This window comes from Coptis chinensis, chromosome 2, assembly GCF_015680905.1.
Source record: "Coptis chinensis isolate HL-2020 chromosome 2, ASM1568090v1, whole genome shotgun sequence".
NCBI classification, from domain to species: Eukaryota; Viridiplantae; Streptophyta; class Magnoliopsida; order Ranunculales; family Ranunculaceae; genus Coptis; species Coptis chinensis.
The window spans coordinates 101,834,205-101,944,530 of NC_141457.1; the positions used below are offsets into that span (position 1 = coordinate 101,834,205).

The following is a 110,326-nucleotide window of genomic DNA, read 5'->3' on the forward strand; positions in this document are numbered from 1 at the left end:
TGCCTTGGGGAAGAGGTTAGGAATGATGTCTGTATAGCAATATGATTATGTCAAAAATATTTTTCAAAGAAACTTATAAATTTTTGGAGTAAATTTATGTGTTCTTTACATACTGTTTTGTTATATATATATATATATATATATATATATATATATATATATATATATATTATATATTATATATATATTTACTTAACTTTTTGTATTTATCCTTTTTCCCTTAACTAATTTTCATCTATAATCTTAAGTGAATAATGTACAATAAAAAAAACAATTATGGTATATTACTATATTTGGTGGTGCTTATTGGAGAAAATTGGCGATAAATCCAACGCCTAAAATATCCATGTTAGAATAGGAAATATCTAATTCAATGAATTATAAAAAGGTCATCCAATTATAATTCTAGATAACTATAACAATCTGAAATTTAATCTCTTTAAATAAGTAATGAAATATTTTCTAATTGAATTAAGTTCATCCCTAATATACTCGGTTAATATTGGAGTATCAATGGATTCAATGGGTTGTATTCTTGATGATTTCTTGCATATATGTGAGTATGATGCATTCCATTTCATAATGCAGTTACAATACGAGAATCATTCCTTTTGACAATTGCTAAGTTTATGGTCGTATCTGGGACCCAGTTTGAAGTCAACGCCCAATGCATGAACACTCATAAGAAGAACGTACTTCCATAGATTCCCCACCCGTTTCACTCTACCTGCGAGTAGCTGGTTACAACATATCAGCTATTATAGTGGAGGACAAGTTAGAGCGACCTACTTCTTTTTGTTATTGGTGTACTTTAATTCTTATATTGATGTAATATCCTATGTAGACTGAGTATGCCATTGTGCCGCATATGCCATTGTAACTCCATTTTGGATGATTGATTAACAAACCAAATGACTCAACTATGGAGGGTATGTCCCATTCTTTCAATTTAATACTTGCGGTTACATATTACCTATTTACCTAAGGTTTGGATACTGATTTCAGTGAATAAAGTTACATAGATGCTTTTGATGCACTAACTTTTTATCTTTGTCATTTGCAACATGCACTTGCTAGAATGAGAAGCTTAAATTACATGTGATTTGGAGCTATACTTAGAAGTTTATTGCTAACGTATGTCTGGAAATCAAATAGGAATGGAGTTCCATTCAATTCAAATTTTAAATGGCTGCCAGTGTGTCTGCTCAGGCAATCTGTCAATTGTAACGTGCATCTTGCTAGTATAGTTAACTGCTGCGCATACATACACTTTGTAGACTTCTGCTGTATTCAGTTGTTTGGTGTCATGTCATCAAATGACATAGGTGACAACATTTTGCTTATCTATATTATTTATTAACCGCCATAACAACCATGAGAATTCCCATGTCATCAAAATCAAATGACATAGGTGACAACACTTTGCTTATCTATATTATTTATTAACCATCATAACAACCATGAGAATTCCCAATTGACATTGGTTTTAGGTCCTATCAAAATGGGAGTTCATTTCTAGCTAAAATCTGAGTCTCAGCAGTTATAAGCATCCAAACATGCACTAGAATTCGAATTCCCATCAAATATAGATGCACTAGAATTTGAATTCCCATCAAATATAGTTAAGGTGGGAATTCTCACGGTTCCCAAAATTGGTAGTGCATAAAAATGGCTCTGTTTCTAATCGTTCAAATTTTGTTCAAATGCAAAAAAAAATCCTTTTAATTTATGAACTCTCAACTGAAACTCCATTTTGCTTAATAATACAAAATTTCCCAAAAAAATTCATTCTTAGCGCTATAGCAATGCATATTTGATGCAATTGAACATCATGGACCCAAATCAGTGTTGGCATAGATGGATACAAGGGGGGGCGGTCGCACTCCTTGAGATTAGAAAAGCTCCACTACCACGTACATAACTAATTGTATAGAAAAATCTTCAAACTATAAGGACTCGCACCCCCAATTATTTTAGCAAACTTCCACTGCCGCACCCCCAAAATTTTCTATAGTGAGTATAGTGAGAATATAATCAACAAAAAAATAGTATGAAAAAAAAAAAAAAAAAAAAAAAATAATAAAAAACATTCCAATAAACCAAAGTTTTTTTTATTCTCTTTTTGCCCTTACAAAATCCAACACCATTAAAGAGGGACAAATGTGTCTTTGAATGTTTGATGGGTTAATGAGACAACCCAAAAAAAAAAAAAAAAAAAACAAATTCATAAAAGACTTGTTATCATTATCAATAAAATTTCTACTTAAAAAAAAACAAAAAAAAAAAACAAACAAACAAACAAACAAAACAAACAAACAAACAAAACAAGGTAATTTTTACTTTCAATGTTAATCTTTTATAGTTTTCTCCATATGATAATATAGTTATATAGACTTATAATATTATAGGAAGTTAACAATTTGTTGAATTGTTGTAGACTTGTGGACTAGGGGTGGGCAAGCCCGGCCCTAAACATTTAAAGCCCTTCAAATATAAAGGTCGGGTCGGCCCGACCCTAAAGTCAGCATAAGGTCGGGTCGGGCCGGGTCATAAGTCTAAATCTCAAGCCCTTACCCTACCCTAAGCCCTCTTTAAAGGCTTTAAGGCCGCACATATATATTTTCTTCTTTTTACTACACCAGTTTAGGCTAGTGCTCATTGTTTTTCATGGTTGCTAGGTTGACAAGTTTTTGTTATATACGACAAGTTATTGGAAGTACCCTTGGGTGTAAGTGATAAATTATAAAGGACAATACTATTTTAATTGAAAATATTTAACAAAGATTTGGACAATTATAGTATGTGTATTTATAGTGAAAGTGTGAAAATATAACTAGCTAGGGCTTGGTTAGGGTCGGGCAAAATGAGGGCTGAATTAGGGTCGGGCCTATATTTCAGAACCTTAGCCCTAGCCCTGCCCTAGAAGGCATTAGGGCCGGGCTGGCCCTACCCTAAACTTTGTGAGGGCTTTATAAGGCTTAGGGTCGGGTCGGTCAGGGCCGGGTTAGGGTCGTTAAGGCCAAATTCCCACCCCTATTGTGGACTAAGCTAGATTATATAGATATATATAGACATAGCAGCGCAGTATCAATTAATGGCTTAAGTGCTTAAGTAGTTAACTTCATTGGTCCATATTAAATTCTTAGTTTTGTGAATTTAAAATTCTTAGTTTTGTGAATTGAAATAAATATATAATTTTGTTGAACTTTATTGTTTAGACCTTCTGACAAAAAAAATAATAAATAAAAAAAATTGCATACTTGTTTTTTTGGGTGGAGTGTGCACATAATATTGCAGCCCCGACTTAGAATCCTGGCTCCGTCCCTAAGTGTTGGTACATGTGGATTTTTTTATTTCAAATATTCAATTTGTTAATTCGATCTGATTAAAGATGAAGAATCTTATTAACTTATTAATGAAAAACAAAAAAGAGACTCACCTACGTGTGTTGTTGTTGCGGGTGTTTCTTTTGCACCTATGAAAAGGCACAACTTCATCTTAGGAATGATCATCCTAAGATAGTAAAGCAACTCACGACTAGAAAGTAGCATAATGAGAGCATCTCTATGACTACTTTCGTAAAAAGAAGTGGCAAGGAAACACATCATGTTTTGAGTTGTACTTTCTTGTAAGTACAATAGTTTGTAGGAATTGGTATTCATGTGTCGTGTTGTACCTCCCTCTAATGAATATACTCTTAGGAAGGAATGTAAGCTTCAAGCTTTGGTTTTAATATACAGGGGTCTGCATAAGTTCAATTTAGGCATGCATAAAGCTCTGCACCTCTGTTAGCTAAACTATTGATTGAAAAACAAGGAATGGGAAAACTTCACTAAATCTAATCGTTGACGTTTATTCTATACTCAATGTTATACATTTTCCCATGATGGGTAACATGGAACACGTAGGCCCTTCTACGCCTATGAATTGAATTCAAAATTGATACCAATGAACAAGATTTTCTTCAACTTTGCATCAAGAAGCCAGTGTTGTGCTTGGGCAACCGTCAGTCGCACAGGCTAAGATGTCCCTGTAATCTCTCGAGATTGAAAAGGAGTCGTAGACCTTTCCATCACTACTCTTCGTTTAGACATGTACGCGGGGAAAGATTACTTAATATTTTTTCGATATAGGCAATATAGGCGCACTGTAATCTAAAAAATTAGGTTGACCGTGTTTTTTTTTGTGTGTACTCAAGGAGGAGACCCTAATTTCTTCATCTAGTTGGGGGAAATCCTAATTGGCTCATCTAGTAGGGGGGTAATACTAGTTAACCCTAAATAGTATATATCATGAGCTATAGATGCTACTCCCCAAGAAAGCATTGTTCCTCTACGCTCCAAAACAACAACAAGGGTTTGACAGTCTGACAATATTGCTATTTTATTGATTTGCAACCACTGTGCTAACTTCAATCCTTCAAAGATAGCTCTGGCTTCAGCCTCTTCTGCGTCTCCAGCTCTAACCATGTCATGTCCTGCACCAATACATACACCAACAGAGTTCCATAAAGTAAAACTAATGCCTGTTTCGGTGTAATTGTCCACCCAAGATGCATCTGTAGATATATAAAACCAATCTGAGCCTACGCTGGGACAATTGGTACTCCTGATAAGTGGTTGGTTGTTTTTGGTGATGTAAGTGTTTGCCCTAAAGAGGATAGCGGGGATCGGAGTTTGTTTGTTATTGAAGGTGAGATCATTCCAATCAATCCATATGGAGTACATGGTTGTAGCTACAGAGCTAAGCATGTCTATGATATCATACTTATTATTGTGTCGATTGATAAAACTACTCAAGACGGAGCTGAGATTATCACTCGGGTTCCAATTTTCAGTTCTTAGGCCAAGACCATAATCATACTAGTAAAACTGTGTTGTGGTTTGAGGCAAGTCTAATGCCTAACCCCCCCTTGTGATTTGGGTTGACAAACTTTGTTCCAACAGATGAAATGAGTTTTGTTTGCATTATTCTTGTTTTGTCCCCAAAAGAAGTTTGCATTCATTGAGTCCATTTTGGAACATGTGGTAGCCGGTACATCAAATATTGACATAAGATAGGATGGTATGGCTGAAGTGACTGATTCGATGAGAGTGACTTTTCCTGCCTGGGAGAAAATCTTAGCTCTCCAGCCTTCCAACCTTTGAAAAATCTCAAGTAATAACCTCATTGAAGTCATGTGTACTTCGTTTGCTTAATACCAAGGGTGCTCCCAGGTACTTGTCCGAAGTAATGCTTTTGCTAATCTTAAGAATCCGTTTCACCAATCTCTAGTGTTTGTGGTGAGTGTTCTTGCTGAAGAAAACGCCATATTTTTAAAAATTTATTTCCTGGCCAGAGACATTCTTTAAAACATCAAGGATATCTCTGAGCTTGTGAGACTCATCAATTTTAGCCCTGCAAAAAATAAAACTGTCACCAGCAAATAGCAAGTGAGATATGGGAGTATTTGATCGGCTAATTTTGATCCCATGGATTTGCTTGTTGATTTCGGCCTTATCAAGAAGTCTAGATATAACTTCCGCGCAAATGATGAAGAGGAAAGGCGAAAGAGGATCTCCTTGCCTAATTCCTAGCTCTGGCTTAAGGAGACCAGTAGGAGAACCATTTAGCTTAAATGAAAGAGAAGTAGTTGAGATGCACTGTTTAATCCAATTCCTCCATTTCTTGCAGAAGCCAAAAGCTTATAACGTTTCTAAAAGAAAGCTCCATTCAACTCTATCGAAAGTTTTGCTCATATCTAGTTTTATGGCCATACAACCAGATGCGCCTTTCTTTCGCCTGAGTGTCCTGATAATCTCATGGGCTAGAACAATATTGTCAAAGATTTGTCTTCCCTTGACAAAAGCACTATGGGATGGAGATATGATCTTCTCAAGTAGTGGTTTGAGGCGGTTTGCAAGAATCTTAGTGATAATTCTAAAATTGACATTGCAAAGGCTGATAGGCCAGAATTGGTTTAGATTTTATGGGCCCTAGACTTTGGGTATAAGAGTGATGTTTGTGTGGTTTAGCTCAGCCAAAAAATGGTCAGAAGTCATAAAACTTTGCACAGTATGCAAGAGATCTAGATGGATGATGTATGTCCCAATATTTTTGGTAGAATAAGGGAGTAAAACAGTCCAGTCCCGGTGCTTTATGAGGGTCCATAGAGAATAGGGCGTCTCGTATCTCACCGATAGTAACAGCCCAAGTGAGATCAAGATTTTCTGCATCAGTGATGGTAGGCTCAATTATGTTCAAGTTAGCAACATGGATGTTAGGGTTTGAAGATGTAAAGAGGTTTTGGAAATGTTAATCTAATCTCTGCCTTCTACCTAGTTTCCAGCAGTGTCTCTGATCTTATTTATTGCTATGCGATTTCTTCTCACCACCGTGGACATGTGGAAAAATTAAGAGTTTGTGCCATCACAATGAAGCATGGTATCTCGTGATTTATCCCTCCAAAGTTTTTCTTCAAGTTTCAGAGCTTGACCCAAGTCTTCTTATAGCTTATTCTCTTCTTCGAGATCATAGTTGGGATTCTGCTGACAGATATTTATATCTTCTCTTAGTTTTCTAATCCGGAAGTGAATGTTGCGGAACATGTTACGATTCCAGACTTTGAGGTCCTTTTTCACCCGTTTAAGCTTTTGAGAAAAACAATAAGCATGTGAACCTTTAAAGCGTGCATTCCAAGATTTATCAATGACAACTTTACACTCGGGAGAAGATGTCCACATAGATTGAAAATGAAACTGCTTCGGGGTAGAAGCCAGAGGTGGCTTTAGGTGGACAACAATGGGTTCATGATCCGATCTAATGATAGGAAGGTTGATAGTGCAAGCATCGGGGAATAAAGTTCTCCAATTATAGTTCATAATAGCTCTATCAAGTCTCTGTTTTGTAAGGGCTTCACCATTATTTTTAAATTTCTTGTTGCTCCATGTGAAAGACACCCTTTCATAGCCCATATCTAAGAAGTTTGCTGAAAACATGAAATCTAAAAAATGGGCATCATGAGCCGGGTCGAAAGGTGGACCTCCAGATTTCTCTTCCTGACAAGTAATCTCAGTGAGGTCCCCGACTATAAGCCAATGAATAGAGTGAGTAGCATCCAAATTAAATCCGTGAAACTCGTCCAGAGTGGGGCCCTCTGAGAATGGTCTGACCGTAAACAAATGTGCAAAGCCAACACTTATGATCTTGGTAGTTTTTCACGAGAGTTGCCACTACACCAAAATGGGAGTTCACATGAATGAATACACACAAAGATGATCATATATAGTTCAACTGCAACCAAAGATGGGTGGACAGATTACTTAGGAGCTAAACATATACGTGGACACAAGTTTCAACACATACAAATTCGCATATAGACACTTTGAGATTTTTTTTTAAAAAAAAGGCTAAAATAATGGACACTAGTCCTGTTTTGGTTATTTCATGTTCCATTTCTTTAATTGATCCTAGATCAGCTCTTTATTATGTCAAACTAAAAGAAACTTAGATTTTCAACCCTAGCCGACATGAAAAGTTTTTTAAAAAAATACTCTTATACACGTAGACAATAGGATTTTAGCAATGAGGCAACACTATTTGGACTATACTACAAAATTAACTTCATTCAATAATCATGATGAACTACCGAATAAATAAATCGAGGCATTACATACTTCCAACTAAATGTTACATACAATGAGATAACCAAACAATGTGATCAGATAACAACCAAGTCTTTTAGACATTACATCAACACTAACATCCATGTCAAAGAACAAAACAAATTTCACCTCCATGAACTAGTCAGACGCAAGTTAAAAGTAAAACAGATGATATATATGTGGTTTAAAAAAGGAAACACATTCAACCATAGTACAACAGTGACATTACATCAAAGCCAGAAGTTGGAGTTCAAAAATCGAGTTTTAGCCTAAATTAAATGGAGAAGAAACCTACATTATGTTATGTAGCTTAACACTCACAAACCTGCTCTCTCTCCCTCAATCAATCCAGCTTCACTCCAAAGAGATTAGATGCACGAGCTAAGTCATCTCCACTGGATTGTGTAACTGCAATAGTGTAGAGAAAGGTCAATCGGGATGACATTAGATAGTGGCCTTCCTAGAATCGGATCCTTAGTCTTCGATCATTTATGAAAAGGAGAACAAGCACCATTTCATGAACCCAATCTATCAATCAACTTGTGGTCATCCACTGAATGCTTACATGTAAATTAAATAGCAACCTACCTCTTGGTCTATAAAACAAACTACATGTGTGTGTTGCCTATTTGTGTTTGATGACGGGAAGTTACAAGAAAAACCAATAGAATAGGATATTTCTTAGATCTTACATACAACAAATATGTGCCTAAATGCAATTATTATAAGCTAATAGTAATGAACAACTATCTCCTTGGATCATCAAATACAATGACATTGAAATATATCACACAACCCATGGTGCCAGGTAAAACATAAAAGCATATATAGAAAAGGATTAAAAAGTAAAACATTCCACATCTATGATTGAATTTCAAAAATTGAATTGAGACTCAAGAAACTACTTACAACATTTGCCACCGGTAACTAGTGAAGACTTCTTAAGAAGGCATCACTGTGTGAAGAAAGACTGTCATGAATCCAATAGTTGATGCTTTGAAATCTTGCACGCATTTCCCAGTGGCTCAAGTTCTCTTCAGAAGTTTATGATGCTTTTCTTTTTCCTAGACTTTTCTTCTTTCCCAAGACCAAACCTGCAACATGGCATCGAAAGGAAAATGCAAAATAGTTGCATCAATGTCGAATTTGAGCCTTACTACATAATCTAAGCAAGTCAATTTTTTCCAATTTTCACGCCCTTTTCGTTGGTGGTGCGAGGCTACTGGTTAAAACTGACGATCCCATAACCCTTGTTATTCGTATACATATAACCCTAACTTTTTCAAAACCTTAATACCGATGAAATTGAAGATACAAACAAAATCGAAGATACAAACTTGTGAAATTGAAGCTTGTTCCGGTCCATGATAACCTTATATCTATTGAAGAAAACAGAAGCATGAAATTGAAGATTGTTTCGGCCATTGATAACCTTACCTCAACGAAGAGAGAGAAAGAGATTATTACAAATGTGAAACCCTAGAACTGATAACAGAGAATTTCTTCAAAGTTTGTTTTTTCTCTCCAAATCTTCAGCGTTCATCTTGTGTTTTGATTAGAGAATAAAATGGGATCAGCGAGAGAATAAAAACCCATCTTTTACAGAGTTTGTATTGGGGGCTGAAAAGAGAGAGAGATAAGGAAAACAGAGATGTGTGCGCCAATTGTGGCTTCCATTTTTTTCCTTTTATCTTTTTTTGGTTGTTTCAATATTGTTTTTAATATTTTTCTTCTGTTTGAAACCTTACTCACAGATAAAAATGTTAGACACTCCGAAAATAACCATGAACAAATAATTAATTTTTAATTCTCAATATTTGCTAACAATTTCTTCCATAAGTAACAGATATATTCGTGACAAAATTAGTAACATATATTTTCGTTACTAACTAAAATTTTGGCCTGTTAGAAGATGACTGTTATATATGGTGTAGTGCGCTATGTAGCGACTAGAGAAAAAAATGATTTCAAGATCAAGAGATAACTTCCATCCTAGCCAAAGACTGCCACTGCGCCCAATAGCAGGGACACAAATAGAATGAGAGAACCCAAAGGGGGAGAATCTCTTCATACTAGTGGACAAATCTGCATTTGTTTCAGAGTGGAAACAAATATCAGGGTTAAGAATTTTAATATGGCTTTGGAGTTCTTTTATTGTAGCAGGTTTTCCACTTCCTCGACAATTCCAAGCAAAAATGTTCATCCCTTCTCAAACAATGATGGTACAGAGAAAACCAAACTAAAGGAAAAAAAAATTAGGCGTATTCAAATACATACAACAAACTACCAAAATATGCTAGTAGTGATGCGTATTCAGATGCATACAATATAGAGATCGCTACCATAACCCCACAAACTTTAACTAAACACAAATCACATACTAGATATATAAGGCATATACCACTATGTTCAATCTTACAGAGATGCAAAAGGAAATTGAAATTCTTAAAATGATGTGTGTCAGTGTGTCAAATAACTAAACACAAAATAAGAAAATTAGCACCAGTGTCTAACATATATAAGCATGCAATGGAAAAAGATATAAAAATAAAAAAAGTGTTCAGGAAATTTATCTGGTTTGCCACGTAGAAGGATATCCCAGATTTAAAAGAGATTATTCGAGGGTTCGAAACGAATATCCCATATTTTAAAGAGAAACTCAGTAGAAGGTATACAACGGCGATGGTCGTTGGTCAACTAATAAGTAGAGCTCCAAAAAGCGATGGTAAGTGCTGCGAATTGTTCACTGTTGTTGGCAAGATAACTGATAGCGGTGCTTTTAAAGGTGGAGTCAAAACTCCAAGGAACAGTGTATTGTGAACTAGTACTTTGTTATACAATGTAAACCTTGGGAATTTAAGCTCACAAGGGAGGGAGCAGGAGAAAATTAATCTCAGATTCAGGAAAATGATTTGCTCAAATACCAAATAACAAACTCCTATCACACCTACTCATGGCAGTATAATGAGGCAAAGGAGTGGTATTCTAGTAAGTTTACCAAAATCAACTATTTTTTATGTGGTAATGTTTGGTGGATGAGGTTTGAAACAAAGATTCCCTTAGAAATGGTGGTGAGAAGAAGCGTTGGTGAGGAGACGAGAATAGATTTTGATTTTTTTTTTATTGGATTTTGGATAAAGATAAAAGAGATTTTGGATAAAATCAGTTGAGGATTGACCTTAAAATGGATTAGCCTTAGGTGGAGATGCTTCTCCTGGTAATTTCCAAGGTGGAATTGACCTCTAACGATGCGGTGGTGGTCAAAACTCAAAGAGTCGTTGAGGTCTCACAGAGAGAGCGAGAGAGAGAGAGAGAAGTAAACGAACTGAGCAGAGTATAGTGAAGCTCGGCTTGATTAACTCGAATTCCACCCCTACCCATATATAATCCCACAATAGTAAAATATTATTATTTTATATAACTTTTCAACTATTTGTTTTGACGCAATTGTCTTTACTCTATTTATTAAACTAGGTATAACCCGTGCCTACGGCACGATTGGTTATGATGTACTTATTATGTTGAATGGAGGATCTTATTATGTTTTAGAGGCATGTAAATATTATGATCCAATGTCCAAAATAAGGTTTTGGAGGTGTAAGTCTCTCAATTTAGAATCATATTCAATCAATTAAGCCTAGGAAATAGTCATAACTTGTACAAAAAAATTAAATTTCATTTAAGTTGTTGTGCCTAGGTAGTCAAGACAGGAATAATAAAGCTCCCCAGAAAATCAGAATAACAGCAAAAGCCTCTTAATAAGGCTCCCTATGGAAAAAATGTAAGTTGCAAATAGAAAGAATGGGGTAGTAGGAATTTATGTAATATTTCTGATGGAGAACATTTACTACTAATGGTTGGTTAAGTTCAAATTAAAAAAATACCCCTTATATATCCCTTACAAATCATAAATTAAAAAGATAAATTTTTTTTTTTTCCATAGTGATTATTTATAACCAATCATAAGATAAATCAAATCATAAAACAAAATGGGATATAAAAGTAAGTTAGATTGTGTGAAGAGATAAAAGCAACTCAAGGACATCCTAATTTTCCCATGGGTTGTATTGGCTATGATATTCATTTATTCACTATCACTTTCAACATTATTTGTCTTCTTAGTTGTAAGATGCTCTTTCATAAGTTTATTTTCTTCAATGAGTTTCTAATAATTTTCCTAAATAACTTAATGTTTTTCAAGTAGTTTATCAAAGACATATTCTATTCTTCAGTAGTGGCGCACACAATATTTTTTCTTGTTCTCGTATGTCCTCGTAGTTGAAGTCGACTATTTCACATCCGTGGTCTTCTTGTTAAAAACTAATTGCTTTCTTTGCAACATCATGTTCCGACTTTTTTTTTGTCTTGCAAACGTTTTTGCAAAAACATTTTATTCTTTTTTATTCTGGAGATATCAAGTTCTACCCATGCCTCATATAGATCGTCAGTTTGGGTGTATCCATACAAATCAGTTCGCATGTTAAAGTGCTTCACCATATTGATGCAATAAGGTTTTGAAAGAAATGGTGTAAACTGACAATGGCGATTCCATGATCTGCAAGACACGTAGATTGTATTAAAAGAGAGAAGAAGAGCTTAGATTTTTTATTGACACGGCATTGGAAAAGCAAGGAAGAACTTTTTCAACCGTTTGCGGACTATCTTCTTGAAACAGATGGTGATAATTACATTATTGTATTCCATCCTTGCAAATCAAATGAAGCAACAATTAAAAGAGATGTTGAAATTAATAGAATGAGTAGGAAAACTATGAACATCCTGCTTTTCACCGAGAGAAATTCCTAACAGTTAGGATGTAAAATTTGAAATTAAGAAGTAAGGTTCAAAAAGTAACTTGTAGTCACTCTTGAAATATGTAGTCAAAAGCAAAGAAGTTCACTTTCAAGAGAGAAATAGAGATTTTGGTGATATAATGTGCATATGTCCACTAATTTATAGGTTAGAGATTAGTAGAGGATACCATAATATGTACTTAATTATAATTAATGTATGTCCGTTACCGGCGGTTGATGGCAGGCCTATTTTGCAGGAGAAGTATTTCACCCGAGATTATGCTGACAACGAAACTGGGTGGATTCCATATCTGACAACATGAATTTAAGTAATTCCAAAATTATAGGAATATAATTACCATATAAATTCCATTCTTTGATGATGGCATTAATTACATATTATAGTAGTTAAAACTTCATCATATGTTCGTTAAATACCATATAACTCCCCTCTTGTGCCAGATTGTTTGATGATTTGCAAACATGCATGTAGTTCAAGTTTTTAGCCTTCTCCTTAAGGGTGGTGTCCAATAGATTGGAATATTGGATGTGCTATGCACTTCCTTTTCTTTAGTTTGGAATAACCATAAAAGAAACTAAAATAGAATGTGAAAATGTATGTACTACCACCAGATTAGTGCTTTCGTGATTTAGATTTAGATTCAGAGTTTGTTTTTGTCGAACTAAATTTCTTGAGTTCATCTGGTAGCAATCCAAATTTATAGTTCAAATAGATTTAGCTATTACTCATTTGAAAAATATGCCCTTCTTGAATTTACAACTTTTCTTTGCATTAACCTGATAATAACATATTTTCAGGGTGGTATTGCATTGGGTCCTTCTGTGTTGGGAAATTTTACATGGTTTAAAACACGTACAGTTGGTTCCCTTTGAAGAGTGTAATGGTGCTCGAGAAAATGGCAAATCTTGGACTACAATACTTTATGTTCTTAGTCGAGGTGGAGCTGGAACTTGCAGTAATCAAGCGCACAGGTAAAAAGGTCGTTGTTATTTCTCATTGTGGTATGCTTGTCCCATTCTTGATAGGAACGGTTGCTGCCTCATTCATGGCGGATGTGCAAAATAAAAACCATACCAGCTACCTTATCATCCCGGTGTTGCGCCTCTGATCACATAACATTCCCAAAGACTTGCTCGAATACTTGCTGAGCTTAAATTACTAAACACAGTACTTGGAAGGGTAGCCATGGCTTCTGCCCTTGTTAATGATATGTGTGCTTGGATAATCCTTTCTATAGCTATTGCTTTAGATGAGAAGGATACACTAACTATGGCTACTTTTGGTGTGCTTGGATTAGGTGTATCTTTTGTTTTACTATGCATATTCGTCATTAGACCTGCAATTAATTGGGTCATTAAAAGGACACCAGAGGGAGAGAATTTCAATGAGGTCTATGTAAGCCTTATACTCACTGGAGTTATGATATGTGGCTTTACTACGGATGTTATTGGCACACATTCTATCTTTGAGGACTTTGTATCTGGATTGCTTCTCCTAGTTTTCTTTGCTATAAGTGGGTTAAGGACAGATATAGGAACGATACATCAGAAAGGTAATCATGCAAGAATAATGGCTTGTGTTGCACAGGTGGGTGTCACTCTACTCGCATTTTACTACCAAATGTCATTTCATGAAGGAATTGCTCTTGGACTCCTCATGAACACTAAAGGTCCGATCGAAATTATTGTTCTTAACGTCGGAAGGGACCAGAAGGTACACTCCTCTCTAAATTTTTTTCACTAACAATATTAATTGGATATGCCAGAGAGGGTTGCTCTCTTATTTTGGACAACACACAGTAGATTGAAATGTAATTAAACTCAGTATCAGCTAAAAACATAGACCCTCACAAACAAACATGAGAACATGTAGGTGGATGTGTGAATATAAATTGCTTTAACAATAGTTATTGTGCGGCTTCTAGAAATAGTGTTTGCAAACCATTATTCAATAATTGTAATGGAATGCACTTCATTATGATACTAATACTAAATAATTTATTGAATGGGAAGAAATCTTATAAATCAGTCTTAGAACTAAAAAGTAGCAAACATCAAAGTACATACACCTCCTTACAAAGCTATGTACATTCTCGGCAGGTAATCTAATTGAATCTCCCGTTTAGCTGGTTGCAGTGCATTGTCAATGGTATGAGGTGCTTATCACATTATGCACATAAGTTTGCAGTCAAGACCCATTCTGGCACATAAGTCAACATCAGGATTCACCTCCTTCCAAATTGATCCCCCGAGATGTGTGTTTGCTTAGTTGATGCTGCTCTTACATTCCAATAAACTCTATTCACAGTGGCAGAATCTGATTGAATCTCGATGTTTTCTCATCCCAACCAAATGGTTTCGGACAATCCTTAGCAATAGATACACATTCTGCAACAAAATTTGTCTCTAACACAAAGCCACTGCTATAAACAACTTCACCAAATGAAAAACATCTCTATTAACCCAAACTTTTCAAGATTAGTATTCAGGTGTTGGATCTAAAAACCATCGCATAATGAAATAAGTCAGACAAAATAACTTGCTTTGCATGGGTCATGCGGATATGGAATGTATAACAAACTGGAAAGATTTAAAACTCGCAGAATCAATACTGCAAAAGTGGAAAACTATGAAAAATAGCAAACTTGCCCAAACTCGATCAATGTAGAAATGGTGCTGAACACTGTCTCCAATCAACAATGTACGATTGTATTTCCTAAAGTTGAAATTACCACATAATAAAATAACAAACTGGAAAGTTATAAAAACTTGATGGTTCAATACAGGAAAACTGTAAAAAAGCGCAAACTTACCCAATCTTGACCGATGTGGAAATGCTTTTGAGCACTGTCTCCAATTAACAATCTACAATTGTTTTTCCCAAACTGAAATTACCTTAGTTGTTTGATAGATATCCATTACCTGGTTTAAAATAAAAATCCTGACCAAAAAGTGACGTAAAAAGAAAAACACAGACAAAAGAAATAATAATATTAACATATGTACTTGGGGCATGGGAAGATAAAGAATGCATTCCCCATGAGAAGTCGTGGGTTGCAAAACTTTTAATCTCATTTCCTCACATTCTCTCAAAAAGCGTCTATATTCTCTCAAAAACTTATATGGCCAATTTATATTGGAGTGGGAAAAGAAGCAACATGTTTTGCAAAAAATGAGGAAAAGAAAAAAGAACCTAAACCTAATGCAGTCACCATTTATCAAATATTTGATACCAATAACACTAACTACGACTGATTGATAGACCAATGCTTCCACTGAATTTGTTGCGAATGAGTTATGAAACTAAAGCATATATAAATGAGAGTGATGAACCAAACCAAAAAATGCATTTAAACCAAGTTCCATGATCAACTGAATAGACACCACGAAAATAAGATGTTTGTAAGGATTTCAAAATTTCAAAATACAGCAAAAGTTAAATTAATTGATCCCAAAAAACATTTGAAATTGCAAACCTCAATTTGATTGCATTTATTTCTTACCTTTAATGTGTTGTTTTTAACAATTGGAAGAGAAACCTTGACACCAGAAATTGGGAGAGCGAACTTTGGGAGTTGGGGTTTTATACAGAGAGTTGAGAGATACGTTACTCAGTTATGCTCTCCTTTAACTCTATTGAGTAATTGCATGTAATGGTAGTTGAGCAACTTAAGGAAACAATCACTGCTGCTCTAATGGCGGTATTAATGGGTGTCTTCAATAATCCAATTCATTAAAGAAAAAGAAAAGTACTTTTGAAGAACATACTGATGGAGAGAAAGAAGTTGTAACGGACATAGCCCATATTAAAACAACTGTTACAATCCGCCCATCATTGATTTGGCCTTCATCAAAGCCCAACTAACGCACACCTGTCCACATGTCTACCACTATTTTGTTTTGGAAACTTTTGGTTAATGGAGTTAATTGGTGAATTAAGTTATAGACTTATAGTTAAAGGAATTAAGTATAGTAAATATATGTTTTAATTAAAATTGGAGTAACGGATGGGAAACCAAATGATGAAAATTAAATGAGGTATTCAAGCCAACATCTAAAATGATCCTAGCCGCACATCTGCCAACATCTAACTCAGATCCCCACGCGATCCCGACCATTGTAGAAGCAAAACACCCAAAAATTCGTCAGTACATTAGGTTCCAAATAAAGCGTTTATCAACATAAGGTATCTTCAGAATTCTTCCAAAACATCACTAAAGCCAAAAAGCAATGGACTGAGGTGACAAATCGCCATAGAGATTCAGACATGGATTTACAATCCAAAGGATCGGACTTCATTGATGTAGCACAACTTTCCTTAATTTTGATTTGATATTTTTTTTTCTCTTTTACACCACTTCAATATTGAATTACCCTTTAGCAAAAGAAAAAATAAACAATAAAAATGCACACAACACAAAACAGATGGACACACTCAATGCAGGATGCCTAGATAGATCAATTATGTGGAATTCGTAAATCATCTAAGCATTCTATTCAAGATTCACGTAACCACCTATTTGGGATTTCACCTAACACCGAAAGGGTTTGACAGAGAGAACGAAGTTGCTATTTAGTCGAAACAACAAAAATTATATGAAGGACCAATCATGGATACGAATTAAAACATAGTGTTCCTAAAATTCATTAGACATGAATTTTTCTTAAAATTTCTAAGTACATACGTAGGTACTGAAACCAAAATTGAAACAAAACCAAAAAGCAATTAAGAGTACGATAAGTACTTATTGGTTAGCAATAGCTTGAACTTGAATTTTCAAGAAGGCATAAATCATCCCCAAGAACTTCGATTCATAATTTCAATAGTCACTTAAAAAGAAACTAATGAAATTTGTGCCACAAAATCAACATGTAAAACGGCTTACGATTTCCCAAGGACCAAGACGAACTCCAGCATGTGCTCAAACAATTATGCATACGGCTACAACCTTTGCCACTTTATTGGTAATTTTAAGAAAATAACAAATTGAAATGGATACACTAAAGCGGTAAAAAAAATCCAAACCAACAAATTAATCAATTAAAAAGATTTTATGGACATCACAACAACACCCTTCTTGATTCACCAATCTAATGTATTCAGAAGTACAAAAGAAACACTCACCCATTATCAGTTTAACACCATTGATAAATACTTCATCGACGTTTATGGAATATTTACGCCATTATCCTTAGCTGAACCCTATCACATATAACCCCAGAGAGAAGTTTATTTTTCTCATGGGATGTGTTTAATATCCCATAAAATTACTAATATGATATTTCATGTCACATGGACATCTACGCTCATGAAAGCACAATCACGCCCAAAGTGCATCACCTAGACTTCAATGATATGTATATTAAAATATCATAGAGATGATTGAATTTCTTTGTAAACAGTGTACCATATCATTGGTTATTGCTAGGTAATCATCAAACTGTCGTAGCTTTGTTTTTAGATTGGCAAGAAGTTTTAGAGAGCAGCAGACAGTTCAAAACCCCTAGATTTTAGTGACAAAAGCGAAGAACAGAGAGAAAAAAAAAATCACTGTTGATGTTGTGAGGTTCATTATGCACGACTAATCTACCCAGATCCTCTCTCTTTCACAAAAACCAATGCACTGATGTTAAGTTGACATCAGGTAAAAACATATTCTAAATCCAATAACTCTCGACATTACATAACAAACATTTCCATATAACATGCTGCTTAAGATAACACATGCAAATTACAATGAATCAAAATACGAATATATATATATATATATATATATATATATATATATATATATATATATATATATATATATATGTATATAATTAGTAAAAACATAAACAAAGGAAAGGAAAAAAAAATGCCAGTCAATGAAAAAAGGAAAAAATGGTTCTCAAAAGCACTTACCCGAATGGAGATGATGAGAGATACCACATGTTGATGGTATTGACTTTATCTTTTTATACAACAATGAAGCAAGTCCAATACATCCTATGGACTATGAAGCCAAATTTATAAAGAAACAATAATAATTACAAAAAAAAAATAAGGAATTGCAAATTGATTTCTACAAACATAAAAAAGATCAATGATTTGCGAACCATGAAGGAAAGAATGAGATATTGCACGTGACAAATAGAAGAAACACAAAACATTAATAGAAATAGAAGGAAACCAAAATTTGGAGAAGAAGAGGATCCACAATTGGTAGCTGATGTTTGATTGAGTTATAGGCGTTTCTGATCTCTAATGGAGGCAAAAATTAATACTTATATATGGAGAGTTATATAAATTTTCAGTCTTAAATGATCTTTCCGGAGTTACAAATATAAAAACTATTTTAATTAAACCAATGGTGTAGAAGATTTATGGGAAAGAAGAAGAAGTTGAAAGGGTTTAGAACGATTGGGGTTTAATAGCATTTATTTCTTTTGGTAAATGTTTTAAATTTAGGTGAGAATACTTGATTTACTCTATTAATAGATGGTTTAATTTCAAATGCTTTCGTTTTAGCCCATTAATTTTTTACTAATTGAAAATTTGATTAGACCAATGCATGCATGCAGCAGATTGAATTTGTATTAAAATCCCTCTCATTAATAAGGGCTACACAAATCTCCAAGCACATCAAACTTAGATCTCAAGAAGATCCTCACTACTCTTTGTCTATCCATTTTGTTTTATTATAATAGATTACAAAAATCCAAATAAAAAAATTCAAGTAAATTTGATTTAATAATAAGGACAAATATAACATACTTTTCCCAAAACACATGGCCCCACTATGTGGCCACATATACTTAATATAACGAGTCTGGCTCCTCTATAACCGGGTATAGGGATGGGTTATCTGTAACTGTTTAAACTTTGCTGCCACATGTCTTATTTTAACAACCCACTAAGACAAAACAAGTCATTTACTTATTCTTCTTTCTTTAAAAAAAATAAAAAAATATTCTTGAATTCTTATCTAATAACATTTCTCTCACCCATAAGCATGATTACAAATCAACAACTAATTATTTTGAATTCTGAAGTGCAAGATTACAAAGAGTGTATTGTTGCTGTTGTTGTTTTTTTTTATGCCCTATTGGAAATACCCCAAATGAATTTGGGAGATATTATTGGATTGAAGCGGTTATTGGGGTATTGCAAAAACTTTAGTTAGTTATGAGGTATGGGAGTGGTTTTATGGGTGTGTCCAAGATCACCCTTTTTTTTAGTTTTTTTTTCACAATCTATTATATCATTTTATTTTTCAAAACTTTAAACTAAAACCAAAGAAAATAAACAAAGATTATTCAACAGTCCACACTCAACATAAAAGCTTCGACCCAAACTTGCTCTTCATCCTTGATAAGCACCCAAAACTGTAATATGAAACCTCACTGAGACATATAAATTTGGTTAATTATGTGTTTAATAATCATGAAATAAATATATTTTCGTACTTTTGCAGGTATTCGCAGTAAACATGAAAATATTGGTTAAACCTGCGTTAAAGCACGGGGAACGACGTATATATGAATTCTTCCAAATCAGCCATGTAAAGCCCAACAAATCCGCACAGAAGTATCAAACTTCCGAAGCTCCTACCTCTTGAACCAGGACTCCGAATGCGACAAGTGAGCTGCTCAGACAATCAGGGCGATGAACTCTACGCATAGGCGGGAAGTTGTAAAAGACCGGACCGCCATTGGACTGCACGTGGACCCACTATGCGGACCTGCAAGATTTGATGAGTCATCAATCATAGAGCATGTCAAGACAAAAATGTCAAATTATTGGTGCAAAGTTGACACCTTGCATGTAATTAATTAGATTAGGTGTTAATAGTGAAAAAAAGGCAAGGTGTCACTTTGTTTTAATGTGGTGGATAAAAATGAAATAAATGTGGTTTGGTGTTTCACGTGGGAGGAAATGAGATTTTTCTCAAATGGAGAAGAAAACAAAATAAAGGGGGACAATCCATTTACTCCTTTGACATCTTTTCTTTTGCCATGTATTCTTTTAGTTCCTTAGCCTTAATTTTTAGTTTTGAAAAAAAAATAGCTTGTAATAGTTTTAATGGAGGAAACCTTGTGTTCCTTTTGAAAAATTCTCACTTCTTCATGCAAGTGAGTTTATAAATAGATAGTTTCTTCTTTTTGCTCTCTCTCTTTTTACATTCCACACTTGTTTTAGTTTTAGCCCAAGGATCATGAGCTAAATATTCCCTTTGTGGGGAGTTAATAATACTCATGTGAGGGAAAATTCTTGTTATTTTGGTTTAGTAAGTTGTTTAGGAAGAACAACTAGACCTACATCCTATCCCAAAATGATAGTTGGTGTAGAGTCTAGTTAGGGATCAAGTGATGAGCTTAGAGATAAGTCATTGTTTTGGTTCCACATGCTAGCATGTATGAGCTTAGAGATGAGTCATATATGTTAGGGATCAAGTTTTCTTTTAGTAGGACTTGTCTATAAGTTCTAGGAAGATAAAAATACACTTACAAAAATCAAATAACAAAAGTTATCTTCACATGAGGAGAATTAACTCTCCACTTTTGTTTTAGTAAAATTTTATTTTGTCTTAGTTGCATGATTACGTAACTTAATGTTTTTTAATTTTTGTGTAGTAAAGAAACCAAGTATGTAGTATTAATACAATCATAGCTAAACTTACTCACTAGTTCCCTAAAAGAGTAAAAACCAAGTTGTAAGTGGTCCTAGAAATTTAGGTTGGTTCAAATCCCTACTCCAATTTTATATGAACACGAAGATCGTGAGTAAGGAAAAATATCTTTGAATTCGCACTTTCGCCAAAAAAGAGATTCAAATTTCTAACATAGCAAAAAGCAAATATCAATCCTCCTCCTCCTAAAGCTTCTCTTCCTGTTAATCAACTCTCTGTACTACAATTGTTCAAAGTTATTCATCTCCCTCCTTTAAATATCTAACCCTTTTTTCCTATAACATGCAAGCCCAATCCATTCCTCTCTTTCTTCAATTCCAAATTCTTTGTTCTTCTTTTCAGAAAACATAGCACAGATTTGAAACAGCTAAAAAATGTGCGCTCAAATATTTGGAACAACTATACTACAATTGCTAGGAGATGGAGAATAAGGGATTTAGAGAGTCAGAGAAGAAAGACAAGTATTTAGAAGAGGAAAATTAAGGTCTGAAGGTCTTTTTTCCCAATAATCAAAGTTTCAACAGTTACAGAGAACCCATCTTTGTACCCGGTTGTAAAGGAGCCGGACTCTAAAATATAAATTTAGATTTTAGCTAAGTAGACTTTCCCTATACTTTTGTTTATTTAAAAATTAGATATGCGAAAAAACATTGGCATCAGTAATTTAATATAATTTAACAGAAAATTGGGTATAGGTACACAGACGCAAATTTTTTAAGTTCAGAGGAAATAGCAAATTTTTTTTTTTTGTTTTTCCTCCATAAAAACTGAAATTTGACATCTGTCTCAAATTTGAGACTGATTTTTACAATTTTGACCTCTTTTATTAGTCCCAACTAAAGAAGTCAACTACCAACAAAAAAAAAACTACGAATTAAATCAGTTACAAAAAGAGTAGTGGGTTAATCAAAATAACTAAAATTCATCCGAAATCTACAAAATTCCAATTAAAAGTGAGATGAATTTATAGAGAGACCAAAACAATGTGGAAAACATCAACTTCAAAAACGGAAAAAATGTATGTTGATTACAACTAATTTCAATACAAAAACAACAATTTAAAATGGATCTCTGATAATTTTGAATAACATGTTTAAGCTTTGTTTGATGTAATTCAAATTGTGAAATTGTGAAAGGACAAATGATTTTTTTTTTATAAGACAATTGTATTATTTGTTTGCAGTACATCTTGGAGCAATACACACGCACCCTTGCCTGATGAGTGGCCTTGATTGACACACACACCTATAGTTTGCGCAAATGAAAAGGTAAAAAAGAGAAATAAGAAGTTTTAAAAACAGTTAATACACTCAAAAAGTGACATGTTGTTAAAATTGGAATAGAATCAAAATATAATATTGGTCTTTCTCTAGATAAAAAGCCCACTAAAGAAAGTGTCTAGAGCCCAATTTTTAGTATAATTTAATTTGGAAAAGTGTGACGGGGACGTAGCAATACTCATTGGATTAGCGGCTATCACAGTAAGTGGGCTAGTTCAAGCAGTTGAACGGTATGCCCCGGCGAAGCCCCACGAGGTTCGATTCCTCGCATCCTCACTTTTGTTTTTTATAATTTTTTCCTCGTGAAAGTCTACTCCAGTACTCCTGTATAAACAAAACATTATCCTGACTCTATCTCTCAATGGAAATCAGTACCTTAACACAAGCAATGCAACTCCATGCCCATATAATCAAAACAGGAAATGAGGATAATCACAATATCCTCTCCCTAAGCAAGCTCTTTAACTTCACTGCTCTCTCCCACTCTGGAAATCTTAGCTATGCTCGTAAAATCTTTGATTCCCTCCCACGTCCCAATTCATATTTCTGGAACACCATCATCAGAGCTTATGCAAAAAGCACAGAACCAGAACAAGCTCTCCACCTATTCCTTTCAATGCAACATAAAGACCATAAACCAGACAAATTTACTTACCCTTTTATTCTTAAATCTTGCGCCTGCTTGCGCAAGGTCGATGAAGGAAAACAATTTCATGCATTGGTGTACAAGACTGGCCTTCAATCTGATAGATATATACAAAACTCTCTCATTCATATGTACTGCTATTGCGGTGAGTCAGATTGTGCGACACGTGTGTTTGAGCAAATGTCGAACAAAGACGTTGTCACCTGGACTTCTATTATTGATGGTTGTGTAGACGACAATCGCTCAACTGAGGCGCTTAAATTGTTTGGAAGAATGCAAGAAGAAGGTATTGAACCTAATGATGCTACGGTTGTTTCTGTACTCAGAGCTTGTGCAGACGTGGGCGCACTGGATACTGGAAGGAAAGTGCACCAGATTGTTGCTCAGAAAAGGATTAGTAAGGCGAATGTGGGTACTGCTCTGGTAGATATGTACTCAAAATGTGGATGCATAGATAGTGCTCTACAGGTATTTGAAACGATTGAGCAGAAAGATGCATATGCATGGACAGCCATGATATCTGGCCTTGCTAGCCATGGGATGAGTGAAAAGGCCATTAATTTTTTTGAACAGATGGTGGAACTCAATGTAAAACCTGATGTGAGGACAATAACTGCAGTTTTATCTGCCTGCAGAAATTCAGCTTGGGTACAACAAGGTTATTCTTACTTCAACAATATGGAGAAGAGATTTGGAATAAGACCCACTATTCAACACTACGGATGTATGGTTGATCTACTCGCTCGAGTAGGGCATCTAAAAGAAGCAGAACTATTTATCAAAAGGATGCCCATCGAACCTGACTCAGTGGTCTGGCGAAATCTCATCTGGGCTTGTAAGATGCATGGAGATCATGATCGAGGTGACCGTTTAATGAACCAGAATCAGCTTCTACAAATGGATTCCAGTGATAGTGGAAGTTATGTCCTTTACGGAAATGTATATGCCTCAAATGGAAATTGGTGTGAGAAAGCAAAAGTAAGAGAGTTGATAAATAAGAAAGGACTTACAAAACCAAAAGGATCTAGTAGGATTGAGGTCAAAGGTATAATCCACAAATTTTTTGCTGGCGACACGGAGCACCCACAAGCAGAAAACATATACAAGAAACTGGACGAAATAGCAGATCAGTTGAGCACAGTAGGTTACCAACCAAAAATTTCAGAAGTTATGTTAGATATTGAAGATGAAGAAAAAGCTTTTCAGTTACATCACCATAGTGAGAAGCTTGCTGTTGCTTTCGCACTTATAAGTACAAAAATAGATACCAGAATCCATATAGTTAAAAACTTGCGGTCTTGTGAGGATTGCCACTCTGTGATGAAACTCATCTCAAAAATGTACGAAAGAGAGATTATCATCAGGGATAGGATTAGATTCCACCATTTCAAGAATGGGAACTGTTCTTGCGGAGATTACTGGTGATATGAATACCGTTCCTTGAACTTGAAAGTCAGAAGTAAAGGAAATGATCATCGTTGTATGGATGACAAAGACAACCCTTGCATAGAAGAACATGATACTGGAAGGCAGCTCATTGCTGATTTTAGGGATTCAATCAAATCTTTTACTTGATGTTGTAACATAAAAACCTCATCCACTTCGTTCTTGGTTGCCCATTCCTCTAACATTCTGCAGAAATAAATTATCTTAAGTCATAGCAAACCAAAAAAGAATGAAATAGACAACAAAAGCAGATTATAGACTGTAAACTAATGTATCATAACATTCAGCAAGACACCAGATATACTAAAAACCCTTTATCACACAAATCAGGGTACCGTACGATGTTATCATTTCATACCTATAACATCTCAAAAACAATTTGACCCATTCATAGCAGCAGTATATTCAAGGTAGGCTAAAAGTTGAATATTAACACAGTGACAATTTTGGTACCAACCTTGATCCAGCTTCAGTAGCATTACTGCAATCAGAAAATAGCACCTTTACAACAGGATGAAGATCCATTTTTGTAACAGGTCTAACTGTGTCCTCTAAACCCAAGCAATAGCCAGTACTGCTCCAGGCATTTGCATTTAGCAACACAATCTGCAGCATCAGAGTTCTGGTTCTAAGATCCCTCACAACTGTTCGAAACGACAACTCGTCATGTGCGGTTTCCATCAGCTGATTTACAAACACTCTGTTCAAAGTATGCTTCCTGTCAAGATTAAGATCAGCTTGTAAGGGGTTAATTGCCCAGTTACATCATCAGCAGACTTTTGTACTTTTGAATGTCCATATGCAATACAAGAATTTGTAAGTCCTTAATTTTTTCTCAATCATATCCTTGGTTTTTAATAACTGTTTATTGCTTTTAGTTGTCTACATCTATTTCAAATACAAGAGACGCAAAGAAGGAAATTGTTGTGCGGCTTCTTAACTCAGTCCCAAGTCCTAACTTTAGTTTGCAACTAAATCTCAAAATCTCCATGGACTATATATAAATCCAAATTTAAAACCCATGCATATTGCACTCTCTCAGAAGTCCTAGGTTCCCATCCCCACCAGCAGTAGCACGAAAATTGACACCCACAGAATAAACTAGCTTGCTTATATGATGTCCCTCATGTCATACTGGAATAGACATTAGTAAAAGAAAAGCATATTGCGCGGTTGGATTCTCCTGATATCTAGATTTGCTTAAGAACATATCAACAATGAATATTATTTTATCACCTGAATATGTCATCTGACCCACCAACGGGCAAACCAGTAGATGTGTAACACTTGAAAAGTCGAACACCACCATCAGCCGGTGCATGAACACCGTCAACAGAGGGATATGCTCCAAGAACTGATGAACACTGAGGACACCTCAAATCTATCCAATGAACTTCCGAAGAAAGGTTGGAGTTTCTAAGTATGAAGCCATTACCAAGTGAGACATTAAGAAGGGATTTCTGATTTCTCAGGGGATTGTTACATTCTGTGACCTCTCGATCCTTTGAAGACATGGAAACATGATCATGTGAGCAGCCTCCATTGTCATGATTGAATACATTCTCGGTCGTGTCAGCACAACAATGATTCCAATTGGTTGCAGGATGGGCAGGTGTTACATCACCAGAGAGGTCTGATATTGTAGGAGACAGAGAGGATGAAGTATCAATATTGTTTTCTGTTTCAACAACTTCGCAATCCAGATTTGGAGTGAGCATTTCTTTCTTAATAGATAGACAGCTTAATTTCTTCTCGGCACTGGACATACTATTAAACATTTGGGATGAAATTATGCTTTTGTTGCTGGCAGATGCACTCTCTCGTTGAGCCTCAGAGAACACGTTTTCTCTGCCTGTACTTCCAGAACCCGTCACATGTTCAGATAAATTAGAAGTCATCACATATTTAGATAAGTTATTTTCACCAAATGAATCATGTAAGACACCATTTTCCTCGCTTTGACTAACACAATCTGGAAATACATGTTCTGCAAGGTCCTCGTTGCTAATAACAGCAGATGATGCATCCAACAAGCATGTACCCTTGGAAAATATATAGGAATTGTCATACTGTTTTACTAACTTTTCGCTTATACCTCCAAATGAACAACAACAAGCCCCAAACCAATTATCTGCTACTTCACGCCAATTGGCTGATGGCAATTCAACAAAAGATCTGTGCTGCAAAAAATGTTCCGAGTTAAGACAACAGACTACATCAATTCTTACGCATTTAATCTAATCCAAATTCTAAACTTCTACCTGAGACGCGTTCTTGTTAACTTCATTGAGCACGTTTTGCAATAAAAGTACACTCCGTCCCGCGAAGATAAACACTTCAGATCTGCATCATTTGTTTGCGATTGCATAAGAAAAAGTTACAAATATCAACTAGACATTTCGTCAAACAGTTACCCAATACTAATAAAAGAAACTGAAGTTAAAAACAGAGAAGGACTATAAATAAAAAAAAGTCCAGCTCACCATTACTAACTGAAAGCGGTTGCATCAGATCAACCGAAGACTCTCCACTACTAATACTACTCTCCTCATCCGATAAATTTAAATTCACGAAAAATGGATGATCAACTGGAAGAAGAAGAACCAACTTGACTTCAATATGATCTTCCATAGCTTTGAAGTCAACGGGTGAAGTAACGTCAACTAAAACCTTAGGAACAGGAACCCTGAGTGTTATATCATTCCAGCTGACAAGAAGTAAAGATTGTTCGAGAATTAAAGAAACTTTGAGGTTATTGCATTGTGTTGTAGGTCTGAAGTTGGTAGTGAAGAGGAATAAACGAAGAGTTGGAATATGAGATAGGGTTTCCCATGTGTATCTCCATTTTCTAGACATTGCCTATTTTCTTTACTTTCTCTCTCCCGCCTAAACGCCTTTCGCAGTTTTTGAAGGGCAAAATAATAATATTTCCGAATGTTTTGAAAGATTCGAAATAATTCGTGATTTTTTACCTTGAAACGAATAATACGGATTTTGGCGAATTTTTCACAATTTTTTTCAAAAATTCGGCTTCCCAAAAAAATTTTAAAAAAATAATAATGAAAATTCGGTTACGTTTTTGTTATTATTTATGTCCTCACTCTTACATTTTTTTAGTGATAAATTAATCCAAAAAATTTGCTTTTATACAATATTTAAATTGTCATGTCATGGTGTATATTTTGAAATTTGAACGTTAATTTCAATCTAAAAACAAATAAATGAAGATACTTATGTAGACCATTCAATTGGTTTTAATATTTTTGTAGCTAAATTGTTTAGATATGTTTGTTATGTTGTAAATAATGACAATTATTATTAATATTTACTAACATAATATCATGAATTTTTTACTTCCAAATTTTTGCAACCAAACGTTTAAAACGCGTATTAATTAAACATCGCAATATTACCGTATTGCGAATTTTTCCCGTATCCCGAATTGCTAACAAGGTAAATAAACTAGATAAAACTGCCAATTATCTCTTTTGCATTTAATATATATATATAGTACAAAATACCGCGATATATCGCGATATATATCGGTTTTGCAGCCAACCGACATAAGAAATCACTGATATATTTCTGGGCATGAGAAACTCAACTTATCTAGTGAAATCTTGGTAAATTACGATATTTTGGAATATAATCCAATTTACCGCGATAGATTGGTTTGTATGGGGATTGCAAGTATTGACCCGACAGTTCTTCTTCTTCCTCCACCCTCCTTCAGAAAACCAATGTTTTCATCAATTTCTTACACCCTTCCACCTACTTTCTCAAAGTTCCAACTTCATAATTGAAAGTTCCACCTCCACTACAACCAATCTAAGCTCTCCCTCAACCAATCTAAGCTCTCCTCTATCTTATTTAAACCCCGTGATCCTTCTCTCACAATTCATATGCCCATCAAGAATAGGCGACCAACAATCACCACTAGAACACCGAAATTCTCTTCTTGTGTATCGTATTATAATGGGTAAAAATAAAGACGCGTCGCTTGGAAGCATTGTCAAGAAATCCCGGGCAATAAGAATGGGACTATATGTAACTATTGTGGTGCAATTTTCAATGGTGGTGGGATCACTAGATTTAAACACCACATAGCGGGTGGCAATGTAAATGTAGAGATGTGCAGAAAACAAGGTAAGAAGGTTAGGGACTTGTTTAGAAATATGGTAGACAATGCTAAACTAAAGAAACTAAACAAGGCGGTAGCTCAACGAGAGTATGAGGAAGCAATGTGTAATACTCAAGATGTCGATGATTCCGATGATGAGTTTGAGACCCAACATCGGGTTATGATCTAGATGATCTTGAGCAAGCTAGAGAGCGTCACTTGCAAGCCACCACAATGAAAACCAGTTGCACCGAGGTGGGGAGTTTACTTAATGGAGGTAGGTGAATGGTCATGTTCTAAAAAGAAAGGGAAAGGAAAAATGGGGTCTCTCTTTAGAAGATCCAAGAGCATGCGTCTTAAGTAGCGATGATATTGCAACCATCGACGTTGACCTCATTCAAGAGAAGATACAAAGCAACCGGCCCATTAAACAATTGTTTAAAGTCGGGTCGAGGGCATTGGGTGATCGGTTTAGAACATTTTTGGAAAATTTATCCATTATGCCGCAATAAACCCGCGCTAAGCTATTGCCAACCCGTATACTCAGCCTATGATTGACGCAGCTTGTAGAGCGGGCCTAGGAGTAAAGCCTCCCTCCGCTTATGACTTATTTCATAAGGAACTAGATATTATCTATCTGGAAGTTGAGGAATACATTGAGGCCTTGAGATCAAAATGGGCTTAATGATGGGGTGATCATCATGTGTGATGGGTGGATTCGTCCAACAAGGAAGTCTCTCATGAACTTTCTTGTGTATTGTGATGGCCAGTGTTGTTATGTACGCTCCGTGAATGTTTCAAAAGACTATAAAGACCACATATCGATCATGGATCACATGAAGTCTGTTGTAAATTGGGTCGGCAAAGAAAATGTTGTCCAAATTGTTACGGACAATGGACCGAACTACAAGAAAGCGAGAACAGCTTAGCTAGGCTTCCCGGGTATGTTAATTACAATTATGATTTATATGTTCTTCATTTTCTTTTGCTNGAATAAATGTTAATCTCAATAAGATACAGGGTACAACTTGTTTTGGTCTGGATGTGCTGCCCATTCGATTGATCTAATATTGAAAGACTTCTGTAAGAGAGCATCGGTTTTGAAATTAATTAAAAAAGCTAAGGTGGTGGTGACCTACTTGTACAACCATTCACGGGTTTGCGAACTGATGAGAAGGCTTTGTGGTGGTGACATAGTCAGACCTGCTTTGACAAGGTTTGCCACAAACTTCTTAGCTTTACAGAGTATGTGGAATAAGAAGGATGGACTTAAAGCCATGATCGTACACGAAGATTGGGTGGCAATAAGAGGACGAGGCAATAAAAAAATGGAGAAACTTGAGGATATTATTAATGAACGACAGTTTTGGAGAGATGTCAAGATTTTAGTTGATTGCATGGAACCTTTGGTGGAGACACTGCGACTTGTCGATGCTGATACCAAACCTACTATGGGATTTCTCCACAGATGGATGTCAATGATGAAAAAGAAGATTGAAAGTACCAAACGCTATCCAGAATGGGTTATTAGACTAATTGATCGCAGGTGGACAAAGAATTTGAGTCACACATTGCACTTGGCAGGTGAGATAAACTTCCCCAAAAATATTTAATTAACCAAAATGGGTTCTTAAACTAATTGATGGCAGGTAACCAAATATTAAAATGAAGTTATTGTTTCTTTTTTGTAGCCTACTACCTTAATCCTGTCATACAATATGGTCCAGAACGTCCGGTGGTAACTATTGATCCAATTCTTATAAAGGCTGTTCAAGATGCGATCGGTGTCTTGGTCCCGCATTATTGCAACCCAAACACTATGCTTGTCCGAGGTAAATATGTACTCATTATATGGAAGAATTTGATCCATATCATTTTGCTTATGAGATAATAATTTTCATATGCAGATAAAATCTTTTCGAGAGGCACATGGTACATTTGGATCGACCCCATCTCTTCACAAATGCGCTTCCGTGAGATGCCGGTTAGTGAAATAAAAGTTTAAATACAATGTTTTATTGAAGGTGCTAAAACTCTTTATCTTGACAATAGGTTTCTCATGCAGCCGAATGGTGGACTTTGCATGGTGGGGATGCCCCAACCTCGAGCCGTGGCTATTAAGATTCTATCCCAAACTGTTGCATCATCTGGATGCTAACGAACTGAGCACGCTCGAATGGTGCATTCAGACAGCGCTTGTAGGTTGGCGATGATACACTACATAAGTTAGTGTACGTGCACTACAACTTGAGGCTCAAAGCCAAGAACCTAAGGTTGCAAATATTCAAGACTTCCATACCAAATCTTGACCTCACTCGGTTGTACCCAAACCGGAGGAGAGGATGCACCTTTGACTGGATCCAAGACGATGAGGGTTCTGAACCCGAGTTGGACGAAGATGGGCGGCCGAATGCTTACATTGCTCATGAGATGCGTGTAGAAGTCGAAGAAAATCTTGTACCACCCCTACGACACGAAGATGCATTGGATGACACTCTTCCTCCCTCGAACGAAATGATGAACCTATTATAGGAGATGGTTCAGACTTATTTGCTTCATCCTCGGTTCAGATGATGATGGTGGTAGTGGTAGTGGTGGTGGCGGCGGTGGCGGTGGAGATGGAGCAACCAGTTTGCAAGGTGTGGGGTAAACGAAGGGTCGGAGATGGAAGTTATGCCTCCATTACGCTTCACTGGCAAATCAGAATTTCAATATGCCACCCAGGATGAGGATCATGCTGGGACTGCTTCACGCATGCCTAAATCAAAGCGGTAAGACAGAGGAGGCCACATCCTAATGTCGAAACAGCAGAATCAGCCAACTGGAGCAATCCTTCGAGTGAGGGATATACATCTGGATACTCTTATGCGGGAGGCAGGACAATCAAGTTGGAGGCTTGTTTGATTGGAACACACCCCAAAATTACTATCCTTCTGAGGATTACAGTTCCTCGACTCCATCTTATGCCTATGGAAAGCCCTTCCCGCGGGTATAACTCTTCGTCACATGGCCAAATTCCTCAAGCATCTTCCGATTATGGCTATTCTAGTGGGAGTTATGCAGTACCACATAGAGGAGGTGGGGAACAATGGTTTCCAGCCCAACTGCAGGAGTGGTTAAACCCACTCACTGGTGATATCGAGATGGCTGTTGCATCCATTTCATCCCCTATTACTGAGAAGCTTGGGTATCCTATTATTGGCTTCTTGGTTACTGGTTGCCCAGATCAAGTGACATATGACGGGCACGTGAGGGATTTCTTTAACTTGTACAGGCGCTCTATGACATGGATCCAGTACTGTAACAGCTTCCTTCCATCACTTGCTACACAGGTCGTGTACGGTGGTCAAAACATTGAAGCTGCCCGTAGCTCATTCTGGGGTTAACCTCTTGTTTGCAAATTGCACTATTTCTTATGCCTCTTGGTATTGTTGAGTTAATTTACCAACTGCACTTTTAATTTGTTTCATTGCGTGTTTATAACTTGATAAATTTTATAATAAAATGGAGCTTTACTGTCAAGCTTATATGCAATTTTCCATGCGTAGAGGCATTATCATTTATAGTAAAATGGAGCTTTACTGTCGAGTACTACGGAGGAGGTATTTCTTTCTCCTGTTTCTTTGGATCTGGTTACTCTTTCAATTTCATTTTATTGTCGCTTCCATCTAATATTGTAGTAGCTGCAGTTTGCAGGAACCTCTAATATTAAAAATTTAGCTTTACTTGTTGTCTTCTGAGTATTGTGGATTTAGCTTTACATGTCTCAAATCCTATTTGGGATTCACTTTGCAGGAATTAGAAAAATTATATCAAAAGTTTGGAGAGAATGTTTTGGATGCAACAAAGAAGTTTGAAAATTTAATTACTGATAAGAAGGATATTGTCCTGCTTCAGCACTTGGTTTAACAGCGCAGACAGCAGTTTCCAAGGTACTTCACGCGGAATACTATTAATGTGGTTTTGCACAATGTTACTTAATTTACTTCTTGAATTTTCAATTTTTTTGCCAGTCCTTTTTTTTAACAAATAGGTTGTAGGGTACACTTACATTGGTTTTCTTCTTCATAGGTGTGAGCCACTTCCAGATGGTCGCTTCTATTTAGAGGTGAAAATACACTACATATCTTATTTAGAATTTAGAGTTTGTTTTTTTGTTTTTTTTTCACTATTGCACTAAGCACGAATGGATCTAGCTAAGACATGGTTTTGCAGTAATTTTCCTTCACACACACATAATTTACTTGCTATCTTAGAGATCAGGATGGGTTAGTTCTTTCTATTTCAGCATCAGACCATCAGTAGGTTAATATTTGCTTTTCTTTTTATGCCAGTAAAGGAATAACCGTTATGTATATCACATTGGTTATATAGGTACCGTGTTGCCGAGGTTGAATGGATTCAGGATATATATCCACTTGAAGGGACAAGAGATAGGCAAGATGTGAGTGTAGCTCTTTGGCTTGTCACATTTTACAGAGTTTTCTGATTGAAACAGAACTCATAACTTATTGCATGTTTGTAAAGTGATTTTGTATATTATTAAAATTTTATCCCTTCCACACATTTATGCGAGTGTATGTCCTTTAACCTTCGAGAGGATAATGTGTTCATATCCATGTCCTAAATTTTACAGTCTTGATTCTCTTACCTATGTACATATTTGGGCACCATAGGGGCCGGCGTAACAGGTCAGTGCGCCACTGCTCCCCTTTCTATGCCCTTAAAGCTCAGATAATTTCTATCAGATGGTCAGCAATTTGCAAAATCTTCATGATGATAATATTTTTTTTTACGAGAACAACTCAATTTGTATCACAAGACTTGTCCCTATTTGTATTTAACGTTGTTATCTTATGTATTTTTTTCTCCCTTATAGTTGCAAGAAATGGCTAGAGGCACATCAGAACTAGCTCTCTCATGGATTAGACGAGCAAGAGAAGCTGCACAAACAGGTAAGACAATTTTAGTATGCAACAGCCAGAAAACAAAAACCAGATATTTGTCTACCAAAAAAAGGAAACCGACAGAGAAGCATTATTTGATGATCCACCCAAATAAGGTTGTGGATACCCTGGTGTAACAATATTCAAACATAATCATCAATATGAAGCACAGTTTACTTTTTACTTTACTTTCTCCAGCGGTGATATATTGTGAGACTTGCTTATGCTTTCAGCTGTTTGTTGCTATCTAGTTACTGTATTTGGGTGTAGGGTTTAGGAGTTGAAACAAAAACTCGAAGAAGTACATATATATAGTGCATGTCTACAGGGAAGCCAACAGAGCAGCGGATTATTTGACCTCTTTAAGAGGGCCACAGGGTAGTAACACCTTTACTAAATCATAGAGGACAAAATCATAGAGGAGGATAGGCATGGGTTACAACATGAACGGCTAAGATTATAAAGCCATAGGAAGAAGCTGCTTCTGGGGAAGGATCACCTGAGTAAGATCTGATGTCTTCATTTGTACTTGTAAAGATTTTTTTCAAGTTAATACAAAACCCGCTTGCATTTTTACAAAAAAAAAAGTTACTGCATTTGGATTTTGGAGTATCTATGAGACGAGGCAATGGTACTATATAAAATAAAAGTAAAAAAGAAAAAAATATAAGAAGATGTACAATGGTTATCAAAGGTCAGAACTGAGAAGACCTGTCTTTGTAAACTAGGGCTATTTTCATCAGACAAATCATTGTTGTATGATTTGGATTGTCCGCTGAATGTGTATCTCCGTAATAGGTAATCGAGCAGAAATTTGGATTCTCCCGTTGGGTTGTTATTCATAGCATTACAGTTAATGGAAAATCTTTTACATATATTTGGTATACCTGATTTTCAAGTGTCTGAACTCCTTGCCAGAAAGTTCTATGAGGTACGGACCTTGTCAGAGTTTTTATCAGGTGTTAGATTCTAGTGGTTTATTGGGCAGTACTTGGAGTATATAAGACCCAAAGTTGACAGAGTATAGCGAAGTTCGCTACCAAGCATGCCTTGCACCACTATTGTATTAGTGTAATGCTATTCCATTTTCTTGAGGGTACACTCCCTGAAGAATCATTTAATTCTTAAATTCGTTTTTAACAGTCATTCATGGATGCTTGGTCCGGCTTTGGTAATCATCAACACGAAATGTTTTGGCCTAAAAGATGAACTATTGAGCGTACTTGTTCGGATGGGCGTTCACCCCAAACTTCTTAGTGATCCCACAACACAGTTGCTTTGAGTTTGAATGGTATTTGATGACATGTTCTTGTCAATTATCCACATTATATTGTGCGCATATTAGAAACTCCCATAATCTGTAATCGGTCTGAAAAAAATAGCAAAAATATGAAAACAAAATGCATTTTGGTAACAAAAAAGTTAGGATCTACTGATCTAGTAGTTCTGCTTGAATGCATTCTGACTAGTTGACTCCCATTTTCGAAATTTTCATCCTACAAATACTGCAGTATTTGCTAGAGTCAGCACTCAGTGCCGAGAAATAGGCCTCAATGTGGTTTTGCACAATGTTACTTAATTATCTTTTTCTTTTCAATTGCATTTTTTCCCTTTATTACATTCTCTTATTGTTAATGTTTTTGTACAATCTCATTAGGGGCATGAGAATGCTACTGCTGAAAATGGTCCATGGATTATAACATTGATGCCCCCAGCTTTCTCCCTGTTATGCAACATGCTTTGAACAGACCCCTGCGCGAGGAAGTTTATCGTGCTTATGTAACTCGTGCCTCTAGTGGAGATTTTGATAATACACCAATTATCAACCAAATTCTGAAACTTAGGTTCTGTAACAGCTTTATCTGTCAGCATAAGTGGACTGTTTCTCGTGATTTCTCTCTTCCCATTCTCTGCAATCCTGTATTTGCAAAGTAAAAATGATTAGATGTATGTGCAATCAGAATTCATAAAGCTTGTCAATGTGAATGTGTAGTGTGGTTTTCAGTAATAGTCTTGAAAAATAAATAAGCATATTGGATTCTTTCTTCCACACACAGAGAAACCTATTTGAATCCTATAGGTATGCGGAACCAAACTATGTGAATTTGTCAAATAATCATAGCATACTTTGCCACTAATTAGTCGACCTCTCTTTTACCAATGATATTTTATGGTATATTGCGATATTTATGTATATTTACCATGATTCCGGTTTTCCCACACCTCATTATGCCGACCTTTGACACATGATATTTACCATAAATATCGGAAATCTATCTTTCCGATAAATTGCTTTGGTACGAAATTTTGTACTGTATATATATATATATATATATATATATATATATATATATATATATATATATATATAGTTTTTCAACCGGCCATATGAGCGAAACGGGTGCCGTTATATTAAATTATTTTAAAAAATATTAGCAATTATGCAGAGCTATGAGATATATATGAAAATTATATTAATCACTCATTCAAATTTCTTGTACCACTATCAATAAAAAAAAAACACCAAACCTTGATAAAACCTATCGACTTCTTTTAGTTGTTAGGTTTAATAATTGAAGTTTGATGAGAATGCTTAATGTGGCGAAGATGATATTGAAACTACTTGAATAGCAAGACACTCTCAATCATAATAAAAGAATTATGATAAACACAATTTAAAATGCAAAACTATACTTGTCGAGACATTATATTCTCCCTACAAATAATAGAACTATGTTCTGAGGTTAGTTCAATGCATTTACATCAAGTTTCCGATTTTCTGTTAATTATTCATTAAGGTTAGTTCAATGTAGTTATTGCATCTAGTTTCCGATTTCCGATTAATTATTCTTTGAGGTTAGTTCAATGCAATTGCATCGAGTTTCTGATTTTCCATTAATTATTCTTTTAGGTTAATTCAGTGCAGTTGCATCAAGTTTATGAATTCTCCTTAATTATTCATTAAGGTTAATTTAGTGCAGTTGCATCAAGTTTTCAATATTTCGTTAATTAGTTTTTGAGGTTAGTTCATTGCATTTCTATCTAGGTTCCAATTTCTCGTTAATTACTCTTTCAGATTAGTTCAATACATTTGCATCCAATTTCTGATTTCCAGTTAATTATTTTTAGAGGTTAGTTCGATGTTCAATGCATTTACATCTAGTTTCAAACTTATGGTTATTTATGTTTTGAAGTTAGTTTGACCAGTTACATCTGATTTCTGATTTCTTGTTAACTATTCTTTGAAGTTATTTCATTACATTTGTATTAAGTTTCTGATTTTCCGTTAAATATTTCTCAAGATATTGCATCCAATTTCTAATTTACCATTAGTTAATCTCTTATTTTAGTTTCATGTAGTTGCATCCAGTTTATGATTTTTTGTTAATTATTTTTTGAGGTTAGCTCAATGTAGTTGCATCCAATTTTCGATTTATAGTTAATTGTTCTTTGAGGTTAGTTCAATGCATTTGCATCAAGTTTTCGATTTCCGTTAATTATTTTTTGAGGTTAGTTCAATGTAGTTGCATCAAATTTATGATATCCCGTTAATTATTCATTGAGATTAGTTCAGTGCAGTTGCATCCATTTTTCGATGTTTCGTTAATTAGTCTTTGAGATTAGTTCATTGCATTTGCATACAGTTTATGACTTTCCGTTAACAACTCTTTGATATTAGTTCAATATATCTGCATCTAGTTTTTGATTATTTATGCTTTGAGGTTAGTTCGATGCAATTACATCCGGTTTCTGATTTTTCATTAACTATTCTTTGAGATTATTTCAATGCATTTGCATCTAATTTCTGATTTCTCGCCAATTATTCTATGAGGTTAGTTCAACGCAGTTGCATTCGGTTTTTGATTTTCTGTTAATTATTTGTTGAGATTAGTTCAATGCATTTGCATCCAGTTTTCGATTTTCTGTTAATTATTATTTGAAGTTTGTTTGATGTATTTGCATACCGTTTCCAATTTCCCGTTAAATATTTTGAAAGGATTTGCATCCAATTTATAATTTCTCATTAGTTATTCTCTGACGTTAGTTTAATGCAGGTACATCCAGTTTCCGATTTTTAGTTAATTACTTTTTTAGTCTGGTTTATTGTATTTGCATAAAGTTTTCGATTTCCTATTAATTACTCTTTAAGCTCAGTTCAATGTATTTGAATCCAGTTTTCGATTTTCTTTTAATTATCTAATGTGGTGTGTAATACCAACTTCAAACATGATATAAAAAAAAATTATGTTTCATTTACTATGTGGGATCACTATAAGAAATTATCCAGTTCCCGATTTTCCGTTAATTATTCTTTAAATTATACATGACTCACTATGTATGATCTTCAAATATTATCTATGAACGTGCGATGTTATATTAATTATTCTGAAAAAATATTTGCAACTATATATACAGAACTATTATATATGAATATTCTATTGATCACTCATCCAAATTTCTTATAACATAAAAACCCCGCTATCCATTTAAAAAAAAAAAACTCACCCTTGATAAAACCCTTCAACTTCATTTTGTTGTTTAATAATAGAAGTTTGATTGAAGTTTTGTGAGATTGACTAATAAGGCGAAGTTCATTGAAGCTACTTGAATAACAAGACGTTCTCAATCATACGAAAATAGATAAGATAAACACTATTTTAAATGCAAAACTATATTTATTGAGGCATTCCCACACATATAACACAACTATGTTTTGAGGTTAGTTCAATGCATTTGCATCCAGTTTCTGATTTTCAATTCCGTTATTTATTTATTTTATGTTAGTTCAATGCAGTTGCATTTAGTTCCTGATTTTCTGTTATTTATTTTTTGAGGTTAGTTCCATACATTTACATCTAATTTCCTATTAATTGTTATTCGAGGTCAGTCGTTCAATTCATTTGCATCCAATATTTGATTTTCCGTTAATTATTCTTTGAGATTATTTTAATGCATTTGCATCCAGTTTTTTATTTTTTTCTTTATTATTTGATAAGGTTGCATTTGCATATAGTTTCCGATTTCCCGTTAATTATTGTTTGAGGTTAGTTCAATGAATTTGCATCCAGTTTTCGATTTTCCGTTAATTATTTCTTGAGGTTAGTTCAATGCATTTGCATCCAGTTTATTTTTTGAGATTAGTTCAATGCAGTTGCATCCGGTTTCCAATTTCCCGTTAATTATTATTTAAGATTAGTTCTACGCATTTGCATCATGTTCCCAATTTATAGTTACTTTTTCTTTGATGTTAGTTCAATGCAGTTGCATCTAGTTTCCTATTTTCCATTAATTTAATCATTGAGGGTTAGTTCAATGCATTTCCAACCAGTTTTCGATTTCCCAACAATTATTTTTTTTATATTAATTCGATGTATTTACATCCAAGTTTTGATTTCCCGTTAATTATTCTTTAAGGTTAGTTTAATGCAGTTGTATCCATAGTCCAATTTCCCATTAATTACTTTTTAAGATTAGTTAGTGTTTTCATTTGCATAAAGTTTTCGATTTTCCATTAAATATTATTTGAAGTTAATTTGATACATTTGCATCCAGTTTTCGATTTCCCATTAATTGTTTGTTGAGTTTAGTTTCATGTAGTATTGGGTGTACACTTAGTTTCATGTTGTCCGCTTAGTTTTGGGTGTACACTTAGTTTTGAGTGTACACTGTTACTTATTTTATGATTAGTTAACTTTTATTTTTTTCTTTTTTGTCCGAGTCACATGTGAGGTTAACAAATGTAGAAAGTAAATGTTCAGGCAACTCAACTAAATTCATTTTTTCCTTCGATATTTTATTGTCTTTTTCTAGAAATAAAATTTGTTATGTTAAACTTCACCTAAGATTAGTGTGAAAACTATTTTTTTGTGGCGTAAGAGTTTTAGGGTCAAAACTATTGTTTTTAGCAATTTAGTTTTTTTGTCTCCTATTTTTTTTTCGTAATTAGCCAAAGAATTTTACAAATATTAGAGACTTTGTGAATGCTCAAAATATAGAGCTGAAAGGGTACACACACACACACACACACACATATATATATATATACTAGTTTTCGAACCCGTCTTACGAACGGGTGCCCTTTTATTAAATTATTCTAAAAGATATTATTAATTATACATAGCTATGAGATATATATGATAATTATATTAATCACTCATTCAAATTTCTTGCACTACTCTCAATAAAAATAAAACACCAAACCTTGATAAAACCTATTGACTTCTTTTAGCTGTTAGGTTTAACAATTGAAGTTTGATTGAAGTTTTATGAGAATGCTCAATGTGGCGAAGATGATATTGAAACTACTTGAATAGTAAGACACTCTCAATCATAATAAAAGAATTATGATAAACACTATTTAAAATGCAAAACTATACTTGTTGAGACATTATATTTCCCCTACAAATAATACAATTATGTTTCGAGGTTAGTTCAACGCATTTGCATCAAGTTTCCGATTTTATGTTAATTATTCATTGAGGTTAGTTCAATGTAATTATTGCATCTAGTTTCCGATTTCCCATTAATTATTCTTTGAGGTTAGTTCAATACAGTTGCATCAAGTTTTCGATTTCCCGTTAATTATTATTTGAGGTTAATTCAGTGTAGTTGCATCAAGTTTATGATTTCTCGTTAGTTATTCATTAAGGTTAATTTAGTGCAGTTGCATCCAATTTTGTATATTTCTTTAATTAGTTTTTGAGATTAGTTCATTGCATTTCCATCTAGGTTCCAATTTCTCATTAATTACTCTTTCATATTAGTTCAATACATTTTCATCCAGTTTCTGATTTCCAGTTAATTAATTTTAGAGGTTAGTTCGATGTTCAATGCATTTGCATCTAGTTTCAAATTTCTGGTTATTTATGCTTTGAAGTTAGTTCGACCAGTTATATCCGATTTCTGATTTTTAGTTAACTATTCTTTGAGGTTATTTCAATGCATTTGTATCAAGTTTTTTATTTTCTGTTAAATATTCCTCAAGATATTGCATCCAATTTTTGATTTACCATTAGTTAATTTCTGATTTTAGTTTTATGCAATTGCATCCAGTTTATGATTTTTTGTTAATTATTCTTTGAGGTTAGCTCAATGTAGTTGCATCCAATTTTCGATTTATAGTTAATTGTTCTTTGAGGTTAGTTCAATATAAAGTTTTCGATTTTCCGTTAACTATTTTTTGAGGTTAGTTCAATGTAGTTGGATCAAATTTATGTTTTCCTATTAATTATTCATTGAGATTAGTCCAGTGCAGTTGCATTCATATTTCAATGTTATGTTAATTAGTCTTTGAGATTAGTTCATTGCATTTGCATACAGTTTATGACTTCCCGTTAATAACTCTTTGAGGTTAGTTCAATATATATGCATCAACCATCAATATATATATATATATATATGCATCTAGTTTTTTATTATTTATGCTTTGAGGTTAGTTCGATGCAATTATATCCGGTTTATGATTTTTTGTTAACTATTCTTTGAGGTTATTTCAATGCATTTGTATCTAGTTTTTTATTTTCCGCCAATTATTCTATGAGGTTAGTTCAACGCAGTTGCATTCGATTTTTGATTTTCTATTAATTACTTTTTTAGATTAGTTCAATGCATTTGCATTCAGTTTTCGATTTCCCATTAATTATTATTTGAAGTTTTTTTGATGTATTTGCATACCGTTTCCAATTTCCGATTAAATATTTTTCAAGGATTTGCATCCAATTTCTAATTTATCTTTAGTTATTTTCTGACGTCAGTTTAATGCAGTTACATCCAGTTTCTGATTTTTAGTTAATTACTTTTTTGAGTCTGGTTTATTGTATTTACATAAAGTTTCTGATTTCCTTTTAATTACTCTTTGAGCTCAGTTCAATGTATTTGAATCCACTTTTTGATTTTCTTTTAATTATCCAATGTGGTATGTAATATCAACTTCAAACATGACATAAAAATAAATTATGTTTGATTTACTATGTGGGATCATAAAAAATTATATAGTTCACGATTTCTAGTTAATTATTCTTTAAATTATACCATTACTCACTATGTGGGATCTTCAAAGATTATCTACGAATGTGTGATGTTATATTAATTATTCTGAAAAATGTTTGCAACTATATATGCAAAACTATTATATATGAATATTATATTGATCACTCATCCAAATTTCTTATAACGTGAAAACCCCACTATCCATTAAAAAAAAAACTCACCCTTGATAAAACCCTTCAACTTCATTTTGTTGTTTAATAATAGAAGTTTGATTAAAGCTTTGTGAGCTTACCTAATAAGGCGAAGTTCATATTGAAGCTACTTGAATAGCAAGGCGTTCCCAATCATACGAAAAGAGATAAGATAAACACTATTTTAAATGCAAAACTATACTTATCGAGACATTCTTATAACATATAACACAACTATGTTTTGAGGTTAGTTTAATGATTCATTCAATTGGTGAACAAATTAAGGTCAACATTGATGGGGCTTCTAGAGGGAACCCAGGTCTAGCTAGGTTGGGTGGATCCTTTAGAAATGTTCATGGTGATTTTGTCTTACTCTTGAACAAGGGGTATTGGAATTGCAAACAACTATACAGCCGAGTGCATGGTTATATTGGAGAGTGTGGAGTTTGCCCTTTCAAAAGGATGAAGCAATCTCTGGGTGGAATCAGATTTGGCAGCAGCTGTCACAGCTTTTAACTCATGGGGCATCCCTTGGCAACTCTTATGTAGATGAAAATTTTGCACGACGAAGGTGCAAAGCTTGAATGTATAGCACAACTGGAGAGAGGCTAACCTAGTCGCAGACCAGGCGGCAAAATTTGGATCTTTTTTAGCTGAGAGAGGCTTTTGTATCAAATGACAGACCTCATGGATATATGAATGGGAGGTTCCATATATGGTTGCTATTTTAGAATATCTTGAACCAACATCGTATAGCATGTAGGTTCTACCACTCCTGTACAGTTCTTTTATTTCGTTTCTTTCCTTAATTCAATTTACACTTACCAAGCGAAAAAAAAAAGTTTAGTTTAATGCATTTGCATCCAGTTTCTGATTTTCAACTCCATTATTTATTTTTTTATGTTAGTTCAATGCAGTTGCATTTAGTTTTCGATTTCCCGTTATTTATTTTTTGAAGTTAGTTCAATGCATTTGCATCAAATTTCCTATTAATTGTTCTTTGAGGTCAGTTAAATGAATTTGCATCCAATTTCCGATTTTTCGTTAATTATTCTTTGAGATTATTTTAATGTATTTGCGTCCAGTTTTTAATTTCTCGTTTATTATTCGATAAGGTTGCGTTTGCATTTAGTTTCCGTTTTCCCGTTAATTATTGTTTGAGGTTAGTTCAATGAATTTGCATCCAGTTTTCGATTTTCCGTTAATAATTGTTTGAGGTTAGTTCAATGCATTTGCATCAAATTTATTTTTTAAGATTAGTTCAATGCAGTTGCATCCGATTTCCGATTTCTCATTAATTATTATTTAAAATTAGTTCTACGCATTTGCATCTTGTTCCCAATTTATAATTAATTTTTCTTTGATGTTAGTTCAATACAGTTGCATCCAGTTTCTGATTTCCCATTAATTTAATCATTGAGGATTAGTTCAATGCATTTCCAACCAGTTTTCGATTTCCCAACAATTATTTTTTTTATGTTAATTCGATGTATTTGCATCAAAGTTTTGATTTCTCGTTAATTATTCTCTGAGATTAGTTTAATGCAGTTGTATCCATAGTCCAATTTTCCATTAATTACTTTTTAAGATTAGTTTAATGTTTTTATTTGCATCAAGTTTCCAATTTTCCGTTAAATATTATTTGAGGTTAGTTCGATGCATTTGCATCCAGTTTTCGGTTTCCCATTAATTGTTATTTGAGCTTAGTTTCATGTAGTATTATATATATTTTAAAATATTTGCCATTATTGGTTTGCCGTTATTTTATTTTATTTTTTATACATGTGAGCTTGCATTAGAATGAATGCAAAATTTTCTATTATATGTTTTGTGATGTAATTTTTTATATAATTTATTTTTTCACTGTAATTTGTTTTGGTTTGGTAATTTTCATCAGAATTTATATCATATATATATATATATATATATATATATGATATATATATATATATATATATATATATATATAATATATATATATATATATATATATATATATATATTAAAAATTAGAAAAAAAAAAAAAAAAAATTATAAATTCAAAAATTTAATTGGAATATATCATAATTACTGTGGTTTTTGAAATCCTTAACGATGACTAAATGTCTAAATCTCAAAGTTGATGATGCATTAAATCTATTCAACTTTATTTGTTTAGGCCCATATAGACATATAATGCATACAATATAATTTTATTTGTTGTTCGCTTAGTTTTGAGTGTACACTGTTATTTATTTTATGATTAGTTGACTTTTATTTTTCCTTTTTGTCCCAGTCACATGTGTGGTTAACAAATGTAGAAAGTAAATGTTCAGGCAACTCAATTTATTTTTTCCTTCGTTATTTCATTGTTTTTTCTATAAAAAAAACTTTGTTATGTTAAACTTCACCTAAGATTAGTATATAAACTATTATTCGTGGCGTAAGGGTTTTAGAAAAATTGTTTTCGGTGGAAATTATTGTTTTTAGCAATTTAGTTATTTGTCTCATATTTTTTCATAATTAGCTATAGTATTTAGAAAAAGTTGGAGAATCTATGAAAATCTAGATGAGATTGTTTACTTCTTTATATCATATTTTTTTACTAATTATTAATAGAGTTTAGAAAAAACTGGAGTCTAGTGCTCCAATTGTCTGATTTTTCATATTAGTATCCTATTTTTTAGTAATTAGTCAAAGAGCTTTACAAAGAGTTTGTAAATATTCAAAAAATAGAGCTAAGAGGGTACAGCTATTATATATACTAGCTTGTAGGCCCGTGCATACGCACCGGCTCTTTTGAAAACATTTAGATTTTTTTTTCTAACCCGTTGATTACCGTTTTAGTCGATAACCCGTTTTAATTTTTTAACAAATTGTTTTAAATGAAGTTTTAATTAAGTTTTAAAAACCCATTTTTTCAATTGAAAAAAAAATTTTGTTTTAATAGGAGAAGAATTCCCGTTATAATAAGAGAGGAATTCCCGTTGTAAAAAAAAATTTCGTTTTTCAAATAGGAGAGAAATTTCCGTTTTAATAGGAGATGACGTGGAATTTTAATAGAGCTCGAAAAATATCCCTTATGGAAGCTTTAATATTAAGACTAGAAAGTAGATCCGTGCATACGCACCGGCTCTTTTAAAAACTTGTTCAACAATCATAACTATATATATATAAATCTTTTAACAAATTGTGAATCATGTTTTCGTCGCTAACCCGTTTTAATTTCCTAACAAATTGTTTTAATCAAGTCTTAAAAACCCGTTTTAATTTCTCGACAAATTATTTTAATTAAATTTTAAAAACCCATTTTTTAATTGGGAGAGAGATCGATCTCGTTTTAATTTAGAAGTATGATTCCCGTTTTTAATAGGAGAATGATTATCGTTTTAATTAGAAGTGCTAGATTTTTTTTTTCCAATAGTAGATGAATTCTCATTATAATAGGAGTAGGATTCTCATTTTAATTAGAAGTGCTAGAATTTCTCTTTAAAATAAGAGAGAAATTCCCGTTTTAATAGGAGTTGATGACGTGGAATTTTAAGAGAGCTAGAAAAATACCCCTTGTGGGAGCTTATATATATATATACTAGTTTTTGAGCCCGTGCATACGCACTGGGTTTTTTTAAAACGAATGCAAAATTTAATGGTCACTTAATAGTTTATTAAAATAAGCCCAACACAATGGAACTAAAAATATATTTGACTTAATTGTTTGTCAAAACAATGTAACATTAGTATCTCTGGACATCAACGTAGAATAATGGATATTTGAAATAATTTGTATTCATCACGTAGTTCTTTAAATATTTGCCATATGGCATAACATCAATTAATTAGTGGTGTGAGGGAATGAAAAGTAGCTATCAATATATTATATATAAGATTCATTGAAATATTTATATTGAAACTACCATAAAAGTTGTAATGCGAGTGAGTATCAATATCGCAAGTAAATCTACCAATTAATTAAATATCCACTAACAATAAAAGCAAATTTTTGTATTTCTAAATTCTACTATTTTTAAAATTCCTTTTGATTATTCCTTGTGCAAAGTCTTTTTGTTGCGTGTTCATCTTCATGTTGCTCATTTGTCTCGCTTCATTTGGATCAGGGTAATGACCCATCCTCATGCAATGAGAGCAAAGTGAAATTCGATGGTTTATATTCATGTTCCTATTCGTAGAACACTGGGCTTCAAAATCTTCCTGTAATTGCGAGAAGGAAAATTTAATATGGATTCAAGTTTGAATGTAATGCGAGTGTAGTTTAATATTTTTTGAGTGAGAGTAGTACCTTTTCGGTGTGTTCGATCGTGTTTCTCGCTCCATTGTCTTCATTTTCAGTGGTCTTGGAAATATCGGAGATTGAAAAAGACTGGTACCTCTCTCTCATGCTGAATGGACTTAATTTAACTTTAAAGATGAATGTCTTGTTGAGATTCTTTTCTAGTTTCTTTTGAACAGCTTCCTGGAGTATTAATTAATTATATTAGTGTAAATATATTAGTTTATAAAATGTAAGCTTACTAAAAACAATTCCTTTGCTTGCCTGCGAAGATATATCTAGCAACTTTTCAATCGGTTGTTCTATAAGGAAATCAAAGATGTTTTCCTAAAAGCAACGAAAAGTGGTTTCCCCCAGTTCATCTTCAACGTCTATTTCCAGCTTGTACCTGTTTATTTGAGTTTAAAATCAGTATGTACTGGATAAAAAAATTTGTTGTCAAGTCTAAATTTAAAATCAATTTACCTTTCTTTTGGATTTTTGTACGCGAGCTCACAAAATTCGCAGTACGAACCTGAGTCTGTCTCAACCTGTTTTCTCGGACATTGTGGGCATGTTGAGTAGTGCCATACTTTTCCGTTTACAGATTTTATTGTTGCTTTGCAAGTATGAAATGTGCCCTGTTTTGCAAAAAAAAGTTGTAATTAATATATAGAATAGAATGATAAATTTTTTTCGAGAGTAGGAATGTAGTTACCCTGTTGGTGTATATCTTGGCCAGAATTTTTAGTTGTTCTGTTGTTTTGTTTTCATTTTGTAATATGTCCATTGCATTTATTTCCTTGCAGTGAGGTTCTTCAATTTGGACCTGTATGCTTTGTATTCCCCGACCAAAAAGATAAGTAGAAGATAAGTATGTGTATAATACTAATGATGTAGACATTATAGTTGTGATAATGTTACCTATTTCTTAATTCTTCGACGATTTCATATCCAAGTTCAAATATATCCTTGTTGCCGGCGCCGGGATATTTTGAACACGCCCCTTTTATTAATCAGAATCATATTGATCTGTAAATGTGAGTCAAATATAAAAGTAGATATAGCTAATTATGTCAATTTAATAAATAATACCTTCAAACTTTTTGACAAACATCGAAGATAAGATGATGACGACGTCTTCTTTTCCAGATATACTGCTTAATATATGTTTTGAGAGATCATCCCATAAAGCTGCTTTTAGTTCTGTTCCCCTGTTTAATAAGTATAATTATGTTAAGTAATGAGATATTTTCTAGTACATAAAGGAAATAATGTATGTATAAATATTTACCTCTCGTTTACGATTGTAATTTCAATGTACTTCCTGGAACCTTGTGGGCTGATTCCTTTTAGAAATCCAATAACATCTGTTTTGTTGGAATTGTCAGTTTAAAATAATGTATGTAAAGATATATAAGAAACCTTCTAAATTCTAACTTAGCCTTCATACCTATAGTATAAGTCCCCTTCCCATGTTTGCTTGGAATATGTTCTAGATCAGTGAATGTGAATTTGTTTTTAGAGAACAGACCATCATCATCATCAGTTGTTGCAGTTACAACTGTGTCGTCTTTGAATTTGATTGTGAGATCGTTGTTTATTTGACGGTATGTTCCGTATGTGCTTGCAACAGTAAACTTTTCAAATACGAATATATCCCCTTCTTTTAGTTTATCTTTAAATTGGTCTATGTTGTATCTTGGGTATGGAAGCTTTCATTTGATTTTCCTGCAATTGAAAATATTTTTTTAATAAAAGTAATAGTAATATAATTGAAAGCTTATTGATATTATTTTACCTTTTCGTCAATCATTAACATTTCCAAGCCATATATGGTTTCTGGATTCCTCTGGTTTCTAGCTATCCACATCCTCGTAATTCTTGCTTTTATCTTGCTGTGAAATTTTGTGTCTTTTATTTCATAGAATGTTTTGTATCCTTTTACCGCCATCTTGATACGATTCTGAAAAAACCACAAACTGCACTGTTACAATAGAATACGGTGATATTATTAGATCTAACTTCATCATATTTATTAGATCTGTAAGCATGCAAGTTTTATCGAGTAACTTAATTTTGTGATATATAGGTTTGTTTTAGCTTTTGCAATGGGAGGTGGTCTATGTTTGTTTGAATGTTAACTACAATTAAATAAATATTAACCCCCGCTCCGAAATAATCCACCGAAAGGTAGAGGTCCATAACATAGTCTTTTCCAATGCGATAAAGTTACATAGTGTCTTTTTTTCTTTGATAAAGGGGTATTTCCATGGGTGGCATAGTAAGTGGTTATCATATATAGGGATGTGCACGGGTCGGTTTGGATCGGTTTTAGAGTAAAGCCGAACACCGAACCGACCTTATCGGTTTATGTGTTACACGATCCGATCTGAACCGATACTCTAGTCTTAACCGATCCGAAACCGATCCGACTGTCTTCTCACCTAACTGATATCCGATCCTATCCGATTGTTTCACAGTATTAACTGATATTAACTGAAATCAACCCAAAAAATCTGTGTTGTCTCAATTGATTTTGTGTTTTAGAGTTTTTTATTTCATATTCGAGTTGGGGTTCAAGTTTGATGAAAATAATAAGATTTGAAGGTCTGGTTTGTTTGAATATGTCGTACTGTATATAGATTTGAAGGTCAGGTTTGTTTGAATATGTCGTGCTGGATATTTGGTAGAGACAGGGGTATAAAGGGAGTTACGTCCTTTTTTATTTGGGTTGTTACGGTGGTCAAAAAGTGAGTATTCATGCAACAAATTCGTTGGTATACGTGCTTTATTAGTTGGTTTTTGTATGTAACAAACATATAGCGGGTCGGGTCGGATTATTTCGGGTTTTATAAATATAAACCTACTATCAATCAATTGGTTTGGGCCTCAATTACAGACCAACAATACCCACAACAAAACAAATCCCATAAGAACAAAAAACAAAACAAAACCCGACCTTTCGTGGTATAACTCAACCACCAAAGTAAACTCATTACTTTGTTCGAACAAAAAACAACAAATCCTTCTTCATTCACACCATTAACTCTTTTCTAATGTTATTTTTTCCTTAACTCTTTTCTTTTCAAAAAGTTCTTATCACAATTAGATATCTAGTGAAGGTACGGTAGCCTTGAATAATGCAGATAGTAATCAAATATATGTACCTTTGTTTCTTGCAGATGAGATGAAGAGATGAAAATTGAGTACCTGTGTTTGAAGAGGATGAAAGCAATTGTTTTCTTGTCTAAACTCTACCGTATGTTATTCTCTCCTAACTGGTTGTATTTATAGTTATTCATATACTAATTCCAATCTGACTTGGATTTCTTTCTAAATATTGTTTTATTAGTAAGTTTCCTAATTGGATTCCACTTTTATTAAAATCCCGTGATGTAGCTTTTATTGAAATTGTGTGATATTTCTCGTTATGTGTTAGTGAAGACAATGTTAACGATCATTTAAATGGCTTTCATGAATATATGTAGGAACATTGTGTCAACAGTGAACTTGGATTGCAAATTGGATCTTAAGTCGATTGCTCTCCAGGCTCGTAATGTGGAGTATAATCCCAAGGTATGTTGATTATAGACCATGGATTTCATTTCATTTAAGGAGCATTTAGAAGCTTGATCTTATTGTTATATAGCAATTAAAGAATCAGATGTTCATGAACCCGATATGTTTTCCAAACTTTATTACTCTCAACTTACTTTGAAACGATAATTGGGTTTTCAAGTGTTCATAATTACATACCAAGTAGATGGCTAATCATAAGAGTTTGATGCGTCATAGAGTTAATAATCCTTAAATTAGTTACTGTTAGTATTTTTAGGGATTTTCAAGATTGAGTTTAATTAGTGTTTTAGAGTGTTTTAGGCTATTTATATCTGTGGGGTTATTTTAATTACGAATATAATGTTTCTATTTTGATTAGAATTATTTTTAGAATAGGTTTCTATTAAAAGCATAAGAATGAAAAAAATGTTATAAGGAGACGTGTTAAGAAGATAGAAAATGACTTGCAGTATCTTGGTACTGACTTGTCATTTACATCAGCTTACAAAGCGATAATAAGTACATACTTGTCGGTGACCATCGTTATTTTTTTTTATTCTTTTCCGAAGTCCGAACCCATTTCCTTACCTTTAATTTCTTGAGGTATTTTAGAAAAAGCTTACGTGAGTCTGTGCGATTGTCTTCAATTATTGAAGTTATGCCTACTGGAGAAACCGGGTCGGGTTTGGTTAATGAGAATGCGGTCATTGTGACCTATTTAAATGGAAATCTTTTTCCTGGATTGGCAAGATTGAATATATACAAAAGAAAAATATATAAAATTAAAAAAAAAAATCATTGAATTTATATATGGAATAAAAAAAAGTGCACCAAATAAGCATTATCTAACTAAACTTGAGGTAAATCATTTAGTACTTCTCTATACACAATGTTTTGTGTATATCCTTCAGGCTCGTTTTCTGCTCTAATTATTAGGAACTTTAGCCCTTGTCGCGATGTTGTGCGTGATGCAGCATGGTACAGCTAGCCATGAGTGAACACTGGCCTTGGCAAGTAAACCCCAACATCATTGAAAGTCTGCCCCTGACTTTTGTTTATCGTCATCGCATAGCAAACTTTAACAGGGAATTGTTTTCTCCTAAATTCGAATGGCAACTTGGTGTCACTTGGTTCCAATATTATTCGTGGGATTATTACCTTGTCGCCTATGTTGGTCCCTGTTATAATATCAGCTTCTATGACCTTTTTTCCCAACTGTGTCACAATCAGCCTTGTTCCATTGCACAAACCTGCACTTTGGTTTATGTTCCGCATAAGTAGAATCGAACACCTTTCTTTAGCTCGAGGTCGTGGCTTGGTAATCCCGAGAATTGCAAGGTGTTTAAGAACTCAATAGGGTACAGAACATCCTGGCTTTCTGATTTACCTGCTATTGGGCTTAGTGAGTCTGCACTCAAGTAGTGATGAACTTCTCCAGGGAGGATTGAAGACATTATATAAGAATTTATCTCATCAACGTCTTCATTTTTTGGAGCCAGAATACTCCTCTCTTTCAGATAGTGTATTTGATTTTCAAGAACATCGTCGTACTTGTTGGAAAGATCTGGATAGATTGTTGAAACTATCTGGTGGATTGAATCATCAGAAGGTGGTATGAGGAGATCATCTGGAATTCTTACCCACGATGGTTCGGCTTCGTCGTTTATCGATATTGCTGGTAGTTTGCCATCTCCAAGGTCTAACACCCACTTACTAAAATCTCTTGCACTTTCTGAATCGATTGCATCATTCATCACCCTCATATTCTTTGCTAGCTGAAAAACTTTACAGTTCCTCCAAAGGTGCGACCTGCTTATTGAAGCATCAACAATATTTTCCCTTCTTCCTTTTCGAACGACCGGCAATATTTGTCTGAAATCTCCTCCTAATAGGAAAGTTTTTCCTCCAAATTCAGTGCTTTCTGAGTTAGGCACGATTTCTTTCATGATGTCTTTCAAAGTGTGGTCAACTGCTTCAAAGTTGTGCCTATGATTCATAGGTGCCTCGTCCCATACAATGAGATCAGGTTTCTGGATTAGTCTTGCCAGGTCTGTATTAGGTGGGATGTCGCAAGTTGAGTTTTCAGCAATTGGAATTGGAATTTTGAATCTTGAGTGTGATGTTCTCCCACCTGAAAGGAGGAGCGCGAGGCTATTCCCTCAAGAAGCAAATCGCTAAAACAATCTTTCCTTCGAAACAACTTAGATATGATTGTCTTGTAGAGATATGTCTTCCCAGTTCCTCCGCTTCCATAAACGAAGAATACACCGCCAGCTTTTGAGTCAACGGAACTTGTGACTGCTTGGAACACTTTATATTGCTCTTTGTTGAGGCGCTCGTGCATATTTAAGTAGTTCTCATGCAAGTCTTCCCGGTTGTAGTCCATTTCCTCGTCAACCATTCTATTCCCAGACGTGAGTTGTGTATCCATGTCTGGATAGATTTCTTTTAAACCGGCGATAGTTCTCAATGTTTTTTGTCTACGCATCAAGATTTTTTCAATCTCACATAAGGTGAAATTCTTGACCTGGCTTTCTGTGAGCGTGGCAGTTTCGTCATTTTTCAAATGCCTATACCTGAATAGAATGTCTTCTCCTAGGTTGTCCCAGTGGTCTTCCCACAGTTTCAAAGGATCTGTCACTTCACATAGCAACAACAGTGTCACAAATAGTTCTCTTAGTGATCTAGCACTCGCCCAGTCGCTTGCCTCTTTAAGTGCATCATGCCATTCGTTGTCATCTTCGAGTAGACCAAGTGCCATACATGCACTTTTATAGTCTGGGTGCAGCACACCGTTGATCCTTCGAATGTCTTCATAGCTTTGAGGTCCTTTGACAATGTTAAGAAGCATCCGCAGATAGTATCTTTCGCCTGATGTAGGGTGTGCGTAGTACACACGACCAATCTTTCTCTTCCCTCTCTTTCCTCTTCGAGTCCATGTCCTTTTGGTTTTCTGCCATGTCCATTTTGTTGGGAAATCAACATATGTGAGCTCTCTTGCATCAGCATGCAGTGCATTTGTCTTCAACCATTCTGTGAACTGTGTTTTTTGAACTTTCGCGTTCAATGATTTCTTCCGGATCATCGTTGTCATTGTAATAGACCATCTGTTCATCTACGAATAATAATGTAAGATATATGAATAACAATGTGTTGAATTAACTATTAAATGACTACAATGATTTTCTGTTACCTTCAAGATGGAATGGCAGCCGTTCGACACACGGATCCTTGTACTGTGTATCGAATTTCAAAATCCTCCAAGTTGCCTCCGAAGCAGATACATATCGACCATCCAAGTAATTTTTTATTTCGTCAACTTCTTCAATGACCTTCTTTCCAGTTAATTTATCTGTGGCGACATTTTCAACGATGAGAAATGTTGCTCGATCTTTTCCTTTATTGATGTATTTGAAGAGATACTTAATTGACCGTGTTCTGTTGCAATGTTCCACATTGATATGGGCTTGGTACTTGACAACCAAGTCTCTGTTGTGTGGAACTACCCATCTGTTGTCTATATCTGCTTCCCCCACAATTAATTTCCTGCCATTGTTTCTCCTTCTATAGACTGTGTACTCGTTTTGGTCAATGACTGTTTCACTGCAATATTTTTTCGGATAGTGCCGTGAGCATTTATTTTTAATCATACACGGGCAAGACAGGTTATCTATTCCACACGGTCCGTGTATCATGAATTCTACAACCGCCTTGTATCCCACTTCATCACTCATTGGGTTAGGCAACTCTGCTGAGATGAGCTTGTCGATATCAAAAGGAGTTTTTGGCTTATTAGTTCTGTCTAGGAATAACAAAATATGAGCATGGGGTAGCCCTCTCTTCTGGAACTCTATCGTGTAGATAGCTGCAAATATGATATTTACATGTCAATTTTGTAATTGAATAATTGTAAATAAAATAACAACATAGGGATTCATTACCTGCCCAAGCTTTTCCGAAATGTTTTTTCCGCTGCAAGTCTGTCATTAGCTCATCCAGTTTAATCTTAAACACCCTTGCTTCAATATCAGGTCTGTCTTCTGGGCGTAGTCCTTTATCTATCTTGTCTAGAGCTGACTGAATTTCTGGCCATTTCGGATTGCAAGTGAAGGTGACAAAAAGGTCTGGAGGGCCTGCCCATCTACAGATAGCTATCGCATCCTGGTAGTTTTGGACCATGTATCGGGGTCCTCCTGTGAAAGACGACGGTAGGACTAATCGTTTACCAGTCGAAGCCGCATTTGTATCACCCGCAACTACAGTGTCAACCAATCCTTTGTACAGGTCAGATCTTATTTTGTCTTGATTTTGTCTCACCCAATTCAATCTGTTCTCTTCAGTAGCTGCATAACCATCAACCAAGTATTGTAGCATCAGTCTTCTTCCACAAACAATAGTATGTCCTTCATTTGCCCTCTGTTGTATCCTATAAGCATAGTACTCTCTCATGCTCACGTGTTTCCTTTTCTTCACATTTGAACCCTTTCTATAAGGGATGCCCAACATGTATCCATCTTCTGCATACGGAAAAAGTAAAGGATATTGCATCGCCATGAAACTTGGAAACAATTCGTTTATTCTCTTAAGACCGTGGCCTATTACGTCTACAACAACATCCCGGGGTCCCGCAGATACTTCTCCATTCCCAGGAATAAGTCCAGCAATCTCTGATGTAGAAGGCAAGTTATACTGTCTTCCATCCGTCTGTCTTGTTCCAATAAGTTTAATACTAACATTGGCCAACTCGGACTCTTTAAACCTATCCCTTGCCATTCTGTAAACCTTTGTGAGGTTATTTTCATCATTAAGCATTTTCATTAGTCCTTCAACCACATTTGGATCTAATCTTTCATCATCCTCCTCATTTTCTTTATATGGTATTTTTTTATCAAGTGCCTTTATTCTATTTGAAACTTCATTTGCCGAGTCATACATGTACAACTGTGCAAATTTTGGTTCTTGCCTTCGGATGGTAGAAGAGTTCGATCCTCGTGGTAATTTTGACCACTTATCTTGAACACATATGGACCCTTGCCATCGTTCACGGAGTGATCAACTACACCACCCATTGATGTGAATGCGAAAATGGAATTGTAAGCCCTGATGTTTTTTGCAAAGTTCGAGGATCTCGAACCACCTTTAGAATCCAGAAGACGATGTAGGAAATTAGGCTCTCTTTCAAAAGTGGTAGTTGAACTTTACCTTTTGACAACATATTGAAAACTTTGGATTTGATGTTCTTCTCGCTTTGTCTACCCTTTCCTCGTACCAGACCATGGCTCCACAAAAAGAACACACACATGTTGGACCTCCAAAATTCCATGGCTTTTCTACTTGTCCTACATATAACATAATATCATTGTTAATATATGTTGAATAAAATATAACACAAAAATATAAGTAGTAGATCTTACTTGGATGGGAATCATCGACTTGATCAATAATTGATGATTCGTTGAACCGCCCATTAATCGATTCACTATCGAAATCTTCCCCACTCATCCGGACCGGTAATCATTGTCCTCGATTAAAGCCTTTCTCATGCGTTTAGATACATCTAATATAGGTTCTTTCTTGCGTTTGGAATCTCTAATAACTGTTCACAAGTTACGTAAAAGTTAATAAATTAATAGCATAATAAACAAATAGAATACACTTATAATAGCGTTATAGACGATACCTGATTCTTTGTAGATGGTGTTTGCAGCTACTAAGTTTGTGTAGTACTGATTATAGAGGTTGCAAATTCTGAACTGATCCAAAAGCTTTTTTTGTTGATTCAGATGGTTCTTTTGTTGATTGTAGTCTCTAATCTCATTCAAAATTGTCCTTCTTCCAAATCTATTTACTGTAGCTTGTTCTTTACTGACAGTAGGTATTGTTTTCGACAATGTTATTCTTTTTCTTTTTGTACTTGGTGAAACCATGATACCTGTCAATGCCATGAGAATTTTTTTTTGTCAATGTCATTGTGTATAAAGGGTAATGCAAATAGTGTTAAGAACATTTCTGCATCTGAAACTGGTCCAGCTATATCTTTGATATCTGATGGCGATGATAAGAATAACAGCTCAAATTATCAAGTATTGACTCTATGTTAGCGGTCTTCTATTTTATAGTGCGATCCAATGTGATTGTTCAGCCTAGGTGGATGAATGTTGAAAAGAGTAGCTGAAGTATTCCAGCTGCCAAGGCATTTCATAGAAAAGATGGTGAATCTGGATGTCCTGTGACTGAAGCCTTTCGGCTGGAAGTAACTCAGATTGACTCTTGCTCAAATTCTGAAACAATAAGAGTAATCCAATGCTGCAATGCAGTATAGTTTTATATGGCTGTGAAAGCAATAGGGGTTCCAGGACAATATTGCTTTCACTATCTTCCAGTTAGAAGTTACCCAGAAATTGGATAATTTGATATTTCATAAGAGTATCAAGTATAATGTATGGGTGAGTACTCCAAATGGAAATAGAAGGCTTGACAGTGCGTATCAAGATGCACATGAGAAAATGAGACAGAAAGGCAGCAAGTGTCCAGTGTTCCTTTTTTTTTCTTCTCGGTATGCTTTTCTGATTGATTTTATTTGGTGGAAGTGTTTTCTTTAACATGCGGTGTTTTCCCCTTTATAACCGAGTGACTGATATTATATTCCTTTGGTTTTCTCTTCTTAAGGTAAATGCAAGTGGCCAATTCTGTGGTGTAGCTGAGATGATTGGGCGAGTAGATTTCAATAAGAACATGCACTTTTGGCAACAGGACAAATGGAATGGGGTTTTCTCTGTTAAGTGGCACTTTGTAAAGGATGTACCAAATCCACATGTTCGCCATATAATACTTGAAAACAATGACAACAAACCTGTGACCAACAACAGAGATACACAGGAGGTTTGTGCAACTAATGTTACTGTCAATAGTGATAACTAATTCCTGTTTTGTATTTTTGCACATGATCATACAATAATCACAGACCAAATAATGTCCACCAAGCAATCCATACAAAAAGATCTTTGTTAAAGACTGGGGAGTCCTGAACACAAAATCCAAGAATTCTTTGCTTGGAGATGATCTAATTTAAAGAGCATTTACTATGTTTTCATTGTGAGTTTTTCCCTAAGAACTCGACTTATTTTCCATTGTGAGTATTTACTATATCTAAACAATGAACAAAAAATACTTGTTATTGTAGGCTTTCAACTTTGTTCTTAGACTTGTTTGGGTGCAAACAGTCATGAATTTTAATATGGGGACAGTTGAGTATCGAGTGCTTGACTTTTTCATGGCTTCATTGGAAATAATTCGACGCGGGCATTGGAATTTTTACAGGTGAATTTTTTTAAAGTTCATTTCTTTCTTTTGAGTATTAGCCAGAGTGCCATTCTTGTGACAATAATCCAATGTCATCAAACAGGGTGGAGAATGAGCACTTAAACAATGTTGGTAAGTATAGGGCGGTGAAGACAGTTCCATTGCCATTCAGTGAGATGGACACTGACGACTAAGTAGTTGTTGAATAATGTATACATAATTGCAACATGGAGAAGAAAGCAATATTAGGCGCAATGCTGGCGAGAGAGTGTAAATTGTTCTCTAGCAATGCATGAGCCCTCACTCATCGTCGATGGTCTGCAATGACGAACTGCAAGGTTCGGAACGCATTAAAAAATGGAGGATCCCCGAATCTGAATATTAGATTCTGATTGATTAAATGAGCCACCAATTGTAACTTGATTTTGGCAAAGAAATCTAGCCTAGCAAACCGATGATCAAATTTATAATCTCCTCGTACCTCCGTCCGCGGGTTTAGCTCAATGTATCCTATTTCCCATCCCAACTCCACGTAAAAGCTAATATCGGGTTGTCATATTATGTTGCTCTAATTGGAGTTGATATATTAATAAGATGAATATTTTGTCAAACCACATCTCAAGAATTGGTGTTGATTTCTAATATAAGTCCAAGGTGTTTGAGGATGTTAGTGTGCTATAGTCCAATGTGACAAAAGCTCCCCGTAAAGTTCGCGGTGATACAAAAACTCAAAAGAAACACAGCCCGAGTCACTTTATTTGACCGTCATGATCGATTGCGTAAAAAATCGGTACTTATTTCTAGAATGGAAGTAGAAACATCTTAAAATTAGCCAATTAGGTTAAAAATTGGTTTTGTGATTTGCAAACTTGCAGCCAAATATTTCTAAAATGGAGTTGGGGAAACATGACTTCACATCAAAAATCGCTCTAAAAATGCTATTTAAACATTGGTTTTGAGGGCCCATATTATCGCCAACCTGTTAGTGTGAATGCAATTGGTGGGGTGAGAGCCCAATTTTCCAATATTTGTGGGTACCCATATTTTTTTCCCAAGTCAGCTATGAATTTTGAATTACGGATTTAGAACAAAAACACATGCGGATGTCAACAATGTAAATTTAAGTTTACCTGTGGAAATTTAAATTTATTCAAAACAACTATGTAAATATACAATAATATGCATATTATATATCTCTCTTTCTATATATAAGCTTCTTTGAACAAACCAAATCGAACTACAATGATACATCCGCTCAAATGTAAAAGTAACAAAGTAAAGCGCCGATAGATTTTATTTTCTGAATTTTAAGCAATTATTGATCAAGATCTACTGCTACGTGGAACAGAGTCGACTTTTGATCATATTTTGTTTATCTGTATTTGTAAATTTACGTAGTTTCTAAGTTTAGTTGTATGTGCAACTAACCCGATCGTGTTTTTCTAAGGTAATAAGAGAACGCAGATACTCGAATACGATCACAACAAACTTACAATAGAGAAGAAAAGAAGATTATTTACCTGATCACAACAAACTTACAACAGAGAAGAAAAGAAGATTATTTACATGGAACTCAATTAAAGATTACGTAGTAAAGAATACGATCATCAACAAAACTTACAAATGAGAAGAAAAGAAGATTATTTACCTGTGAAGAGGATACTCCACACCACACAACTCGATTAAAGATCACGTAGTAAAGAATACGATCACGGCACCGATGGAACTCAATTAAAGATTACGTAGTAAAGAGGTATTTATGCTATTATTTGAGTTTTGGTTTTAAAAATAAAGGAGATTCCCGTTTGAAGTTGGATTCTAAAAGGGAAAGAGTTTCCTATTTTAAGTTAACTATTAAGTTGATGAGGTGGAATTTTGTGGGAGCTTGAAAAATACCCCTTGTGGGAGCTTTAATATTAAGATATAGATATATATAATATAAATGCAAGAACCGTGGGGTAGGTAAGCTCTACACGTTTTTATGTGTGTATAGACTTCTTCTAGTTTGTTTACACTTCAATTCAAAATCTGTCCTACCTGAAATTTTTAGAACTCTCAAACATTATATTACCATTTGAAAAACATAAAGATTAATATATGTATCACTATTAATTAAAAGTCACACCAAAACTCTTACCATTTGGAATCCGGCAACTTATTTAGCATAACAAGCCGGACATGTAATTCCATAATGAATTAGGATCAATCTTGTAATGAATGAGGATCAATCTCGTACGGTGTTTAAAGCACACATAGTAAAGAATCGACATCGTCTAGGTAGTCATTAAATTAGTAAATATTGTGGTCGCAATACTAGTTGTATAGTTCCTTATGGTAAACATGGTGGTGGTAGTTGTGAGTATTTCTAGCATGTGCTTGATCTCCTTAGTTACACTTGTGGTCTTATACTCTTATTTAGTGACTAGTACTGTGAGTCGTGGTAGATGTTGGATTTGACGGTATTGAATATAAAAAGCTTTTTCACCCATACCATTTCATTGATGTTTTGATGCTTTAAGTAAGATGTGCGCCTTCTCTATTTATAAGAAACTAAAGTTGAAAATATATAGTGATAAAGAGAAAATGACAAAAGATATAAATCAAAAGAGTCCCGATCGAGCCACAATAGAGCCCAAAATGGTTTGGTATGCCTCTGAGTTGGGGGCTAGAGTTGAAGTATATGCAGAATATACCATAAGAGACTAGCTGGATGTCTTCCTAGGGTGGACACAAACAGCTGATCAAGGACTTGCAGAAAAAGGGCTGTTAGCTGCTCATATTCTACAGGATATTTGGGAGGTTAGAAATAAAGCTAAGTTTGAGGGCAAATTACCCAATCGAGATAGCCTGCTGAGAAGAGCTTATGCACAGTGGAATAGAAGCATGGAAGCATATAAAGAACATCAGGGAGAAGTCCTTCAAAACTCTTACCTTTTTAAGCCTTGGCTTGATGAGAATAACAATACTATTTTTCCTATAGTAGAAGTAGATACTATACTAATTTGTTTTGATGCGGCCTACTGTAGGGAAACAAGAGTGGCAGCAACTGGAACATTGGCTTGGGATAGGAAAGGAACAGTGGTGGGCGCAGCTACAAGACACTTTAAAGCTGGGTCTGCAGAAGAGGCAGAAATGGTGGCTCTCGAAGTGGCGGTGAAACTAGTTAGGACTACAGGAAGCACATCTATCTTGGTTGAAGGAGACTGCCAACAAGTTATTTTGGCTGCACAGAACCTGAATGAACAGCAGTTGATAAACTGGAAATTCGATGCTATTAGATGTAATATTCAGGAGTTATGCCAGTCTTTTAACTTTTGTTAGTTTAGTTGGATTAGACGACAAGTAAATGTTGAAGCTCATGATCTGGCCAGATGGGCATCTAGAAGCCAGGATCCGAACTCACTGCCTACTTGTTTGTTAGAAAGTAGTACTGTACCTCTTTTGCTGTGAATGAATATAGACATGTTTTTAACGAAAAAAAAAAAGAAGTAGCTGGAGCCCTAAGCCTTACTCGAGTAGCTCCGCTCACATCCAGTTTCCAGTCCAGCTACTAGAAAAGAAGATTCTCCTCCAGACTGCAGACTGCAGACTGCACACTGCGTACTTACTGGTCCACCTTAAAAACCGGAAGCGTCCGTTTCTTTTGGCCCGCTTGGGCTTTTTGGATACACACCAGCCGCAGTCACCGCTGACGCATTGTTTTAATTGTGAGTGCAAATATCAAATGCTATTTCCATATATATTCGATTAAAATATGTTTAGGCATACCCAAAGCTTCTGAATTGAATAATAAGTATTTCTGTTATCACTCATCCACTCCAACGCTCGCCACGCCAACACCCACTCTATCTCCAACACTTCCAAAAACCCTAACCCTCAAACCTCGTACATTAATTCAATCACAATATGGTTCGTACACATTATTATATTTTCTAATTATTATATATATTTCTTTTATGGTTTTAAATAAATCGCGTCATAATTCTTGATTTGTTTTTTATTTTTTTATTTATAATATAGATTGGAAGAGAGAGACGAGGCAGTGGCGATAGATTTCGAAGAGAATATTCCCCAACACCTCGAAACGAAATGGGACGAAATATCGCACCACCATCAAGACACTTATGGATTGGTAATTTATCACACCATATTCCAGAAAGTGCTTTATCAGAACAGTGTTTAAAATTCGGTGAAATCGATAGTATCGCTTTTCAACCGGGCCGTAGTTATGCATTCGTTAATTATAGAAAAGAAGAAGATGCTATGATTGCAATGAGAGCACTTCAAGGCTTTGTTTTAGCTGGATTGCCTCTTAAAATTGAGTTTGCCAAGGCGGTTAGTTGTGTTATTCTCATTATTATCTATTATTATTATAATGCAATCACTTGTTTTTTTTTTCTTGAATATATTGTTGTTGTTGTTTTTTACTTCATTATACCCAACACGGTTTCTTGATAGTTATAACTTACTGAACTAACTGCGAATTCATAAATGAACGCATCCAGCTCCAGTATTGCATTTTAAGTAGTGAAAAGATAAATTATAAATCCAAATAAAAAAGAGCTTATGATAGCGAGAAAACAATTTAAAAGAAAAGTTGTGAGAGAAAGAGCTGTTATTCACCCTACGGAATATTATTGGTTCTCATTAAAGTGTTTGATTAAACATGGTCATTGCAATGGAGGTGATCATTATTATCGCCACAGAATTGACCGCATCAAACTCTATCTTGCACGCCTCCTAACACTAACACCAAATAAGCCATATCCTCGTGCAATGGTCTCTAAATAGTAAATAACAAGAATGGATGTGCAATGTATAATTGGAATATGTCCACATGTAAAGAACAGGACCATATCTCCAAGTAAGGTTTCAGTGCATTGCAAGCAGCCCTAGGGGGTTGATGCTTTAACGTTAGTTCTATTTAACATAAGCAAGGCTAACTATCATTGATCTTACACTTGAAAGAAAAGAAAAAGGAATAGAAACAAAATAAAGATATACTCTGTTACTTTTCTCGGAGTGAGTGGGAAAGATGAAATATTACACGGCCAATAGCAGGCACAGATAAGCAGACATCCAGTTTCAGTTCATTGTTATGGGCTTATGGCATCGTAGGTTGGTGCATATCTTGCCTGAGGAGAAGCTTTAAAATATGAAGAACCCTATTTATCTGCCAAAAGATAGCTAAGACACAATAACCAAGTTTCAGCATCTATGGATCAGACACTCACAAAGGCATTACAACTGATCTTTAAATCTAAATCCGTCCCTTGCCACTGTTCTGGTATTCAACAAACATGCACATGGTATGATAACTGTTGTTTATAGAGGGAGAGGCACTGTTGAAAATGATATTAATCCTCACATTCCGTACTGTTCAGCATAAGTTTTTATCCGTGAGTGTAGCGACCTCTTGTGTTAGGGGTGAAAAACAAAATGTACACGTGGCAGCATAATAAAGAATGCTTGTCTGACCCCTTCTCCAATTCTTATTTCCCCTACTTCTCTCATCAGAACACTCCCTCACAATTTCTCTCTCCCACACGATTTCTCCACAATTTCTCAAACCTTAATCTTCTCGGTACGCTCACGCTCCACTGCACAGCAGTTTACTAGTAGAATTTCCCCATAACCTTCCACAATGTTATGAGGTAAGTTGATAAAGATTCTGGCAGGAGGAAGAGGCTTTTTAATTAGGTGTTAATGGCAGTCCCCTGTTAGCAAGTGTAGGCAGCCAAATATGCTTTCAGACATCGTAAGTTAGAATTAGGTGCAAAATAGTTTCTTTAGGCAAAGAGCACACCTGGTAGGCATCTTTGGTCCCCAAACCGGCTTTTGTGCAATGTTGATGTATCCAACTGCATCATCTATTTCTGTTGAGATGCTTGTAGGACTTCCTCTAAAACGTTTTGTTAAATTCTTCTGACCTAGATCATTACATTATCCCTTAGGTTTCATTTAAATCACAGAAGTGAGGCCTGCTTCGTCAGGAATCTCAAGCAAGTCGAAGTTTGAGATCCCTGTTCACGTGTTAGGTATATACCATGTGTTGGTGCTCTACATTGTCTTTCTTATTCGTTGAGAACCAGAAAAGTAATCAAATTTTTGGAACATGACCATACCATTTGTCTTTCCAAAGGTTGGTCTTGTTGCATCTTCCCGCTCTGCATGTGATGCCTCCAAAGAAATAGTTTTTTGTGTATTTTTTTTCTTTTCTTAATATCACATATAGCAGTCATATATTACGATGCAGAGCAAGTGATACTCCAAAGCATGCTTAACTTGACATAATATTTTCATGCCTAAGAAGTCCTCGAATCTATTTGCTTCGAATTTCGGTCGCACTGCTCCCTAAGAAGTCCTCGAATCTATTTGCTTCGAATTTCAGTCGCACTGCTCTCTTTTGCTATTGTAATGCCAAGTGCCAAGACTGTTACTCCTTAGCATCATATGCATATGCAAGATTTACATAAAATTCATGGAAACTAGCTCTGAAGCAACTTTAGGCTTCTAAAATCCTATTCGAAACCAAGTCCAGAGAAATTGACTTCTCATACCTAAAGTATTGAGGCCCAGCAGAATACTCACTCTCCCCGAATGAATTTGAACTGATCAGTTTGAAGGTTGTACGAAACACTATGGATATCTCAACCAATGATGAAGAATCTAAGATTCCTTATAGGTAGATGTCCTAAGTCCTAACAGGGCTACCAGTTGCTTGATGTTTTTCATTTGAATCTTGGGGCTATAATAGCCTATATAATTTGCAACATTGGGATTTCATTGCTTCCAAAATCTGGAAGACGTTAGTATAACTATGAAGTTTTATACTCTTAGTAGTGCTGGGTTAGGTTCACCAACGCCAAACCAATGTTTTTCAACTACTTTTAGGTCTATGGCAGAAAGTAACCAGAGTGAATGATTAATGGTGCAAGAGGAATTAAACTTGGAATAGTTTCAGTGAACATTATCACGTCATATACTAAAAAATTTACGACTTCCATGCTCACCTTTAACATATCAATTTTTAATTTGTTTCTTTGTTTGTTTTTGTTGTACTCTGCTGTTCTTCCACTGCTTGATTTACAATTTATATAACAGAATGCATACAATAATAATGTCAGCACGGCAGCAGCCATATGCATTAGACAGAGATAACAATTGTTGCAGTTGATTTTTCCTTATAGTCACTATCATTAGCATATTAGCAGAAAGAAAACTTAATATTAACTATGAACATGAATTGTGCTCCTTTGAAATGCTTTTAACTAGAATGTGTAAACTAACCTATGAACTCGAGAATTTATGCTTACTTTTCACCACGAGGAACAAGTTCATTGTGATGTTGAGATGCCACAAGGTTTAGAAACTTGATTGGTTCATTTTGTCTTGTTAGGATGTCCTTCAAGTGATATTCTCTTCACACAGTGATGTGAGTTACGGCTTTGGTGAACTCTGCAAGTTCACATACTACAGTCACTGAGAATATTCTCACAGTTTCAAACGTGTGCAAAAACCTGAGTTTCATGTGATATTTGAACTACCTTAAGTTGGCTTCTTTTCATGGTCCATTGATTGTGATGCTAGCCACTGTAAATATAAATCCAGTTTCACATATTTGTTATCATTTGTTATTCGAGCTACATCCCTTGGTCCAGCTATACAATTTGGAGATGGGCTCCTAGTTTACTTTAGAGAAATCAGCCAATCACTATGCCTTTCTTGTGTTATTGTTCTTTTTTCTTTAGTTAAGAAGCAAGGAACAAAGAAACCATTAGAGGGATTTGCATGGAAATTAAAGCATCTTAACTAGGTTGGCTCCCACTTAGCCCACTCATCTATCCCACTTGTTACTTCTTTAGGTGCTTAGCAAGAGATTATGGTATGTGATACACCCAAAGATGTTCATTTATAAAAGCATGCCCTCATAATGTTGAAATACATAAGCATCTGAAGTTCTGAAATTTCAGCTACTTAAAGGCTGATTCACATGGTGTCCGTTTAGATAGAATTTCTTTAGCCTATAAGATAATTCGTTGCAAGTCCCTATCCCCGTGGTTGAATCGGCATCTTTTACTCTCTTCTACAAAGGCCATATAAAAGAAAGACATTGTATATTGAATGGTTTTTTTTCCTGTGAGGAAACACTCAAGTGAACAAGAAACCTAAAAGCGTCCTACGATCCTCAACTCCAGTAGGCGATAAGATATATAAGATGCATTCCTGATATTGGTCATAAGAAATTCACACTTATTTTATTGTGTTGCTATATGTCAATGGAAACAAATTAACAATGAATGAAAAGAATGCAAAACTGGAAATGAAATGCTCAAATCTTTAAAGTGAAAAATTCTCTGCAAGGAAGAGAGGCCAGTAATGTCCATCAAAAGAAGCACAAGGACCAATTCTAACACAATCTTTCAGAGAGATTTTATATTTCTCACCTACAAGTGGTTCTGCGAGTCTCTTTTTTCTCATATTCCATAGCATCTTACTTTTTTTAAAGAATTGTTGTTATTACACTCATTTTCCCTGGTAGACAATGATATCATATTTAGAAGAAACCACAGCATTGCAGAAAGATCTTTCAGCATAAAGGTGCAAGAGTGCATGTAAGCCAGATAAGTGAGTGTCACTCTAGTATTTAGATTTGTTATTGATGTTGCACTTACTCTAAGCTATAGTAGGTTAGATACTTGGTGTTGAAATTACTATGCCTGTAACTAAGAAAACACCAAAAATACCTGGGACAGGACAGAGATTCTAGGCTTTAGATTGTAGCTCGATTCTTTGTTAGATTTCAGTGTAACCATGAGACGGTGGGTCAACTGATAAAAATCAGATTACTGATAACAAGATAGAAGTTAAACAAATTTTGAGATTCTATGATACATAAGTATGTTCATGTTGAAAAGCATCAATCTCCATGGTAGCTTTATTAACTTATGGTGCACAAGCAACCTTCCTACATTTGTGACTTTGATCATGACTACTAACATAAGGCGTACAAAAAATTCATTCTGAAGCATTTCTTTGGTGAGGTGTCGTCTATTAACCTTGATATGCCTGGCCTTATCACGGTGAATAATATTATGAGCTATATTGATGGAAACTTTACTAGAAATCTGCTTTTGAAGTTAATTGTCCTTTTTCTCCAAGCGTCATCTCCAATCAGAGAAGCTGACGAGCACCATTTGCCATTTCCTGAACTAGTTGTGCATACTTATTTTCAGCACCTTTTAATTTGCAGGAAAGATCATTGCCATCATCACATGATGAGTATCAGCAACGGCGAGATGAAAGACGCTCTAATGAGCATGGAAGTCCATTTCAAAGAGACTCAAGAGCACGCCCCACTAGTCCAGGATCACATACTGACAACTCTAGGATGGGGGATAAGCATGCAGAGCCCAGTGAGGTGTTGTGGATAGGATTTCCATCTTTTCTGAATGTTGATGAGATGCTCCTGAGGAGGTCTTTTTCTCCATTTGGTGAAATTGAGAAAATAACCGCATTTCCAGGCCGTAGCTATGCCTTTGTGCAATTTAGGACTGTAATGGCAGCTTGCAGAGCTAAGGAAGCTCTTCAGGGAAAATTATTTGACAATCCTCGTGTCAGTATTTGCTTTGCGAAAAATGAAACAAATGCACTTGAGCAAGGAAGGAACTCTATGAACCCCCCTTTCTCTCCTCATTTCAATTCAAATGGTCACCCTGGACGATCGACTGAGTTTCGACAGGATAGGAATTTTGGGAATTCCATTGGGGAGCCCCATAGAGGTTCTCCTCATTTTACTCCTGATATGGAGTTGGGAGATTCTAGCGTTGCTGGGTTTGGTAGGAAAGGTCCTGTATGGATGGGTGGAAGTGGTACGTTTGAGCCAAAGAGGTTACAGGGACCACGGTCTGAACTAGGAATATCAAAAGATACATTTGAACACCAATATAGTCCTTCAAGAAAAAGGGGTCCTCAGCATCATGACTTGTCGCCTGGCAGATTCCCTCAAAAAGGTCCATTTTATGAAGATCTTTCAGGCATGCAGGATAGTTTTTTCTTCCAGGAAGCAAAGAAACTGAAGACAGGGCCATTTCCTCCAGATAAAGAACTTCCAGAGTATCCTTTCTCTGATTCTGCTCAAGACAAACAGCGTACTGGCCTGTCCATGACGTTCCCCAACTTGCCCAAACACGAGGCTTATGACAAAAGCTTTGGCTCTGGGCCTTTTAGCCACAATATCATAGCTGATCGACCAATGCACTTGGCCCGTCCACGTGACGAAAGAGATCATAATTTAAATGCATCCTATGATAGATTTGAAACAGGTTCTGGTCCTTTTCCAGTAAATCCTGTAAAATGGAAACAATCTAATCCAGAATTGCATCAGTCCCCTTTGAAGGGAGAGTGGAAGTGGGAAGGGACAATAGCAAAGGGTGGTACTCCTGTTTGTCGTGCCCGCTGCTTTCCTGTGGGAAAAGTCACCGATCTTGCCTTGTAAGTTGTATTGTTTCTTTTCTAATTTCAGTTTACATCAGTTAGGCTAAGTCCAATGGTGCGGCAAAACACCAAATATCATGGAAATTCTGATCCAATGGTGTGTCAAAACGCTAACGCGCCAACACTATCGGTATAAGTTTACCTATCTATAACGCCAGTTTTAACGAGATAGCGTCAAGTCTACACGCCAGTATGAGTGGCGGGTAGAAGAAATCTAAGCCACACACCACACTGTGGTGGCTAGAATTTTTTTTTAAAATCTTTTTTCCCACACGCCTTTGAGAATGGCGGCTGGAGAGTGGAGAGTCCAAAAAAAAAAAAAATTTACTTCCTATACGCCATTGGTACTAGAGGCTGTCAAAAAAACCATTGGTTTTGGAAACGCTAACCCGCTAACACTATCCACTATACTATTGTGGTTTGGTGGGATAGCGCACCAAACCATTGGACTTAGCCTTAGAGAATTCCAGTCATAAGCACAAAAAGCTGAGCTGGGGGATGTATATGCTGGAATGGTCTTCGCAAAGCCTGTCATTGGCTTCTATGACCCCTAGTCACAGTTCAGAATTCCGAAATATTCCGGGCAAAATTTGGAATTAACATTTTTCGACCCTTACATTATTATTTCGATACCGTTTTGATTTTTTCAAAACCGAAATATTCGATGGAATTCTGAGATTCCGTTCGAAATCACGAACTATGCCCCTAGCTAATTTATCATTTGCTCTTGTCTTTTGTCATCCACTTTTAACTTGGAGACTAGGAGTTAATCCAAAGTGTCCCAGTCCGCGTTCATAATAAGTATTATGTTTCTTGTTAAATTACTGAACCTTCATTTATCCTCATCTACCTGTATCTTTACCTTTTTTTCCATTCATTAAGTTCTATGAGGCACATTTATGATACTTAGTCACCTGTCAGGCCTGGGATTTTGGATTGTACTGCAAGGACAGGCCTTGATATGCTTGCAAAGCATTTCTATCAAGCGGCTAGTGCTTGGGTGGTCTTCTTTGTACCAGAAAGTGATGCTGATATTGTTTTGTACAACGAGTTCATGAATTATTTGGGGGAAAAGCAGCGAGCTGCAGTTGCAAAATTGGGTGAGAAGACTAGCTTGTTTCTTGTACCACCATCCGACTTTTCGGAGAAAGTTCTTAAAGTTCCCGGAAAGTTAAGTATTTCTGGTGTCATCTTAAGGTTCCAGCACCTTAACTCTGATTTTGGGTCTCTTAATCAACCCCTTGATGCAATGGAGTCCAATCCCCTACCATTTCATGGGGATATATCATACCACAAACCCCCATCATCCGAGCTCACTTCATCTGCTAGGGGTCCAAGTCAAAGCTACACCAACTTCTCTTCAGAACTTTTTCCTTCGATAACTTCCTTCGCTACTGCAAGGAAACCAGAACTTGAAGATCTTCCACTTTTGGGAAATAAGCCTGGATCAGCTCCGTCACCGTCATTTCCTGGTCCTACTCATTTGACAGGAAGAGGATCGGAAGCTCAGAACGGGAATATGTTTTATCAGCCGCTTCAGCATCAAAACCCTCAATTGCCATCTAATTGGCCACCTCATCTGCAGAATTCAGATCCTGGTACTGGAAATTTACTCCCCCATGTATCCACTAATCTAGGAAATGTAATGAATCCAGGGGCTGTGCAACAAATGAGCTCCGGTCAGTTTTCATCTGGAATGTCAAATAACCCTCTAGCTGGTGGCAACAAGTTCTCTCACCAGGAAACAAAACCTCAAATGCCGATTCCGTCTTTGCAACCCCAACAGCTTGCACAGTTGGCATCTCTTCTTGTACAGGGGCAACAACCGGGGACTGGCCCTGTTTCATCAGTAGAGCATAGTCATAAACAATCAACTCCAATGAATCAGTCAGAGCATTCATATTTACTGTCACAGACTACGCAGAATCATGCATCTTCCAATGCTTCCACAATCCAGTTTGGTCAAATGCATCAGTTGCTCCAGCAAAAATCTAATGCTCTTATAGTTCCTCAAACTAGTTCAGCAGATAGCCACTCTCAGGTGAATCAACCATTGCAGATGACTAGTGCTCGAGAAGAGGAACCAAATCCACATACACGTCTGCAGGCCACATTGCAGCTGGCTGCGACTCTTCTTCAGCAAATCCAACAACAAGGAAAGGGTGCTGACCAACGGTAGTTCTTTTTGCAAGTGGATTTAGCTTTTTCTCTATTTGGGAGGAGGGAGGAGGAAGCAGGCCGCTTCTGCCTGATTTTGTGTTCTCCAATCTCTTAAGGAGGCAAACAAGGTTTCTCTTATGTTTGAAAGATTTTCTCTAGTTTGTTGAACATGTTTTAGGCTTGTGGAAAGAGGTAAAACTATACTCGTCATTCTGAAGTACAAGCGTCCTCACCCCAATCAAACAAATCATGAGACCTATGGTAATATAGTTAAATTGTACACATAGAATCGCGTCCAAGCCATGGTTCTCCCCACAATTATGATGGATACTACAGGTACTTGTTACATCTATGAATGTTGCAAAATGTATTTCCATATAAGAGGGCAACATATGAGCTGATGGAAAAATAACCGAGTGCTTGCATTTGAATAACTTAATATCAGTATGGTATATTGGTATACCTTTAAAAATAAATATACTGCGGTGATAGTACATTTCAAAATCAGAGGAAATGGCAGGGATCCTTTCGCAAAGCTGAAATTTGCCTCGATCATCTCTGCATTTTGACCCAGACTTGAAACTATACTGCTAACCAAAAAGGTTAGACCTGTAACAATCTAAATCTAATATTATCAAATATAAATAAAGAATCAATAAAAAAAAACCCATAATCCAAGAAATGATTGTCCGACAGGAATCGTGTATGTACGATGTAGTCCATTAACCTCATGATGCAAGTCTTAGCAAGATAACATTATAAACTTACTGTCAGTCACCACACTTACAGTTCTGGTTGTGGGCATTACACATGCGATCATAAAGTAATTTTAGAAGAATAATTATATTATTCATGGGATTTTTTTTTGATATTGTGGTGACTAAATTAATTTTAGAAGAATAAGTACTGAAGTGGTGAGTACTTGTATCGGATATTTAGGGGGCATCAAAGCTTCATAAAAAAAAAATCAAATTGAAGGTTTTGTTTGCTGTTGTGAAGTTTCGTTGTTGGAAGAAACAATTAAAATGCCATTATTTTAATATCAGTAAATCACCACCATTGTTGTGCAATGTGCAACCTTAAAGAAATGTTATTTGTCTGTTGCGTCACGTAACAATTAAGCCTAAAAGACTAGTCTACCACTCGACCATATATATGTAGTAAAGGCTGCATTCTGTACTGCTAGCCAAAATTTAAAGTGTTTTTTCCCCTTCGAAAAACTTGTACGTATGACACCATCGCTTTAGTAGCACTGAAATCTGTATATTTCACTCCAACAGCTTCAATTTAAAGATCTTGCCATCTTGGAAATAATTTCTTTAGGCAAATATTCAGACAGGAGACATCTTTATTTGGTTTCCGGAATGGAACTAAATATATAATGCATCGGCGCATGTTTGTGAACTAGGTAGATCTCAACATTGAAAATAACTTGGGGAGTTTATAGCGTTTGGGCCTAAATCACCCATTACATTTAACCGAAACTCCAATAACAATTAACAAATCAAATAGGAAATAAACCTATGTTTCAACTTTCAAACCATAATTTTCAAAAGCATTTTAGAACTCAACCATTTACCAGTAATGCTAAATATTCAAATAGAAGTCACTTGAGCTCTGTTCACCCACCATCAATATATTAATTAAAACATATCTCTCATCTTAGCTCCTCCAAACGTAATCAACTCATTAATTGGCAACAAGTGCAAAATCGCTCTCGGGCTAACGTCATTGTTTTCGACCTTCATCAATCACAAACCTATTAAAAACTACTAATCTCCCACTAAACAAGATTAGGAAAAGGATTTTCTTTTCTCAACTCACGTGAACCTTTTCATAAATGGACGTCATTGTTTTCGACCTTCTTCAATCACAAACCTATTAAAAACTACTTATCTCCCACTAAACAAGATTAGGAAAAGGATTTTCTTTTCTCAACTCATGTGAACCTTTTCGTAAATGGCTGGCCACATGCTTTCATCATCTTAATTATACAATTACTTTGTTTTAACTCTTTTCTTAACATGCAATTAACAAAAGCATGTAGAAGAATATGACAACTGATTTCATCACCCTTTTGCTGCCTCTTTCCGTTGGTGGGGCTATTAGAAAATCCCGAAACCACCTTAAGTTGCCCACTTCTTTGTGTTACTCACTCTCCTGTCTCTTGTTTTTCTTATCTTTGTTGTACACCATAAAGCACATACAAACAACAAAACTGATTATTTTCACTGACTCTTAATTTCTCAATGAGGTAATATAAGTTTTAAAGGAATTTTCAAATGTTTTGTGATTAGCTCGTAAGAGTTTCTCGTAGCTAGAAGTAAATGAAGATATTCAAATTGTTCGTGAGTATAATTGTAGAACTACTGAACTAGTGTTGCCAGGTAACATCCTACACCAGGGGCGGATTCAGGGGTGGGCTGCAACATACCCAATTTTTCCGTCGAAAAAAAAATACTAGTTATAATAGTGTATAATTCATCTCAAAAAAATATATTTGTAGTGTATATTAATTGTAACAGTCCCCTTTGAGTGACAATTCCAGATCCACCCGTCCTGCACCCTATTTGTTTGTGCATCGAGGTGCACAACATTGTGATACAGGTTAGAGACTTGGGTTTGTGGTGCATTTCACGTTTTGTGGATTGGGATGTGGCTTTAGTGTTTTTTTGCTTTAGTTCAATTTTTTCAATTATGTTATACTCTAATTCAGCTGTTGCGCCTACTTATTGTCATTGATGATTCCAGATACCCAAATGCTACAGGAAATAGGTTCATAATTCATTCCCCCATACTGTACGTGACCCTTCACCATTCAAACTTGTCTCCTATTCATTGAAGCAAAATCATTGAATAGAAGAAAACAACACGCTACGTACTACTTTCAAAATCTATTGCTGCTTACGGCTTGTTTTTTTTTTATTCAGTGAGTTACATATTTTTTCCAATCAAAGTTCTAATTTTTTTTTCTGAAACTATTGATGTGTTAACATGCAAATACAATGAATTGGCATTATTCTAGATTTTCTAGTTTTTTTTTTTCCTAATAGGTAATTTTGATTATAATTGGAAAAATATACAAAGAGGGAGGAACAAAAGGAAAATAAAAAGAAAAGAGTTTCAGGAGCTACTACGCTTGAGAACTATTAAACTTGTCTGTACATAGTAGGTTGTTGTTTCGTCTTATGTTCGCGTCGTCAGGAAGAGTAGTTTGCCTTTTCCTAGTATTATAATAAGCCATTAGACGCTTTAGTTTTCCTAGAAATCCTAATGCTATATCTATTGAAATGACTTTCTTCTTTTTTAAACTAATTTTGAGAACACTGCAATTATGTTTCACTATTTAGTATCCTATATGGCTATATCCCCCACGTTCTACTGTTTAAGTAAGGATTCTCTGCTCGCTTGTTCGAATGAACGGTAGCATAATATATGAGTTAATGAGCATAGCTTATTGATTAGTTTGTTTATTTTTCCCATCATTGACCACGTATTTCGGATTTAAAAACAAAGGGAAGGAAGTCTAATAATGATTTTTAAGGGAGTAGTAAACATCAGAATGGCACAATCAACAATCATATTCTATGAAAAGATTAAGTAAAGCACCATACACTGACAGTGATCACGGAAATTCACAAAGAATCTACAGGCAATTTTTTTATTTGTACTTGTTTAGCTGTAGGGAAGTACAAATGTGTAGAACCTCAAGAACAACAAGCCTGTGTTTTATTAGGATAAAATACCCTGAGCCATTTGCAATGTCCCAATTCCCTTAGTTTACTCGGCATGTAAAGAAGTGGTGGTACTTGCTTTTTTTTCATTGTTTTCTATACGGATTGGCCTTGATAAAAAAATTTATTTAATTGGGCAAATACTAATGACAAATATTAAATTTGGAAGTGAGAAAATATGAGACGTTTTCTCTAGCAAAATTTATGCAAGAGAGAGAGGTGGATAAATTTTTCCCAGAAACGATAAAATAAGACACGTGAGGAAAATTCTGGCAAATGTCAAGAAAAATTGTCAGGTCTTATTGCTAGCAAGCAGTCGGCAAATACCCTTTTAAGTGGAAAAATAACATTTTGCCAATAGGGAAATAATGTTATATTTTTTTATAAGGAGGAATGAAATAATGTTATCAAGCAGGCCTACAAGTTTAGATTTTTTTAATCACAGTCAAGAAACTATTATATCACTCATTTTTTAAAATACTTACTTAAGGTTGATAATTTGAAATATGTTTCAAATACTACGTGATCTTTAAAGACTTGGAATTTCAACTAATCTTTTAGAGATGTGTTGAACATTGCCAAACCATTTTTTTTTTCTTCTAAAGTAATTTTTTCGTTTGCTAAGAAGAAAACAGAAATAGAAATCATTACTTCTCGTTGCCGAAATAATTAATATCTAACCATGTCTTATTTGCTCTTTTAAAGCAGTACAACTGTACAAGTCGATACTAAGCTGCTTCCTGATCTTGTCATCAATTGACAGTTTTGTATTATGAGCATGGTCAAGCTTGGTTCAAGAAAATACAAATTTTCAAGTAATTATGTTGAGGAAACCAATTATTAGGGCCGGAGAAGCTTACCAAGAAACGGTAGTGATGGGGAGATACAACTTTTCCTAGAGAAACACATGCCAATAATATTTGTAAACAAGAAAGAAGTCAAAATGCCCAATTTCAAATTTTAATCATAATTTAGGGCAGTTGGGTTTTGAAATCATTGATAAGAATATTTTTTGGCTTATAACTATTAGAAAACCAGATTTCATGTTTTAATTATTAATAAACAGATTTGATTTTTTTTAAATTTTTTACTCTTTTTAATTTTATCCTTCAATGTTTAGTATGCACTGACGTCTGTGCATAACTGCATACTTTGCATATGAAAAAGTGGTATGCACTGACACTTGTGCATATAATTTTTTTTTATGATGTTTAAGTATGCGGCGTCTCACATCATATACTTCATCTGAAGAAGTGATATGCTGACCGACACTTGTGCATACAATTTTTTGTGATGTTTGGTATGCGGCGGCGTCAATGCATACCTACAGATCTGAGAGGTAGTATGCACTAACACTTGTGCATACCATTTTCTTTGTGATGTTTGGTATATACTGACGTTTGTGCATACCTTGCATACTAAGAGATAGGCACTGACACTTGTGTATATCATTTTTTTTAATGATGTTTGGTATGCATTGATGTTTGTGCATATGTCGCATACCAAGAGGTAGTATGCACTAACAGTTGTGCATAACATTTTCTTTGTGATGTTTGGTATGTAATGACATCTGTGCATACCTAAACTAACATACTAAGGTGGTATGCACTGACACCTGTGCATGCCAGGGTACTATTGCCTTTTTCGGATAAAAGTTAACTAATGTTTTTGAGAGTATTTTTGAAATGCAGGTGGATTTTTTGGTTTATTATTTCAGAATTTTGTCATTTTTAGTTTTGTCCCCACTAATACATAATGCATATATAACATTTAACACGCAAAATATTAGTATCAAGAAAATCGACAGACACTAAATTTCCTCGAAAATCCGATGAATTGCTAGCGTCCTAACCCCATAAAGGGGTAGGACCGTTTTATCCATGTCAAATACAAAAAACAGTAACTGTGCAATTGTTAAGCCGGTCGAAACTTAAGAGGAATTCAATAAGTCAACAAAATCACCAAAACCAAAAATAAAATAAAGAAGTAAACATAGGAAACGCAAACAAATAACAACCGCTCAACCATCAGAGTTTCTCTCTGGAAGACAGAGTGCGGGATCAAATATTCAAATCAATGAAATATGAACACAATTCGAAGAGCATGACCTTGTCATTTATAAAACTTATTGAAGTTTATAGAAAAATGACAATAACATGGGTTTTCTTGCTTTCCTTCATTTTTTTTGAAATTTTGATTCCACGCATAACGGGATGTTTTTTTCTTCTTTTTGAAATTTTGAACCAAACTTGTATGAGAAGTTTGAATGTTTTTTGGATGTCTTTTGGATGACAACCACTCCACGCATCTTAATTGTCTTTGGATCTTATTTGGCAGTTTTACATCAATTAAGATGTTCGATTATCAACCATAGCAAAAAAGAAGATCTAGAAAAAAGAAAAAATAACTACTTGAATTGAGAATTTAGGACATTGGTCATTTTTGATTATCAAATATAAATCAATATAGTGTTTGAGATAAGGAGAAGAGACACCAGAGTAGAAAGAGAGCAAGATTTCCTTTTTCTTGTCAATGAGGAAGAAAGAGGTCGACGGCGGTCGGTTTCAATAGATGAGAGAACTTGTATTTCTTCTATTTACATTTTATTAAACATATTTTGAATAAAAATTTATAATATATTTCATTTTAACATTAATATCTTTAAAAGTCCTTAAAAAACATTTATCTATTAAGTTTGCCAAGGACGCTAGCAATTTCATTATAATATTTTATGAAATGAATTTAATTCGTAAAAGTTGGTACTGTTTTTTTGATTTGAAAATTTAAACCAAAAATATTTGTTTTATGCTCAAATTAATGTTCTTTTATTTAAAATCAATCATTTTCCAGGTCCACAAAGGCAGCTGTTACCTTAATCTCTTGATGGTGTTATTTTCCAAATAAACACACCAACAATACAAACATATAATTATCGGTTGCTTCTCCAAACCTCTAGTTTGATAAACAAGGCCCAAAATTTTTGACACCACTAGTTTGAGATATAAGAGACACCAGAGTAGAAAGAGAGCAAAACCTTTTTCTTGTCAATGAGGAAGAAATAGGTCGATCTCGGTCGGTTTCAATAGATGAGAGAACTGGTGTTTCTTCTATTTACTTATTTAATAAAAGAGAAACTGGATAATTAAATAATCAAGTAGCATTTCTTGTCTTTGAGTGGGCTAGAACAGTCCTACCCTTTTATAGGGTAAGGACGCTAGCAATTCTCCTGTTTTTGTTCGTAAAAGTTGGTACTGTTTACTTGATGTGAAATTAAACCAAAAATATTGTTTATGCTCAAATTAATGTTCTTTTTATTTAAAAATCAATCATTTTCCAGGTCCACAAAGGCAGCTGTTACCTTAATCTCTTGATGGTGTTATTTTCCAAACAAACACACCAACAATACAAACATATAATTATCGGTTGCTTCTCCAAACCTCTAGTCATAAATACATCCAAGAAGGCAAGAACAACAAAGAAAATGAAAAAAAGAAAGAAAGGCAATACATCGCCAACAAGGACTGCATACTTCAGTAATGAATTTCACTGATTATTCACATCACAATCAACATAACGTATTTCAAGTTACTGACAAAATTAAAACAAAATAAGAAATAATACCAATATTTGGAGGTTATTATATTTCATATTTAATAGAGGGCAGCTACATCTTGAGCTCTCGAGTCCATAGTGTGTATACCAAGAGCTAGATGATACCGGCTAGCTTGTATACCAAGTGGAAAATACAACATAATAACATCATTTTAACTACTATTACAACATCTTCCTAGTACACATTCTCATATATCTATCCATTTAATCTTTCCTAGGGCCTACTAGAACTAATATATCTCTTATTTGTTCACCCTCCAGCGACTCATTAATTAACCTTAATTTTGACATCACCAACACCAACCAACAAGCTTCATTTCAATTATTAAGGTATCAGTACCGAAACATGTCTGCAGAAGCCATGATAGGTTGTTGATTCATGTAGACAGAATTCCATGGGTTCATGTAGTTATTATCATTGATCATCATAGGATCTTCAGTCCCAAAACCACCACCAATATTATTTGCATCTAAATAATTGATGATCTCATCAAGTGATTGTAGCCTGTGGCTTAATTCCCCCATTTGAGCTCTCAGCACTGAGTTTTCAGACTCAATATTCAAGTATTGTTGAGTGGTGACATGCAAGTTTGTAACGATTTGGCTGTTCTCTTTCCTCAGTTGAGCAACTTGTGCCATCAGATCATCCAAATGCTTCTGTTTTCGCATCCTTGATCGCCTTGCTGATTCACGATTCGACAGCATTCTCTTCTGTTTCCTTTGATTCATAAGTAGCTGAAGGTCTTCTTCAGAACCAGAGTTTTGAAGTTGAGTAGACCCTGAAGAAGTACCACTAGAAGATGCCATAGTATATTTACACAACCCAGAGATCAAAAAGCTTAGGGGAAAAAAACTTAGCTTTTCAGACTGATAGATTGAATTACACCACTATATATATGATAGAGAGAAACAGATAAATACTAGACCCAAGTAGTACTTAGTATTTTAGCTGATTTGAATAGTAATGAATATATAGAATTAATATCTCTATACTATATAAAGTAGTGGGGGTTTATAGATCAGATTTTTGAGAGGTTATTCATGAAAACACATAAAACCAGTAAAGGAATACAACAGAGAAAGACTGAACTAAATGGGTCCTGCGCCTAAGTGTGGAATTTATCATAAACCCTGAAAGAAGGACTTCACTTAAAACTGCAGACATGAATCTCAAACATCAAGAACAATATGTTGAGCATCAAGAGAAATATGAAAAACCTTCTAAAGATATTGTAGCTTCCTAAAAAGGTCTATCAAAAGAGCCTTGTTTAAGAAAAGCAGAGTTTATGCACCACCCAGAAAATACTAAAAACACAACAAGACGCAGATCCAAGAAAGGAAATTTCAACTAGTGAAGACTCAACAAGAGAGGATGAAGAAACAGAACTTCTTTGCTAGAAGAAGAACTTAAGGGAACAGGAGAAACCAAAGAGAAGTATAGCTAAAAGAAGAGAAGAGAAGAGAAGTGGAAGGGCTTTGAAGAGTGTAGGATGAAGGGATTTATAGAACCAAAAAGGTATAACAGATAGATTAAAAAATTAAAAAATTAAAAAAAAATGGACATGAAAATTAGAAAAGAAATAAAAAATGATTAAAAGAAGAGAGCTTTGGAATCTCCTCATAAAGTTGTTGAAGGAGGTGATGAAGCATGTGGGGTGGAAATGAATCAAATTTTCACATCCGTCCAACTCCAGCTGGTTGAGCAAAGTCAGCAAACTGTACAAACAAAACATATTACCGCATTAAGTCAGAAAATCTTTCCCAGATATTTACCTCTCTTTCACCGCCCTTTCAGAGTTGCAGTACGTAGTGCAGTACTAGAGTTTTATGTCGACTGAGGCTTGACACAAATGTTTCCAACAACACTCCACCCATAGTATTGGTTTTTACTATGTCACGCGCTCATCATACGCCACTTGCAAGTTTCTAATGATGTAACAGGTTGAGGATTTTACGAAAATCAACAATAAAATTGTGTTTGGCATTTGTTGAAATTCGTGCGACATGGCTTGACACAAATGTTCGAAAGCTGGCATTGAATGGACTTTTTATACGTTAAGTCCTACGACATTGAGACCATCCACCCTAAAAACATAACAACTTGAATCGCATAGTAGTAAGTGAAGGTTGGAGGTGGACGCATTTGTGTAAACCTGGTTGCAAACTAGAACTCTCCTCTTTACAGTTTCTGTTGTTTTACTGTTAGAGAACTCTTACTGTTGGCTGCCAGTGCGTGTGACTTCGACAGCAACATGGAATCTAAGGATGGCGGTGGTATATAATTTTCAGGTTAGGGAGTTTTTGGTGATTTTGATGATGAGGTAGTTTAGTAGTTGGAGTTGGAGTAGGAGAAAAGAGAAAAAACCGGAAAAAAGCCAAAAGTTGTCAATTCAATTTTAGGAGATGTTCTGATTTTTTCTTGCAGTTGCCGATTGTTCATACTGAAGAATGTAGATACGGTAATTTGTTTATTTTTATTACTTTTTTCTTTTCTTTTTATAAAGATTGTGTTACACTCTTGGATAATCCTTTTGCTTTGAAGATTTAGTACGATCTCAACCGTACGAAACTGCTGCAGATGTGGGTCTTTTAAAATATCCAAATTTTCCTTCTGAATAATATTCATTTCAGGTAATCATGTTAGGCTGTCTCATTAATTAACGTTGGGCCTATGCTTGCAGTAATGCAGCACCGTGCAAATCAACAGATTGATATAGCAAAATATTAACTTTCCTGTAATCCTTTGCCAACAAAAGTAATGTAAAAAGCGTAGTGCACTGTGCACGCACCGGGATGAATCATGAATGGCTGAACGCAATCAAGATTTGCATCACTCTTTGCTGTGGAATGTCAATAAAAATATGATTAATCTTGATTCTTGAAGACATTATGCGAGCTCTAGCACTGAGGACACTTACAAAACTAGAGAACTCTGCAAATTGAAAAAAGAAGATGAATATATAAAGAAAGAGGTGAACCTCAAGTCCTCAAAGATCCCAGGCTGGTTAACAAGTTGGCTTTTCTATAAGATTTCTACGACACTTGTTAAATTTGTATTTCATACTAATCCAACACTTACGAATTACGATCAAAAGAATTTATGGTCACATTTTAGACGTAAATTCGTGAAACGTACTCTGTGTAGGGATCTCAAATTCTCGATGTCGATTGATACTAAATTACTAACGTAGCAGTAGTCCAATTCCTTCCCTTTATCGTTTTGAGTTTGTTGAGGAGATAACAAAGAATACATTCAATGGTCTCCACCAACCCGATCAAATATTCTTAATGTGATATCTTTAGATTTGGGTAATCTCCATTAACAATGGTCATTACTTACTTTGAACACCTTTTTCATTGAATGGACACTATTTATTGATTGAGTAATAGAGAAATATAAAGGAAATATTATACATGAAGATAGTAGGTTCTAGCTTGGGCATTTTAAAAGAGTAAAATGGCATAAGAACATCAGTGGCTTTCAATCTTATTTCTTTTCAATTTTAAGTTGAATACTCGAATGCAAGTACAGTGAACATGTTCTAAAAGCACTGCTTAATAAATTGACCTGAAACCATGGCAATTGACAAGCAGGCATAATTCTCCTTGCCTCCTTACATGGTATCATGGTCGGATCTAAAAGCCGTATGCAATCAATCAATCATATATTGTAAACATGAGTTGCAACTTTCCCACAAAACCCATCCCTTCCCCAACCCCATGCCAATGATGCCATATCTTCACCACACAACTGCTTTTTGCAATGTGTAAATGTGTGATTGAGCTTTCCCTTACAAACAGTCGATGGGAGACTGGAATAGGTTTTTGGATGGACCGAGTTCGTCTTGAGAGCGAACTGCCTACGTATCTTACTCTAGGTTCTTGTGGGGAGAGTAGAATCAGGTCTTGAGAGCGAACTGCCTACGTTTTTTCGGGATGTGAAAAGACAGGATAGTTGGTTGGAAGTCGTGGGCAACTAGGGCTGGGGTGTAATCATGATGCCTTGGAAACTGGAGGGGCGGTTGCTCAAAAATTTCGCTTGCTCTTTTGAAACTTCATTTGGCTGCTTCGTCTGGTAGACACTACTTCATTACCGCATCATCCTTCAAGTTAGTTCTCTGCCATTGTTGAACCTCTGCTTTTTGTTTCGTGCTTAGCCTCTGTTCTAGAGTTGTTAGGATACCCTGTTAGTTACTTAGTAGCTAGACCTGTTATGGTTAGAAGAAAAATGTCTGACTCCGATGACACTCGATCTAATGAGGTCCGTGAAGTTTCTCTTGGTTGGGATGACGAAGATGATGAGAAAGATGAGTCTGTGTGTGGGGTGGTTGAGGGTGATGATGAAGATGAGGCGGTTGAGAGGGGCTAGTAGTGAGGAAGATGCGGCTCGATCTGCGTCTGTAGCTGCTGACGCTAGCACTTCAGGTCGCTGTGAGAGGTCGTCTTCGAGCGGGCTGCCTCCTAGGGCTATGGACAGACATGCTTTGAGGGTGTTCCCATATCTGAGAGAGAAATATGGGATAACCGTAAGCGGTCTGGAGATCCATGAGCCTGACCAGAACGCTCTGGTTTATAGTGATAGGTACACCCCACCAAATCATGGGGTGATCATCATCGGGGCAGGTGAGGCCCATGATGATACCGCTCTCCAAGCCGGTTTGTGAGTTCCCCGAACCGCCGGGGCAAAGGCGCTGTTGTTCTTTTGGGTAAACACGTGGCGATTGTTTAAGGTTTTGACCTATTGAACGCCACGGAAAGTACCGAATCGAGGTCGCCGATGTTATCGAAAGCACTACCTCGTAAAAGCGATCTAGGTCGTTGAACTTTAGCTTGCAAACTCGAAGCTCTGTTGTCGGCGTTACGGATGGTAAAGAGTAACGAAGTCGTGGGACAAACGACCACGCTCCTTGTAGGAAGCTACCGTGCTAGCGGTTCGGTAATGGACAATAAAATATGCGACTTTATTGGTGGGTACCAAAGTCGTTGTCGATGATATAAAATTTGCTTTGGTTGAACTTATAATCAAACCGTTGTCTTGTTGTCTATCACGGATATCCCACTTGGAAAGGGGTCGGTTTCCACAGGTGATAGAGAAGTTCGTTAGGCCGACGCTGAAGCCGAGAAACAAGCAAAGCTACCGAAGTTGCCCATTTCTTTGAATAAGCCTTGAGGAGGACCGCAATTAGGGAAAAAGGCAAGTGCAAAAGGCTAGAGCTTCGGGGTAAGGTGAAATGGAATACGTCGAAGAAACCTATGATGGAGAAGCGTAGGAGTGATCTGGTTATGAGGGAAGACAGGCATCGAGGCCGTCTTGCCGGGTGAAGCGACCACCCGGAGGTGCCGGGGCCTCTGGTCCGAGTGGGGAAGAAGAGCCGAGGAGGGCGCCCATTCGATGTGGATGACGTTCTCTTGAAGTCCCGAGTCTCGACCGCTGAAGGTTCGCGGGGGTGGTGGGCGGTGAAGTGGTGAAGTCTGGCGGGGAAGGGCGAGCTTTACAACTCGAGAGCGAGATCGATGCCCAACTTCAGTGTCCTAGGTGAGGACACCCCGGAGGTCGCTCAACCTAGGGTTGTTGGAGATCCCTCTGGCAAGATGAAGGGAAAGGTTGGTCGCGAGAGATCGGTAAGGGGCACTCCAAGATCGAAAAGACGAAGCCGAGCCAACAACCTGATGTACATCGACGAGGTAACTGGGAAGAAGCGCTATGTGAGGTGGTCGGACTGCAGCTACAAGTCCGCACCCATAACTACTTGTTTGCTGGAAGGTATGTCCCTGGACGGTGATAGGAAGGACTTAGATGCCAAAGAGCTGGAGTTGAATCTGAGGGGGATGGATAAGGCGATGTGTCTGGTAAGTCACCTTCGCGCTCAACTTGACTGTGTTATCGTGTTACATGATGTTGTTTGATAATAATGTGATATGTTGTGCGAGTTGTCACAATTGATCGCTGGGTACCGTACCGAAGACGGCCCTTGCGATCGCCGACTGGAGAAGGCGGAGGTTGAGTCGCTGAGGGACGAGTTGTCGAATCTGCGGGTTGTGCAACAGGCTGAGAAGACAGAACTGGATGCGCTGAGGCCCAAGCTCACTGCCCTGACTCTAGAGAAGACCGTTGCAGTGCATGAGTCGATCGCGCTGAAGCATGAGGTGGAGGCGTTGAGGGGCCAGCTAGTCGCGGCGAACACCTATGCTAAACGATGTAAGACTTTCACCCTGCAAGCGAAAGAGGCCTATCTCACCATCCGTGCTGAGGTGGAGGAACTGGAGAAAAAGCTAAACGATGATAAGAGCCCAAAACTGTAGTTTTAACCCTGTAACAGACATACTTTTAGACCAATTATGTGAATAATAATTAAGAGTTAACACTGATTACGTGTTTTTATGCATTTCAGGCTTCAAAGTCCATTATGTGCAGAAATGTGCCACTTTAGCGAGATAAAGGAGCAAAGGTCGGTTACTAAGGAGTTCCGTGATTAAAGGCCAAGATTCAAGAAGACAAAGCCTTTCTAAAGCCCGGTCAAAAGTTGAAAAGTCGACGCGGGCAGAAACAGCACACAAAGTCAGCAGAACTTCCGAAGGCCATATCTTTGGACTCAGACCTCGGAATGGGGCCTACCTTATGTCCAAACAACCGGCTCGGAAAGAGCTTTCCAATGGTCTAAGCCGTGATCCAATCAGAGGAGCAAAAGTGGACGAAAAGTCTGTTGAAGCCAACTGCAGTTGAAGAGGCCTTTTTAGACTGAAAGAATTGGGTTTTGGGCCTGATTCTCTGGCCCAAAATATGGCTCCAAGCCCATGCACGATTTTTGGATCTGAAAGTATAAAAACAAAAGCTTAAGAGTTATTAGAATAGTAGATTTTTTGGTAGAGAATGGTAGATTTTTTGGTAGAGAATGGTAGATTTTTTTGGTAGAGAATAGTAGATTTTTAGGTTAGAAAATAAAGGAGCTTAGAATAGAAAGTAGCCATTAGAATAGCTTCTAGATCTAGATTTAATTGTTTTAATTAAGTTAATTTCAAATCTAATTCTTGTTTTAGATTAAACTATTAGAATCATTACTCTTAATTAGTTTGATTAATAAAATAGCTAGTTGTTAAATTTCGATTCTTGTCATTTACATTTGTGTTAGATCTGATTCATTTATTACTTGTTATTCAATTCTTAGTTATTAATTAGATTTTAATTATTGTTTAATTTAGATTAGTAAATTTCAATTCTTTATATCATGTTTAGTTTAAATTTAATCGGAAATGATTGCGTAATGATTCTCGGCTAAACCTCCATTAGAGGGGTTGAGAAGCCTTGATGAAAGCTTGATTTCGACTATCGTAGAATCGTCATAATTTCCTTTCCACTCTAGAAACGATTAGTTCACCATGAGAATGGGTTTAATCGTTCACATGCTAGTTATGAATTGGTAGGAATGCCATGTGTAATTAGGGATTATGAAGAACCAATTGTTCTGCGAAGCAGTTCAATTCGGATTACAACGATTCATCGTTAATAGGATTAAGTCGAGTTGAGGTGGAATCAATCCCCTCTAACTCCTTATCATAGAATCAACGTAACATTCCTTTAGTTGTTCTGATAGTTGACTAGTGCATCTTGTGGGTAGTTGCATCGTAGTTTAGTTGCCTTTTCGTAAATCTCTCATTAGACTTTAGAGTTATAATACTTATACTTAGAGAAGATTAACATGGGGAAGGACTAGGAGTGGAACGAATCACTCTACTCCACTATATCTCATAGGATTGAGAGTAGAATTCTTTGATAAAATAGGCACGTAAAATATCGTTTAGTTTTACTTACGTTTAGAGTTTCATCGCTTTATTTCGTAGGTAAACTATTCAAATTTTACGTTTATCAAATGACGCCGCCATCTTAGTTTCACTTTCGCATTGTTTTCATAGTGTAAGTACTTTTTTTTAAACTCCCATTAAACCCACCCACCCTTGTTTGATTCATACTGTGGTTTTCCGATTGAGCGTTGAAAAGTTCTGAAAAATACACCGAAGCGACGATCAAGGCTTATAAGGAAGCGCACTGCTACTATACCGGAACTTCGAAGCGACCCGCCCCATGTGAGTCGCGACCGCCCTAAAACACTGTAATTTGAAAATTACACGAGAGCGATCACGCTTCTATGAAGCGCGCGCACAGCCCTTTTTAATTTTTCCGGAATTCTACAGTTTTGACTCGAACTTTGATTTTTCAAAATTTTCAATGTCCTAACTTGTTATACACACTGAACACGCGTAAACAAGACGCTATTCATAAAAGCGAAGCAAGGACGCTTGTCGGTATTCCTTTCTTCCGCACCTCGCATCTCCTGTTAGAGGTTTATACTAGTATATCAGAATTGTTTGGAGTGTTGATGTGTTTAGCTAAATTTGGTTTTAGCCTTGTATGATATTAAGGTCTGGCCGAACAAAAACACCGAACGTAATTACACAACAACGTCAACAAACAAGTCTATCTAGTATACCACCCACTACACCTCTAGCTACTATTTCACACACATCACCTGACACAATGCCCGACGAAGAAGAGACTCATCTCTCTGACTTCTACAAAGCTTTGAGCGATAGCCCCAAATCTTGCATCGTTCTAGCAGACCCGATGGGGATTTCGAATTCCCCAAATATTTTTAATTTGTTATCCGTTTTTCATGGATTAGACCATGAAAAACCTTATCGGCTATTACGCGTAGGATTTAACAAGTCCTAACAACATTCCACCATCCTACGGTTGGTATGGAACAAATTAAACTCGTGGTATTCCCTTTCACCTTAGCCGATAAAGCTGCTTGGTTAACCGCCCAAACGCCTAATTCTCAGGACTCGTGGGCTAAACTTGTTCAAATTTGTTTATGGAACATTTTACCCACCCCTAAAAGACGGATGAGATGCTTTCCAAGATTCATTTCTTTCGACAAAATCCTCATGAATCATTTTCGAGGGTTGGAATCGCTTTCACCGATCTCCTTATAGAGTGTCCATATCATAATTTAGCGAAAGACACGTTAGTTCGTGCCTTTTTCAAAGGACTTCTACACCACCATAAAGAAGTCCTGGAACATAATGAATGGGGTAGTTTCTTAAGCAAAGGAGCCTCGGAGGCTTATAAATTTTAGAGGATCAAACTAAGCTTAAATAACAACTGGGGTAGTGATGATATCCACCGCCCGCTAGTTCATCAAATACGATTAAGGCGCCGGTATGTTTTGAAATTAAACACGATGCCGAGCTTAAAACTCTAATCGAATCACTCACTAAAAGGTAGAGGCCATTTCGTTCAACAAAAGCCTATCCCCGTCATGAATGTAAATTCAAATTCATGTAGTTTCTGTTGAGCCCCGAGCATCCCGACTCCAATCGTCTATATAGCCTATGAACAGGCTTGTTCCATTAATAGTGAACCTAACGCCCTTGGAGACAAAATCCCAACTTCGGTTGGAGAAATAACCAACACGCCACACCTCCGTGGTACAATAATCAATATGTTAGGCCAACACAAAGTTTTAACCAAGCTCCACCACGACAAGGACGGTCGGGGTAATTTTAATAATTATAACAACCAAGTGCAACCTCGACAAGGTCAAGCACAAGGTCAAGGTAGTTATAATAATTATAATGCTAATAGAGTTATCGTTCCCAGAAATAATAACTATCAAAATCCACCCATAAATAATTCACGTGAAATAGTTCCAAATACACCACCCGTGACTACTACACCCACACAACCGGATCGTCTTGACACCTTCATACAAGTGAGCCAAAAAAACTTTTCCAAACCATGGCTCAATCTAACCAACAAATTTCTACAATCCGTTAATAATTTAACCCAACAAATTGGCTCAAGATAAAGCCCAAACCAAAGGTGTGTTGCCGGATCACGCAATACCTAATCCTAAAATAACAAACACACTTTGAGGTAACCGATAATACTAGTAATGAATATGACAATGTAGGTGAGCTAAAGGCCATCACCACTCTCCGCTTCGGGCAGAGTGGTTGATAACAAAGTAACTATGCCTATAGTTATCCCACCAAGAGTAACTACACACCGCTATTTTACTAGATAATCAAAATAGAAACCAAGAGTCTACCACCGTAGAGGTACCGGTTACAACACAACCTAAGAAACGAGAAAACCACGGTTAAACATCCGGTGATACCATTGCTAAATATAAAACGAAACCGCCGTTTCCATAAAAATTAGCCGTGTTAACTAGGGATACAAATTATGAGGAGATTAGGGATGTTTTCAAGAATCTAACTATAAACCTTCCCTTCCTCGAAGCTATAAAAAGCTACCACACCATGCTAAGTTTCTTAAGGAATTGTGTACTACTAGGCGTAAGACCAATATACCAAAAGACGCTTTTTAATGAACAATTCCCAACTCTATCCGAACATAATGGAATTGTTAAGTACAAGGACCACGGTCGATCCCTACCGCATAATGCACCTTAGGAGATTATTATCACGACGAATCGCGTTATTAGACTTGGGGGCTAGTGTTAACTTACTCCCGCTTTTATTTGTATAAACAAATAGGTCTAGACGAGATGCAACCCACTAAAATGACGTTGCAATTAGTCGATCGGTCTATTAAGTATCCTAAAGGTGTCGTCGAAAATGTTCCGTAAAAGTTCGGGATTTTTTTATCCGGCTGATTTTGTCATCCCTCGACCGAAGTCGTTAACGACTCTGTCCCGATCATCTTAGGGCGCGCCCTTTCCTCGGCAACCGCCAATGCGCGCTCATTAATTGCGCGATGGTTCAATGTCCATGTCTTTTGGCCATCTTGTCATTTGAAGTCAATGTTTTTAAAACAAAGACACGGTTACCCGATTAGCCTATGGATGGAGAGGTAAACATGATCGAGAGCTTTGCTCGAGATTATTTCAACAACACGTTCCCTGATATCATATGCCCAAATTTCTTTCCTTTGGAAGTTCAGACTCCAACATTTCCATTCCTACACTAGTCGATACACATATTACGGATGAGGATGAGATAGATGACTTTCTCAAAGATGTAGAGGACTATCATAGTAACGACGATATGACCAATCTAGATGAGTTTCTTAGAGCAGGTGATAATTCACCCTATCAAGAACTACTTTCCATAACATCCACCTCGACTTCCCTCCTTCCACCCTTTCAAAGGAATCTCGAGTTTGCACTCGATTCTTTTGTTTCTTCGGTGCTTCATAAGTTTTTAAATCCACCTAGTAAACAAATACTTCAGAAGACAAAAGCGTTTGACACCTTCATTTTCAGACTTGAGACAGTCCCTACCTACACTATGAATGAGTTTTGTGCTAAACCCACATCCTCATTTTTTACATGCTTTCCTTCTACAACTTATCCATATCCACCATATTCTCCACAACCATTCACTCTTCCACACTTATTCACTAGAACAACCACTCATTCAAAAATGAAAAAGAAGGTGCATGCTAGGTTACATAATAAGGTTATCCGATTTCGCTTTCATTTTACTAGATTGCGTCATAGGAAATCTTGGTGCTTGATTGTGTTTGGATATGTTTTCTGTGATATTTATTTATGGAATGATCCACAACTATTTCGGTTGTTGATATATGATAAACTGCATGTTCATACATATGTTTAGATAAGTCTCGAGTATCTGACTATAAACGACTCAACTTTTGTGTTTGGTGCATTTCATTTCATTTTCATATATTGGTGAGTGCACCATTAAGGTAACCGGGCCCTCCCTATGGAGTGTGTGGCTGTAAGTACCGGATCCTAAGTCCACGTTTAAATATAATTCACGTTTTCCACTCTTGCATGTTTTCTCGGATTTTTGAGTCATGTTTCTCTATGGGGTGAATTATGTCTTTCTTGTTTATTGTTTTCTTTTTAAAATTAAAAATATATATATATTAAAGAATAAACATAGTAATATAGGAAGTCTCGGGAATCTGACTTTAAAAGACCCACTACTAAAAACAAATTTTCTAAGCTCCGTTGTAAAAAATTTGTTTGGGGGTGGGGTGTTCGTGTTTCCATCCTAGAATGTTTATGTCCCATTACAGTTGCTTAGGCCGTTTAATTGTATTACGATTCGGGTTGACATAATCCATGAATTTAGAGTTCAATTGTTCGCATAACGTACGTCATGCACGCACTTCGAGGCGTTTTACACTATCTTATATGTCATCCACGGTCGGAATAGAGTGTTTTATGGATCATTGGATTAGAAATTCTCTCCTGATCATTTCCATATCTCATTCGCAAAAATCGGACCGGTAACAAAGAAACAATTTTGATTTGAAGTTTCGCAAAAACCGAAAAATTCACAAATTTCGATTTGGGCTTAATTCAACCCCAGCATACCCGACTCACTCTTTACCTTACCTTAGCCCAACAAATCATCATCTTCCACAAAACGCCATTAACGCCTAAAGCTTCAAACAAAACCTAAAAAATAAATAAATAAATAAAAAGAAAACCTAATTAACCTACGCCCCCACTTCAAATCGATTTCAAATCTAATCTAAAAGCTTTCCACCACCACCTCCACCAAATTAAATAAGCAAAACCAACCGAAAATTCCAAATTTTGGTGCTGCCGCACCACCACTCCACCACCACCACTGTTTGCTTCAGTCGGTCGATTCAAATCCCACCACCACATTCCATTTAAACCCCCACTACATTTCAAACTTCCAATGGCCTCAACAACGTCGAATTTTGCCGGAGCAAGCTTTTACTGGCGACCACTTCGCGCCGTTTTACGGTGATGAAATGTTCAGTAGAGATTGGAATAGCTTGTGGTACTCGACTGAAGCCTATTACCACAAGGACTTAGTCAGACGGTTCTACAATACGAGGGAGTTGGAAGGGACTAGGATTTTTGTTGTGGTAGCGAAGAGGAGGAAGGAAGTGACGACGGGGTTATTGGCTGAGATTCTAGGCATTCCGCCTAGAATCCATCTGGATGTCACGTTGCAGGAGTCCCAACATAACGGGTAGAGCCATTGATGAACGAGGCATTCGGAAGGAACTACTATGCGAGGTCGCATTGTGTTCGCCGAGCTTCCCTTAGAACCAACCGGTGGCTACGTGGATTGGTGGAACGCCCTGGGAAGGAGAAGGTCGGTCGGCATCGCCTGAACTGCCTCCACATCTTATGGATACTCCGTGAGCGTAAGTATGAGTTCTCGCATCTTGGAGTTTTACTTAGCATGATTAGGGGGTAGGGGAAGTCCGTTGCACCTCTCCCCGTGTTGATAACCAAGATCATGCCGGTTGAGAGCAGCTCAGGCCCGATAGGTCGTGACATCACCCTACACCAAAAACCCACGATCTATAGGGAGTGTGTCCAACGAGTTTGGAGGTTGGCCGAGGATAGAGAAGAAGAAGAGGAGGACGGTGGAAATGAGAATGCCGGGAGGATGGGGAAATTAGAATGCCTCGGAGGATGAGGGAGGATTTGACTTGTTTTGATGCGGATGCCTTGGAGAGGTGTTGGTCGACGCGAACGCATGGCTGTGATTTATCGTGGCATCGTTAAACGCCAACACTATCTGCGAAGACCTCCGGACTCGACAGTAACGATTCATCATAACTTCGAGGTCCGTACCTAGAGAGGGATGAGAGGTGGGAATGATGAGGGCCGAGCTAGAAGCTCGGCGCCGATTCCGGCCGAGATGCTTACACGATTCCCACCTCACGGGGATTCCCTTCGAGGATACACCCTCGAGACACGCGCCGTCGCCGAAAGGCGAATGGTCTTTGGTCCATCGAGAGCTCGGGAGCGATCTCCGGATCAGGTGCCCTCCGCTACCGATCGGGAGTTGTTAGGGATAGCATCGTTTGATGTTCTATGTTTATTTGTAGTTTCATTCTTGTCATTTATTTTAATGTAAGTTTTATTTCCTTAATTTGAATTTTGTAGTGAAATGTATTTCAATGAAAATTTTAATATAATGCGGTTATTTTCATTATGGTGGTTGTTTAATATTGATCCCACCTTCCCAAATTGTTTGGGGTGGTTTTATCTATTCAACATGATTTTTATATGACCCTCGCCTTAGAATTTATTCTTGAGTTGAAGGTGAAAATATGGCCGTTTAGGCATATCTATGAATAAGTATCATGGTAGGATGAAATATCGATTAAATAGGTAGATTCTATCATAAATTCAACCTAAAAGATACTAGGTTTGATTTAGAATCAAGAAAATGATTTGTTTCCGCTTTGGGTTTGGAAATTTTAGGATTTCCGAACCGTAAATACTTTTGGCAACTTCCCCGATCCGTTTTAGCAACTTAAAACCTATATAAACTTTATACATTATACACTCACAACTCACACTACACCTAACCTCCATCACTCACCTTTCACTCCCCGCGATTCCCTCGTTTTGGCTCATTTTCCGAAGTTTCAAGAACTCCGAACTTTCGCCCTCAAGGCTTCTACTTTTCAGCACTTTCCTGCAATTTTTTTCTGAATTTTTGTCGAGCGCGACGCAAGCTGGAGCGACCCAGCCAAACACTGGAATTCTAAAACTTCAGAGCGCCAGCGCTTCTAAGAGAGCGCGACTCATACGGACTTCCCCTGGACCAAAAAATTCCGGTTTTCAAGGGGTAGTTTCCGGATTATTCGCAGCTATTCCAGAGCGTAATTTTGAGATGACATCTCCAACATTGATACTGGAACAGTCTTTCAAAGATTTGTTCCAAAGCACTACTTATGGTACTTGGTTTCACGAAGCGATCACATACGTTGGTTGGGAGCCGCTTATGATAAGACCTGATGCACTTTATTCTCCAACATTAGCATCTTATTTTTACGATAACTGCATTTTCTTTGAAAGACCAGATGGAGAACAAGTGTTCTCCATCAACATTGATAATGAACTAATGGAAATTACCAGGTTCTTGCTAGCATTTGTTCTTGGACTTGCTATGCCAATGAAATACAAGACCCATGGTGTTATTAGGTAGATAATATGTATGTCTACACTTATGAGTTTTGCATGAGTCGTATGGGGCGGGCATTTTCCGTGATCGAGGACCAAGGGGACTATAACGCCTCTTTTGGTAGCCCGTCCATGAACATAGGAACTGTTATGTTTTGGATCATGCTAAACATTTTAGGGGAATGGCGTTTTTCTTACGTGAATGATGCCACTTGCAAGCGTTTTCCTTGCTTTAGCCACGGACGTATGTGTCATGACCTCCCCGAACCTTGATGTCTAGTTTAGCTCGATCCCATAGCATGAGGCATAAGTTCCTTCTTATGCCCGTTCTAGTTTCCCGTATTACGCTATGTTTCTTTCCTATTTTTTTGTACATGTTTCATGGATTGGATTACGGTTCGACACCTTATTTACCCCACCAATAGTATTATTCGATCCTTCCGTGCAATGACTTGGCAAGGGTGGAGGATATAACCTTATCGGTTGCACCCTACACCCGTCGGACCAAGTGGCTCTTAATAGGTTAGCAATAATAGATGATAAATGGCGGGAAGCCCGGCAAAATTATCATGGCATGGCAGATCTTAAAGAACCTCACTTCTTTATGGAAGAAGAGGATGAAGAAGATGATGTGTAATCACGGGGAGATAAGGTAAGTTTTCATTCTAGTTAGTGTCTGCTTATGTCCCAAGCAATTTCATTCTTGTTAACCCCATAATGGGTAGAACTTCATTATAGAGTTCGTCGGTTTTATTTCCTTTATTAGTACGTTCTAACTTTGTTTTGCAGATGTTCCTGAATTTCACACGTTTCAATGGTATTTTTCCTACCCTCTTTATTTACAATGCTTTGAGGACAAAACATGCTTCTTGTTTGGGGGGGGGGGCATAGAAACACGTGTAATTAAGGCATCTGTTAGGATATAGATATATATAATATGCATTTGTTTTCTAGTTAAAATTTCAAAAATTCAAAAATATAAATAAATAAGTTATGCTATACACTTAGGAATAGTGGTATTGTTTTCCTTCTCTATGCTCTTAACAATCTAGAAGTCTCAATGTAGTCATTTGCATCGTAATAATTGTTAGAAACTTAGGTTAATATGTAGGTAATAATCTTTGCATTTATCTATAAATATATTACATGAGTATCTATGATTGTTAGCAAGAAAGTTTAAATCTAGGCTAGAGTACTTATTCTACAAATCCTGTGATAATATAGCCTAAAGCCTTATATGAAATAAACATTTGAGAAATGACACAAAGGGAGAAGTAAAATCCGGATAGAGAAATCACACGTCCACTTGCTTAATCATTATGCCATATCCTAAGCGAGAATTTAGGCCATCTTTGGATCGATATAGCCGAAATTCAAACCTATGAATTATTTTCCGCTGCTAATTAAGCCCCTCTGAACCTTTCTTTAGCCTTTCATAAACCACAAACCCTTTACCCCCTTACAAAAAAAAAACAAAATAAAAGAAAATCAACCTACCCAATTTAGAATAAGTCCGAGAATATAATGAGGAAGAAAGAAGAAGAGAAAACCCGTGGTAAACAAAAATTAATTAGTTGCTTTAGAAATAAAGAAAAAGAAGTTTCCATCCAAAGAAAAAAAAAAAAAAAAAAAAAACTAAAAAAAAATAAAAAAATAAATAAAAGGAGTCAAAAGCTAAAAAAAAAAAAAAAAAAAAAAAAAATGGCTAAGGATGGAAACAAAGTGTAGAAGCAAAAGTAAATAACAAGGTTTTCTAGTTACATAATATGAAGACTCTATTATCTCGGACTTGTCCTTTTTTGAATATCCATTTCCTTCCTTCTTAAACCATCTCCTAATCCCCGTAACACCTAATAAAGACCTCTAGCTCAATTAGGAATAGGTTAGTGTGATAGTAAGTGGCAGATGTGTTTGATCGACTCCGGCTTCCTTTGTTGTCATTGAGATTGTAAGGTAAAGTGTTCCCACCGCACTAGAGTAAATAAACTTGAGTGGAAAAATCGAGTGTTATATCTTGACTATTATTGTGAGAACCTACTTGGGACGCTATTCCGAAGTTTTCAAAACGGACCTGCTATTGCATTTCATAGTATTACTCATTGTATATATGTTTATTGTAGATGATTGATTATTATGCATATATTAGCTTAGGTTTTGACTTGGTTATTCTTGTTCATAGCTAGTGAGATGTATAATAATTGGAGCATGAATAAAGAAACAATAGTTTTATTTCTTAGTCGTTGTAGTATAGATGAAGTTTGTGAGTACCTTCATTGGAAAACTCTCACGAGGCTATAACTTCGTCCACTAGGGAATTCCTAGTGGTTTAAGGCCTTGTTGCATATGGTCAATGCAATCGCTCAGTAGAAACGAGAGTGGTTAGAACTCCATTTTTGGTCACTTATTCTAATTTCTCATCTTTGCTTGAGGACAAGCAAAATGCTGTTTGGGGTGGTTTGATAAGAGCCCAAAACTGTAGTTTTAACCCTCGTAATGCATATACTTTTAGACCCATTATGTGAGTAATAATTAAGAGTTAACACCGATTCGTGTTTTTTATGCATTTTAGGCTTCAAAGTCCATTATGTGCGAAATGTACCACTTTAGCAAGATAAAGGAGCAAAGGTCGGTTACTAAGGAGTTCCGTGATTAAAGGCCAAGATTCAAGAAGACAAAGCCTTTCTAAAGCCCGGTCAAAAGTTGAAAAGTCGATGCGGGCAGAAACAACACACAAAGTCAGCAGAACTTTCGAAGGCCATATCTTTGGACTCAGACCTCGGAATGGGGCCTACCTTATTTCAAAACGACCGGCTCGGAAAGAGCTTTCCAATGGTCTAAGCCGTGATCCAATCAGAGGAGCAAAAGTGGACGAAAAGTCTGTTGAAGCCAACTGCAGCTGAAGAGGCCTTTTTGGACTGAAAGAATTGGGTTTTGGGCCTGATTCTCTGGCCCAAAATATGGCTCCAAGCCCATGCACGATTTTTGGATCTGAAAGTATAAAAACAAAAGCTTAGCTCTTTGTTAATAGTAGATTTTTTGGTAGAGAATGGTAGATTTTTTGGTAGAGAATGGTAGATTTTTTTGGTAGAGAATAGTAGATTTTTAGGTTAGAAAATAAAGGAGCTTAGAATAGAAAGTAGCCATTAGAATAGCTTCTAGATCTAGATTTAATTGTTTTAATTAAGTTAATTTCAAATCCAATTCTTGTTTTAGATTAAACTATTAGAATCATTACTCTTAATTAGTTTGATTAATAAAATAGCTAGTTGTTAAATTTCGATTCTTGTCATTTACATTTGTGTTAGATCTGATTCATTTATTACTTGTTATTCAATTCTTAGTTATTAATTAGATTTTAATTATTGTTTAATTTAGATTAGTAAATTTCAATTCTTTATATCATGTTTAGTTTAAATTTCATCGAAATGATTTAGCGTAATGATTCTCGGCTAAACCTCCATTAGGGGGGTTGAGAAGCCTTGATGAAAGCTTGATTCCGACTATCGTAGAATCGCCGTAATTTCCTTTCCACTCTAAAAACGATTAGTTCACCATGAGAATGGGTTTAATCGCTCACATGCTAGTTATGAATTGGTAGGAATGCCATGTGTAATTAGGGATTAGGAAGAACCAATTGTTCTCACAAGCGATTCAATTCGATTACGATGATTCGTTGTTAATAGGATTAAGTCGAGTTGAGGTGGAATCAATCCCCCTCTAACTCCTTATCATAGAATCAACGTAACATTCCCTTAGTTGTTATGATAGTTGACTAGTGCATCTTGTGGGTAGTTGCATCGTAGTCTAGTTGCCTTTTCGTAAATCTCTCATTAGACTTTAGAGTTAGAATACTTATACTTAGAGAACATTAACATGTGGAAGGACTAGGAGTGGAACGAATCACTCTACTCCACTATATCTCATAAGATTGAGAGTAGAATTCTTTGATAAAATAGGCACGTAAAATATCGTTTAGTTTTACTTACGTTTAGAGTTTCATCGCTTTATTTCATAGGTAAACTATTCAAATTTTATCTTTTATCAGACGACCTGCAGGAGGAGCGGGAACGCCGAACTTCGGGAGAACTCGAAGGCGAACTGCCTGAAGATGCTGGCGTTGTTTCTGCGGTTGTGCCTTCTCCCCTTACTGGTGTGGTGAGTGAGCATCTTCAGGGGTCTGGCGAGCTCAACGTGGCTGCTGTTGAGACAATTGTGGCGTCTTCTGGTGATCCAAACTCTGCCTCCGTGTTGAATGTCGCTCTTGGAGAGGATCTTGATGATATTGTCTAGGAAGTTTTGTTGTTTGTGTTTGTAATGGGCCTCTGGCCGTAAACAATAGAGTTGGTTTTCTGGGTTGACCTGGACCGCTCGTTTTTCTACTTTTCTATTGACTATGATAACTAGTGACTAACTGTGCTGGATTTCCTGAGTATTCTCAACAGCATGGTTAGTTTGTGAACTGGGGCGTCCCTGATGTGGTCACGTCGCTTCTTTTATGAATGTGAATCTTGTTGCCTTTGCTTTCTACACTTAGTCTTGTGTATGATAAGAATGTTTGCATTTGTAAGCATATGCATGCTGTCGCGATCTAAACGGTGCAGGTCGCTTGTCTCTATGAGGACGCCAGGGCGTTCTGTACTCTGGAGCGGCCTGAGCTATAGTGCGTGCGTGGCACGTGTCGGAATGTGGGCAGTCGGGAGAGATGAAATGATGGATGCCAGGTTGGCTGGCGTTTGGTGTCTCGATGCCATAATGGTGTGCCTTGGGAAGAGACGTTTCGTGGGTATAAATATGACTGGTCTTGGGAGAGCAACGACATTTGCTCTTCTTGTTCTTCCTGTTGCGGCTGCTTCTCTTCCCTCTTGCTTTTGTTTCGCTTTCCTTTCTCGTTTACTCAGGTACGTTTCTCTTTTCTTCTTTTAGATCATGAATGTAAAGGTTATTGGCCTTCTAACCGCCGTTCTTTTGTTTTCGTGTTCGCCTTAAACTTATGGCTCGGTGCTTTCCGTGACGCCGAGGGAGAAGGGAGTGTAAGAGAGAGTTCCCCTCTGCTCATGGAGGAGATGGAGTTCCGTCCTCATGTGCATGGGGATCGTGGCAAAAGGAAAGTTGTGGCGTCTGGGGGCAAGAAAAGCAAGCGATCCAAGGGATCAGGTCGCTCGACTGGCGGCATTGTGTTCAGGTCGCCCTTGCCGAGTGGAGGGCTCCCATCGGGCTGCTGATGGAAGCGACGACCTGGGGCAAGGTCGTCACGTCACTAGTGAGAGTTCGCTCCCTCGTCGGGGCGGGGGAGCGAATTACTACTGGGGAGAACGGGGAAGAAGCGTCTTTGTAAAAACGCGTTCGATTGCAGCTTCCACTCGGCACCCATAGCGACTAGTCTGCTGAAGGGGATCGTGTTAGACGGGGACAAAGCTGAAGTCGAGGATGAAGATATGGAGACGCTACTGGGGACCATATACATGGCTAGTTGTTTGGTGAGTGTTTATCTGTCAACTATGCCGCTTTGTTTCTTAAGTGATTCTGATTATGATTTTGTCCTTGTAGTTTCTGGCTGGGTATGATAAGCTAAAGAACGCCGCGGCAACATGTTGATCTTCGACGTCAACTCCCCGAAGTCAAAAAGCGGGATGTTTCATGAGCTGCACCTGGGATGACAAGAGGAAGCTGGACGCGATGAAGATGAAGTACCGTGCTGCTGCTGATGAGAATGCTAAACTGGTCGCTGTAATGGATGAGCTGCAAATGGAGGTAGTGGAAGTCACTGAGTACGCTAAGCGATGTCAGGGGGTTGCTCGCAAAGCTCAAAGTGCGTATACCATGGCCTGTAGCGAGTATGCCAAGCCCGAGAAGTATTGTCGACTAAAAAAGGCGACGACGGGATCAAGGGACGGTATGTGCGCGTTGTTTTATGGCGGGCGCGAGGCGTTCGCCTTCGACCAAAGATCGCCCTCCGGGACAAACATGTGGTCGCGGCTCCGTGATGGTGATTTCTCTTCTTTGTCTTGGTATCGAAACTTGGTTCATGTTGTAGTGATTATGTCTGTTCTTTGCCCCTACGAGGGTTAAACATTAGAGCTGTGTTTTCAGGCTTGCCTGAGCAGTTCGCCTTTGTTGATACAGAGAATTGGTGTCCACGAAAGTGGCAGTTCGTTAATTTTTCTCCCTTTGTTCACCGGTCCGATCTGGATTTTTTGGGTAAACTCAGCAGATCGGTGGGTTAGAACTGATTATCTGAAACTGGTCGTGTAGCTTCATGGTAAATGTATGCTTAATGTTATCTTTTGCTTGACTGCTTGTAGCTATTACTCTGTTTATTGGGCTTGTTTCTGAGATGTGCTCTCGTAAAGCGTTATGTTTGTGTAGTATTGCTCGGGAGAGCGATCTGGGAGATATAAGTGTCCGATTAGTTTAGACTTAGGGGGTTCATGACCCTACAAACTTCTGAGGGCATGTTGTTCGTTGAGAGCGTTCTCGCGGAGTTGATCCTAGGGGTATAAGTCCTCAACTTAGCGAGACTCGGAGAGGCTATGATCCTGTAAGCTCCTGAGAGTTACGCTCGCCGCTTGAGAGCGTGTGTAGCCCCTGAGGGCGTCTTCGCCCTCCCCGCATTCTCGCTGAGTTGATCCTAGGAGTATAGGTCCTCAACTTAGTGAGACTCGGAGAGGCTATGAGCCTGTAAGCTCCCCGAGCGTTACGCTTTCTTTGAGCGTGTGTAGCCCCCGAGGCGTCTTTGCTCGGAGCGTTCTCGCCGAGTTGATCCTAGGAGTATAGGTCCTTAACTAGCGAGACTCGGAGATGCTATTAGCCTGTAAGCTCTTGAGAGCGTGTGTAGCCCCTGAGGGCGTGCTGCTCCTGAGAGCGTTCTCGCTGAGTTGATCCTAGGAGTATAGGTCCTCAACTAGCGAGACTTCGGAGAAAGCATGAGCCCGTAAGCTCCCCGAGAGCGCTCGCGCTTTGCCGCTTGAGAGCGTGTGTAGACCCTGAGGGCGTGCTGCTCCTGAGAGCGTTCTCGCTGAGTTGATCCTAGGAGTATAGGTCCTCAACTTAGCGAGACTTCGGAGAGGCTATGAGCCCGTAAGCTCCCGAGAGGCGTTAAACCAGGCGTGTGTAGCCCCCGAAGGTCTTTGTTCTGAGGCGTTCTGCCGCTGAGTTGATCCTAGGAGTATAGGTCCTCAACTAGCGAGACTTGGAAGAGCTATGAGCACATTGTTGTCGATCCATATGTACTGATGGTGCTTGCGGTGCGAGTGGCGTGGCTTGGAGATGCGAGTAAATACCGTAGATTATAATAACAATCTTGAGTATCTTACACTTGAATTTGTAGCAACTAGAAACCTAAATTACAAAACATTATGAAACTAATGGTAAAACTTCTTTAACAAGTACGTGTTCCAAGGCTGTGGCAATAACTTCCCCTCTTGGGTTTTAATCTAGTACGCTCCATTGCCAACGACGCGTTCCACTATGTAGGGGCCTTCCCACGTTGGTGCTAGTTTAGAATCATCTTGAGTTTTTTTCAAGACTAGATCTCCAGGTTGAAAAGATAGAGGATGTACTCATTTGTTGTAGGACCGCTTTAGGATATGTTGGTAAGATGCTACTCTGATAGCTGCTAGGTCCGTCGCTCTTCCAGCAGATCGACCTCTCGAGCTAGTACTGAGTCATTATGACCTGATTCGACAAGTTCAGATCGAGTTGTCGTGATTGTCAGCTCGGTGGGGATGACAGCTTCTGTTCCATAACATAAGGAGAATGGTGATTCGCCGCGGCCGAACGAAGCCGTGGGGTGTGGTGAGCCCATAGTATGTTCTCGAGCTGGTTTGGCCATTGGCTCTTGTTCTTTTCGATCTTTTTCTTCAAGTTCTCTAAAATGGCTTTATTACTGGCCTCCGCCTATCCATTGCTTTGAGCGTACTGGGGAGTGGAGAATGCATGAGCGATCTTCCATTTGGCTAGGAACTCTCTGACTGTTTTGCCCTTGAACTGGGAACCGTTGTCCATCACTAGCGTGTGTGGTAAGCCAAATCTGGTGATGATATGAGTCCAAATAAAATTCCTGACATGTGACTCTTTGACGTGTGCCAACGGAACTGCTTCGACCCACTTAGTGAAGTAATCTGTGGCAGCCAAGACAAAGCGAAAGCCGGTGCTCTTCTAATGGATGAATGGTCCCATAATGTCCATGCCCCACATGTGGAACGGCCAAGGGCTCGCAATGTTGATCAGTTCACGGGCTGGCTGAATGATGTTGTGCCCAAATGTTTGACATTTGACACACTTGAGGACATACGTTTTGGCATCGATCTGCATACGGGGCCAGAAGTATCCTTGGGAGATCGCTTTATGGGCCAATGAGCGACCTCCAGCATGGTTTCCACACTCTCCTTCATGAATCTTAGTGAAAATTAACTGACCTTGCTCTGGACTGATGTATCTCAAATGAGGTCCCCCAGCAGATTTGCGAAACAACCTGTCATTAAACAAACAATAGCTACGTGCCTGGTGCGGAATCTTCCTGGCCCTGGCACGCTCATCTGGGAGTTTACCATGCTGGATGTATTGTATAATAGGCTGCATCCATGTTTGACTCATCTGATCTCCAGAGAGTGGGCACAGGTCACTGATCGCTAAGACATGGCCCGCTTGGTAAGCTGGTCGGTCGACCACTTCAATGGTCAGTTGTCTAGGGGCACAGTTCGGTGTCTGAGTGGCTAGGTACGCTAAGCTATCTGCGTGACGGTTCTCGTCACGCAAAAAATGGTGTATTGTAGCTCTGCTGAAAGAAGGAAGTAAATCATTAACAACTTTAAGGTATTTGGAAAGGTTACCTTTGTTGGTAGTGTACTCTTTTCATGATCGGCAAACAACCGGTTCATGAGTCACTAAAGATTTGGAGCTCCTTTACATCGAGTTGGATTGCCGCCGCGTAACCCCATTATCAATGCCTCGTGTTTTTTATCATTATTGGAGGTTCGCGAAGTCTATCGCGAATCCGCCTTTTCTATCATAGCTCCCTCGGGGATACTAAAACGATTCGATACCATCGCCTCACGGTTTCTGGAACCATCAACGTAGGGACCCGGTGTTTTATGTTTGCTTTTGTGGGTGCGACCTGCTTCTGGCTCCCAATTGGGGTCGTCGACTGGAAAATCTACTAGGAAATCTGCGACGACCTGGCCCTTCTGCGACGTGCGGGGGACGAAGTCCATGTGGTGCTCACCCAGCTCTTCGGCCCATATCACCATCCTAGTAGTCTTATTCTCTTTGTGAAGGATCCGCTTCAATGGAAGGTCGCTAAGTACTCTGATTGGATGAGCTTGGAAGTAAGGTCTGAATTTTCTTGCCGAGTATAATAAAGCAAGCACTGCTCTTTCAACGTGAGCGTCTTACTTGTGAAGTAGATCGGCTTTTCTGAATTGTTTTCCTCTTTGAAGAGAACCGAACTGATGGCGAAGTCTGATACTGCCAGATAGAGCCCCAGTGTTTCTCCGTCTGTTGGTTTGGCTAAGACGGGAGGCGTTGTGAGGTATTCCTTGAGAGTGGAGAATGCTTGGTGACATTGATCGTTCCATGAGAACTGCTCGCCTTTTTTTAGGATCTGTAGGAACGGTCGGCACTTGTCTGACGTTCTCGATATGAATCGGTTGAGTGCAGCGACCATGCCTGACAATTTTTGTATTTGTTTCTTTGTTTGTGGGTCGGGCATGTCTAAGAACGCCCGAATTTGGTCTGGATTTGCTTCAATACCTCGCTGTGAGACTTGATACCCTAAGAATTTTCTGAAGGACGCTCCAAAGAGGCATTTCTCTGGGTTCAGCTTCATTCCAGTTCGGTGTAATCTGGAGAATGCTTGCTCAAGGTGAGTGAGATGGTCACCTACTTTTTTGCTTTTGACGACCATGTCATCTATGTAGACCTCCATGGTGTCGCCTAACATGTCCTGGAACATGTCAGTTACCGTCGTTGATAAATTAAGCCCGGCGTTCTTGAGTCGAGCGGGGAGAACGTTGTAGCAATAAATTCCTTGCTTAGTGATGAATGAGGTCTTCTCCTGATCTTCCTCAGCGAGTGGTATTTGGTTGTACCCACTGTATGCATCCATGAATGATAACAGCTCGTGCCCACAAGTCTGGTCGACTAGTCTGTCGATTCTAGGTAGTGGGAAGTCGTCTTTAGGTGTTTCTTGGTTGACGTTGGTGAAGTCGACGCACAAGCGGACTGTACCGTTCTTCTTCGGAACTGCCACGATGTTTGCTACCCAATCTGGGTAATCGACCTTCCGGATGAAACCGACTTGCTTGAGTTTATCGACCTCATCGCTCAACGCTTTTTTTGAAACGTGAATGACAATCTTCTAGGTCGTTGTCGAACTGGTTTGGCACCAGGGTTGACGTTTAACCTATGACATGCAACGCTAGGATCTATACCCGGTACATCGATATACGACCAAGCGAACACATCTTTATTCATGGACAAAAAGTTTACAAGATGAGCTTTAAGTGTGGGGTCGAGGTTAGCCCCAACATAGACGAGTTTAGGGTCGTCTTCTATTCCCAGATTCACTTGCTGCCTTTCTTCGGTCGGTGCTGAGACTTATGCTGTTTGAGTGCTCTCTGGAGGATTGCACTTTGTAGATGTTGTGCTGATCTGGTGAGTAGCTGTAGTAGCTGTAGGAGTTGGAGCGTCTTCTGTGGTTACGACAACAGAGTCAGAAGTGACTTTTGTGGCCGTGACAACAGAAGCTGGAATTGTTTGCTGCAGCAGCACTGGCTGTATGAGAGCTGGTGGGGCGATCTCTTGGCTCCGTTTACGCGGGATACTCTCTACTGGGGCGACCTCTAGGACCTGTGATGCGGGGACACCTGCCGCCTAGTGTAGCTCGGGGTCTGGGCTGGTAAGAGGAGGTTCTTGTTGGAGCCCCCAACGTTCTGCTTTGGGACGTTGGTTCTAACCTCGGCCACTAAGTCTTTGGCCATTGTATAGCTGGTGGGCTCGTTTCTGACGCTGATGGGAGATTCGGTGAGCTTGTTCGCTGCGATGATCTGGTTATATTGATAGGCCTCGAGCTGGTTGCTCCAAAGCTCCATCATTCTTCTGGGGCCAGGAAAATGGATCACCTGATGCAATGTGGAAGGCACTGCCTACATTTGATGGATCCATTGTCGTCCTAAAATAGCGTTGTAGGACGACTTGGTATCGAGGATAGCCCTTGTCTTCGGGAGCCCAGCGAGGCCCGGGAGTATGATGTCTCCCATTGGGTCGGCCCTAGAGCCATTGAATCCAAAGAGGGGTGTGATCGGGTCTATGAAAACCGATTTTGGCAGGTTCATCTCTTGGATCGTATGGTAGAACAAAATATCGCAGGAGCTGCCAGGATCTATCAAAACTCGCTTGACGGTCCAGTCACTGATTTTGACGTGGACCACGAGTGCGTCGTTGTGCGGGAGACAAACCTTGTTGAGGTCGGCTTCTGAGAAGGTGATATCTCCTGACCTGCGTCCTGAACTGCGGGGTGCGGCTGCGAAGAAAAGTTGTAAACTTCATGAAGGGCGCCAACGCGCCTTCTCTTTTCTCGAGATGTTGAGACGGAATCATCCTGTAGTGTGATTATGTAAATAGTTCTGTCGTACTCGCGACCTGTTGACGGTTGGCGACGAGTTTGACGAGAGCGGTCCCGGGAACGTCCTCTGCTATGAGAGCAACCTTGGGTCCTCTGATCGCTACGTCGAGGGGGGGATCTGCTTCGTACTCTGTGGGCCATGAGCTTGTGGCGCAGGTCGCCGTCGGGTATGTTGGTGTATTGCTTGATGTGTCCGGCTTCTATGAGATCCTGCAAGTAATGCTTGAGCCCCCAGCACACATCGGTCTCATGGCACCTAGCTCGGTAGAAGGCATAGTAGGGCTGGTCGGGGCGATCTGCCGGTTGTCTGATCTCAGGTCGGTAGTAGGCAGCTCGTTTGATCTTCTCTAGTATGTAACTAGGAGATTTAGTGAGTACGGCGAATTCTTGGTCGTTGCTCGCTTTGAGTTTGGAGGGCTGCCCTTGTTGTCGAGGTCGTTTTTTAGAGGATGATGATACCTCGTAAACTTCTCCTCTTCTACTTCTTCTTCATCTTGGTTCTGATTTTTCAAACCTTCTTGTAAGTTGATGTACCTATCGACTCGAAAGTCATGTACCGGGCTAACGTTTTTTCGTTTCTTTTAGGACCGACACGGTGGCGATGTTGCAAGGTGTGGCGCGCGTTTGTGAAAGCCACCGCGGCGAATGACTATTTGAGGCCACTCTCCATGTCTAATAGTTCGGTTTTGAACCGATTTAAGAAGGAGTGGAAGGTTTCCTCCTTGCCGAGTGTAAGCTGAAAGAGTGAATTGAGATCGCCCTTCTTACGTCTGTTATGGACGTATTGGCTTCTATGACAGTCGGTGAGTCGTTCGAAGTTCTTTATCGAAATCGGCCTCGGGAGAGAAGAACCGGTCCGAGTGGGCTATCTTTTAGACTAGCGGAAATAGTCCGCAATGAAGGTGGTCGAACTCGGTGCAATCGTAGAAAGTGCTAGACTTTGAACATACCGAGTTATATCTTTGGCTCGGGCATGTACGCCATCGTATATAGGAACCGTGGTTGGACGAAATCTGGAGGAGAAATCTTGCGGAGCTTCTCAGAAAAATGGAGATCTTGTGATGAGGTTTTCAGCATCTTTTGCACTATCAGGGTGGAGTCTTTCTTTACCGCATTTTTGTCGAGCCTTTGGCTCAGCTCGTTGATCTGTTGGCTGACGTTGATGACGTCGTCCTCAGCGGTGGCACCTAGTGGGTTCTGTGTATCCACTTGTGCTCGAAGTTTGACGTTTTCCTGCCTGAGCTGAGCTATTTGCTCGTTTACTGTGCCTAATTGTCCTGCTAGCATGTAGAGTTGAGCTTCGAAGCTTGCCATGCTTCGTGGGCTTGAGAGTTTTGGTTACTGATTTGTTTGTGGTTTGGTTTCTCAAGTAATCGAGACCACAGACGGCGCCAATGTAAATGTGTGATTGAGCTTTCCCTTACAAACAGTCGATGGGAGACTGGAATAGGTTTTTGGATGGACCGAGTTCGTCTTAAGAGCGAACTGCCTACGTATCTTACTCTAGGTTCTTATGGGGAGAGTAGAATCAGGTCTGGCGTAGTTCATAGGAGAGGTATTTATAGATATTGAGAGTGTATCCTTGCCCACCACGTGTAAAGGATATCCCAAACAAGGGGTGGAGATAAGGGTAACATGTGAGAACCGGCCCTCATAGGAGTCCGCCAGAATGATGTGGAGTGTCAATTTGTATAAGTAGCTTGCGGCCGTGACCAGTGGCTGACGGCCAAGATATGTGCAAGTACATCTTTAGTCATGATTGCTTTTGGAAGGGGTATCTGAGTCACTTTCCTAGCGTAGTTCGCGTGATACTGCGACCTGTTAGTATCGTTCTATTAGCTCATGGATGCGACCTGGATCCACAGGTCGATGTGTCATTTCCACCATGTTATGCGCGTGCTGGATAGAGAATATCACTCCCCTACACAATGCATGCTTAATTTTTATGCACAATTACACATATGCTGATAATGTACATGCATGATGAGATAATAAGATAAATGTACAAAAAGTAACAGTAAAACTTAATTAATTAAGAGTAACAATTTGTGATAATAATCATATAATATCACTAAATCAGCTAACAGCGTCCAAACTTTTGATATGCCCACTAGATATATTTTCGTTGTGCTATATATACTGACGGATACCGTACGGATGTTATATGCTTAACATCCCATGTCATACTCACATGATAACAGTGTTCATTATTCGGAATGGAATATCGGAATTCCGTCTAATATTTCAATTTTTTTTAAAAAAAGTATAGAATCGAAATATTGATAATTTTAAAATCAGGGAGTAACTCTCAAGGACACCTTTTTATTTTATAACTCTCAAGGACCGGGTAGATGAAAGGTTAAGTATACCCTTGACGTGAAATAAAAAACGGATTGGGTAGATGAAATGTCAAGTATACTCCTGACGCGAAATAAAAAACGGCCTGGCCCGGCCCGAACGAAATGACCTGGTGTATTTAGTATGAATATTGAATGTTCATACATGAACATTGTATGTTCACAGTCATTGGGTATGAATATTGATTGGGTATGAACATTCAATATTCATAGTCTTTTGGATATGAACATTCAATGTTCATAGTCCTTTGGGTATGAACATTCAATATTCACAGTCCTTAGGTATGAATATTGATTGGGTATGAACATTCAATGTTCATAGTCTTTTAGGTATGAACATTGATTGAGTATGAACATTCAATGTTCATAGTTCTTTGGGTATGAACATTCGATGTTCATAGTCCTTGGTCCTTTGGGTATGAATATTCAATGTTCATAGTCTTTCGGTATGAACATTCAATGTTCATACATCAATATATTGTATAAGATACATTCACCTATTTGGATATGAACAATCATTGTTCATACACCAGTAGAAGGTATGAACACTCATTGTTCATAGTAAATGACAGAAAGGGTAAAATTGGAAAATATTTATTTTAAATCCGGGACATTTGTCCTTGAAGGTTATTTTCACGAAAGGGTATAACTGGCATTTTAAAAAAATAAAATGGCCGGGCCAACTTATTTTGTCCTTGAGAGTTACTAAATTTGAAATCGTGGGTCTGTGAGTTACTAATTGCTAGAATTTGTCCATATAAGTTACTCACCAAAAATTGTGTTCTCTAGGCTTTATTTTCTCTAAAATTGGGTGTTAGGCCCAATTTCTTGTTTTAAAATTAGTTGAAATTCCGAATATAACATGGGTCGAAATATTATGAATTTTGGTTTTTGAATTTGTCGGAATTTCGATAATTATGAAATCCCAAACTATGCGTGATAAGCACACGACACCTTAACACAGTTACACAGCTTGTATGCAAGACATCGACTCGCACCATACAAGCGGCCTACAACATATGACGACTCCATCAAGGTCCTGCAGCATGCTCTACCAACTCTCGACTCGACATCACAATCATATCACCCTCAACATCGACTGGACTCTAAACACTCACTACACGACCTCGTCTCATGATATCATCACTTGACAAGCTCATATTTACCATCACTGGCATCAGATCTTTATTCATTGCAACACTCTAATTATTGCCATCATTATAGCTAGGGACGAAGCTAGGAATTTTGGTTGGGAGGGGGGGGGACTGTCCTGAAATTTTTTGGAGGGGCAAAGGCTTATAGATTTAGGAATTTCTGTGGTGATTGTAGTGTAATTTCTTAGTTTTTAGAATATGTGTGTGTGTGTGTGTGTGTGTGTGTGTGTTGGGGGTTGTTGACGATTACAACATTAACCACACTCTTTCTCTACCCACTCGAACATCACAATATTAGGAACCACTACACAGCTCATGAGGACGTCCCCCACTCGTAGTACACATGTCCATATCATCACATGTGCCCTACCAACACACACACACACACACACACACACACACACATATATATAAGCCAACCCTATAACTGCATTGGTTTGATTCCAGTTCTCCTAATTAATTAAGCAATAATTCTACACTGACACATAGAATTTGACATTGTTGACCGACACAGTGACATGACACTACAACATCAATGTTGCAATATGAAAAACTACCACTGCAATATCAATGTTGCATCGAAAAGTACTACTGCAACACCAATGTTACACCATGAAAACCACTACAACGTCAATATTGTACAAAGAAATATCACTGCAACATCAATGTTGCACCATAAAAATCACTGCAACGTCAATGTTGCACCGAGAAATATCACTTCAACATCAATGTTGCACTATGAAAACCACTGCAACGTTGATGTTGCACTATGAAAAATCAATAGAATTGATGGTTTACTATGAAGAAAAGATGAAAATGGCAAAATAAGAATGGAAAGATGATAATGGAAAGAAAAGAAGTGTTTTGAGTGAGAGAAAAGAAATATTTGGTTATTATTTTCACTACTGCAATATTGATATTGCAACATGCCACGTTACTGTGTCTTGACTGGGTTATTTTTCCTGTGTCAGTGTAGTATTACTCTTAATTAAGACACTAGATATGTATGAATCTTTTTATTCGTAAGAAGAGCAGCCATCCCCAATCAACCAACACCTTCCCCATAATAAAGCCCGTGCTTAATTTTCATTTGGTGTTATGTTAAATCTAATCCTTAGGGACAAAATTTGACATTTACAATGCTAATACTAATGTGGAAGACTCCCTGTAATCAATTGGGCACTGCACGGAACGAATTGAATTGGGCAGAAAGTTTAGGTCATGGACGAGTGTTTACACCTAACGCATGAACCATTTTCCAAACATATTTGAGAAGAAGAAAGGTTGTGCTGGCTTTTACTGAGTTTGGTCTTAGTGACTAAGCATGTCACTCAAGTGGTCCTAAGAACTACAGATTGCAACTCTCATACCAGCTATGATCCAAATCCACAAATTAGATTTCAATCTCACAATGCTATTTACTAATTTACAGTACTGTACTACTTAACAACAAATAAAGTTAAGTATTGTATGCGAATTGGTGCGTCCCCAAATCTACTTATTCACCAATGGTATTTAGTTTTTTGAGTATTAGGCCGTATGATCGCTATCGATCAGAACTTTCGAGCCCTACCAAATAAAATTTCTAAAAATTGTAGCTTCTGTAGATACAGGCTAAAGTGCGAGAGGTTTAACCAGATATTCTACATGAAAAATAAATTTCTGCAAGTCGCGCGGACCAAATGATAGCAGTATTTGGACTCTGGAGTCATGGAGTAGTGGTTTGTTTTTGGAAACTAGGTTTATCTAAGATACATGAATCATGAATGGATTCACAAGCGAAATATAAAATTATTAGAAATGCTTGATTAAAAGGATGGTTACAAAAATTCAAAAAGGCATTTTTCAATTCTCTTTGGCAAATTCGGTTACAAATTCGAATATGATATCTTTTATGCTTTTCAAATACAAGAATTTCAAATTTCAAAACATATATAATGATGTCAAATTTGGGAACAGGAGTTGGAGTGATATTTTATTTTTATTTTTTTATCAGTAAAAAGTATTACATTATATATAAAGTAAAATAGAATTGTGTTACAATTTGGTACTGACTCTCCATATCAGTAAAAAATAGTGAGTGAGAGCCTCAAATTATACACCACTACAAAAAACACATTACCACTAGTTGTTGATGATCCTCGTCAATGGAAAAATAGTGTGAGTTGGAGTGATATAAATAATAAGCCTATATTTTTCAAGTTTTTGGAAGGTCAAACTTAAGGTTGCCAAAGATGTGTTGGCCTTCTGCCTATGTAGTTTCAAAAGAGATCTCGTTTCAAAACTCACAACTTGCAGATAATAGTCAATGTTACGATTGTTACCTTCATGGTAAGGTCATCAATCTTATTTTGTACTTCATTCTTCGATTCTTCTTTTCAAATTTATTTGGTGATCAATTGTTGGTGTACTTTGAGTAATGAGTTTCACATGCTTTTATATACGAGGCACTATAGTTTCTTTAATTGGCTAGAAAAAAGGTGCTCTGTGCTGTGCCCCATGGAAGGAACAACTTGATGTTTGTTTTTCTCTTTTTCCTTCTTTCCTTTTTCTTTGTTACCTCTTCATCACTTTGGATATTTTTGAGTTAATGTAACAAAAGCGTTGCTGGGGCATCAGCCATGGCTTTGCCACTAAATCGTGGTGGGGTGTCTAGCAAGTGATGTTAGGAAATATGTAAAGTTTTTTTTTTTTCGATGAACTGAAAATATGTAAAGTTGGAATCATATAAACAGCTAGTGTGGAATGTGGACTATACATAACACATGACACCAAATGCAAGTGGGCCACCGATCCATACATATTACACCTAGTTCATGGGACCCGATTTCAGAGTACATTTGTACCTAAAATTCCTAGTGATTATGAGATAACCCCCTGAACAACTTTACGAGGAGAAAAATTGAGGTCTAAAAATACCCCATAAAGAGAGTTAGTCACGATTAAATATACGTTTTACTTTTGTCAAAGTCAAGCTATTTACTAGTTCCTTTCCCCATACAATGGCAGGCTTCTACCATAGGCCGACTCACATTGGAGCTTCTGTAAGACTTATCAGATATAAGCAGACTAATGTAAAGGCCAAAGAAAAGGCCGGGCCCACCTATATATACTCTTAAAAGACCCAAAAAAATGGACGGGATTTTCATTTCAGCCAACACTTCCCTGTTATGAAGTCTGCTAACCTGTGATTCTGTGAAGTCTGATCGAACGAAGCTTTAGAAACTGAATGGTAGAGATTATCGACCACCAAGGTATATGATTCCAGCTTCTGTGTTATTGCTCCTATGCCCAATTAGCTAAAGTGGGAATTGCACTTTATCACGATGCAAATACATACGTATTTTTACAAAATATGAAGCAATATTAATTA

At 37.0% G+C, this 110,326-nt stretch overlaps 6 protein-coding genes and 4 long non-coding RNA genes across 11 annotated transcripts; 5 read left to right on the top strand and 5 right to left on the bottom strand.

Moving 5' to 3' along the window:
- Positions 1-7,796: 7,796 nt before the first annotated feature.
- Positions 7,797-10,996, bottom strand: LOC147519731 (uncharacterized). Its single transcript, XR_015212332.1, has 3 exons — positions 10,822-10,996; positions 8,553-8,737; positions 7,797-8,051 (listed from the first exon to the last, which is right to left on the bottom strand). It is a non-coding gene; the product is annotated as an uncharacterized LOC147519731 (long non-coding RNA).
- An 11,651-nt stretch (positions 10,997-22,647) lies between these two features.
- LOC147519732 (pentatricopeptide repeat-containing protein At4g21065-like) lies at positions 22,648-24,728 on the top strand. 2 transcript variants are annotated; one of them, XM_086591290.1, is made up of 2 exons: positions 22,649-24,041; positions 24,087-24,728. In XM_086591290.1, exons 1-2 carry the CDS (start codon positions 22,771-22,773, stop codon positions 24,478-24,480), a joined length of 1,665 nt encoding a protein of 554 aa, XP_086447416.1. In that variant the 5' UTR covers positions 22,649-22,770; the 3' UTR covers positions 24,481-24,728. The 2 variants fall into 2 exon arrangements, with proteins under 2 accessions (XP_086447415.1, XP_086447416.1); XM_086591289.1 differs by having other exon boundaries at positions 22,648-24,728.
- LOC147519733 (HECT-like ubiquitin-conjugating enzyme (E2)-binding protein) lies at positions 24,215-27,427 on the bottom strand. The gene is made up of 5 exons (XM_086591288.1): positions 26,985-27,427; positions 26,763-26,844; positions 25,738-26,676; positions 24,959-25,219; positions 24,215-24,687 (listed from the first exon to the last, which is right to left on the bottom strand). Exons 1-5 carry the CDS (start codon positions 27,355-27,357, stop codon positions 24,528-24,530), a joined length of 1,815 nt encoding a protein of 604 aa, XP_086447414.1. The 5' UTR covers positions 27,358-27,427; the 3' UTR covers positions 24,215-24,527.
- Positions 27,428-33,075: 5,648 nt separating this feature from the next.
- Positions 33,076-33,755, top strand: LOC147519734 (uncharacterized). The gene is made up of 2 exons (XR_015212333.1): positions 33,076-33,312; positions 33,501-33,755. It is a non-coding gene; the product is annotated as an uncharacterized LOC147519734 (long non-coding RNA).
- Positions 33,756-33,842: 87 nt separating this feature from the next.
- LOC147519735 (uncharacterized) lies at positions 33,843-35,629 on the top strand. Its single transcript, XR_015212334.1, has 2 exons — positions 33,843-34,070; positions 35,225-35,629. It is a non-coding gene; the product is annotated as an uncharacterized LOC147519735 (long non-coding RNA).
- An 11,376-nt stretch (positions 35,630-47,005) lies between these two features.
- Positions 47,006-52,648, bottom strand: LOC147519736 (uncharacterized). Its single transcript, XM_086594180.1, has 8 exons — positions 51,736-52,648; positions 50,942-51,685; positions 50,713-50,804; positions 47,795-47,959; positions 47,447-47,708; positions 47,288-47,363; positions 47,089-47,207; positions 47,006-47,025 (listed from the first exon to the last, which is right to left on the bottom strand). Exons 1-8 carry the CDS (start codon positions 52,646-52,648, stop codon positions 47,006-47,008), a joined length of 2,391 nt encoding a protein of 796 aa, XP_086450306.1.
- Positions 52,649-52,727: 79 nt separating this feature from the next.
- LOC147519737 (uncharacterized) lies at positions 52,728-54,489 on the bottom strand. The gene is made up of 2 exons (XM_086594182.1): positions 53,496-54,489; positions 52,728-53,419 (listed from the first exon to the last, which is right to left on the bottom strand). Exons 1-2 carry the CDS (start codon positions 54,487-54,489, stop codon positions 52,728-52,730), a joined length of 1,686 nt encoding a protein of 561 aa, XP_086450308.1.
- A 690-nt stretch (positions 54,490-55,179) lies between these two features.
- On the top strand, positions 55,180-57,327 carry LOC147519738 (uncharacterized). Its single transcript, XR_015214277.1, has 4 exons — positions 55,180-56,110; positions 56,224-56,649; positions 56,738-56,874; positions 56,960-57,327. It is a non-coding gene; the product is annotated as an uncharacterized LOC147519738 (long non-coding RNA).
- A 3,283-nt stretch (positions 57,328-60,610) lies between these two features.
- On the top strand, positions 60,611-69,922 carry LOC147519739 (RNA recognition motif (RRM)-containing protein). Its single transcript, XM_086591291.1, has 4 exons — positions 60,611-60,765; positions 60,877-61,191; positions 66,110-67,350; positions 68,275-69,922. Exons 1-4 carry the CDS (start codon positions 60,763-60,765, stop codon positions 69,530-69,532), a joined length of 2,817 nt encoding a protein of 938 aa, XP_086447417.1. The 5' UTR covers positions 60,611-60,762; the 3' UTR covers positions 69,533-69,922.
- A 6,940-nt stretch (positions 69,923-76,862) lies between these two features.
- LOC147519740 (bZIP transcription factor 44-like) lies at positions 76,863-78,485 on the bottom strand. Its single transcript, XM_086591292.1, has one exon. The coding sequence runs from the start codon at positions 77,664-77,666 to the stop codon at positions 77,193-77,195; it is 474 nt and encodes a 157-aa protein (XP_086447418.1). The 5' UTR covers positions 77,667-78,485; the 3' UTR covers positions 76,863-77,192.
- Positions 78,486-110,326: the final 31,841 nt, after the last annotated feature.

Excerpts from the sequence above, each read along its gene's own strand:
- LOC147519732 (XM_086591289.1), top strand. The coding sequence starts at position 22,771 with ATGGAAATCAGTACCTTAACACAAGCAATGCAACTCCATGCCCATATA.
- LOC147519733 (XM_086591288.1), bottom strand. The coding sequence starts at position 27,357 with ATGTCTAGAAAATGGAGATACACATGGGAAACCCTATCTCATATTCCA. Across the intron at positions 26,845-26,984 it reads ACCGCTTTCAGTTAGTAATG|ATCTGAAGTGTTTATCTTCG; the intron begins GTGAGCTGGACT and ends CAAATGATGCAG. Across the intron at positions 24,688-24,958 it reads GCTACTGAAGCTGGATCAAG|AATGTTAGAGGAATGGGCAA; the intron begins GTTGGTACCAAA and ends TTATTTCTGCAG.
- LOC147519736 (XM_086594180.1), bottom strand. The coding sequence starts at position 52,648 with ATGACAACGATGATCCGGAAGAAATCATTGAACGCGAAAGTTCAAAAA. Across the intron at positions 47,960-50,712 it reads GGACCAACATAGGCGACAAG|AATCGTATCAAGATGGCGGT; the intron begins GTAATAATCCCA and ends TGGTTTTTTCAG. Across the intron at positions 47,709-47,794 it reads TGTTAATGATTGACGAAAAG|CTTCCATACCCAAGATACAA; the intron begins GTAAAATAATAT and ends ATCAAATGAAAG.
- LOC147519737 (XM_086594182.1), bottom strand. The coding sequence starts at position 54,489 with ATGTATGACTCGGCAAATGAAGTTTCAAATAGAATAAAGGCACTTGAT. Across the intron at positions 53,420-53,495 it reads TTTCGGAAAAGCTTGGGCAG|CTATCTACACGATAGAGTTC; the intron begins GTAATGAATCCC and ends TCATATTTGCAG.
- LOC147519739 (XM_086591291.1), top strand. Across the intron at positions 61,192-66,109 it reads AAATTGAGTTTGCCAAGGCG|GAAAGATCATTGCCATCATC; the intron begins GTTAGTTGTGTT and ends TTTAATTTGCAG. Across the intron at positions 67,351-68,274 it reads AAAGTCACCGATCTTGCCTT|GCCTGGGATTTTGGATTGTA; the intron begins GTAAGTTGTATT and ends GTCACCTGTCAG.
- LOC147519740 (XM_086591292.1), bottom strand. The coding sequence starts at position 77,666 with ATGGCATCTTCTAGTGGTACTTCTTCAGGGTCTACTCAACTTCAAAAC.